Here is a 139,507-nt window from a genome sequence, read left to right as displayed (position 1 = left end):
TTAAATGAAATCCCATGGCTCAATCATCATCATCTTAGTACAAAAAAGCATCAGCAGAAGCCATGATTGGGTGATTAACATGGATCAAACTCCATGGATTCAACAAATCATCAAAATCTCCTCCATCTTCTTCAACAAATCCAGCACCAGCCGGCAACAATCCCTGGCTTGAGCTCAAGCAGCCGGTGATCTCATTCAAGGCATGGAGCCTGTGATTCAGCTCCGACATCTGAGCCCGAAGAATCGAATTCTCGGACTCCATATTCAAGTAGAGATGCGTCACCACATTGATGTTTGATAGCATGTGATTGTTCTCAGCCCTTAGATGGTTCGCCTGAGCCGTCAGATCATCTAGAAGCTTCTGCTTCCTCATCCGCGATCGCCTCGCGGATTCTCGATTCGACAGCATTCTCTTCCGTTTCCTCATCTCCGACTGCAGATTGTTGTTGTTTTGATGATCGGAGTTTGAGCCTGAGGAGGTTCCGCTGATTGGGGAAGCCATGGTTGGATTGAATTTTGTTTTGAGTGAAATTAGGGTTTGTATGTGAGAATTGGGGATTTAGGGTTTGTGTTCATGAAAAAACGTAGAACCAGTAGAGGAAGACGACGGAGAAGGATTGGACGAGGTGAGAACGACGTCGTAGAAAGGAGTTGATGGTGAATCCGGAAAGGAGGATCTCACTCACTAAAGGTGACATGATGATTCCAATTCTATCATCCAACGCTTCCACATGAAAATATTATTCTCGATTAACTTTGGATTTAATTCAGTTTCAGGGTGAGAGAGAGAGAGAGAGAGGGAAAGGAGGAGAATTTGGGTTTTAATTAGAGGAGAGGGAGAGAGGCTTATGGTGGTGGTGAAGGGGGAGATTTATACAAAGAGAAGAGTGAGTGAAGATATTAAAGAAATGATTTATGGTGGCAATCATTATGATTAAATTATTTGAATGTCGGTTCATTGATTGTATTTTAAAAGAAGATTGAAAGAATAAAGTAGCGTGGGCAAGGCATCTTATATTCTTGAAATGGCTGTCACGTAATGTTTGATAAGGTAAATGTAACATGCAACGTTTCAATTTTCAACCACATGAGGTTAAAACTTATAGTAACCCATATTTACCAGCTTCGTTAGTTGGGATAGGTAGAGAAAATAAGTTAGATTGAATATTTTAATGAGACGCGAGATCTCTAAAAAATGAATATTTTGAGTGATACAAACTGAGAAGGAAAGATGGACATAATTGAGTGGGACGAGGGAGTATATGATATATGTTAGGGAGATTCAATATACAGAATAAAAAAACCGATAATTTATCTAAAAGTCGTGATAAATCACTTTCAGATCAAATCAATTTCGGTGGTTCAACCAAACTATTTGATCGGATAAAATTCAGATAATACATAAATATCATATGTATATTTGAGAGAGTAAATCGAACCAAAGAACTGATCAGTTCTTAATAAAGATGAAGAGTTGCAACTGTTAATTTCGAAAAGTTGCATCTGTTAAATTCTTAACCGAATTTAACTGATTTTCAAAGTTTTCGAAATTGCAAATTAATCCTTTGATTTTAAGAAATTACATTTTCGGATAAATTTCTTATAAAGTAATTTCGTTGGAAAGCAGCTCGACCCCAGCCAGGGGCTCTGCCCCTTGGACCCCGCCAGGGGTTGCCGCCCCTTGGACCCCGCTACCCGGGGGCGCTGCCCCTGGACCCCCGTTCATCTGTTAAGGGGCTTCGCCCCTAACATCATAATGAATTCAAATAAGTGTGCACTCCGCACTTCCAAACTTAAATGATGTATCATTATAATAATACTGATCAATTAAGTTAATCCAATTACACTAAAATATCCAACAATATACTCCCTTCGTTCCATAGTAATAGAGGCAAAACTTTTCGTCACGGAGATTAAGAAAAGTTGTGTTAGGTGAGTTAAGTAAAGAGAGAATAAAGTGGAAAATGAAAAAAGGTAGAGAGATGTAGAGAGAAAAAAGTAAGAGAGAGTAAAGTAGGTGTGAAAAAATGTGTTGACTTTTACTAAAATGGGAAATGACTCTATTACTATGGAATGGACGGAAATGGAAAAATGCCTCTGTTACTATGGAACAGAGGGAGTATTAGATTTTGACAATGATTAAAGTAGATATATAGGTATAAAAATAATAGGACCGGAGGGAGGTGTTATATTGTTATCTCAATACTTAATTGCTAATTACAACTAAATAATAGCCATTAGATATTCAAATTAATGGCCCAAATCATTAGCTCCGGAATATCAATACGATCAACAAAAAATGTCAATAAGGGTATTAAGGTCAATTTACAACAAATTAGTTGTAACTAACTTTTGAAAAATATCCCATAACTTTAAAACGTATATAGCTTTCTTGATTTAAATTATTTTTTCGCACAACATATATCAAATTAAAGATAATTTCATAAGGATTCTAACGAGATCCCGCTTGCATATGTTCCGACGTAAAAATTTGAAAAAAAAATCAAAATTTTTTAATTTTTTCGTACAGCACAAATGTCAACATAGTATATAAAATATGTCAATATAAGCAATGTGTTAACATTCTCAAAGCATTGCGTTGACATTCTCAAAACATTGTGTTGATATTTTCATCAAAAATCCTAATTTGATAGTTTTTTTTTTTTTTTATCTTTTTCGATTTAATTAATAGAAACGAAAATTACACGTGGCAAATTGTAGACCACAAGTTTTTTAAAATCCTATGATCTTAAATTAGTTGTAGTTAACAATTAAATGATGAGTTAATTAACGCTATATTGACATTTTCATCTAAAACTCTAATTTGGTAGTTTTTTTTATCTTTTTTGATTTAATTAATAGAAACGAAAATTACACGTGGCAAATTGTAAACCATATATTTTTCTAAAATCATATGATCTTAGTTGTAGTTAGCAATTAAATGATGAGTTAACAATTGATCACTTCCTATGACGGGATATGTAAAAGAAATAGAAATGAATGTGAAACGAGGAAAGGAGAAACTGAATAAACAAAAGTGTTCGAGACAACCCACTTACTTCTCAATACAAATAAGGTGATCAACAAATAAAAATCCAATACTAAACGTGTATTGCAACACAAATGACACATCAATCATACTAATATATATATCTACCACAACACTATGCCGTTTCTAGATTTTAGATCAATAAAAGTGGCTTCGAAACGCTTTCACTTCCTCCTCTTTCGAAATCTTTTCACTTCTCCCATTAATCACAGAAACAAAATTAACTTTTTCATTTTCCCAACTTTATTATATACCTTAATCTCAAATATATGGAAATGTGTATTATGTTTATTTTTTAAACTTTTCCACTTCCACTCCTCTCAATTATCACAATAACAAAAAAAATAACCTTTTTAAAATATTCATAAAAACTTTCACAATATGGCGGATATGATAGGAGAAGAGTAAATCAATGAAAGTATCAAATAATACGCCATTAATTATGAATTATCTATTGGAGAAAAGAGGGTAGATTGAATCGAGAAAAGCAGCGTATCTTTTGAAGATGGAGAAATCGGTTTTCTCCAAAAGATAGAAACAGTAAAAAATGATAAAAGATACTATATTTTATATAATTCTTTCTTAATAACAATAAAACAGATTATTTTTGTCGTAATGTTGTTATGTTTTACATTTAATGAATATTTATTACATATTTAAATATATAAGTAACTTAACACGGTCTAAGTCTTTGTTTTAGTAGAACGGTTGTGGGCGTCGTCCACTTAAAGGTAACACGGTCAATTCTGAACAAAGAAAAAGAAGAATTTCACAACCTAGATAGACTTAGACTACCTATCATGAATGGTTGCAATGTCAGTCCGCATATTTGTAAGCCTTACTGAAATAAGATGACATTGGTGTGGTATAGCACTGAATTGGATCTAACAGGGAGACATATCTTTATGCTATCTACTGAAAGACGAGGTCTTGATAATTATTGTTTCTTAATCAATGTACGTTAGCATTGAGCATACGATATTGATTATGCACTATTTTGACTTACCAAATGGTGCGGGTTTTTCGCAACCCAATAAACCTGGTACATTGGGTAGTGGTGATTTATATCTAGTTGTGCTAAGATTGCTATTATATTGAATCGTGCGCGAGGCGAGTCTCGTTTGATAACATCCTCAAGAGAAGCTCGAAATAAGGTTTTATTATTCGGAACCTAACTACTTGGAGTTTGATTACTCTATGAATAATAAATAAGAATTTCTTGTTGAGTCCACTCTTGAATTAATAAGAGATTAATTAAGTAAGTCTATAGTAGACACTACTTAATTAATGGATGTTTCTATCTTAAGCGCGGAAAATAAATGACAAGCAATGGAAACCCGGATTACTTATAATTTCGGATTTGGATGAGGAGTGCAATATTACTTCTGTAGTGGCTGCTCGTAATATTCCAATTAAAAGCTTATATTAAATTGGAGTTCACTTTAATAGTAAAAAGCTAATTGGAGGAGCCCATATCCAAAACCTTCCATAGATCTAGAGGTGTCTACGGTTCAGAAACCGCCGATTACGGTTCAGAACCGTCGGTTCCGGTTTTGGAAATTGTTGAACCAGAACCGAACCGCGAGGGTGTTTCACGGTTCCGGTTCCGGTTCAAAAACCGTTGGTTTCGGTTTCAATTCCGAACCGGTGCTTTTCCGGTGGTTCTTTTACGGTTTTGAACCGTCGGTTTTTTGCGGTTCTGGCTTGATTTCACGGTTTTTCGGTGGTTTTCGCTGTTTCGGTTGGGAACTGCTCGGAACCAACGGTTTCGGCACGGTTTCGGTTCGAAATTTTTTGAACCTGAACCGAACCACAGTTAAAAAATCGACGGTTTCAGTTCGTATAAATTCTCACGGTTTCGGTTCGGAACCGTAACCGACGGTTACGGTTTTGGTTTTAACCGTCGGTTCGGTAAACCTTGGGCAGGTCTACATAGATCCCTGTCTGGGCCCAATATGTGATTTAATATAAATATGAGAATAAAGGAGAAAGAAAAATCAGTTTTTATACACCAAAATTTTCGTCCCCTCCCTCTACTTTGTATGGGATGATTTTTCCTCTTCCTCTCCTCCGTGAGATAGGTTTTCCGTCTTCTTTATTTAAGTCCTAGTATACTGGTGAGATCAGCCCACCCTGATATCAGTTTACAGTCCGGGAACCAGACAGAAGATCTGTGGTTTAGTACTGAAGATCTTCACGTGGAGAAAGCGCTAGCTATCTTCGGTTCTTTGGAGAATCATCAAGGTATAATAGCTAAACCGTAGAAAAGCATGTTTTAGGTTTTGATTAATTTAAAGTATGATTTATTTGAGTTATGAGCATGATACATGTGATAATTGTGCGAATAGAATTTGTCTAAATAATCGTCTAAATAGATCTTGATTATCTGATTTATTTGTTGTACATTAATCTCCGTACGCTTTTGTTGCCAGTCCCTTCAATGTGTTGAATGTTTATATGTTGATATATGAGTTTACTGAGGTTTGTTTGTTAATTTGACTCATGTGTAAGTTAATAAAATTAGATAGAATCTATAGATGTTAGAGTTTATGTTGTGTTGGGGTTGCGCAGCGGAAATACACAATTGTCAAACAGATCCCTAAGCTAATTTACTTAGGTGATTACGCAACAAATTCCATTTTCATGCTATATAAATCTACGATAAACACATCAAATACACATAAAATTACGTAAATTATGTGTTTCGTGATTGTTACCTTGCAATCCTCCAAAGGACTTGTCCAAATCAAGATGGAATAAACTTCATCTAATCTCTTTAAAATATTAGATTAATTCTTTCATTTCATCATAGTTGAGTAACTTTTCTATTTTTGGAAAGTTTCATCATGATCGACTCATTTCTATATACAATGGAGTAATAATTAACTCACTTTCTATTTCCTACTTTAATATCTCTCTTACTTTATTCTCTCTATTTTTTTTTCTATTTCTTACTTATTCTCTATTCATTTAGCACAGTAAACATTTTTTTATTAATCTCCATGCCGAAAAAAAAACGCTTGAACGGAACGGGTGGGGTACCTTATTGCACTCTACTTTACTACACTCAATAACTTTATATAAATCACATGTCACTCAAGAATATGATCATGCTGAGTGGGGCGAGGGAGTACTATTAATATTATAATCCAATTTAGTATCTAATAATGTTAATATTGTAATCCAATTTAACACTCTCTCTGTCCCATTAGAAATGAAATATTTTCCTTTTTAGTTTATCTCATTAAAAATGAAATGTTTCTTAAAATAGAAACATCTCTATCTCTATTTTTTCATCTCTCTTACTTTACTCTCTCTTCATTCACTCACAAAATAACACTACATAAAAATCCGTACAGATTCTCATATGTTGCATATTTCACGGGACGGAGGGAGTAGTATCTAGTAATATAGTGATGCAAATGAAAAAAAATGGATAGATTGTTATAATATGAAAAAGAAATAGCAAAGGAAATGGGTAAATAGATGCAAATGCAATGCACATTTTTTATTTCTCACTCAACCTCACTATATATACAACTTAAAGAAAAATTGTATTTTCTGCATTCCACAAAATTGGCATCAAGCCGTCAATCATCGGAGCAGACTAAACATGAGAACTTAGTCTAAAAAACTAGTCTATTAAGAGAGAGAGTTTATTTAGTCTATATACCTCACACCAGTTGTTCTCACAACTGATGTAGGATTTGAGTCTGTAACACCATCTCTCTATCGTTGCATTCCAAATTTATAGTAATTTATTTTTCTCGTTTCTTCGGCTTCATTTGCAGAAACTGCCGACGACGGCGTTGGGGTGTCTGCTTTCTCTTTCCATTTCTAGTTCTCGACTACGCAGGCGGAGAAACTCATCAAATCACTCAGTATGTTCGCCGATTGTCGAGAGGTTGGTGGAGGTTTATTCCTCTAAAATGTTAAGCTATTGAAAAAATTAGAAAGACATGATTTGTTAGGTACTCCCTACATCCCCTATCTCCCATATTAATTGCCACCAATTTCGTTTGTTGTCAGTTTCTAATTAACTGACATCCTTATTTTTTTTAGTAATGGATCCCACGTTCCATAATTTATTTTTATTAACATTTTATTGTAAAATTAATATCGGCATTTCACTCACTTTTTCCATCTATGTTTTACTACATTTTTTAAAACTCGTATTATTTCGAATCATGCCAATTAATCAAGGACGGAAGGAGTAATATTTTTGTATTATCCTTTAAATGGCTAAAATATTAAAGCCTTGTAAATTGGGGCCCAATCCATAACCAACTTGTTGACATGAAAGGGAGGATAAGATTTGTCGGATCATACGCCATGGCACATCCAACGAAAAGATGAAACCATTTTCAGTATCATTTAACTTGTGGTTTCAGAGTTTAATTGGGAAGGCTTCATCGGTGGATGCTGTTCATCTCATTTCTTCTTCACAGGTAAAACTTCTTTTATTCAACTTTAGTTTTGTCGGCTTAGTTACAACAGGTTTTGTCGTAATTGAGCTCGAATTTGACGTCAGGATTTTACATATTCTAGTGTTAATTTGGCAGTGCTGTGGCTTTTAATCTTGTGTTTTAAAGCATATTTTGCGATTCATGTAGTAGTAATTTATATTGGTTTAAAGGTAAGAGGTGTGCGAAGAATTGAGCCAGAAATTAACCATTCTTGTAATTGGAGGGAATTTGCTCTTACTAAACTACCATAGGACTAGTTGATTGCTCGGTTTCTAATTAAGATTGATTGTCATTTAATCATAATTTTTGGTTGAATTCTGGTAATTAATCATAATATTTTTGCACATTTCTCAATTGTCCAATATGATTGAAATTTTGTTGAAATGTCATTTAAATAATAAGTTTTCCTTAACTTCTTGATAAATTTAGCGTTGTTTTATATTATGATATTTGATTTTAGATGATTATTACGTGATTAGTGAAAATATAATGGCGGATAACACAAAAATCACAACAAATTTCATCAAAATTTCAATTGTATGTGATAATTAAGAAATATACAAAAATTATGATTTAATTAGCTATTTTTATAAGTGAAGAGTTTGATCTAAAAGCAAGGGCGTAGCCAGAATTTTGCTTAACAAGGAGCAATAGTATATAGGAAGATTTTATGTATTTAGGAGAGGTATTTAGTGTAGTTAATATTATATGTAGTTGAAAATATATTTATAGATATATAATGATGAAAGAAGGATGAGGAGAGGCAAATGTCTCATCTGACTATGTACAGGTTCCACCCCTAATCAGAAGCTAATCAAAAATTACGATTTAAATGATAAATGTTTCCTAGTTAAGAATTAGAACACTCTAGCTATGGTCATACACCAAAAAATAATTTTACGGCATAAAAATTGTCGAAACCAAAATATTCGACGGTTATTTTTTGGAAACATTAATGAAATAAATTAAAATAAGTGCATAAAATTATTATTATATTATTAAATTATTCATAAATAAATTTTAGAAATATTAAAAGCTAAGATATGAGTTTTAGAAAGAATTATTACGTGTTTAGGAAAAATCGTCGATTATATTACGTTTTGATTCTAATTTATTTGTTATTAATATAAATCATAATATGATATGAAAATAAATTAGTAAAAAAAATTTAATTTAATTTAGAAAAAATATAAAATAACTTAGTTGATAAATCATAAATATGACAACTTCTAGAATCTCTCCACCGCACTATAAAACTTGTCCAAGATTTCTTCCTCAATTTTTTTTTTTAACTAAATTCGTGACCTCCATAGTTGAAGACAACCGATGTGTTCTTAAGCTCTTCCTCCCTCTCGATTTGACATCGTATCGTCGTTCTAATCGCGTGAATTCTTATAGATTAAGTAAGCTCTACTTATCCACACTATATTTATAGCTTGAATAATTGATATATATATATTGTGTAAATTGTAATAATATCTGATAACTTGGTCCTCTTTGGGTTGGAATGATAGAATTTTTTAAATTTGGATACATTAGCATTTAGGCGATTGTAGGCTTCGTTTATGGTTTGATGTTTGAATTAGAAGTTGGGTCACATGTTTATTGATATGGATGAATATTAAACGTGGGGTGGCTGAATTGGTGAATTTTGAGGTGAAATAGTTGTTTTAGCTTAAATTGGTTGTTAATTTACATTATTCGACGTGTTTTCGAACGCTAAATTGAATCGAGATCGAAATGAATTGAGAGTTACCTTTATGAACGAAATTCTGACCTTATAGGATCTTATATATATGGATTTTTGTTGGTTAATTTGGTAGTGAATATGGAATTTACATCGAAAATTAGGCATTGTTAGAGTTGCATCGGACGTCGAAGCCCTAGAACTGAAACTATTGAGTAAGAGGTGTTAACATTCTTGTCACTTTTGACATCTTGTTTAAAACTTGATTATATGGTTGCAATGGTTTTGACTAGTTTGAGGAGAGGAAGGACATATGGGTTCTTTAGCAACTGCGGAGGTTTGTGACACGAATGCATCACTGGTGGCAGTTGGTGACATCCGAGTGCTTCCACCTATTTTCAAGACGTATGGACAGTCGCGTGCATTCTCTGGACCGATTGTGACTCTCAAAGTGTTTGAAGACAATGTATTGGTGAGGGAGCTTCTTGAGACAAAGGGGGAAGGCAGAATTCTGGTGATAGACGGGGGAGGGAGCATGAGGTGTGCGTTGGTAGGAGGAAATCTGGGGCAGTTGGCTCAGAATATGGGTTGGAAAGGGATTGTTGTAAATGGGTGCATACGAGATGTGGATGAGATCAATGGGTGTGATGTCGGGGTCAGGGCATTGGCATCACATCCCCAGAAGTCATACAAAAGGGGCATCGGCGAGAAGCATGTACCGATTAATATTGCAGGGACGCTCATTCACGATGGGGAGTGGCTCTATGCAGATTCTGATGGAATCCTCATTTCCAAAGGAGAACTTTCTCTCTAGTTATTTTCTGCACCAATAATAGTAATAATAATCACAAAAGCACACAGTTACTATCATTATGCATTGTTTTTGCCTGTTGGTGTTGTATGTTATCATAGTAGTTTATTAAGACTCTGTTCCATTGCAAATTTACGAGTCTATATCTATCATTACTCGAGTATTGCATATAATAGTATCCCAGCTCACAAACGAAACGCGGTAGCAGCAAAACAAAATAACACATACAGCAAGAGTTACAGCCATCGACGAGTCCAGTAAAATTTTACAGTAACTACAAAAAAAAAGCAGAAAATAACTGCAGTTCAAGTTCTTGGGGCAAGCTGCTCTGTGAGTTCTTAGTCAGAGTCCGAATCTGTATGTACTGATGTTCTAACTGACGTACGTTTTCCTTCAAGATAATCATCATCCTCTTCATCTCGTTTCTTCTCCTCGATAATTCCTGAAAATATAGGTTTAGAATCTGCAACAAAGTAAATAAATGCAGCTATAACGCAGGATTCTGGAGAACAATGTTACCTTTCTTCAAGAAGAAAAGTTCAAGCTTCCTTGTAGGGAAATCATCTTTGCCCCCTAAGTCTTGAAACCCCACCAGCCTATCGGATGCTACTCCTTGTCTGTGTGCATGTTTGTATGATCAGATATGATGCTAAGCAATGCTATTTTGCACAGCAAGTCATAGCAAGGATATAGGAAGCATGAAATCTTACTCGACAATGAAAACTAGGATGCCACAGAAGTAATTTGGTGATAAATATTATAAGATTCAAACATATATCTGAGTAGTTCTTTCCAACTTCATTAAAATGTAATTCATAGCCATTCATGTCAATTATAAATGAATGGAATAATCCAACTTTCCCACTTGCTAATGGAAAAATTAATAATTTGGAAGTTTAGGAAGAGTATGGAAACAAGGATTACCTGAATAGTATGACACATGGCAATGTCTTGATTCCAAGCTTGGTAACAAAGAAAGGAGCATTCTACCAAAAAGAAAATAGCACATATGAATTTCAGCTTCTTTGGTGTACAATACATACATGCAGCACGACCTTCTATACTAACCTCAGCATCCAATTTGAGGAATTTAGTAGTAAAATGTCTAGGAGCAAGGGACTTCAAGTGCTTATCCATAATCCTAGAGAATGCAACAACAAAAGATATTATAACAAATGCATGTTTTTAAAGGATCCTCAGAATAAAATTTCAAATAATTGCAATATAAACTAGGGTGACAGAGTCACCATAAATCCTTCTTTTAGCTGTTCAATACTTAACTACTTAACAAATTAATATGATAACATCACATGCCTAATTGAAAATATCAACTCAATATATCCGACTTTTTACAGATGCTGCAAATAGGAGACATTATGCATCATTACTTGCATCGATAGAACTCTCTGTGGTAGAAATGACAAATCACTTTTTCGGTGCCAGTAACTTCACCCAAAAAATCTCCTTCTGTTATCTCCCTGTACTCCCCATGACCTTGCATTGTCAATTTTTGCCGCTTCTCTGCTTCTTTCTGTAAGGAAAGTTAGTAAATATAGAACAAAAGAGGCAAGCTCTGCCTCATGTGAAAACCTAGACAGATGATCTCAAAGGCAAGAAGAAAAATAAACCAGCTAGATAGATACCTTAAGAGCCGCTATCCTGTCAGCGTGCAATTTCTCCAGCTCAGGGTCCTATGAGTAGCATAAACATAGCAAAAAGATGAGATATACAGAGAAAAACAAAGCAACATAATGTAAATGCAAAACTTACTTACATCCATAAGCTCATCCAAATCCACTTCGTCATGAACAGAGCTTGATGCATTAGCTTTCCCTTGAGCCAGCAAATCCTGTGGAAGAAGTTACAGCAATTGAGATCCACAATCTTTCCTTCCTTTAAGAAATGTTATTCGCATACATTACTTAAACCAATCTCCTTCCAGCTCACAGTTAAATTTTATATTTCAGAAACCTTGAAATGAACCGAACCCTCATTTAGCAAAATCCATGCTTTTGCTTAATCAAAACCACACAAATGAACATTCAACTGTACTATCTACCAAACTGCAGCATCTAATTTGAAATTCAGCATTCGAACTTTATTTCAATTCTGCCTCTTTTCCATAAAACAAATAAAACTTCCCCTTTACTACATCAATCAAATCATCAATATTTACTCTTGTTAATATAAACTCCGTATGCTCAAGCAGAGAGATATTAATCTAGTAGAATAATGTCCAAAAATCTTCTTCATTCATTCTTCATACCTCATCAGAAACTAAAGCTAAACATTACCAGAAAAAAAGGTAGAATTATGTAAATATACCCAATTAAATCAGTTCGCATAAGCTATTCCTGCAATTCATCAATTCTACTAGATCTGCTGCACACAGAATTAACGAAGCAGAAATACAGAGCATGAAATTCATCAAAGTAAATTAACCTTAAAAAAAAAAACTAAAAAAGATTTGGAACCTTTTGGTAATCGCGAGCTGCAGCAGCCATGACATTGCCGAAAGCCAAATTAGAAAGAGTCGATTTCACTGAATCCGGATCCATTTCTATCTCTCTCTGATTGCAGGGCTGAAATCGAAATATATTACCACTGTTACACCATAATCAACCAAAAAAAAACTAACGAATTTGTCAACTAGGGAAGAGAATTAACTTACCAATAAGATCTGGATTCACAAATCTACAAGCTCAAAGACAAAGATTAACTCGACAATCTACAACAAAATTTATAGCGAAATTCAATTTCACTAGGTCTTGAGTGATTGATTTTTTTAATTTGATAAAAAAAAAAATCTATATTTTCTATTTAAAAAATGCGTAAAACTTGGGCTGAGATTTAATCTATTTTGGACTTGTTGAAATTTCTGGACCTTTTGCTTTTCATCATATTGGGCTGAGAATTTGTATATTTTTCGGATGTCTATTTTTTAAATAGGGGTTCGTATTTTTATTTGTTATGGTCTTATATATATGCAGAATCATGGAGTACTTTATACTGAGATTTACGTTTAACGTATCTCATAATTTTGTGAGATTGTGCTTATTTCACTTTGTGCCGATGAAACTTATAAATTCTTCTTTTTTTCTCATATACTTATAGATTTAATTTGGGGAGCCTAAGAAGTGATAAATAAATTACTAGTAATTTTAATTTACGTGATGACACATGCTATATGCACACTAGCACACTACTAGACGCTTTCCATTCGTCTATGCGATGCCATTAAGAAGAAATATTAGTACCTTTTTTGTTTATTATTCACATTTTCCTTCATTCATTCACATCTGAGAAAAATAAAAAAGTACTAATGCTTTTATAAGTTTTGGGATTTTGTAGCTGTGTGCCTAAAATGTTTGGTGAAAAAACACGAGCAACTACTTAATGAGAGAATAATTTGTAGTATCCATATTTTTTTTTAGTAGATCTCATTATTAAATACTCCATTCGTTCCATAAAAATATATGTACTTTTCATTTTTCGTCTGTCCTACAAAAATATGTGCATTCTACTTTTGAAAGGTTTTATCAATTTAATAATGTAAATCTCACTATCCACTAAAGTCACTTTAACTACCATTCTCCTTCTCTCTCTTACATTACCAAATCATTCTCATATTCTTTCTTACTTTACTAATTTTTTCTTAATTCTCATGTCATGCTCATTGGCTCATTGCCCATATTTTTATAGGATGGATGGAGTAATTTATAAGTTTGGCAAACAATAATTAGAAGAAGAAAATGAAAGTACATAAATATGCGGTCAAAGGTTTTGCTCAAGACGCAAATGTGACGAAACATTTAATTAAGAGACATGTGGAGACATTTGGCACCCGTTCATCTCCTTGGAAACGTGGGGAAATATTTGACTTCCGTCCGTCCCCTAGGAGATGTGGGGGAGACATTTGGCACCTCTCTATCCCCTGGGAGATATGGAAAAACATTTGGCTCTCGTCCCTAGGAGATGTGGTAAGACATTTGATGTTAGGTTTGGAATACAAAAAAGTATGTTTCGTGCACGAATAGAATCATGCTTGTATATGTAAACTCTACAATCCTCTTTTAACCCGATTCAGTATTATTTGAGCGGTTTCGCACGAATTGAATCAGTATTATTATTACATTGTGTTTGTTTGTGCATTTATAAGATGTTTTACAAACATTTAAATGTATAAGAAGCAAACAAGTCCAAGTCTTTGTTTTAGTAGACCGGTTGTGGGCGTCGTTCACTTTGAGGTAATATGGTCAGTTCTGAACAGCAGAAGAACAATATTTCACAACCCAGATAGGCTTTGGCTCCTTATCGCGAAAGGTTGCAATGTCAGTCTGCATATTTCTAAGTCTTACTGAAATAAGATGTCATTGGTTTGGTATAGCACTGAACGGATCTAACGGGGAGATAAATCTTTATTGCTATATACTTGATACGCTCGGATTTTGCATGGTTTTAAGACCATTATTTGACCCGTTTTTTATGTCAAAGTCACTCTACATGTCCAATAATTGCATATTTTATACATTTTGGTATTTTGACGTGTTTTGTGAGAAATGTGCATATTTGAGCCGAAAAAGGGAGTCAAAACTCAAAGTCTGGAAATCTAGGGTCCGGACGGCGACCGCCGCAAGTTGTATGGTGACCGCCGGCGCCCGGCGGTCAGTGTTATGTAGCGGCCCGTCCGGCGACCGCCGGAGGTCATGCGGCGGTCCGCCACCGAAGGAACAAAGACTCTGGACTGCAACGCGGCGACCGCCGGCCAAGGTGCGGCGGCCCGCCGGAGAAAGGCGGCGAATCCGACTTGACCTAGATCTGCTCCAAGATTTACCATATTTTGAAGATCTTTTCCTTCTACAATGAGGATTGACTTTTCCCTATAAATAGGACCTCAAGCTTCATCAAATTAGAGCTTCTTTTTGCAAAATAATTCTCAGAGACCAAAAGCTAGAGTACGTCATTGTGCAAGGAGTTGAAAAAGGATTTCAAGAACATCAAAAACGACAAGGATTCAACCTACGGGTTTTATTTGCTTTAGTTTTATGTTCAAATTGTCTTCCCTTCAATCTATGTGTTTAGCTTATTCCATTATGTGTAACTAAACTCATAGGATTCTAGGGATGTGTTAGTAATGACTTTGGTTATACAATTCCTTTTTTCTATATAATATCCGTTTTATTTTTACTTTGTTTCTTCTCTAAGTTAATCTTGATGCTTCATGATTGAGTGACACAATCGTGTATGATTTAATATAACTTGCTTCATAACTGTGAGAGAGTTCTAGCGAGTTAGGTCCACTTAGTAGACACTACAGTTAGCTTCCCTTAAAACGGCACTGTTAATTGAAAGTGAGGACTTTTTAAGGGTCTTAGGAGCTTTTTGGAGTTACGTGTTAGGATTGACAACCATAATCTTGTAATCAACGTTTGCATCGCATGAGCATAAGCTAAGTGACTCGTCCTATCAAAGTAATAATTGTGCTAGGGTATTGTAGTTTGGAACCATAACTGTGAACGCACATCCCTGGAATTCCCCTTATCTCTATCGTTTATCTCTGTGTTTTATTTGCATTCAGTTGTTATTTGCTTTCAAATATTATCAGTTTTCAAAATTTCCCAAAACTTTCGGTTCTCCAGATAGTAATTGAGTTTTAGTAGAAGATAGACACTTTGTGTTCGTCTTCCCCGTGTTCAATATCCGGTACTGACCTTTGGCTATACTATTTCTAGTCTGTATACTTGCAGGTACTAATAGTGCTAAAAAATAGTGCATCAAGTTTTTGGCGTCGTTGACGGGGAAGACAACTCACTTTGGAGTGATATCTTCAAACGGACAATTTTACTACTTTGGATTTTAATTGCTCTCTGTTTTTTTATTTTGAGTTTTAATTTTTTTTTTATTCTTGCAGGTTTTGTATGCAAACGCGCTATGGGAAGGACAGCCTAGAACCGCTCAATCTAGAACTTGAAAGGACTCGTAAGAGAATAAGAAGTGAAAAAGGATTAGGATCAATGGGTGACAAAACAGACCTCGAAAAGCTGCATGAGATGGTCCAGATGTTGATGGACGAGAGAGATGCGGAGAGGGCAGCCCGCGAGGCTTTGGAAAAGAAGAACAAGGAATTAGTACCTGTGATGAACATGTTCAATCACGGGAATATGATTACTTTTCCTGAAGGTCCTCGTGTTGACACTAATAATTTTGAGTTGCGAATGACCCTTATTCAAAGGGTCGAGCAAACTTCTTTTGCATGTATGACCGCAGAGGATGCCAACCGCCACCTCTCCAAATTTGTGGAAATTGCAAACACTCTGAAATTAAATGGTTTCGATGACGATGCCATAAGGGTAAGACTCTTCCACTTTTCATTAATTGATTCTGCTAAAGAGTGGTTTGAATGCATGCCCATAGAAAAGGTCTACACATGAAATCTTCCAATTCATCCAAGGCCATGACAAGCCCCTCTACGAGGCATTTGCTCGTTTCAAGGCTCTTCTCCGGAAGTTTCCCAACCACGGTTTCACCGTGGACCACCAGGTAGGAATTCTCTATAATGGGTTTAACGAGAAGATTTGTGCTATGCTTGATTCAGGTGCAAATGGAGGATTCTTGAGGAAGACGGGAGAGGATGTCATGGCGGTAATTGAGGAATTCGCCACCAACAGCAGGGGGTGGACGAAAGAAATGCATAACATGAAGAGGGTAGTTGCCTTGGAAGAGGCCGAGGACAGCTCTTTTGCTAAGGAATTGGCCGAGCTCAGAGTTAGGATTGACCAAATGGATGTATCTAGGAAGGAGGATCCGATTCTACCAACCTCCATCATTGCGGTCTTTAAACCCGAAACTTCCGCCCCGATAGTGGAGGAAATCAACTACATGCAAGGAGGCGGTTCCAATAGAAATTTCAACAACAATTATCACCCTAACTAGGGGGCGGTAATTTCAACAATTATAATAGAAACCGTTCTCATCCTAATTTTTCTTATTCTAACAATAATTTCTTGCAACCCCCTACAGGATTTAATGTTAGCAAGGGGGGAGTAGTTGAGCCCATCAAAAAGGAAGAAAAGTATGACCAAGGGATCATGAAGATTTTGGAGGTGATTGCGCAAGATAGAAAGGTGAATGATACCAAGATCGGAGTTGTGGAAGCTAGGATAAACAACCTCGAGCAAGGGATAAACACGATCTCGACTACCATATCAAATAATAACACTCAAATGGAGCAAGTCCAAAAGAAGCTTGATGAGGACAAGGCAAAGGCAGCAGCACGAATGGATGATATCAACAAGAAGTGGGTGGCGAAGCAAAAATCTGGGGACTGCCCAGCCGCCTGCGGACTGCCGCCACCACAGCAGCGGGCCGCCACTGACCCACCGAATGTAATCTGCCAGACCACCGGCGGACCGCCACACACCCCGCGGCAGGCCGCCACTGAGACAACAGAATCATCCACCAAGCAGGGACTCGTGCGGCATAATGGGATTGTGCTCCCTTTTCAGCCAAAGAGGAAGTTTAAGCTCGAAGAGCAGTTCAAGCATTTCCTAAACAAGTTTTGTAAGGTCCATACTAACATTCCTCTAGTTGAATCGCTGCAGGAAATACCCAAATATGCAAAGTTATTAAGGGATGCGGTGATGAGAAAGAAAAAACCGACTAAAGTCGACCTTAAGCTACCACATCATTGCAGCGAGATCATCCAAAAGGAAAGGGCAGTGAAACAGAGAGACGCTGGGCAGTTCATCATAAGGTGTCAAATTGGAGAAAGGAAAGTTGACAAGGCCCTATGTGACTTAGGGTCATCCATCAATCTCATGCCACTGAAGTACTACGAGAAGCTAAACATTGGGCCACTCAAGACTTCAGACGTGACTCTTATAGGCTGGCTGATAACTCGTCCATCAAAACAGTAGGTATGATTGAGGATGTATTGGTGAAGGTTGACGATTTCATCTTTCCTGCCGATTTTATTGTACTTGATATGAAAATGGACAAGAATGTTCCTCTAATCTTAGGCAGAGATTTTCTAGCCACTTGCAAAACCTTGATTGATGTAGGTCGTGGGGAGATCACAATCAGAGTGACAATTATAGTCGCTCCACCTACAAGATTGAGAGCGAGATGCTTAAATTTGAGGAGGCAAAGCAGGCAGAGATGAAATGGCAGTGCATGGCAATCATGGTCATGGACTTGACAAAGACTCGTGATCCATTTGAAGTGGAGGACCCTTCAACCTCCACAATTTACATTGTCAACAAGGTAAGTCCTTCTCCTAAAAAGAACGAGCCTAATTCTTCTAATCCTAATTTGCAGAAAAAGAAGAAGAAAGGGCCCAAAGAAGACCACGAGGTCTATGTGATTAAAACCAACAAGGGGAAGTATAATTGGTGGAAAAAGCTAGGAACTAAGTTGGTCCAAATGCCGATTTTCAGCACTAGGATCGCTGATCCGCCCAATTGGTGGGCCACTTCAAGTCGAGCTAACGACTCAAAACAAAAGCGCTTGTTGGGAGGCAACCCAATTTTTATTTTGTTATTTCTTGTTATTTTCGCTTTTACTTTTCTTTCAAAAAAAAATAATTGGTGGCAGTCGCTGCACAATCCACGGCGGTCGTCATACGTGTGTCACATGTGCAAGATGGAGTCAGGCCTGGGGCAGGCTTAGGGCGGGCCGGAGTAACCGCTGAGCGGGCCACGGCGGCCCGCCAGGAAGCATCGTTTTCGACAGCCCGTGTGGCAGCCCGCCACGTAATACGTGGCGGTGCCACGGACGATCCAGAGACGGGAATTGGCTATTATAAGGTAAGCTTTCCATTCCTTCTCTAATTCATTCCTTGCACACAACCCCCACCATTATAAATCACCAAATTCACACACCCACACTCTCATTCTCTCATTCTACTTCAAATTTAGAGCTTTCCTCCTTCAATTCTCTTCAACAAAAGGTATGAATCCTAACTCAATTTCTGAGCTTTGCTTTAATTCTTTCATGGATTTTGGTATTTCTTGGATGAATTGTTCGGTAGAAACTCTTAGTTTGTGATGGGGGGATGATTGTGTGTGCTTATTTTTGAATTTCCATGGTTTAATTTGTACTTTGGGTGGTGAATTGTTGCTTAGTGAATAGTGATTCCCTCTTGTTCTTAATTGCTAATATGTTGCAATCATGTTCATAGCACTGTGAGGCTATTATTACTTCCATGAATTGTAAACTTATGAATTTTTAGAGATTGTTGATTTGTATTGTTTTATTGTTGATACGTCTCTGCATGGGGGATGAATTCACGTTGGGGGATAGATTGAAGTGCCCTATTTTTGTTGATTATGCTCTACATGTTAACATGTTACAATTTAGGATGCTATGATACACAAACTTGCACATGATTTTTAATTCTTGATTTTTGCTTGGTTACGTGCAAGTTTGGGGGAACCTTTGATTGCCTAGTTTGTTGTTGCTCTTTTAAGAGTGTGAATTTCTTTTGTAGGATAATGGGATCAAAGGGAAAGCCCGAGAATGCGAAGAATCCCAAAACCCGAGAATCCTAATATCTTGGGTAGTGGTGATAATGTCTGGAGGTGCTTAGTATTGTTATTGCAATGAATCGTGCGCTAGGAGAGTCTAGTTTGATAATGTCCTTAAGAGGAATTTGAAATAAAGTTTTATTATTCGGAAACTGGCCAATTTTATTCCATGAATAAGAATTTCAAACCAAGTCCACTATTGGAATAAATAAAATATTAATTGATTTAGTCAAAAGCAGACTTTAATTAATTGATGGACATTTATAACTTAAGCGCTGAAAATAACGTATTAAAGAGGAATGCCTAGAATTATTAGTAATTTGGGATTGGACGGGGGGTCAATATTATATTACTGTAGCGGCTGATTATAATATTATGTTTGGGCTTGAATTAAATTGGGACACAATTTAATTAAAAGTCAAGCAGGCATAGGCCAAGTCCAACCTCCATGAATCCCTAATCTGGCCCATCATAACTCTATATAAAGGAGACTAGACACAAGACATCATAATAATTATTCATAATAATTTTTTAAAATTCCTCTCTGGAAATTTTCGAATGTTCTCTCTTCTTCTAAGAGTAGCCTTTATCTTCTTTCTAGTCTAGTCCTTTCAGTTTTGATAAGCTTTGCCCACCCAAAGATCATAACTTGAGTTGGGGAACATATTAGAAGATTTGTGGTCGAGTTTCGAAGGTTATAACGTAGAGAAGGCGCGAGCAATGATGATTCTTTTGAGAATCAATTCGGTAATCCTAAATTGTAGAATTCATGTATTGTATTTATACCTTGAGCATGTATTATTTGCGTTCCAGCATGTAATTACTATGTATTAACATGTGAATTGATTAATCCCATAATGAAGCCACTAACCAAAATTTTGGTGGAGCCAACTTCAAGAAGTGACGCGTAATAATGTCGTCATGTTTAATAACATTGAGCATCGTCAATTTTCTAAAGGAAAATAAGTCGTATGCGCCAAGTGCACAAAAGACAAACGTCGTCATCTGAGATGCATACAATAGTTGGCACTATGGGAAATACCTATTAAAAAACATTGTTTTAATTTTTTTAGATTATAGTCTTGTACATAGTGTATTCCATTATAAACACATCAAAAGTGATAAAAGAAAACTTAGAGAAAAACTTGATCAAATATGACGAAGGTAATATATCAGTCGTGGTCACTAAAAAAGTCAATCATGTCGAGAACAGATTTGGTTGGTATATCAACATAGGCTCTACTTCCCACATGTGTGTCGACCGAAGTAAGTTCTATACTTACAGAAATGTTGAGGGGATGACGTTCAACATGGGGAACCAAGCCTAATTCGAAGTTATCGGTGTTGGAGATGTGGTGTTCAATATGACGTCTGACATAAATTAAAGCGATGCATGTCCTGGACATCCGCAAGAACCTAGCTTATAGATCAATATTTGTTAATAAGGGTTTTGAACTTATATTTGAATATGATAAGTTTTTTGTGTAAAAATTTAGAAATCCACTCGTGATAAATATGGATTCTACAAGCTTTAAAGCCTAAATATGGTCAGTTTTGATTATCTTTCATGAAAAATATGATCTTAATGTTTAATATTTGTACTATTTGATATTTTGACGTGTTTTGTATGAAATGTGCAAAATAGACTTAGAAAATGGCAGAAAATAGTCAGAATTGAAGTCCGGAAGAATTGGACCATCTCAGTGGTCTGCTGACACGAAGTCAGCAGCCGCCAATCGTGTCAGTGATTGATGCAAGTCCAATGGCCCGTTATATAAATCAAGCCTAAGCCGACGTACCTACCAGCGACCGATGAGAAGAAATTAATGATCCACCGAGTTCAGTGCCGAGAGTCCAGGAGTAAGTCAGTGACCCGCAGCAATCCACTAAGTTTGTACGGCGAATGCAATTTGTCCTATTTCGCTCCAACAGTTACCTTTCTGAGCTAGAATTATTATCATACTAGAAAAACACCTTGATGTTTATAAATACCAAAGAAGAGTAGAAGAAGAAAACAAAGAATTTGTCTTCGAGAAAGCTCATAACCTCGAGATGTGTAAGATATTTCTAGTTATTAAAGTTCTTTATATTTGTCCATGCTTAAAAAATTTCTAAATGTGTCTTGTTGATTTGACCATAATGAAAGTCAATTTAATTGTTAGTGCTCCACTCAATTTCGATTTTTTTGCACTATGAGATGGAAAAATTTTAGGTCAAATATTTGGCCCTTAAATTAGGTCTTGATTTGAAAGATTCAATTAAAAGTTGAACATGATAGAGACTCAATGATTAAGATAATATATAATGAGTGTTTTTAGTTATTACTTCGTCATCCTAACTATGATAACCTCGCGTCATTTATCCCTCTTCGTAATGTTCACAACTCTTATCACTATTTCACCAATTATCAATTTACTTAATTGCACCAGATTTTAATCACATCTCTGATATGTTGTATTTTCAATTTATATATCCTAATTAAATGTATATGTGAATAATTGAAAATTATAAATTGAATTAAAAGTAAAAGAAAATTTAAATAATGAGAACTACGTAATAAAAATATTAACAAAATGATAAAAATGTTAATCATTCATCGATAGGACCAAAATGCACTAGATTTCTTTGATTAAATGTATTGTTGTGGGTTTTGTGGCCACTTAAAGACAAATGATACAATTGGTCACCCAAAGATGTCTACTAGCTTGTTGTCGAGAAGATGGATGCATCGTCTGTGTGTACGTATTTCCAAATAGGAAAAGAATGATATATAGAGAGAAGTTGGAGAAAATTTGTAGAAGAATTGAAATTGTGGTGTCAAAATAAGAAAAAATAATTTATGGTATTTATAGGTATGAAAATGAATACACAGAAAAATGAAATGTGCCAAAAATTGACTTAGTTTTTAAATAAAACACTAATTTCAAATGATCTAATTAGTTTGAATTTTAAATATAAAAATTGAAAATTAAGAATGTCCACTTAAAAATAATTATCTAATTTGTAAACAACAAAGTAAAAAAATTTTCCAATTAATACATCTAACTACTTTTTCTGTCTCCAATTAAATATTTAATTTTTTTAACTTTGCGTCAGATTTTTTGTCTCATTTTGCTTATAGTTTTTCTAGAGGAGTTCATGTTTTAGAAGCTCCGCCTTTGGGGTTACGTATTTGGTTGATCCATGATAGCGTAGGTGTTTCTTACGACCGTTAATTGTGTTAGTTTCAGACTTTGCATGTATTTTTTTACCAAAAAATATACTATTAATTTTTTTTCTTTCTCATTCATACTTATATCTACATTTATTCTTCTAATTAAATACATTAACCGACTACTCTTAAAATTTTATGATAATTAAAAAATGTGTCGTTTAGACTGTACAAAAAGGAGTTAAGTTTGTATAATTGTGGCACATGGGCTGTGAGTGCCCTTTAGAACTCAAGATGTGTGAAGGTATTACACGCAATTATTCATTATTTGCTTCTTTTTCGGTCGCTTGATGTAGACTCGTTCAATGGAATAATTATTTCAGTGTTGCATTTCATAGTCGATGAAAATTGGAAACAATTTTGATTCAAACCTATGACTTCAATTTAAAGGGGAGCTCAGACAGAAATTAAATTCAATTGTTGAAATGGAAAAGCACTAAAGCAACATGTGATCAAACCTAAGCTAGCAATATCCAACCATTTTACCATACCAAATTAGTAATTTCTTAATGTGTCACATTTAAAAGTCGCTATCGTGGGCCGTAACTTGGTCTTTGGCCACACCAACCTCCACATCTTTTTCACTAATAGTTTTGGTGTCATCTTCATCTTCGTTTGTCTTGCTTTTTAGAAAATTTAGCACCTCATTAAGGGATAAATCGACATCATCAAATTTCATGAGCTCTTCGGCGACTTCAGCGGGCGTGATGTTCTTCATCTTGATTAGATTTTCGATCTCGGGGAGACTGGGGTGGTGGCCTTGGATGCCGAGATAAGTAGAGGCAAGGAGGCGAAACCCGTCGGGTGTGAGATAGGACATGTGTATGTGCATGTCCATGCGCCCCGGCCGGAGCAATGCGGGATCTAGCTTGCCTTTGTTGTTTGTAGTGAATACAATGATTCGCTCGTCGCCGCAGCTCGACCACAGCCCGTCGATGAAGTTCAATAGCCCTGAGAGTGTGAACTAAAACAAAATCTTTCATGTTGTTAACATTTCTAGCTACTGCACTCATGTTACCATGTACAATGTGGACCCAAGCATAACAAAAAAAAAGGCTTGAAATATGATTTTGAAATCAATCTTCAATGCATTTTCTCATATTGAAAGCGAAATGTCGATATTGAAACTAGGTTCATTGAATAATACTCCCTCCGTCCCCTATTAGGAGTCACTCTTTGACCGGGCACGAGTTTTAAGAAATGTAAAGAAAAGTTGGTTGAAAAAGTTAGTGAAATGTGAGACCCATTTTTTTTATATTGATTTTATAATAAAATGTGAGTGAATTGAGTTAGTGGAATGTGGGATCTACTTACTATTTATGGTAAAAATGAAGTGTGACTCTTAATTGGGGACGGACCGAAATGGAAAAATGTGACTCTTAATGGGAGACGGAGGGAGTAGTATCCAAATAACAAAAATTAATTCATGATAAAAATATCTCATATCTCATCGAAGATGACGACTTTCCTTTTTAGTTTGTTACTAACGTCTTAATCTCTACTTTATTCCATTTCTATTACTCCTATTTATTCTCTCCACCTGACCCACAAAATAAAACCGTATAAGACATGCCGCCCAGGGAAGGGTCATCTTCTTAGACACAGATGTTTCATAATTTTTAAAAGCAACTCAAACACACAACAAAATGAAATTGAAGCAAGAAAACAATAATAAGTGAAAATACATAATTGAAAAGTAGACCAATTTACCATATAATGTTAAAACAAGTGAATTCTTAAAAAAAAAATTTAAAAAAAACAGAGCATACTAGCAAGCATGTAAAAAAGCAACCTGAGTATCACGCGGGCGGTGGAGATGTGCATTAGCACCTTCAACAGCGGCGGCGACAGCGGCAGGGGAGCCTTTCCGGTCGGGAAGGTCGACGGTGCAATCAATGTCCTCAATGACAAGAATGGACCTGTTAGCAGTCCTGAGCAGCAGTTTCCTCAAATCCGAATCCCTTCTCACATTCGTGAGCTCCAAATCGTAGATATCGAACTTGAGATAATTGGCCATCGCCGCAATCAAGCTGGATTTCCCCGTGCCCGGCGGCCCATACAGCAAGTACCCCCTCTTCCACGCCCTCCCGACCCTCCGGTAAAAGTCCTTCCTCCTCACAAACCGATCCAAATCCTCCTTGATCCTCTTCTTCAAATCCGCCTCCATCGCCAGCGTGTCGAACGTGGAGGGATGCTCCAGATTGACGGAGTCCCAGACGGAGGAGCTGCTGTAGGAGGGGGCGCCGGCGAGCGTGTGGAGCTTGACGACCTTGTTCTGGTCCTTGATGACTTTGGCGCGGGCGAGGACGGAAGGGATGTAGGATTCGAGGACGGTGTCGCGGGACTCTTTGGTGAAGGTGAGCTCGAAGTAGCGCTTCTCGGAGTCGGGGTGGTGGGAGCGCTCGTCGAGATGGGGCTTGTTGTGTTTGTTGTGTTCTTCGTTGACGAAGCGCCAGAGGAGGGGGATGCCGCGGTGGGAGTCGGGGATGGAGTGGGAGGAGGCGAAGCGGAGGGAGAGGGAGGGGTCGTTGGGGCGCTTGGTGAGCTTGAGGCGGTGGGAGTCGGGGCGGAGGAGGGAGCAGAGGTAGGTCTCGGCGGCGGAGAAGAGCTCGTTGGAGGAGAGGCCGTCGCGCTCCTCGATGAGGAGGGTGGAGTGGGAGGGGCGGCGGGGGAAGAGGCGGCGGAGGAGGGAGAGGAGGAAGCGCTGGGCGGGGAGGGGGAGGAGCTGGTTCATCATTGTTTGGAGGAGCATGATGGACGCGGAGATGGAGGCGTACATCGAGAAGATGGACGAGGCTGGAGGCATGTGAGCCATCGACACAGCCATTTTGCGGAAGGAATACTATCAGAGTGAGAGGAACCCACTATTTATATATATTTGAGGATTTAATTTGTTGGGGTATATGAATTACTTCGGCACGAGTTTAAGAAAATTGCGTTAACTAACTTAGTAGTATCCAACTTCGACTAAAAAAAAAAAAAAAAAGAGGTAGAATAAAGTAGGGAACGAAAAGAAACAGACAGATGAAAAGAGACTAAAGAAGAGTATGAGTAAGTAAGAAGAAATGTGTTGGTTTTTACTAAAAAGGGAAATGAATCCACAACTATGCAACGTACTAAAATAGTAAAATGACTCCGGTATCATGAAACAAGGGAGTACTACCTACCTATTTGTGCCTCTCACTATCCACTAACTACTTTAACTACTCCCTCCGTCCCGCTTAAGATGACACGTTTTCCTTTTTAGTTTGTCCCAACTAAGATGACACATTTCCTTTTTTGGTAACTTTCTCTCTCCAATTAATACACTCAACCACTTTTTCTCACTCCTATTAAAATATTCATCTTTCTTCATCTCTCTGCTTTAATACCTACACTCATCTTCTCTCTCTCCAATTAAACACTTTAACCAATAACTCCTAAAATCCCGTGCCGGCTAAGTAATGTGTCGTCTTAGCCGGAACGGAAGGAGTATTTTTCTTCTAATCTTTGTGACTGTACTATATCTATTAATTCTTATGTCATTTCAAATGCATATATTTTTATTAGATGGAGAAAGTATTATTTTATTAGTTATGCGTTAATACTTGTGTCATTCTAAAATTCTTTATTTTTATAAAAGGAAGGGAGTATTATCTTTTAATTTTTTTTATTAATTTTGCATTAAAATTCATGTCATTTAAATAATTCTTATTTTTTTAACTTCTTTAAGAATGAAACAAAATACTGTAATAGTTATTCTCTGAATTGGACAACCTGCAAAATTCAGTTAGAACTTAATTTTATCTAAAAATAAATAAATAAGAGCCACCCATTGGTTAATCTCCCCGTTGGCCCGTTAGGCCGTTCTAGGAGAATTGCTCAAACAAGAGTGAGGATGTAAATCGGAAACATGGCTTTTTCCCTATATATATGCCCCTAAAAAGTTTTTCAGTTTTAGCAATGATTAAATCGCGTTCTCACACAATAAATTTATTAAATTACATCATCATAATGTTTACTTTATTATAATCATCATAATGTTTACTTTATTATTACAATAATAGTTGACACATATACTTTAAGTAATTTTTATGAAAATGTCGTCATACAAAATTATTAAATTATGATTCATTTACATCCACGTAAATTACCTTCACTTGTGCGAAAAATTAAGTAAATTCGATAAAGTTAATTATACTCCTATAGAATTTAAATTTTTTGAAATGTTTTAGGAGTACCGACGGTGATTAATGGATAAGTGCCATTAGAGATTAAAAATTATACTCCATAATAACATCAAATTTACTTCATCATAAAACTGAATTTACGACATTATTCTAACACTAAAATGCAATCATTATATGCAAATTATTTGAATTTGGTTAAAACTTGTGAGAAAAAAAAAACGTTATCACTTATCATAAGTCATAACTGATTGTTTTATTAATTGACAAAATGACCACTTAATGTTATAATTAATTAAATTTGGTTATCACATAGTTGTTGATTTTATGATTACAACTTTGATATTTTATCCTGATTATACATTAAATCTAGTTCTTTTTTTATTACAGTCAAACTTAAGACATCAAAATATAGAAGTGGATATGATATTGTGTCAAAAGATAAAAGAGTTTATGTCCTTGTGCGCGTGCACAGTGAGACCATATATGATTACTAAGCATCTCCAAGTGGGTAATTGAAAAGGTATATTTCTCATTTACTTTCTCAAAAAAATAATTATACCTTCTTAAAAAGTAATGTATTCCAAGGAAAGAAGGTAAATTAAAAAGGCAAAATAATGTTAACTAACATTTTACCCTTTCTATCAAGAAGAGGTAAAGATACATTCTTAAATGAAAAAGGTGTTGGAACATGAATTTTTTTAAAGAAAAAATAAATATGATAATTATTTTCTTTTATCTTTCCATTTACCCTTTCCTTTTGAGATTCTCTTAATGTTATATTAGCTATTTACTTATAATAAGGTTAAATGGTAGCAAAGTTTAATAGTAAATTATAATATTCGTGCTCATCGTGAAAAAGAGCTCCACAAGTTTATAATTGTAATAATTTCATGCGTGCTTTCAATTTGATATTAAGGAAGACAAATACAAATTGAATTTCCTTGCTTTTATATGAGTGTAATCAATGGTTCAACCACCCTTAATGCTAGCATATTGTTGGGAAAATAGCAGCAAAAATCACTAACTTTCTTTGAAATTTGGTAGTATTTTTTACAAACTTGAAAAGTGGTTTGAAATTTGGTATTTCTTACAAACTTTAACAATAGTGAGAAATACTAAGAACGTTGGATGATGTTTCGATTTCCCATAAAGTTAATGTTCTAGCCAATTTTAATTGGTGTGGCTTGTCGGATGCCCTACGTGTAACCCCTGGAAGATGAACAAAATGCACCATTTTTTAAAATAAGAAAATATCATGGTTTCGAACTCTAATTCTGTAAAAAAATAAAGTCAAAGATGTCTTAATAAATGACAATTTTTAAAATGATTTTAAATGTAATTAGGGTTCAAAATGACGGACGTTTTCTTATTTTTAAAATGGTCTTTTTTGTCCACCTTCTGGGGGTTACACGTATAATATCTGGCGAGCCACGTCAAATAAAATTTGCTGAAAAATTAACATCATGAGAAATGACACACCGTCCAAAGTTCATTATATTTCCCGCCCTTTTAAAGTTCAAGAGAAATACCAGATTTCGAGAAAATTTCATGATTTTATGGTTATTTTCCCTACATTTTTTTGTTTTCTTTGTCCATTATTTCTTTCTTTATTTGTTAAACGATAACTTCTTATTACCAAAATAAATCTATAGAATATTGCATGAAATCTAATATTTTACTCGTTTATATATATATTATTTTATTCAAAATCTTTTTATATATTTTGTATTAGTATTTTATTTATTTTAAAAAGCCTAGTTTACACTAGTAAATATATTTGTATAATATTCATAACAAGTTTGGATTTTTAATTAGTTGTTTATTTCATTTATTATTTCTTTTACGAATCCCATCAATTAATTAACATATGACTTGTTTATAATTATAAAATTCTTAATTTTTGTAATAAATGAGTAAGTGATAACGGATATATGTATTAAAACATCTTTCAAAATCAATTAATTATAATAAGAAAAACAATCAAATTATTAGTATGATGTAAATTTATATATATGAGTATAATATTTAGATGACTAATATATGGTCAGGAGTATATGCAACTTAATGCTTGTTATACATTTAGGGCTACTTATTTATTTTATTATTGAAAATATACTCCGTTTTCAAAAAATAGAAGCTCTTTTTCTTCTAGGAAATGGACCAATAATCTATTAATATTAATTCCACTATTTTTTCATAATTCCACTATTTTTTCTCTTTCTCTCCCTTACTTTACTTATTTTTTTCTTCAGATCCCTTAATTACTGCATTAAAACTCGTATTATTTTAAAGTTTCTATATTTAGGAAACAAATGATGTATTAAATTGTGCTCCACTTTAATTACTCCCTCCGTCCCATAAGAAAATATTGCATTTGAAATGGCACGAGAATTAATAAGTTGGGACAACTTAAGAGAGATGAAGAGTAGTGTGGTTAATAGGTTGTAAATAAATTCATGTATATGGATAATGAGTTGGGACAACTTTATAAATGAAAATGCTTATATTTTTATGGGACGGATGGAAATGAAAAGTCCATAAATAAAATTTAATTTAGTTCCTTCTATTTCTGAATTCTGGATCAGCCACTACTTGAGACGAAATCTTTGTTGTATAACTTAAATAGAAGAAACAAATTCAGCATGCTGGAATAGCATTATTTCTTCTGCTTCTTTTGATAAATGGTTGTGACTTGTGCATGATGGGGATGGGAGAATAACATCAAGTTACTCAATAAATGTGTGAAACTAAAGTAAATTTGGAAGTCTCTTGTTGATATACCCCAAACAACACAACACACACACACAAATAACTAAAATTATTATGTCTCGATTGCTAGTATTGCACTGGAAAGCATGGGTGCCACCAAAATAAATTTGCTTTACAACGTCAGGTAGCAACAAAAAATCGACATGGAACACATTTCACACACGTTTTGAATTGAGATTGGATTTGGCGGCATGTACTAGTATAGTAGTATGTCCTAAATCCTAATATAATATGGGGTCACTTTAGTTATTAAATCCAAATCTTCTAAATTTTTGGATTTTAATTTTTTGGAATTTCGGATTTCTTAGTTGGATCAATTGTGTTAATAAATTCTCAAATTTTCGGATTCCAAGTTTTGGATATTTGTTGGATTCAATTTTAATCCAAATTGATCGATTTATATTAGTAGTAAAAAATCTGAATGCTTCGATTAGTCCTAATCTAAATTCCAAAGTGGGCAATTCTTAAAAGTAGCAAAGGAAGAGAGCAAAAAGTTATTTTGTCCTCTTTCACTATTTTAACAAATTTGTACGTGGATATACAGCCAGCAATTTCCCTCTTTTCTTCTATCCCACGTGATGTTATATTTCAATAACACCCAATGGTACATGGTAAACTTAATTTTTGGATAAGAAAGAGAAAAAATGACTTTAGACATTAGGTGTGCTGGTTGATTCTGGGCCGTTGGATGTTGATGATATGCAATGTGGGGGTGACACTTGTCCTAAGCTACATAAACACTAGCATTGCGTTTCTAATAAGGGAGAGCAGTGAGGTGGTCCAAAACTGGTATTGGAGTGTAGCATAGAATTGTGAAAGGAGAATCTTCAATCAGTGATTTTGTAGCTATTTTTTCATTTATTTTGATTTACTATAAAGAGGAAGAGGTACAATCCCATGAATTCTTTGGCAGAATGGATTGATTAGCCAATTGGGATCTGTTGTAAGAAAAATACCCAATCTACGTTATGGAATCTGTGGAGTTTCACATGGGGGAGAATCACTTCACCCAAGAATACTAAAGGGGCTCTGTCATAGGTGTCAATTTAATATTGCCTCTCTTTTTGGCAAACTAATCACATTCCAATGTGGTTTGATGTATTCCAAGAGGTTTAAATTGTGTCTTCTTGTTGTAGGATTAGGACAATTTAACAAGAGACGAATGCAATTTGATGGTGGAGTTATTGGTAATGGTTTCCAAATGTACGGATCGACTTGTCTGGATTCGTGGAAGTTAAGCAAATTAATTTTTGCCATCGCCTAAATTGATGGGGGGACATGGGCACGCCGAGTAGTCAGTCTGGACTCGCCTCTTAGGTCATCCACAACGCTATCTCTTATTAATCTATTAACCATCCATGGCCAAATTGTACTTTTCAGCCCATCTCTTAACTAAGAGACAGCACCTGCATCCCTCCATCTCTTAACCATCTAATTCCTTTACTATTCATTCAATTTCATTTTTTATTTTTATTTTCAACAAATTCAATTAATAAAAACACATTTCATTAAATAAAGAGTAGATGTGAGAAGAATAGATGTGTGTTTGTGTGTAAAATGGAGAATGAAGAGTATTTATAAAATAAAAATAAAATTAAAAAATTCAACCGTTGAACGGTCATATTACCGTTTTTAAATTTTTTTTTTTTTTGAAAAATCGATTTTTTTAAAAAAAAATCAAATTATGACGTCATAATTACGATGCCCACTCGCGGGCCGGCGAGTGGGCGTCACGCCTAGCGCCAGCGCGCGCCACGTGGCGCTGGCGCGTGGCCAGACAACTCGTCGCGATGCCCTTCCGCGTGCGACGTGGGACGGGATGGCTTGTCCCGACGGGACGAGATGGTGTTTGCAACGGCGTCTCGTCGCCGTCTCGTCTCTGCGGGACGAGATAGGGATGACAACGAGACGCGTTGCTGATGCTCTTAGGGCGCCGAGAACCGCGGCTCTGCCCAATTTTTTTTTTCTTATTTATTTCCTATAAATATACCTGTTCCTCTCAATTTTGTGTGATGTCGATAATTTTCGTTGTATAATTTTCCTCTTTCTATAATACAACGAAGATTTGGTTTTAATTTTCTTTATTGAATTTATGTGTTTTTTTCTAATTATTATAGTCCGATAATTTTTATTCTAATTAAATTAAAATATACCATGAATTGAAAAAATAATCAGATTTGTGGCTTGGGCTTGTCCACTATTAGGGTGGTCAAGTTTTTTGTGGCAATGGACAAGTTTTTGTGCCTTGAGCATGGTCTCTTCATATTGTGGACACTCTAATATGGCACTGACCCATGAAAGGACTCGGCTGTTCTGATTTTTGAACGAAAATTGATGATATTTTTTCAATTTTAAAATAAATCATCGCTGGTTCATGATTCGAAAATTTTTGAACCGAAATCAGACTGCCTAATTCACTATTGCAAATATGGTTCGGCCTGAAACTGTGGTCAACTATCCTAACCGTCGGCCAACCATCCTTTGGGATTGGTTCCATCGTCCCCCCACCGATTTAAGATTATGTATATATGTATGCGATACTTATAATTAGAAATTGTGGTGTAATTGACATTTTCATAGCATTAGGAGATGTGCTCAAAACTCCCTTGCACCGATTTTTTTTTTTCAGTTACACACTTTTTATATTTTTGTTATACACTTATATTAAGTCTATTTTATTTCTTCTAAATTATTTAGAATTTACACCATATTAATCGTCCATATCTCTTTTTAAATTTTTATATCTTTTAAATTCTACTGGGTTCTTTATTTTAAAGAAAATATATTCTGTCTCTTTTGTTTTTTTCGACATTGTCATTTAGTATCTTCTAACTAATTTTCTCTTATTAGATATTCTCTTTTGTAAATTTCACTGTCAATGTTACAATTTCAGTCGGCAACCAACATAAAAAAACTCACAATTACTAATAGTATTTTGAGCCTTTCCACATTAAACTCTTAGCTTCGCCTCCGTAGACCGTAGCCAACTATCCTATTCCAATTCAACCTTGCATAATACTACATCTTACAATGTAAAAAGAAAAAAAAAAGGAGAGGTGATTAAAGGAGTTGGATCATGGCCGATGATTGATCAATCGAAATTATTATTCGAATGTATTCCATCAACACAAGAAACCAAATGCCAAAGGCTCCACTTAGATCAATCATGAGGTTTGCTAACCTCTTCCATCAACATAAGAAACCAAATTGCAAAGGCTCCACTTGGATCAATCATCCGTTTAATTGGTCGTATTAAATTTCAAAAAAATTGCAAATAAAGAAAATGTTTACATATTTGGCTTATGCTTTTCAAAAATTTTGTGCTGCTGTATATATATTGATACGGGGAGTATTATATTGCTAACTCAACACTTAATTGCTAACTATAACTAAATAATAACCATTAGATACTCAAATTAAGGGTCTAAACTAAATCATCAACTCCGAAATGTCAATACGATAAAAAACAACGTCAACAAGGGTATTAAAGTCAATTTACAACAAATTAGCTGTAACTAACTTTTGAAAAATATTCCAAAACTTTAAAATGCATTTAACTTTCTCGATTTAAAATATTTTTTCACACAACATATATCAAATTAAAGATAATTTCATAAGGATTCTAACGAGATCTCACTTGCATATGTTCGACGTCAAAATTTGAAAAAAATTCAAAATTTTTAATTTTTTCGTACAATATAATACATGAAGAATGTCAATATAAGCAATGTGTTAACATTGTCAAAATATTGTGTTGACATTCTCAAAGCATTGTGTTTATATATTCGAAACACATTATTGACATTTTCATCTATAACCCTAATTTAGTAGGTTTTTTTATTTTTTTTGATTTAATTAATAAAAACAAAAATTACACGTGGCAAATTATAGATCACAAGTTTTCTAAAATCTTATGATCTTAAATTAATTGTAGTTAGCAATTAAATGATAAGTTAATAATTTATACTCCTTGTATTGATATTGCACATCTGAGTGGAACAATATGCTGAAACTCATATAGTCAAACTCCAAACTTTTCTTAAATCATTATCTGAAACTAATTCCAATAATTTAATGCAGACGAAACTACTTTACTACACCTTTTTTATAAACATTTCCTACTTTTTTAGATTATGATTTACGAGTCACTTTTTTCATAAACATTATATGTTGTGGATGAAGCAAAAGTTTTTGCAGACAAACCGAAAGTGGTTCGTTGCTTTTTTCATTTTTTTGCAATTGTACTATTAAAAGAAAATAAACTCTTCAATGATATAAAAGGAGGTCTTATGACTCATAGTATTAAAATGTGGTAAAAGAAAAGGCATAAATTACCCTTCCCCACCTCCGAAAAAACAAAAATTAATTAATACTACTACTAACTAGGGCTGGGAAAAAATACCGAAATACCGAAATACCGGCCTTATCGTATCGAAAAAATATCGAAAATACCGAATTTTCGGTATACCGTGACTTTCGGTACGGTATGATACCTTACCGGAATCTTCCGGTAAGGTAACAGTATGAATTTTCAAATACCGCGGTATACCGTTGCATACCGAAATTCGGTATATACCGTAAATTAAGGTATATACCGTAAACTAAGGTATATACCACAAAAATATAAACACAATTATATATAAAATATATTTTATATATTTTTAAATTGTAAAATCTATTGTGAAATATAAATATAATTATGAATAAATTATATTTAATTTATTTTTAAAATTATAAAATATAAATAATATTCTAAATACTCTAATTTTCTATTTTAATTGATGTTGAAAGTCAGGTATACCGCAAAAGTAAAGTATACCGAACTTCGGTACGGTATACCGAAAATGAGGTATGGTATCGGTATGGAAATTCGCCATACCGAAAATAAGGTATACCGAAGTTCGGTATACCGAAAACTTTGGTAAGGTAAAGGTATGACTTTTTCGCATACCGTATTTACGGTAAGGTATATGGTATGGTGGTTTCGGTAAGGTATACCTTACCTACCCACCCCTACTACTAACTACGAAAATATCCCAAGTTAAAGTACAACCTGCACAATAAGTCAATAACATGGTTACAAGGGTACAAAAGCCAGTATACTTGGTTACTGTCAATGTTTTAAAAATCGGATCGATCAGTGAACCGATGATGCTACTGGTTCATGATTCAACCGGTCTGATCGGTTCAATCACTGGTCGAACCATTTTACCTTGCAAATATAAAATTAAATATGCTCTTACAAAATATATTAAATTTAGTGAGTAATATATTACAATTAATATTAACATATAACAAAAACATATACTCCCTCCGTCCACAAACAATAGATCTATTGTTGTTCGGCACGGGTTTTAATGTAGAATTGATAAAGTAAGAGAGATTAGGTGAAAAAGTAGGTAAAGTAAAAGAGATAGGGAGAAAAAAGTGAATAAAGTATGAGAGATGGAAGAAAAAGTGGGAAAAGTATGAGAGAGTGAAGAAAAAGTGGGAAAAGTATGAGTATAAACTTTCTATTTTTAGAAAGTGATCTATTTTTTGTGTACGTCCCAAAATGACAAAAGTGATCTATTTTTTTGTGGACGGGGGGAGTATTAAACATTTTAAGTAAATTAAATATTAAGAGTATTTAAAGTAAGTGAATGGTAAAATTTAAATATTTATTAAATATATAAATTTTTAATTAATGTAGCCAAAAAAAGTACATATTTTACATTTAATAAATAGATAAAATTTATATTATCTCAAAACATTTATGTGGTGAAATAATATTATAGACAATATATAAAATTAAACATCAATTTTTAGTTAATTTGGATAAATATATACTATAATAGTATTATTAGTTATTACATAAAATTAAACTTGAATTATTAGTAAATATGGAGTAATAAACTATATTAATAATATATACTCCATGTTACATCAATAAAAATAAAATTTAGTGGCTTATAATTAAAATTAAACATATCATAACTAAAAATTATTTTAAAGTATAAAACTAAACACAAATTATTAATTTATGTGGACAAAAAATTATAGAGTTAATATATAACAATAATTAATGTTCACAATATTTTATTCAAGACCATGTGGCGGAGTGCTAGAGGTGTTGGTTTCTTACCTAGAGGTCTAGGGTTCAATCCCCTCTAGTCTCATATGTTAAACAAGCTTTTAAACATAAAAACCGGTTCCCTGTTTCCGGTTCAATCGGTCTAACACACGAACGGTTTTAGGGGCCGAACCGGATCAGACCAGCTGCCGGTTCACGGTCCGACCGGTCGAACCGGCCGGTCCGGTCCAGTTTTTAAAACACTGGTTACTGTTGTAGATAGTACTCATTGATTAATTACAAATCAGAACAAATGATTTTATGCATGGTTAGTATTTTATTAGAGAGAAAATAAAGTAAGATAGTGATATTTCTATATTATTAAGTGGGTTATAGAGTAAGACATCCTAAAAAAACATGTTAATCCTAAAAAAATATGTTACGTAAAGTGTAACGAAGGGACTATAGTATAAACATTAAAGATCATTCTTTTATTACTTCCTCCGTTTCATAAGAATATGCATTTTTTCCTTTTTAGTCCATCCCACAAGAATATTCACTTTCTAATTTTGAAAAGTCTCTTCTTTCTAATGAGGTGGAACTCATTCTCCAGTCCACTAACAATACTTTACTTACTTTTTCTCTCTACATCTCTCTTATTTTACCAATTTTATATTAAAACTCTTGTGCCGTTCCCAAAGTGCATATTCTTTGGGAACGGATGGAGTATGATTTTAGTGAAGCCTCCTAGATACTGTCTCACTACTAACCAATGATATATAAAACCAGATCGATTTAATGAACCAATAAAGTTACTGATTTTCGATTCAATCTGTCAGATCGGTCAAACCAGAGATATATAATGAAATATATATTATAGAAAAATAATAAAATTAATTTAATGATGTCTTAATTTAATTAAGATTAATGGTAAATGATCACTTAAAAGACAACATTAAATATGGTAAATGATGTTAAAAAGCAAATTTGCATAGCAGTATATCGTTAAATAGTCAAAGTTCATCCATTACCCATCCCTTGACTCAACTCTTTTACTTACTACATTATTCATAGTTCCACAAAACTTTACCTTATTATTTATCTAAGAGCATCAGCAATGGAGGCCGTCCACGACCGTTGGATCGGCGTGCCGGACGTCCGCCATTAGGCGAGCACGAGGTGGACGTCGCTTGCGGACACCACAGATCCGCGACTTTCTGATGACGTCCCATTTTTTAATTTTTAAAAAAAAAACACTATATATACGACTCGTTGAACTTCATTTCATTCGCACCACTTGTCTTAACGAGTTTCTCTCTCTCTAAGTTTCTTTTAGTATATCCGAAATGGCTAGTGGTAGTGGTAGTGGTGCGGGCGGCAGTGGTGGGGGTGCTGGTGACTTACGCCGGCGAATTAACGAAGAGGTGCGGGCCGTTACATCCATGGAGATAAACCGCTTGATACAAGCGGCCTTGCAGTAGCAGCAGCAGCCGGCAGTACGTCGACCCATCCATCATCGAGCTATAGTATCCCGGGACCACATCGCTGCACACCGTCGGTTGTATGAGGACTACTTCGCTCCAGAGCCTCAATTTGGGGAGAACATGTTCCGGTGACGTTTTAGGATGCATCGTCTGCTATTTCTGCGTATCGTGAGCGCTTTAGAGCATCAATACGAGTATTTCAGGATGAGGGAGGATGCGCTTGGTAAACCCGGCCACACGCCCATACAGAGTGCACTGCCGCAATCAGGCAGCTGGTATACGGAGGTGCGGTCGACATGTTCGATGAGTACCTCCACATCGGCGAGACAACTGCCCGCGAATGTCTGCAGTATTTTTGTGAGGGCGTTAGGGAGATATTCGGGGATAGGTATCTTCGGAAGCCAACCCGCGAAGATTGCCAGGCTCTGATGGATATGCACGGGAACCAGCACGCGTTTCCGAGAATGTTGGGCAGCATAAATTGTATGCATTGGGAGTGGAAGAACTGCCCCGCCACCTAGAAAAGGGTGTACACTACCGGTTTCTAGGGCAAGAATCCCACGATGATCCTTGAAGCGGTAGCTGGCTACCGATTGTGGATTTGGCATGCGTATTTTGGAGTAGCCGGGTCGAACAACGACATCAACGTCCTCCAGTCGTCGCCCCTTTTAACGAGCAGTGCATGGGCGTTGGTCCGACCGTCAGTTTCGTCACGACAACCAGCACAATATGGGCTATTATTTGGCGGATGAGATATACCCTATGTGACCCGTTTGTGAAGACAATCAGATGCGCAACAGACAAAAAGAAGATCTATTTTGCGGGTCGTTATGTAGAGCGGGCATTTGGTGTGCTCCAGGCTCTATGGGCGGCAGTGAAGGGTCCATCACGGATGTGGTGTATTGACAACATCGGTGATGTCATGTACGCATGTATTATCAATTTATCATGCACAACATGATTGTCGAAGCACTGACTGATTGGACCAATGATGTTGATGTTGTCGGTCCAAGTCACGGCGTGGCCACCGCCAATGTACGTATGGGGATACCCCATGGAGAGGCCGATCGGGTCCATGCATTTGCCAACATGCGCCAACGACAAGCCCATATTAAACTCCAGAACGATATAATTGAAGAGCTATGGACGCAGAGGGGTGCATGTTGATACTTTTAATGTAATTTGTTTAATTTTTTTTTGTTGAACTGTACCTTTTTTGTTTAATGAAATTATCATTGCACTTTCTTTGTCCGTATTCGTGTCGAAATTTTAATTTCGTAAATTGTTTAATTTGGTGAATTTGGTGAATTTTTATTATTGTGGATGTCCGTCGAGATGTCTTTGGGGATGTCCGCCATTGTGCAGTGGGATGTCCTTATGATGTGGCAGTGCAATGGGAGGCCCTTATGACGTGGCAGGAGGTGTTTTTGATAAGTCCATCGAGATGTTCGCCGAGACATCCGTTGCATTGTGGATGCTCTAAGCACTCACATCCACTATTCCTTCACTTAACTATCCATATGTTCTACTTTTAAATTTGTATTCATTTCTTATTTTAATGTATTTATTATAAAATTTAATTAAATTATTTTTTAGTTTAAAATAATTTAATTAAATACAAAATTTATTAAAAATAAACAATTACATGCAAATTAATTTTAGTTACTTTTTAAAAAAATTAATATTCAAATTAAACTCAAATGGTAACAAAAACATCAATATGATATTAGAAAAATGTAATAAAATGAAAAAAAGGAATTGAAGTTTCAAGATTGGACACATTCGCAGTCATTGAAAAAGTAAATACTCCCTCTGTCCCATTAGAAATGAAACGTTTTCCTTTTTAGTTTGTCCCATTAAAAATAAAACGTTTCATAAAATGGAAATATCTTTATCTCTACTTTTTCACCTCTCTTACTTTACTCTCTCTTCATTTATTCACAAAACAACACTACATAAAAATTCGTGTTGATTCCCAAATGTTGCATATTTAATGGGACAAAGGGAGTATCATATACTTCTTCCGTCCCTTAAATTTTGTCTCACTTTGACCGGGCACGGATTTTAAAAAATGTAATGAAAAGTGAGTTTAAAAAGTTAGTGGAATGTGGATCCTACTTTTTAATATTAGTTTTATAATAAAATGTGAGTAGGAATGAATTAGTGGAATATAAAGTCCACTACCAAAAATGGTAAAAAAGTGAAATAGAACAAATTTTGTGAGACGGACGAAAATGAAAAAATGGAACAAACTTTTAGGGACGGAGGGAGTATAAAGTATCTGAATCATATGTTTTTGACAAGATACATATTTGTTGCGTCTGTGAGGATTGGTATATTGAAAAACATGTTTCGAACAAGTTGCATGATTAGTAATGCTTGTATACAATAATTTTACAATCCACTTTTATCCAAGAAGAGAAGAGGTAATTTTATCACTATGTTTGCTTATACATTTATAAGATGGATCAAAAACATTTAAATATATAAGATACAAACAAGTCTAATTCTTCTGTATAGTAGACTGGTCGTGGAACATGTCATTTTACATTCGGTTCTTTGCAGAGGTAAAACAGTATATTTCACAACCTAGATATGCCTTAGCTATCTAATTGTGAAATGTTGCAGTGTCAGGCCACAAGTTTCTTTAATTCAGGCAACTAATGACACTAGTGCAGTATAACACCAATGATCAGTGTCTAGTGATGCTAGGATTGTTCTATGATCAGTGTCTAGTGGTGCTAGGATTGTTCTACGATATACTCCAACAAAAATACTCAATTTGAACAAAGGTCGTGTTCTAGCCAGGCCCATTTCATAAGCATTCGTATAGACCCAACTCAACCCATTTTATATATTTTGAATAATCATTTTGTTTTTACTAAAAATTGATCAAGCTTTATGGATAATTTTTTTTCGACAAATTAATGAAACTCAAACTCATTCATTTATTCATATAAAATTGTAAAGGGTTAGTGTAATTTCTCTGTTACATTTTTAAATGTCATACTTATTTCACTACACCAATACATATGATATACGTACATACGACAACATGATAAGCATCAAGGGACATGAATCCTTTTGCAGATTAGCAACATTGGAGCTGACAATTTAAGAAATAGATATGGTTTTGTACTGCTTTACCGTACCTGTTATTGCTTGTTCAACTGGCAGCCTCTCCAAGCTGGATGCGCCGTAGAATCCATGAACACCTTCAGTTCTCTTCAACACGTATTCTGCTTCACCCGGTTCGGATATAGGGCCTAGAATTGCATAATAGTATCGAGTTAACATTCGTGCAGAGCATCAAATGATCAACAACTCCAAAACATGAATCTTTTTCAACTTGAATCCAAACACGAAAGGTGTTATTTTTGCGATATACAGTATATAGCAGTAATGAGACGTTCATGTATAGACAATAGTACTTTGTAACATCTGCATTATCCTATCAGAGATTGAGTAAGCAGTGAATTTGAAGATGAATGTTTGCAGTGCAAAAATCTGCTTTGGATCTCTGTTTTTGCAAAAATAAGAAAATGTTACCTCCATGACAAAGAACAATAGTTTCGGGATTGATCCTGTGAGCAGCATCTGCAATAGCTTGTACAAGAGTTACACTTTGATCGAGTGAGAGGGCCGTTTTAGCACCAATAGAACCAGATGTCGTGAGGCCCATATGTGCCACAATGATGTCTGCACCAGCTTTTGCCATTGCCGTTGCTTCTTCTTGGTTAAAAGCATATGGGGTTGTTAAGAGGCCCATTTTATGAGCTTTTGCAATCATCTCAACCTCAAGACTGAGAAATGGAGATAATTCAGAGGTGTTGTTTTGATTAAATGTGAGCGAACAATGAATACGAAGGTAATTACTGATGATAATATGTTACCTATATCCCATCCCGGTTTCTTCTAGATTTTGTCTAAAATTACCATCAAATAGACCAACAGTTGGAAAATTCTGCACTCCTGCAAATCCAATAGACTCCAATTGTTTCAGGAAGAAATCAATTCTTCGGAATGGGTCAGTTGCACAAACTCCGGCAAGAACTGGAACTTCTTTGACAACCTTCAAGAGAAAAGATGGATGAAATCTGGTTGATTTCCTTGTAAAATAAAAACCATAAATTTTTCAGTTAATACTGAAACATAGAATAGTTATAGAATTGGAAGACACACACTAATTTATCTTCCACGACTACAACTACAAAGATTTGAGACATATTACGACCCTTATTTTTCCAGATAACACGATTTAAGCAGAAAAATCGGCAATAGACATAAGCTCCCAGAAAGAACAAGGCCATACCCTGTATCATGTAGAGCTCTTAATAGGCAAAGGAAAAACTTACAGGCAACACCTCATTGGCCATGTCAAGCACAATTGCATTTGCGTCAGCAAATGGCAACAGACCTGCCAATGACCCTCTTCCTGCCATCCTAAACCGTCCTGAGTTGTACACGATGATCATATCAACTCCACCAACTTCCTCAAACTTGGCTGATATGCCCGTCCCAGCTCCAGCACCAATGATGGGTTTGCCCTCTTTTATTTGATATTTCAATTTTTGGAGAATCTTTCGTGTTTGTTCCAGTGTTTCTGATCCAGTAAACCAACATTGCGTAATTCAATCAAAAAAACAGAAGAATGAAATGCAACAGGCATTTTGTACAGAAGTGAAAAAAGAACTTGATTTTGTCCCACAATTTTAGTTAGTCCAATTGAATAGTCCCAACACTTGTTGATGTGAAAAAATTATACTAATTCAAGCGGGGAGAAGGTAAGAAGGAAAATAACCTGGTTTTGCATCAGGGAAGTTGCTCAAGGTATATGAAACGGGAATGATATTCTGGGAACTTGTCACACTGGAAGAAGTTTTTCTTTGAGTTTGTTGGATAGATTCATGAACAGGATGACTATTAATATCATTAATATTTGTAGAGATCTCCAAGAACGAGTCCACTAGAGCATTTGCAAACTCAGGGTCATTAATATGTTGTGGCAAAACCTTAATCTGTCAACAAACAAAATTAGCGTTACATACTGCAGCAAATGCAAAATCTTGATCATCATACATGGCATGTTAAGCAGTGATAGAACCTGACGACTTTCACTTGTTTGAATTAGCCTCTGCATTTCCTGTATAAGTGTATCGGTAGCAACAGGATCATGAAATGCCTTCCCAGGTGCATCCAATGCCGATACACCCATCTTTGGCAGGCAAACTCGAACTTTAGATGAGGACTTATTCAACTTTTCTGCAATAAATGCAGCAACTTTCTTATTTTCGTCCACTGTCGTTCGCATCAATGTAACCTGGGAAAAAAGGTAGACAGTCATGAAAAGTACAGCTTAGGAAAATTGGACCGTGGACACCCAAATAGATTATTGTAACTCATCAACGTCCACTGTTCTACAACTTCTTTGATAAACAACTCTGCTATTGGAGGCAGCAGCTAAGGACGCTATTTTCACATGCATGACCCCAAAACTATCATATGATGGGGCTTTGGAAAGTAAGGGTCAGAGGCTTATAGTTTAATTAGATTACAAAATTTGTGAAATATACGAGATTATAGAGAGAAAAAGACAAACAGGGTGAGGGAAAACCATCACCTGTTCATTGTGTTCATACAACCTTCTTTGCTGAAACTTAGAAGGTACAGTGTCTTTGGATCCAAAATTCACCATATCCAATGCTCCAACACTGAGAACTAAAGGTATTTTTTTCTCTATGATGGCATCAAAGCGGGAGGGATCACATGCCATGACACCTCCGACAATGTAATCTGCCACCTCAGTTGTTGTAATATCCAAAACCCCCTACGTGACAGGAAGAAGCAAATAAGAGAGAATTAGAAAGTTAGATAGCCAATAGTTACAATAGTTTCAGTTATGGTAAGAGTTTATTTGGATATATGTTTTCAAGATACATAAATGGAAACACTGGAGGTAAAAATACCTGTATAAATCCACCTCTAACTAGATCCTCCATAGCTCTCCCCCCAACCCCAGTAGCATGAAAGACCAAGGTCTCATACCCTTCTCGAGCCAACCTGTCTTTGACAGCATTGACACACGGAGTTGTAACCCCAAACATAGTTAAACCAACCGTACCCTTCTGAGAAGCAGTAGCAGCAGATGCTTTGGAATCCAGATGTCCAATCACCATTCCAGCCAACGCAGAAGCAGCGTTATACAACACAACTCTACTCACATTATTAATGCCACAAATGTCAACCACTGATGGAAACAACACCAAATCCGATGTTCCCACATAAGGTTCAGTCTGACCACTAGCCACAGTTGACACAATCAGCTTTGGGATTCCAAGAGGTAGTGACCTGAAGGCAGAGGAAATTAACGACGTCCCCCCACTTCCTCCAAGCCCAATAACTCCAGCAAGAACTCGATCCGCATGAGCCTTGCAGAGGAAAGCCTGAAGAGCTTTATTCATCACAGCAATAGCTTTGCCTCTATCATCAGGAAGCTGATTACCATGCACCCCTGCTTCAGCACAGCAGGAGAGGACGTCTCTTCTCGACACAAAATCAAAATCATCACAACTCTCGATAACTTTTTGACCAGCTGATACATCTACCACAGTCACCACAAGCTGCACACCCACAAAATCACATGGAATCAATCCATATCCACCAAAATATCAGCATCCATCACAACAAACTGACAAAACAAGTTCATATTGATCGAAATCAAACGGCAGAATAAAATAACAACAATCAAGTTCAAAACTAATAGTAGAACAGAAATGTCAGATTTAAAACAGCATCAAGTGAGTAACAAACCAAAATCCCCAATACACTTCTCAATTCTACGGATCATACACCTCAAATCTACAAATAAAAAAAATCTAATTCATCTTCCGTACACAGAAAAAAAACATTTTGAGATCTAAACCGTACTTTGTAACCACGAATTTTTGGAAAAGTAACAAAAATGGTAATAAATGAGTAGAAATTAAAACCTTTGAGGAAGAATTAGCGTAAAAAAGGTTGAGATTGTCTCGAATTGACTGAGCGAGGAATCGAATCTCATCAAGCTTCGTGTCAGCTGTGCCAATGCAGAATACTTGCATAATGTTGTTGTTCCTCAAATCGTCCATTGATGAAACCTCAAACGAAATCTGTGAATGTGAGGGGGTTGGTAGTTGAGCTGAGTGTGTATATTTCATACAGTGATTTACAGTTGCTGGAGCCAATTAATTATATTTATAAATTTATAAATATCATTAATTACGCTCGAGTTTTAATACAATCAATTTGTGACTAAATAATTTTTTTATTTATAATAACTCGATAAATATATACTAATGTTGCCAATAGTAAAATATTTTGAACTTAAAACCATTACTTGAATAGCTAAATGTGAGCTCAATTTAACCTATCTCGACTCTAAGCTGGGCTAGTATATTCCTGCTGTTCGATCAAAATACTTTTTTGCATTAGTGATAAGTTGAATTGTGTCACTCATTTTGGTTCATTTTTATGCTATAAGTATGAAACATTTGCTTATCGCCGCGAGATTTTTGTGCAGTGTTGTTTTATGAGTTAATGAAGATAGAATAGAATAAGAGAGATGAAAAAGAGAGATAATGTTGTGTCTATTTTAGAAAATGTTTCATTTTTAATAGGACAACTCAAAAAGATAATTATTTCATTTTTAATGGGATGGGAGGAGAACGGATTTGCATGTGTAGATGTGACTGATTACAGTAGCGGACGTAGAAAAAAATTATGGCAGCATTATACTTCTTCCATCTGCAAATACTTCGTATATCCTTTTTCGTTCGTCTTAGGAAACTATAGCATTTACTCTTTTTATTATTTTTAATAATTGGACTACATATTCCACTAACAACTCTTATTACATTTTATTAATATTTCTCCCTCCGTCCCGCTTAAGATGACACGTTTTCCTTTTTAGTTTGTCCCAATTAAGATGACACATTTACTTTTTTGGTAACTTTCTCTCTCCAATTAATACACCCAACCACTTTTTCTCACTCCTATTAAAATATCCATCTATCTTCATCTCTCTACTTTAATACATACACCCATCTTCTCTCTCTCCAACTAAACACTTTAACCAATAACTTCTAAAATCCCGTGCCGGCTAAGCAATGTGTCATCTTAGTCGGGACGGAGGGAGTAATATATAAATATGACTTAATTTTTATTAAATTTTTTCATTAACTTTTTTTAATAGTTTTTCAAACCAAACAAGAGCTAAAGTAAGATACCGTAAATAAAAAATCACGAATAAGGGATGAATTTTTAGTTATACATATATAAAAATATACTCCGTCCATCCCTACATAGAAATAAAATGTGACAAATTTTTAGGGACGAAGGGCATAGTAAACCAAATATTAAAATTTCAATTAATTAAATCAAAATTATCTTACAATAACATTATAAAAGATGGTAAATATTACTTGAGGCAAACTTCAAATTATTCAACTTGCAAACTCTAATCTAAACATATTAAACTTAAATCAAAAAATTGGGAGTTTCGATATTCTGATAATTGTTGATAATTTTGAGAATTTTGATGGTTTGGGAAATAAGGACGATAATTTGTTTGTGAAGAGTTTTGATGGTCTGGATAATTTGGATCCATGAAACCAAATTTATCAAAACAAGAATGAAAAGAAAGTTATTTGTTTGTGAAGAGTTTTGCATGCTTAGTGGGATATATATAGAAAAAATGAAGCACAATAAAAAAATAGCAAATAATAAAGAAATAATAAAAAAATAACAATTAATCATAAATAAAATGAACTAGTTCACGTGAATTTTTCAGAAAAGGGGCTCACATGAATGTTTGGAAGAATAATTCACATGAGTTTTGAAATGATATATAAAGACAAAAATAATAGTAATTAAATAAATTAAAATTAATAACTTAAAGTAATAAAATTTTCATAAATTCACAATGTTCAAAATATTCAAAAGATGATTATCTAAAATATTTAGATTTCATATTTATAGAATACACATCTAAAACATGTACTATATAATTAAATAAAGTAGTGATTAATCAATAATTAATAGTAAATAAAAAAAGTAAAAATAATAATACATGGAGCCAATGAAAAATCGACATGTGTCCTTTGGCCTCCACTTTTGGTTGGGTCGGCTGACAAGCCTTGAAATTGGGGGTTGGGTTGGGTTGGGTAATTTCATTTTTGCTTTATTTTTATTGCTTCCTATTTTGTCTTATATGCTCCACCTCCATTTCAAAGTCACCAATGGGGGTGGTCTTACCAGAATCACAATCATCTCTTCCTTGCTGCCGCTGTATCACCTCACCAAATTGTGAAAATTACAATACTAAATAATCGCTCTTGATCACCTCACTGTTCTTGTCTTTCTCATCCCTGCGGCTCTATCATTCTGGACATCTGTCAATCTATTTGAGTTTGAAAGAATCCAATCTCTCTCTTCTTGTGTGCTCTATCTCGACCAAGGGTTGTTGTGCCGCCATGGCAGTGTTGCGCTTTGTCTTCTCTCTCAGTTATCATCTTCCCTTGATCCTAAATCCCTCCAAAATAATCCTAGCTTGTCAATTTAAGTTTGTTTCTGCAGCTTTTTTTATAAGAATTTCTATGATAATTATTTTGATTGCATGGGAGTTTCTCAACCAGAAGAAACTCAACTGCTTATTGTATAATCAAATAAATATAATGTGGTTGAATGGTTGATCTAGGTACAATAAAGCTTGATATTAATTATGACATTTTGTTTAGTTTGATATCGATCAATAAGAATAAATATCCTCTATTATCTTTTAGATTTGATTTATTAGTAGATTTATTTCAATGTCCTTGTTAGTAGGAGTTCTTGCGATTATGTTTAGGTAGTAGTAGTAACCTTTTAGATTTAGTTTATCCTTTTGTTATCAATTATTCTTCCTAGCCAAAGATTTTAATTTGCAGAGTCTTTATCAATTAGGAGTCTGTAATTTCGTATAAATACCTCCTTTCGAGATTGAATAAATGTATCCACGGGATCAAATTTTGTGAACGGCAGTCCACCACGGCCTCGTTAAGAGGATTGCTTCTTTGTTATTTTATTTCCATTAGTTATCTTTTGCTTTTCACTCCATATAATAGTTCTTTTTACATATAACATATTTCTAGCTACTTCACTAATAAATATCATAACTACTTGTAAATTAGAGCACAACCAGAATAAAAATGTTTGTATATACTTAGTATTTTATCTTATCGTTCATTGTTCTTTGCCTTTTCTTTCACAGGTCAGCATCCCATCGTTCTCTTGTGTTAAATCATATAAAAGATTACCTATCCTACTAATTAATTTAGCCTTTTGTAGTTTTTTCTGTTGCAAAAGTGTTTCCTTGCTAATTAATGTTCTATGTATATTTGAATCTTGAACTTGAATCTGAAATCAACCATAATACATTTGCACTATAGTCTAAATTTTCCTCTCTACAAATTTTTTTTAGAGCCACTAGAATTTTTGTTCAAGCAAAATAGAGAAATTTGAGTAAACAAAATTACTAGAGCTATACATGAAACACATCCTAACATACATTGCTTTTGTGGTCCTCATATGTTGAAAAATAAATAGGCACACCAAACAATGTCTATTGTACTGAATGGAGAGGATAATTAGATCATTTTAGTGTTTTGTTATAGAATGCAAACAAGTGGATTTTGTGCACTTAGTTTGCTAATAAATTTCATATGTGTTGGTTGATTTGAACATGACTAATCTTACAACGTGATTACATATTTTTTTTTGGGTTATTTTACAATCCATTTTCTAATTTACTAAGTTAATTATCTATATTTAATTTATTATATATATATGCTTGGTGGAATTTATTAAAACAATCTGGATAGAAGTTGGATGACAAAGTCAAGAATGACAATAGAATACCAAAATGGACTTGAATATTTTTTGGACTATGCTTTTCGCAATGCAAGCATGAAAGATAAGATATTATGTCCATGCAAACGTTGTGGGGTCGGTATATCCGTGAGTAGAGATGAGGCATTTGAACATTTGACGGTCGATGGATATATTCCAAGGTACACCCAATGGATAGCTCATGGAGAACTTCCTAGTAGTCACTCATCTAGGTTTGACAACCAACATAATTTGGGTGATGATGATATGCAAGGTTTAGTTCATGATGCCTTTGGAGTTCCAAATAAAGGTGGATATACAGAAGAACATACAAGATCTCATATAGATGCAGAAATTGTTAATGGACAAACAAGAGAATTTTATAAGTTGATTGATGGTTCACAACAACCATTGTTTTTGTTTGAAGGATGTGTTAAATTCTCAAAACTCTCATTCACAATCCGTTTGTTGCACTTAAAGTGTATTGAGAGTTTGAAACAATAAAGTATTTGATATGCTTTTGGAATTATTAAGAGAAGCTTTTCCAGATGCCATGGTTGATCTACCGAAGTCTTACTATGAAGCCGAGAAATTGATGAAAGAACTAGGACTTGGTTATGAAAAAATAGATGCGTGTCAAAATGAGTGTACTCTGTATTGGGGGACAAATGAAAGACGAACCTCATGTGACACATGTCATCAGCTAAGATGGCGTACTTCAGATGCAGATCCCACGGGTGAGAAAAGAAAGATCACTCAAAAGGTATTGTGGTATTTTCCAGTCAAACCAAGGTTGCAAAGATTGTTCATATCTACAAAGACGGCATCTCACATGAGATGGCATGCTGAAAATCGTACGAAGGATGGGTATATGAGACACCCTGCCGATTCCCCAGCATGGAACACATTTGATACCTTGCATCCCAGTTTTGCTCAGGAATCTCGCAATGTTCGATTGGGATTGGCATTAGATGGAATTAATCCTTTCAAAAATATGAGTGTGTCACACAGCACATGGCCTGTCATATTGTTTCTCTATAATCTTCCTCCATGGATGTGCATTAAAGAGCCTTATCTTATGTTATCTCTATTGATTCTTGATCCATTAGCTCTTGGGAATAATATTGATATCTATTTGTTGCCCCTAATTGCGGATCTAAAAGATTTGTGGGAAGTATGGGTTGAAACATACGGTGCCTCAGAAAAGCAAAATTTCCAATTACGCGTTTCATTGTTATGGACAATTAGTGATTTTTCGGGATATGCATATTTATCTGGATGGAGTACCCAAGGTGAATTTGCATGCCCAGTTTGTAACAAAGAAACACACTCTCTTAGACTGAAACACGGTGGGAAGTATTGCTACATGGGGCATCGGAGATTTCTACCTAAAGAACATGAGTTTTGGAAGAACAGACGACTCTTTGATGGAACGATTGAGCATGGAGAAACACCACAATGACAATCTGGTAATATGGTGATGGATGAGCTTAAAGACTTCACAATTAAGTTTGGTAAGCAAGTTAAAGGTAATCCAAAGCTTTTCGGTTGGAAAAAAGAGAGTATATTCTTTGAGTTGCCATACTGAAAAGATAATGTTGTCCGCCACAATCTCGATGTCATGCATACAGAGAAAAATGTTTGTGAGAGTATTTGCAGCACATTATTGGATGTAGACGGTAAGTCTAAAGATAATTATGAATCGCGCCAAGACTTTGAATGAATGGGTATTAGGCCTGAACTTCATCCAATTTCAAAAGGACCTGATAAATTTTATTTACTCGCAGCAGCTTTTACAATGGGCAAAAAGGAGAGGACAACATTTTGTCAGGTTTTAAAAAATATTAAAGTTCCTAATGGTTATGCATCAAACATCTCAAGGTGTGTTCAGCTAAAGCCGCCAAAATTGTTAGGCTTGAAAAGTCATGACTATCATGTTATGATGCAACAATTGTTGCTTATAGCCTTGCGACACACTCTCCAATACCGTACGTGCACCTTTAATTAAGCTCAGTGAGTACTTTAGAGAACTCTGTTCCAAAGTAATTTGTCCCGCTGATGTCATTCGATTAGAGAAAGATATTGTTGTGGTACTTTGTCAATTATAGAAGATATTTCCACCATCATTTTTCAATGTAATGGTGCACTTGACTATACATTTGGCAACAGAAGTGAAGTTGTGTGGGCCCGTTCATTATCGTTGGATGTATCCTATAGAGAGGAATTTATGAAAATTTATATTGTTAATGATATTTTTTGAATGATGAACTCCTTAAAATATTTGTAAAACATAATGCATATTTTTTTTTCTTAAACAGATATTTAGGCCCATTGAAATCCTATATGCGGAATAGGAGCAAATGAAGGTTCAATCGCTTGGGGATATCTAGTAGAAGAATGTTTGACATTTTGTTCTTTGTATTTAGCTGAATACGTGGAGTCAAAGTTTAATTGATCATTGAGGAATGAAACTGTGAATGATAATGCAATAATTGTATTAGATGTATTTACAATCACTCCATTCAACAGTTTCATAAATTAGAAGAATAAATTAGGGATGCTAGATTAGGGATTGAGCAGGAGATACATTAAGCGCCAAATTAAACATGGATCTTACAACCGTCCACTCCTCCCACAACTCCAAGCAAATTCAGGAACTCACAATTATCTATAGTTTAGCAAAGAGAACAAGAACGAGAAGAAAATCAAGTTGAGACCTACCATTGATTCTTGCAAGGTGAGTTTTTTCAATGAAATTATTTTCAAAACGAACGATGTAATATATTAAAGGGAATGATAATCTACTGTTGTTAACATAGATTTTATGTTTTAATCACATACCATAGGTTTCAAATGAATTTTATTATGCGATGTGATCAAGTTTAAAGTAATTTTTATTTTACTCCCCAAGTGTTTAATGAAATGATCTCAAGTTTCACTATATCATTTTACCAGCTGTTGTCTTTACTTACTTTCACTCCAATGTATGTAGTTACATATAGCTTCTAAAGGAGGGAAGCAGATTTAAAAAGTGCTCGTTTACAGGAGGAAAGGAATATGTCACTCAAAGGTTTACATCTAGTGAAGGTAAAGAAAATGCTCGGCTTCTAGGTGATTGTAGGGAAGGAAAATCATTTTATGTTTCGATTAAATAGTGAAATTAAATAGAATCTAATAGATTTATTCTGACAACAATATAACATCCAGATTCAAATCATTCCACCCCTAAACTCCATTTTTGCCGCACTGTAATCTCAATAATCTCATTGAAGAATTATTAAATTCTAAATTTTCTTCCTATTTTTAGTACTTTGTCTAGTTAAATTCTAAACCCGTCGAATTAGGATTTAGTAGATCCATTGCTATCTCTAGTAGTGGTTAACTTGAGAGGCCTTTCACCATTAACTGAGTTTCAATAATAGAGTTATAATCATCAATCATCCGTTCCAATGACATAATATAATATTTTATTTCAGATGTCTCAAAAATATAGTACCACATGTTAAAAACTTCATTCTTTACTAGTAATTTTTGTAATCCTTGTGAAAATTTAAATCAGCCAGATTAAGTTGATCTTTTTTGTTTAACGCAATATACTTCTACGTAGTTAACAAATATTTTTAATATGAATTTTTATAATGATTAGCAGGTTTTATAACTAAGACAACAATGAGCAGAAATAAAGAAACTGTAAATATGGTCACATATTCGAACCATATCCATAGGAGTGTACCACCATTACCAAATGAGGATATACGTGTTGACATCGAAGAAGAAGAGGAGGATAGTAATGGGCAATCACACACTCTAATAAGCTCCTTAATCTTTTAGATAATAGACTAATCATATATTTTTTTTGCTTAAAGGTAGTGCATCGAGACATGAAACTATTGGAAAGGAAAACAGAGGCCCTACCTATATGTCAGATATTTGGGGCCGCCCTCAAAACCTACCACTCATTTCTGTCGAGTATAATGAGTTTGGTCAGTCTATAGGTGGTGAAAAGAGCAAGCTTTGCCATTTCTTAGGTTCAATTGGAAGAAATGGTAGATATTGTCCATTAGATGTTAATAATTGGCGTGCCATGCCGAAGGGGAAAAAAGATGACATGCTCGAATTCGTAAAGGTAATAAAATTTCAAAAGAGTGTAGTTTATTTAATTTATCATGCTCTTTAATCCTTCTATGCTTTTGGACTAAGTTAGCTTTCTCGTTTACTACATTTGTTAAGCATTTGTTATGTTATTTAACATGTGGCATATGTTTTGACGTGCATTGACCTGACTTTTAAATGCTCACTTTTCATGGTAATCCTATTATCACATATATTTAGTACCTAATACTTGCTGAAGCTGACACATATATGTGTTCTTGCATGTGGTTTAAATCGTTGGATCTAGTTTTGCTAAGAGTACTTTTTTGAACATACCATTGGCAATTATATATACCTAGTTATAACAATATATGTCTTTATATAAGGCACGATTCACTATCCCTATCATTGATGAGAAATGGGTCGTGGCCTCTATCGGAGTTAAATGGAGAAGTTGGAAGCATTATTTGAAAACAAGGTATTGGGCTGACGTACCTATCGAGCATTTAATACATGACAAGGATGACTGAGTTTTGGAAGATCAATGGATCAATTGTCTTGCTTACTAGAGAACGGAAAATGCAAAGGTTTATTCTAGTTTTTCTCTATGTAATGATATTTTATTTAAGCTATGAATCTAAGCTTTTTGATTTTTGACTTGCTATTAGAATATAAGTAAGAGAAACCAAAAAGCTCGAGCAAAGAAGTTAATGAATCAAAGAACATGAAAGATGTCATTTGCACAAGTTAAAGAAAAATTGGTAATGTTTTCTTTTTTCAATGTTTAATTTCATCATTATTTTTATGACATATTAGTATCCTAACAATATACATATTCCTAGACAAAGGAACACAGATGATGCCCAACCCGTGTTTAACGTTTTGGTTCCTGTTTTGTTCCTTCGAGTGGAAACACGAGTGATGACGTATCAACTAAAATTGTATGTTTCATTACATTTTCCCATTGTATGGAATATATTATGCAGTTTCATTGTGTACATTAATTTTTATAATTTTGTGAACAGGCAGCAATGGTCGAACGTGGTAGTCAACTTCCCGAAGGTGCCGAATATCAAATTGCTCCAAATGACATATTTGCCCAAATAATGGGAAAAGACAAACCAAGTCATGTAAGGATGATGGGTAAGGGAGTGTATCCCACAGACGTGTGGAGTGGAACACCAAGAAGCACATCGGACAGTTCGTTAATAGAGTATAAAGATAAAATTGCACGACTAGAAGCCATGCTTGTGGCAAAACAAAGACCTCAAGCTTCGCAAGCAGACGTAAGGCGAGATGTGACAAATTCTGAATCTCTCTCATCACAGGCTACAACTCAAGCTGATCTGGTATCTTTGTTTTTTTTTTCTATAGTTTTGAAATATATTACTCCTTCCGTCCCAAGGAAGATGACCCTTTCCTTGGGCGGCACAGGATTTTATGCAACTTTATTTTGTGTGTTAAGTGGGGAGAGTAAAGTAAGAGAGAGGGAATAAAGTAGAGATAAAAGAATTTCCATTTTAAGTAATGAGTCATCTTGATTGGGACAGACCAAAAAGGAAAATGGGTCATCTTCAATGGGACGGAGGGAGTACATATTAAAAATGGTTATTAATCTATTTGTTTTCTTGGAGGTTAAGACATATATTTCTCTAAGGAGTCTTCTCACCCAAAAAATTATTGCTGAGGGATTTATTCATAGCATCAATTCAACTACAAGAGTAGGCAGACAAATGTTTGGATTGAATTGGTGTGAGATATGTGTCATAGCCGTGATCGAACCCAAGGAGCAATTGATCAGGCCCTATGATAACTTTCAAGAGCTTTCCCAAATACTTGGTCATATAATTGCTTGGCTTATAGCTTTGTATATTCTATTTATAACTTATAATTAACAAATGCATTTCAGTTTGATTCATAATTCACACCAGTCCTATACATGCAGGTGACACCTACTGAGTGACATCCATTGGATGTTTATGATTTCTCGATCCACATTTAGATGACAGGTGCTCTAAATTTGATTACTAATTATACTGTTTATACTTGTCTTGATTTATACTACTACGGTGGATATTTGCATTCTCTTTGTGTGTGGACTTACTATTATTGCATTCAATCTCAGTTGGATATTTGTATTTTAATTCACTAGATAAGAGCATGTATTGTTTTTGCCTAGCCTTTGTATGCGGATATTATAGTATACTATTTTTTGTAGTTATTTTATAGATTTTCATTAATGCCTATGATTAGTTTTCAGTTGTTATAATATGTATTCTAATGGATGGTGACACAACGGTGAAAAAAGTGAGAACAAATGCACTGTTTATTTGGTCTAATAACCCTCTTTAAATCTTCGATTTAGTCACATCTATAAACTTTGATATTCCTGATTCTTTGCCTTATGTTATTCACAGGATGGATCTTTTATTATCTACACTATAATTTTCTTTGTTCTTTATTAAAAAAGCAATGTGATCAATACTTTGTGCATTCGCTGTAGCTACTAATTATTTCTGATTCACTTCTGTCTATTCTAATGAGGTACGAAAATTAACTTATCATTCAAAGTCGTAGAATTTTTATTTTTGCATATGCATTAATTTACAAAGGTTTACTACTACTAATTTTCTTACTTCAAAATTTACCATTGCCATTAATTTATCCCATGTGCAAAGAATATGGAGAGAGAGAGAGGTGATGGCCACACATAGTAAAGATGATGAGTTGTTGATTATGTGCTTGTTTCTGTTATTTAATGCTGCTAATTCTGTTCTCTATTGCATATTTGCAAGTTGGCAGATTTGCAAGGCTGAAGTGTTATGTTTCAAATATGTGTTGCACTTTTAGAAATATTTGGACCTCAATTATTAGTACTACTACTATTTATGCATGTAGGTTTTTGATGTAAGATATTTTTGTTATTCAAATTTAGCATTTTATTTGAATTAGTTGTTTATATAAATTTTGTTTTTACATTGAAAGTGGAAATATAATTATATATTTAACAAATATGTAAATATTAAAATTTGAAGGACTAAATATAATTTGTAAATATTTATAGGATGAAAATACAAATTATAGCAATTTGTAGGTCAAAAGTATAAATCAAATAAATATACGTGGGAAGTAGTAATTATATATATTTGTGGGGTTTATTTGTAAATTTTTGTGCATTTATATAGTGTAGTTTAAAAGAATAGTTTGTGACACTATACACTGTGATGACAAGAGTTTTTTCTTTACACTTTTTTAGTGTAACAGAGAAGAAATTATCTTCGCATTTTGCTTGTTATCATACTTTTTTTCCTCACACAGTGCAATAAGTGCCATTACACCTAAAGTGTCAAGATAATAGTTTTCTAGTTGCTTTTATACATGTCATAATATGTGAATTTTCTAGTAACGGAATTTTTCATCCTAAGAATATACTAATATGAGTTAGGTAGACTATTGTTTCTCCCGATGTCTGTTTGTGTGAGATGTTTTTTTTCTACTTTTTCAATGACTGTTGTTCACTCTGAATGGAAAGGGGATGTAACTCCAGTTCCTTCGAATTTGCTTAACTCTTTTCGCAGTTTCATAATGTTCCTCACCAACGATCCAAGGTTGAAGCATGGTTGAGGTTGAATCTAAAGGATCTACTGTTGGATAGATCCCTTTGGCAGCTAATCCTCTTGATAGTGCGATAGTAGCATCTAAATGTGCAAATGTGGTAGCTGAGAGTTGTTTCCTAAATCCGAAAGAGAGTACTTGGGCTCTCTCAATAACTAAAAAGCTAGCATGCCTGAATCTAACTGGGGTTCGCAGTGATGGAGGAACTGGATCGGAAAAAAGAGGAATTCTAGTTGTGTAAGATATCTAATGAAACCGTCACTGGAATTGAGATCTTATTTAAAGAGAAAGATATCAAATAGTCCACTCATATTTGATTGACAAGTAGTATAGTTTACTTTTCCGCCTTGTCAATTCAAATTTTAGTCATTTGTTTCACAATAGTGTTTATGTGCAATCACCTGTTATGCTTATTTGTAATTTGCTTGCTGAATCTCTCTTAATTGTCCAAGTTGCGTGATTGCACCCAACATTCCCAGGAGTTTAGAGCATCCATATCCGTGCTCTTAAATAAGAGCACGAAGGTGGGCCCGGACCCACTTTTACTCCTTGTCCATAGGCAAGAGCACAACATCCACATCCATGCTCTTCCGCAAGGACAGGCTCAAGGGTCCCACCATTCTATTATTCAATTTAAATACTTCAATTACTTAAACCATTTCTACAATATAAAAATACATTAAAATATAAAAAAATACATAATTAAATCCTAAAAAAATAAAAATCACATAATTAAAATCCTAAAAAATAAAAATACATAATTAAAATCCTAGAAAATAAAAAATACATAATTAAAATCCTACAAATTAAAAATTACATAATTAAAGACTAAAAAATATCCCCGTGGAAGACTAATCCTCTATCCCCAATTAGGGCTGCAATTTTTGGCACGACACGATAACACGACACGAACCCACACGAAATTAATGGGTATGTGTCAAAGCTTATTGGGTTCGTGTCCTTATCGTGTCGACACGATAACGACACGAAAATTTCGTGTCGTGTTCGTGTTACACGTTAAATATACTAAAATATTATTTCGTGTCGTGTTCGTGTTACACGTTAAGTATATATAACATTAATTTTATTTTTTATTTATTTTAAAAATTTTAAAATTTTAAAATTTAAAATGAAAAATTAAAATCTTCATATTATAAATAATATTAATATATTATAATATTGTTATTATAGTGTTGTTATCGTGTTGTGTCATATATGTGTTGTTATCGTGTCGTGTTGACCTGACACAACACGCACGATTTGGTCGGGAGTCATGTTAGACCTATCGGTCGCATTGAGTTGACCCAAGAGGGCGCACAACGAGTTGGTCGGGGGTTGAGGTGGCACAAAGGGAGCGGGAGCGGGAGCGGGAGCTGGGGCGGATGGAGTCGGGGCGCGACGGCGGTTGGCTGTCGCCTTCTTCCTTCCTTGCGGCCGGCGGGAACTGATCGGGCCAGCGTCGGGGCTATCCAAGTTAGTTCCAGCAAGCTGGGTAGCCAAATCATCGGAGGCGCCGTCGGATAGGGCTACCGACGTCGACCGTTTGCTAGAGGAGTTGGAGGAGGATGCTACTACGCCACCCCTATACTTCTCATGACGGCGCGCCTCCTGCCATAAGCTGAGTTACTTGAACGGCTTCAAGTTCAAGGATTGGTAGTTCGCCAAGGCGGCACTGATGATGTCGAGCTCACTCTTGCCGCTCCCCGTCGACCACTCTTCCTGGAGGTAATACCCCTGAAACTTACCGATTGCGTCGTTGGCTCTGAAGATGGCATTGCGCACCATACTATCATTGCGATAGATGGTTCCCTCCGGTCGGTTTTCATTGTACATACGAGTGAAGCGCCACCAAAACGTTTCTCCGCTTTGGTTCGTGCCAACGTACGGATCTTCAGAGACTGCCAAGTAGGGTTTGAACATCTGCATCATCTCATCATGGAGTGTACAGGGTGCGGGTACCATGAGTAGGAGGAGTAGGGATAGGAGTAGAAGTAGGAGTAGGAGCAGAGCTGCCGCTCCCTCTCAATCCGAGTTCGGGTGCCCACTCGTATCGCCCATCGGGGGCATCTTGGTCGTCCGCCAGGTAAGGCCGGTAGCCACCCGGAACATGAGAACCAATCGTGGTTCCAATCGCAGGAGCCGGAGGGATGATCGCCGGAGTCAGACATTGTGTAGTGTGGTGGGAATTTAGATGAAAGAATATGAGAAAAAAGATGAGAGAATAGATGAGAGAATAGATGAGAATTGATGAGAAAATAGATGAGAGAATTTAGCTGATAGAATAGATGAGAAATGTGTAGTGTGGTGGGAATTTTTTTGGTGTTGTAGTCGGGGTATTTATAGATGAAAATATGAATTTTGGGGGAAAAAATTGAAAAAAATAATTTTTTTATAATTAATTTTGATTTAAAAAAAATAAAAATTGTAGTTGGCCAATCGCAGCATGACATGTAAGGCTGCTCAGCGGCATGACGTGCTCTTATTTAAGAGCAGCGCCGTGCCGCTAGCACAGATGGACGGCTCGCAGCGGCGGACAGCGGCGGTCCGTGCCGCTGGCACGAACGGACAAGAGCCCGCTGCGGATGCTCTTAGTTCGCACTTAGGATAGTTTATTTCATGCAAGTAGTTAAGTCTCACCACCCCAAAGTAAAGCATGGTTGCATGGCCAACCCCTCTCTTGTGTATGGCATCTCTTATGTCTGAATTACCATTCCTTGTGGGATCGACGTCCACATTTTCCGTATGTATACTCGTAGTAATAGTATTTTAGGAAAAATAAGAACTACTGTATAACTATATTTGTTGGGTCAAAAAGACGCGTGCAAATGACACACGCCTCCTAAGAGCATTCTCATCCGTGCTTTTAAATAAGAGCACGGAGGTAGGCTCGGACCCACTTTTACTCCATGTCCTTAGGCAAGAGCACAACACCCACATTCATGCTTTTCCGCAAGGACAGGCTCAAGGGTCCCACCATTCTATTATTCAATTTAAATACTTCAATTACTAAAAACATTTCTACAATATAAAAATACATTAAAATATAAAAACATACATAATTAAATCCTAAAAAATAAAAATTACATAATTAAAATCCTAAAAATTAAAAATACATAATTAAATAATTAAAATCCTAGAAAATAAAAAAAACATAATTAAAATCCTACAAATTACATAATTGAGAAGGGGATGTGAATTGCGTTTCCGGACTCGGAAATGGTTGTGAGCCGAACCATTCGTGGTTTCAACCGCGGGAGTCGAAGGGCTGATCGTCGGAGCCGGACATTGTGTAGTGTGGTTGGAATTTAGATGAGAGAATAGATTGGTATTGATGAGATAATTTAGATGAGAGAATAGATGAGAATTGTGTAGTGTGGTGGGAATTTTTTTGTGTTGAAGTGGGGGTATTTATAGATGAAAATGTGAATTTTGGGAAAAAGAAATTGAAAAATAAATTAAAAGTGTGTAGAAAATGGATATAATTTATTGGGAAGTGGGAAAATATTTTTTTATTTAAAATGATTATTTTAATTAATTTTGAATTTTTTTTCAAATAAAAGAAAAAAACAAAATTGCCAACTGCTATGCCGTTGGCCAATCACAGCCCGCCACGTAAGCCTGCTTAGCGGCACGGACGTGTTCTTATTTAAGATCACCGCCCTGCCGCTGGTATAGACGGACAACATGCAGCGGCACGGACGGTGTCCGTCGGCAAAGACGACCTCTGCAGATGCTCTAAAGCTCCTCAATTTGATTTATGAAAATAATGTTTTTTATGTGAGCCGGGTTGGGTGTACAAAGCACAAGAATTTATTTCATGGACCATAATCTTGGGCTTTATAAATTTGACTGACATATTTAGTGAATAGGGATGCCTCGAATCAGATATAGTGTTCAATGTTGAAATTTGTACCGAGTTTCGAGGGGATATTTGTACTTTTTAGATTATTTAACTTTTTGTTGTTAAATTCCATGGTGCAAGTGTTATGTACTTCCATTTAATATGTTTTGGTATTGATATATGATTCGAGTTCTTGAAGTGATAGTTGACAATCCAAATAAATACTCATTTTGTCCCATAAGAGATTGTTCACCGACTTTAATAAAACTTAGGTATTATGATTTTGAATAAATAAATGATTTCACTTTTTTAACTAGAGGAGAGTTTACTTATAACTGAAACTTTGAAAGATGAGTGTCATATTTTGTTGTTAAAGACAATATATGGATTATTAAAAACAGAGGCATCTGATAATCTTGTATGCATGTCAAATCCATCAGATATGATAATCCTTTCTAAAAGTAGAGGGGTTTAATTTGGCGACCATTTTAATTACTAGTTGTTTTGCAACTCTAATCGAATCAAACCCTCTATTCAAATGGAAGATGACGTGTCATTAATTCCATACAATTATTCTCTTATTCTTATTTGTGGCTAACATTTTTTTCTAAAATTTCATCAATTACATCTCATCATTAGTTGCATGATCTTTCAAATAATCATTGCCATTTACACACATGAACCGATTCTTTCTTGCACTATATAGTACTTATATACTCATCATCATCATCATCAACGTAACTAGTTTAAACTCCAACTTTCTTCCCAACATGTTGTTGCTTCGTACTTTAATTGTTTGTGGACTAACTAGACGGAAAATGCAACAACATTTCGATAAGCTATAAATAACTTAGTATCACGTTGTTTCCAAGCCAAATTTAGCCCTCGTGAAAATAGGGTTCAAGTTGTTTAATTTCTCTCCCAAATTTCTTCTTGTTTATCTAAATATCTTCTGGTTCATTCAAATTTATGCCCGAGGCAACCTTTGAACTTTCTTAATATCTTTTAAATTTCATACTACTATTTTCAAAACGTATTGCTAATTCTGGATGACGGTACTATTACTATCATTGTACAAACTAGAAGGTGTGTATACAAATATAAATTCCTTATGCTCGAGTTAATTTGTATTGATTTACATATTGAAATAATTGGAACATTTAACTATTCTCATCGTGTCCATTGTCCAACATCCTCCTAAATAGGTAGAAATGCACTATATATCAAGCCTAATGAGTAAGCTCCTACAACCCATTATGAAACCCTTCTTGAGAATACTGATCAACCTAATCTGCAATGCTCTTAAATAGACCATCATCATCCAGCATATCACCTCGACGGAGTAGTAATTAAATTGCAAATTTTTTACTGTAGAATAAATTACCAAAAGTCAGAATTTAAAAAGATAAATTAATCACAACAATTAAGATATATAGCTAATGTCTGAATATCAATAACAAACAACAAATTCCAAGGCTAACACCGTCCCAAAAAAAAAAAAGGATATTTGGGACGGCACAGAACTAATGCATAATGAGATCTACATTATTAAGATGATAGTTAAAATTGTGTTAATGGATATAGTGAGATCTACATTATTATTAGTTTGAAGGTGGGCCGTAGTGGTATAAGTTGAAAAGTTTATAGTATATGAATTTTTTACAATCAAATTCTATGTTTATGAGAAAATCATATAATTCGTGGTATTAATAACCAATAGTCCTATATCAAAATTATTTACTAATAATTTATAAAAGTAAAAGTAGTAGGCATAATTTATACACCGACAATATCTCCAACAAATGTTATAAAGCATGTTTACAAATGAAAAAGAGTGTGATCTCGGTTTAACAATCTTTTTCCTTTTCTTTGAAATGGCAAAGATAAGTGTAATATTCCTCCCACTATTAGTAACTCTTTGCTAAATTTTGTAAAATTTATTCACCTACAGACCACAACTCTTCAACAAAATAAATGCTGTCATCCACAACTCTAGTAAAATTTCCCTTTTTCTTTGAAATGGCATAGATAGGTCAACCCATTAAAGATATACTTGGATAAACCTCTAAAACTTTGGCTTTAACAATTTTTCCTTTGTTTTGAAGTGGCAATGATACGTATTTCATCCCACTATAAAACCCATCTCACACTTCGTACACTTAAATTATTTCCTATAAATTCATCTCATCATTCAAAACCCTCTCAATTTCACCATGGATCTTGAAAAGGCTTTCCACATGAAGGGTGGCCTCGACGAAACCAGCTATCCCAAAAATTCTGCATTGCAGGTCTTTTTCTTTCTATGAATTACAATTCACACATATTGATAAAAAATTAAATAATTTAGCAATTGAGTTGTGGTTATTTGATTAAGCAGAAAAAGGGAGCTGAAACGGTGAAGCACATAACCCTAGAAAGCATAGAGAAATTGATCATGGAAGCGAAGCCAAAGAGCATGGGGATTGCAGATATGGGCTGCTCTTCAGGGCCCAATACTCTGTCAACCGTTAAGGAGATCGTCGCCGCCGTCGAGGGAACCTGTCGGAAAATCGGGGAGGCGGCGCCGGAGTTTCGTATCTACCTCAACGATCTGCCCACTAACGACTTCAACGCAATTTTCCAGGCCTTGCCGGAATTCTACCGGGAGCTCAACGCCGGGAAGGAACACGGGGTTTATGTCGCCGGCTTTCCTGGCACCTTCTACGGCAGGATCTTCCCGGACAACTGCTTGCATTTGGTCTATTCCTCATATAGTCTCCACTGGCTCTCCAGGGTTAGTTGTTCACCTTTTATTTTAGGATAAATTGCAGAAAAAAATACGAAGTTTGGTCATAGTCAATTTCAAAAATAGCATAATTTTGATATTTTTCTTAATTATCGCATTGATTTTGATTTCGAGAAAAACTATGTATGATTTGGAAGCCGAAATTCATGATACATATGTCTCTGCAAAAATTATTGATTTTAGTATGAAAATGAATAAAATTAGACTAAAGTATTTTGGCTGGTTTTTCCTCAAATCTAAATCGATGGGATAATTGAGAAAATGTCAAAGTTATGATAGTAATTGATTGTTTCGGAAAGTCGCAGGATTGAACAGAATATGAACCAAATTCATGAATTTTATAGCGATTTATTCTTTGTTTTAATCAACTGGAATGGTGTACGTTGTTAAGGATCAGAGTGTCACATTGATTTTATGGTTGAATTCAGGTTCCTTTAGAAATTTATGATGACGAAAATAGGTCGATGAATAGAAAGAGTATTTATATATCTGCAAGGAGCGAAAATGGAGTGTGTGAAGCATATTACAAGCAATTTCAAGAGGACTTTTCATTGTTCCTTAAATCAAGGTGTGAAGAGGTTGTGAATGGTGGGAAAATGGTGCTAATATTGTTGGGGAGAGAGGGGCCTTGTCATGTGGATAGGGGGATTTCTTTGTTATGGGAACTTCTCTACCAATCTCTAGCCACCCTTGTTGACCAGGTAATTAATTAATTGGTTTAATTGATGTAGCTAATTGAGTTGTGTATATATGAATATCTGAGAATATAGTCATGATCATGGTGTAGGGTGAAGTTGAGGTGGAGAGATTGGAATCTTATGAGGTGAACTTCTATGCACCATCAATGGAAGAGTTGGAAGATGAAGTTAGGAAACAAGGGGGTTTCAAGATTGAGGTGATTCACAAGTTCCAAATGGATAGAGATGCTGCAGCTTCAAATTCAATTAGCTATGGACATGCAATGGCAAAGGCAGTCAGATCCATACAAGAACCAATGATTGCTCACCACTTCGGACATGGAATCTTGGACAAGTTATTCCAACTTTATGGGAAATTAGTGGACCAAGAGACGGCCAAGGATCGTGTAACCTCTACTTCTATTGTCTTAGCTCTCACTAAATTGTGACGATTAATTATATTGCTTGCATGTGTGATTTTAGGTTGCTTTCACATACATCCATGTGTGCTTGAGGTAGTAATAGAGTACTACTGTTCGAGTGTAGTAAAACATCTCATACTTTGATTATATCTAATTATTTCACAGAGTTATTATCCGTTAAATTACATGCACGGGAGTTATTTATCTGAGCACATATGATCCGTAATTAAGAATTTTATTATGAGAGATTATTGTATAATTACCAGGAATTTTATCACTAATTTTTTTTTTGGGTAAAAAATTTACCACTAATTTTATACATATATATTTATACTAATGGTGTTATCAATGTATATACACATTTTTGCAATACCTCCTTTCTTCAAAAAGAGCACAACTAACATTATTGAGCAGAAAAAGAAGAATTTATAATTAGAAAGGGGGCCTTGATTTTGAATTTATATAATCTTCTATTTCTGTTTCTGCAGAGCCAGAGGTTTGACAAAATTTTGGGCGTGCCTCACTTTATACTTTTAACCTTATTTTAGTACTTGGTGATAAGCTAAATTAATTGTGGAAAAACCCCAATTATTTATCAAAGTGGAACGCTAATGATGATGCTTCACAAATTGAAAGAGGAAAATGAAAAACAATGGAGAAAAAGGGGCAGAAAAGAAGACAACAAAGTTGAATTCAGGAAGAATCTAATCTCTATTTTCCAAAAGTTAAAGCCACTTTTGCTCAAAGATAATGCGGTAAATCAGTAATTACAGTACTCCATCTTTTTTACTTGTGTTACATGTGGAATCATTTCATTTCGAAATGGTTATCGAAATAACGATAATGAGCCTTTTTCAGTCTGTTATAGTAATTCATTGCAGAAACGACTTTTCTGTTATAATTTTGTTTTTCTAAATGATGATTAGCCACTCATTATCAGATGTTACACCTTACGATACCTATTTTTAAAATTTTAATATATAAATTAATATTGGTCCACAGAAATTGAATGTACAACGCCATGACGAGAATTTTAACATTAATACGCATCATCCTATTTAATTTGTCGTCATTAATTTTTGTTAGGTACTCCATGTATTAACAATTTTAATTTTTAAGTATACACTAAAAAAAACTTATTTACACATTAAAATTGAGACGCAATTACTTATGTTGATAAATTTTTAAAAATAATAATTTAGAATGTAAAAGGGAGTGTTCTTAAATGAATGATAAATTAATTTAGTCTTTTGCTTTTCTTTTTAAGCTTTATTTATTACAGTGATAATTAAAATTTTTTGAAAGTCATGAGTACGTATTTAAAAATCATACTGTATGAAATTAAGGGGAAAATAAGATAATTAACTTGTAAATTACTACTTAGATCAGTTGCATTCATGAAGCACGATAGTGAGTTTCTCCTCTTGATGAAACTTAATCTGCTTAGCTATAAATTCTTCAATCGCTCTCTGAAAATCCTCATTACTCAATTCATCCACCACCTCCGCCGCGGCCGCCGCCTTCTTCTTCTCCTCCACTCTCCTTCGCAATTCCGTTTCCGACCGCCGCAGCTGCCTCTCGCAATTACCACCGCTTTTCTCTCTCCTGAAATTCGCCGATCGGCTCCTCCGGTGAGCCCTAACTCTAGTGACCTCCAAAATCGTCTGCTTGTCCTCGTACGCGATCTCCTCCGATCCGGCGAAATAGGCGCCGCTGGTGATGAAATCCTGGCAGAAATCGACTTCGATTTCGCGATGATCGTGAAATCCGTGGTGCAGGAAGAGGCTGCGCGATTTGTAAAAGAGGATCAGGACGATGGCATTGCTGAGGAAGAAGATGAAGAGATGGCTGACGACGATGTTCACGAGCCACCGGAGATACTCGCCGGAGATCCTGACGGCGAACGGAAGGCGAGATGAGGTCCACGTCAGCAGGATCAGTACGGTTAAGATCTCGGCAATGCGGAACAGCTTTTTTATTTGACCGACGCCGCAAAATATCGCCGGAAAACTGTTGGATTTGCCGGAATCACCGTCAAAATTAAAGGCCTCCATCAGTCATATATATATAGTTCTATATTTTTGTATTGATTAGACTGTTTTTGGTGATTATCAGAATAGGCATTGGCAGAAAATAAAATGCGTGTGTGTGTTTTGAGGAGAAAAAGAGAATGGATTTTTGGGGATGATTTTTGTAGAAATGAATCATATTGCGAGTGGTGCTAGCGATGGCATTTTTATAGAGTTTTTTTTTTTCTTTTTTTAATCGGTAGTGTTGAGACAAATATTGAATAGATTAATTATGGGCGAACCCACATTTGCATTATGATTGGTATGATTAGAGAAGTAATTATGACATTTCGGTGCAATTCAGATCATGATCATATCTCAATCATGACTAAGCTAGAATTGCTATATGTGGGGGGCGGATGTGAAAAAATATTACTAGGAGTAATTTTTAATTAATGCTTTAGCGTAAAAGAAAATGCTTAAAACACCAAAACTATTCATGAGAGCAGTCAAGGATTTGCCATTAAAAAAATCAACAAAAGTCCTAATTAAATTGATGTCCATTTTCAATAAAATCAATCACTAAAGCAAGAAACTATTAAAACCGCAATAAAAACCTTTAAAACACCAAACACAAATTTAGCTTGCATTAATATCCTAGGCGAAGAGGAGCATATCCATGAAGTGGCGCTTCAATTCCCATGCTAGTAATTGTACAAGAAAAGGAGATCATAATAGTACATCATCTAATTATTTACTGCTTCATACTCCCTCTGTCCTATTAAAAATGACTTATTTTTCTTTTGATTTGTCCTAACTAAGATAACATATTAATAAAAATAGAAACACATTTATCTCTACTTTATTCCTACCCTCTTAATTATTTTATTTTCTACACTTAACATCCAAAATAACGTTGTATAAAATTTCATATCGCTCAAGGAAGGGGTCATCTTTTTGGGACAAAGAGATTAATACTTATTCCTCCGAAATACTATAGTACTCCTATACGATTATAAGATGGCTGCGTGTTCAAAGAAATAATTGATAAATAGGATAAAAGATACTGAGGGTTTCATTCTACTCCCTCAGTCCCATGGTAGATGTCATACTTTCCTTTTTAATTTGTCCCACAAAAAATGTCACATTTCTTCTTTTGAAAAAAGATCCTTCTCACATCAATTATAAAATTATATATTCTCTCACCACTTAACACACAAAATAACATCTCATAAAATCTCGTGCCATCTCCCAAGTGTGACATCTACTATGGGACGGAGGGAGTACTATGTAAAAAAGTTTGGATTTTTAAGTGAATAATAGACGTAATACAGTAATTATGCTACAAATTTAGCTAAAGGAACGAATAATATCATTGTTTGGTTGGCAAGAGTTGAAGTCTCTTTACATCGATACAGTTAAAACGTGAGGGTTGAAACCTGATTAGTGATTACATCTATTGTGATATCAAACGCTTCGTACATATATTTAGTTCTGTTATGGAATTCTTATTCTTGATAAGCAAAGCTTAATTATTTATCAAAAAAAAAAATATATGTATATCGAATATATTAATAATCTAGTATATTTTGTCAAACTTTTATATTAAAACCGGTTCAGCCATTATAAACTTATAATTAACTTTTACGTCTGTTTTATTTTGCATAAATGCACACGTGAGAGAGCGCCATTCAGTTCAGCCGGTACAGCAATTATGAAACCTCTAACATTTAATGAAAGATTAATTAAGCATAAACACTTCAACACAATTAAATACTACTACTATTAATTAGGTACAAACAGGCACATATCTTATTTAATTAGGTTAACTGCCAACAATTACACTAACTTTGATATTCCCAAATTAGTTTAAGCCACATCTTAATTATAAAATGTTTCGACAATATCCTCCATTTTTATAATTAATTTGTAGCTAGTAACATAGATACATATTGAACACGTACACTACAGATCAAACGTGTAGTAATATCGTTATTAAAACATTTTATGTCAATCATGTCTAAACTCAAGTCGATTGATTAAAAGTTGGTGATTTTTTCAAAGTTAAAATTATTTTTTTGGAAAATGAAAGTGCATATAATTGAGTTAGTCTAGTACTTTCATGTCAAACTATATAGGTTTTCTTTCTGACAAAAAGAGTCCGATTACAAAAAAAACAGTATGCAGTAAAAAAGAAATATTCTATCCCTAAATTTAGGGCAGCTATAGTAAATTGTAACATGCAAATCTGTTACATGTCAATTGCTGAACGATCCGACCCCCACCATGCATGCATGTGGGTTTTCCTCGTAGGGAGTAGCATACTATTCTACTAATTCAAATTAATTCTCCAATCTCATAAATTTAATTATTTACCATATATATACGCATATATATGAATAATGATAATAACATACTACTAATATATGGGCTGATAATTAATTTACTCTTATTTAATTTTGGACCTAACTCTTCACCAAAAAAATGTATTGGTCATATATATATATATAATAATTCATCGAAAATTTGGCCAAACATAACAATTATTTATTGAGTGGTACAAGAGATATAGGTGTAGGCCTGCCTGAAGATATATACTAGTATAATCTGATGGAATTCAGTAGTGGAAGTGTTGTGTCTATTAATTTGAACTTTGACTGTCTCCATTTCACTTATTTTCTCAACCACCATCAGTACCTGCTGGAGTGTCAATCTTATCTTATAATGGATGCTTGTGCTACCATTCTTATTCTATAGTAATTTATGTAATTTTAAGGAAGATTAATTACATTTACAAACATGGACATTCAATTTATTCAAGAATCCAGAATGAGAAAGAAAAGGGAAAATTGTGGAATGGGCCGTGTAAATCGAGGGACAGTGTAACATGGATCAAATGATAAATTTTCACTACAAAAATCTTACTCTCTCTGTCCGCCATTAGGAGTCTCATTCCTTGGCGGCACGAATTTTAAGAAATATTAAGAAAGTGAGTTGAAAAAAGTTAATGGAATAAGGGTCTCACTTGTATATATTAGTTTTAAATGAAATGTGAGTGAAATGAGTTAGTGGAATGTGGGACTCTATTACCATTTATGGTAAAAGTGAACCGGGACTTCTATTTGCGGACGGAGGGAGTACTATCTTTTAAGAACACAAAAATTGAGACGCAATTACTAGCGTTTGGAAATTTCTAAAAATAATCATAATATAGGATGCAAAAGAAAGCGTCCCTAAGTTGAGAGAAAATTATCTTAATCTTTTGCTGTTTTAGGACGTTTCTATTTGTGTCCCCTAATTTTAATTGCGACTTTAATAATAAGGACACTTTATAAAGCATTTGTGGTATAATTAGACATACAAATTTGAGTTGTTAGCATTAAAAATTTTCCTTAATTATCCGTTTTTTTGTTGTAGTGTTTATACTATTAAAACGTTAAATTTTATACGTCTAGAATATATTCATTATTGCAACTGGTAGGTTGGTTTTAGGGGAAAATAAATGAGACTTTGTGAAGTAAAGGACACAGACATGATGGGGTGATGTGAATGAAACTCTTTATTCTAATTAAAAGATAGGACATGCATGCAGGGGTGCGGCTAAATATGAAAATAAATTTAAGATTTTTAAAATTGATTGATGGTGCTGAAATTTTCCAGCGTAAATTCCAGATCATTTATCTTTCTTTCAAGCTATATTTAGACATTTAGGGAATTTGAATGTACTCAATCATGAAATGTTGTTCAGATTAATATTGTCATATTAGACTAACTATAGCAAAAAAGTGGTAGCTTTAATCACCTAGATAAGATTATCTTTAAAAGCCAAGAGTGGAGAAAGAAAAAAGAAGCTTAGCAAAGTTCCAAGAGAGAATCTCAAGTCATCAGTGATAAGTGGAAAAAAGCTAATGTTAATTTGATTCCAAGTAAGAGCTTTTTGGATGGCCATAGTGCTTGTTTGTAAGCAACTTTTAAAAAAAGAATATATGTTATGTCTAAATGACAAAGAGTTGAGTCAAATTATTCTTTATCGACTTATACCTTTTTTTGAATGACTTTAATTTCTAAACAAAATTATTCATTATACAGTATTTTTTTTTTGTTGAATTATCTAAATTAAAGTCCACTCTAGAAAGAAAAAGTATACTTAGTATTTTTTGCAATTTTAATTGAACTCCAAAAATATTTCGTACTTGAAATTCATCGCCAATGCATGCACTTGGTCAACTTCCACAACGACTTAAATTTACATTTTAAGAAATAAAAACTCTAAAGCGTCAAGTGGATAGTATCGAATATCAGTGAATCACGTTCTTAAATTATTGGTTGATAATTTTTTGATCAAACAAATTTTAACAAAAAGCGTAAAATGACTTAAATAATTTTCTGATCATACAAATTCAACAAAAAGCGGAAATGAAGTTTTTAATGTGGGCCTCAGATACAATAATGGTATTCGGCTTCTCATTGGGCTTTATCTTGACAATCACAAAACTACCCGCATTTCTACCCCAATCAAATTTGGATTGAATAAATTACTGAATCTGAAAAAAAAATGATATTTTTTGAGAAATTGAATAATTGGACATATATACTTTGCTAGAGTTAATGTTATTAATTATATTAAATATTGAAGGGTGGCAATGCATCCCGAAACGTGCAGACTGATATGAATAGTCCGCTAAATCGGTCCACACCCGATCGAATTATGCATCATTGTATACTATTCCAGAACTCCGTATATTATCTTATATATAATGTAAAAACTACACTTTGGATGAGAAGTCTCTTACCAATCGAGTTATACATTACTGTGTATTTCTTTCTATATTTTATCTCTCTTTCCCCCACTTTCATTTCTCTCTTCTTAATTTCATTTCTCTCACTTCTCCATTTTTCTCAGTTTTATTTATTTTATAAACTAAGTATTAAACATACACACATAAAATTGAAGAAGAAGAACTTTAATTTGATAGTACTATATTTAAAAAATAAATTTAAAACAGCAAATTATAAATATTTTTCACATGAAAATTTCAGCAAGATTTATTATCATGTACAAAATGCAAAAACTACACACGCAAGGGTGTACAATGAAATTTATTAAAGATTTAAATAGGATATGAGATATGAGAATCAAGTACTCCAGTATTAATATCTACTTTTATGTCTTGACTTCTATCTACTTGTATGTCTTGGGAGAGATATGAGTGGAAGCTGCAAATGCGAAAATGGAAGCATTATTTTTTATTTTTTCGAGAAAAATTAATACTTTTTTTTTCAATTAATAATTAATACTACTCCAGTAGATTACAAATTGATTATTGATAATTGCAACAAATGACATATGACACGTTCAAAAACGTAGTACTACTATTACTTTGTTTCGACATGAAAATTATGAGTATATACATATTTGATCCATCTTTCTCTAACACACACTACGAAGATAAAATTTGTGAGTGTGAAGTCAAGTTACTTTTGTCATATCTATTTAGTTGGGTTGCCAAATTCCATTTATTTAGGTGGTCATCATGTCATTCGGTTAACTTTTCTTCGAAAACTAATTGTTTGGTGATTTCCTCTTACCAACTTTACATTTTCTTTTTCTTTATTTCTGTCCGAAATGCAATATTGTTATTTAATTGACTGTTATGCTCACATATTTACTTCAACACATCTATTATCTATACATCTATACATATAATAAAAATGGAGTTTTGAAGAAAAATGAAAGAGATTGTCATTATGAATTTTGTTAATCAAGATGTGGTCATGTGGATATGAAAAGGTTTTCTTTAATTTTGTGATAATTAGGGAAGAAGAAATGAAAAGGTTTCTCTAACAATGAATGATACTTTGAAAATGCCAGAGACCATTTTCAACCGGACAGGTTATTTGTGGTATCAAACTCATACGGTTCGACTTTCGAGTTTGGCCTTTAGAATGTGATTTTTTCCTTCTTTGTCATCCCGAGCTCCACCGCTGACCTTTACACCAATACATTACCACGTAATTATGTAAGAAACACAATAAAATCCACCAATTCGGTAGGGAAAACATGTAATGATTTGATTCACATCAATATGTAAATTGTACTAATACAAGTATGAGTAATGGGTTACAAACCAATGTGTCTAGCATAGCCCGAAACAACATAAGGAGACAGTAGATGGCGGTGAATGAATAGGGATAGTAGCAAAGGAAACTTCTAGTTTAAGAGTGAGAGACGAAAATTTTATTAAAATGAAAGAAAGATTAAATAAAATAACCCTACGTGCTATCCTGGATACAAATATTTATAAGACAAGCTCATAACTGGGTACTGCGTGGGTGCTCGAAATCCAAAAATCTCTCACACCAAGTGTTTAAACCCGTAATTTTGATTATTGGGTTCCCATATTTGGACGAGTTTCAGATTGGGATCTGATATGCCCAAAACACGATAATCGAATTTACAGCCTCAGGAGAAGAGAATCAAATAGCAATATGATTGTCCCATAACTTGAAATTTTTGAAAAGTTTGAAGATCGAATTTTAAATTATCCGCTTCACTCTGTTGTGATAGTTTCTATTCACTAGGTTTGAAATTTGATGGTTTATTGCACATGTAACATTCAAACTTTTGAGTAAGGATAATTGGCTAGAAGATTTGAGATTGAATCCAACGGGTGGAGTGACACGACTAGTAGCTCTAGTTTACAGAAAAAAATAAATAAATATAAAAAAATATACTCTCTTCGTTCCATTTTAATGGAGTTACTTCTTTCTATTTTTCTCTTATTTTATTCTTTCTCCATATTAATATCTTTCTAAAATGATTGAAAAAAAAGTGATTCGGTGTATCAGATTTTATTCTAAAATAGGATATTAATTTTATGAATTAAAATACTCCCAGTTTTCAGAATTAATGTTATAAGGTTAATGGAAACTAGCATAATCGAAATATCCAAGCAAGTTAGTAAAGGAGAGGAAATATAGTTTTTGTTCAATTTAAGTAATATTTATTTTTATATTCAGATGTATAATTGAGCTGTGCAAATATTGCAAAAAATTATTGGGTTGGAATATGTGGGGATAAATTAGGCGAATCTCACATATTAGGCTCAAAATTAGTGCAGAGATGCTACATTCGTCCGTTTATTATTTTATTAAAAGTTCGGCTCTACTTTTTGGTAGTACTCCCTCCGTCCGCCGCGAATAGGAGTCTTGTTTTGCCATTTTAGTCCGTCTGTGAATAAGAGTCCTAATTCATTTTTATCATAAATGGCAATAGGGTCCCACCTTCCATTAACTCATTCCACTCATATTTTATTTAAAACTAATATATATATAAGTAGGACCCATATTCTACTAACTTTTTTCCACCAACTTTTCTTAACATTTTTTAAAATCTGAGCCGCCACAAATGGGTCTCTTAACAGCGGACGGAGGGATTATAAAATTAATGTCATTTCTCTTCTTTATTCTGTATAAATTAAAGTCGTCATATCTGACCTTTTGATTAACCTCTACCTAACTGCATTTATTACTGAACTTTTTTTAAATAAAATCAAGGAAAATTACTTGATTTTGAATAACTTCAAAATTTGTTGGTGCTGAGCTCTAGCAAGAAACCCCACCAAAATCAAAGTAAAGAAGGTCAGAATGTCTGCGATTTTGACGCCCATTTCAGCTTCTGCTTACTCTTTTCCTGAATTGAGAAATTCTCGAGGCCCCACCACGAGTTTCTCAAAAAGATTGGGTTTTTCAGGGGAATTCAGCTGCAGAAAGCCTGTTTGTAGCGATATTAGGAGAAGAAATCTCTGTAAAATGAGGGGTTCAAGGTGGGGTCGTGCGAGTACGACCGATGATGGAGTTCCTGCCTTTGAACAGGAGGCCTTTGTGAATGAGTCTTTGACTTTTGAAGATGGTGGAATTGAAGCTACTATCAATCATATGGTTGGTGTCTCCCTCAAATTCTTGTTTATCATCTGAATTTGGAGTAATAATTGTAGTTAGTTTATGTGCTATGTCGTTATAAGGCATGATATGTAGATGAAGAGTTTGAAACTCGGTGCTTTTTTCTGGAAAATGTATTTGATGTTGTTGCTTGATGCTTATCTGCGTAGGTATGTGCTCATGCTGATTATGATTATTCAAGAAATAGGAGCTGTAGATTTTGTGGATATAGGCATATAGCAGTTAATGTAGTTGAAATTTTCTAAGGGTTTTGAGGCATTGATTTGGTTACATGATTTTCTCTGGAAGGTAGATGATTTTTAATGGGTAAGCATTAAATGTGGCTGTGCAAAGCAAAGCTATGATATAGTAGTACTAATTAGCATGTCATTTTTGTTCTTGAGCATTGCCAGATTCATGATGCATATGTACATGAATCATGTTGAAAACAACCATTTTCCTGAAATTGATTGGGCTTGATGAACATTTTCCTGTCTTTAAGAATTAACTAATTTCATTGGCTTCGTAAACTTGATTCAGAGCAAGTGGCTCATCTCGGCGATTCTTATTGTATTCATTCTCTGGAGGCATGATGCACTAGCTTTATGGGCTTCTATGGGGTCTGCAATCAATGCTACGCTCTCAGTTGTACTTAAGCATTTACTAAACCATGAAAGGCCAGTTTCTGGACTAAGATCAGACCCGGGGATGCCTTCTTCTCATGCGCAGTCTATAGGTTATACCATCACATTTCTCGCTGTTTCATGTAAGTATCATGACATTCTTGCTGTAACAAATATGGTTGAAATTATGTGAAATAAGGATGCAAATTATCCGAGTTTTAAGCACACATTCCTCTGCACGGCATATGATCATTTATATTGTTGACTGCTGCCAAATCTGCTTCATTAACCTTGTCTTACTACGCATATTGGATATCTGATGTGTATCCTTCTCTATAGTGGTGGAGATGTTCGGAGTCAATGCTTTTACAGTCACACTAAGCGGTGTTTTTGCTATAATCGGCTCTTATTTTGTAAGTATATAACAGCTGCACGCAGACTTGCTAGTTAAATTTTGATAGAATTAACTTGTTATTGAGTTTTGAAACCTTGTTGTTGTAGGCATGGCTCCGGGTCTCCCAGCGTCTTCATACAGTTAGCCAAGTGGTCGTGGGAGCAGTCGTTGGATTCACGTTCGGGTTTCTCTGGTTCTGGTCATGGAATAGTTTTGTGCTCAACTTGTTCACATCCTTCTTGTGGGCAAAACTTGTGATCAGTTTGGGTGCCTTTGTATTTGTTGTTTCTTTTGTTTTTCACAGTTACCAGTCCTGGCTTAATGATACATAGAAAATTCAGATGAATGTCTTTAACATTATTATTGTAGCTCTGAACTATCTCAATAGGATCATTGTTGAACTTGATGCTCATAATAAATGAAAAATTATTATTTCTACAAAATTTTAAACTTTTATTCTCAATGCATTGAGAGAAACTTTGAAGAAGAAGAAAACAAACAAGTAGAACTTTTGTATAAATCATGAAATCTTTGATCAGAGCTTTGATCCATGAGATTTTTAGCCCCAACTAGCGCGATTCTTCCTTAAAGCTAAAGTTTTTTCGAAGCTCTGTGACTCGATGCTGACCTGGGCGTGATGCTTGGTGTTGGAAGAACTGATGGCATGTCTCTTTCTGGTGCCAGTTTCCATTCTTGATCAAAAGAAGCTGACCTTTCTCATAGATAGTTTCTTGAAAGAGTCCAAGATTTCCATCAGCCCAGAATAAATAAGCACATTGCTTTGACATTGCATAATAATCCTCAATCATTTGCTAACTAACCTCTGTAAAAGATAGGATTGAAGCAAGTTCTTGTAGTGTGAGATCATCTTTTGAAGCTATCAACTTCAAAATGCAGTGTATATCTTCATACAGTGGATTATTTTTGTCACCAGCAGCGAATGCAGAAACCCGATCCTTGATTTTGATCCAAGACCAGCCAGTTTCCTTGATAACACCTTTTGATTTCATCAGTTTCCTCACCTCTGCAGCTTCGCTCCATTTACCTCTTGAGGCATAGATATTAGCCAGTGTGATATGCGTCCCTGCGCAATCTGGGTCCCGTTGGAGCAGCTGCTCTGCTGCAGTCCTTGCACGCTCAACATCACCGTGTTCTCTGCTGGCTCTAAGGAGAGTTGACCAAACAACATCATCCCTTTCCACCGGCATGCTTCTGATCATATTCTCGGCTTCCTGCAGTCTTCCAGCCCGGCATAGGAGGTCGATCATGCAACCGTAGTGCTCTTTTGAAGGAGCTATGTTGTAGTCTTTCGTCAGTGAATCAAAGTAGTGAAAGCCGAGGTCAAGAAGTCCCACATGGCTACAAGCGCTAAGAACGCCAATGAGTGTAACAGGGTCTGGCCTCATACCAAAATGACGAAGCTTCTCAAACAGATCAATGGCTTCTCGGCTGCGCCCATGTTCAGCATAGCCATTGATCATGGCTGTCCATGACACTATATCGTCATTCTGTGACAGCGAGAAAGTCTTCTCTGCATCTTGTAAGCTCCCACATTTCGAATACATACTTATTAAAGCACTTCGTATAAGTGCTGTTTGATCCAAACCAACAGTCAGAGCATAAGCATGAAGCTGTCTACCCTGTTCAAGAATGGCCATACTTCCACAGGCACTCAGTACACTAGAAACAGCGAATTCAGTCGGTTTCGGCCCTTCCCTCCTCATCCATGACAGAAGCTCGAGGGCCTGCTCTCCATCACCCCCTTGTGCATGACCTGCAATAATAGTACTCCAAGAAATCACATCTCTTCTTCCCATTTCGCAAAATATTGCTGAAGCTGAACTTGCCTGCCCACATTTTGAATACATTGTCATGAGCGAATTCGCTACTGACAATGAATCTGCAAGACCTCGTTGCAGAACAAGGGCGTGTAACTGTCGTCCCCAAATAATTCGTGCAACATTTGCAACGCTAGAAATCACTGCAGCATAAGTGTACTCATTAGGGGACACACCACACTCTCTCATCCTCACGAAAGCCTTGATTCCCTGATGATCATTCCCTCTCTGAACATACGTATTTATCACAGACGTCCACGAAACCACATCAGGTTCACTCATGTTCTCAAACAGATGCAAACCGTAAGCTAGTTTCCCACACTTGTTATACATTGAGGCAAGGCTATTAACCACATACGAGGGCGTATTCACACCATCCTTTATCGTCCTAGCATGAATCTCCATCCCATGCTTCAAGAGCTGCAAATCAGCACAGGCCTTCAATGCAATGGCAAACGTGTAAGTGTCATGCTCGACACCATCCCTCCACATCTCCGTGAAATAGGAAAGCCCCTGCAAGCTACAACCACCACGAACAAGCCCCGTGATGATGGCGGTCCAAGACACTACATTTCTCAACGGCATCTCATCAAACACTCTACAACCCTCCAAAACTCTACCATTTTTCATGTACATATCAAGAACTGCGCTCCCTACAAAAACAGAGTTCAAGAAACCAGCTTTGACCGAATAGCCGTGCAAAATCTCCCCAAAATTCACATTCACATTCAGCCCACACGCCTTGAGAGCAAGGCTGAGAACGAAGTTGTCCATTCGGGTATTCGGGGCCACCCACATTTTAGAAAACAGAGACAACGCTTGAGATGAATCTGAGGCATTCACATAGCCCGAGATCATAGTCGTCCAAGATATCTCATCTCTGTGAGGCAATCCATCAAACATGTGGCGGGCTCTTCTCAAGTCGCCGGCTTTTACGAGTTCCTTCAGCTGGGAATTGAGCTGCAGCATGTTCGTTTCCATGGCTTCAAAGACTCTCCCATCTTCCCGAAAACTAATTTGTGTGGAATCAGCGTAGGCTAAGCATGCTGTCGTATATAATCTTCTTGTAACAAGAGGCCTCAACTGTAACACCATGTTTAAAAATAGACACAGCAAAATAATTAATTTGCTAATAGTATCTGAGTACCTGCTATTTTGGAAAGAAATGTCATTTTGCTATTCAAAATGTACTCTTGCTTCTTGAAGAGTAAATAAATTAGTACAGTGAAATTTAGTAAGAGCATCTCAAAGTGGAAAGGCATATTACGAAATTATATTTCTCATTTATTTTCTAAAAAGTTATTATATATTTTAAAAAGGTAGTAATTCACTCCTAGAAAAGAAGGTAAATTAGAAAAGCAAATAAAATAACTATTTTTTTACCTTTATATCTTCTCAAAATGAAAAAAAAATATAATACCTTCTCAAATACCCCTTTTACTAGCATGAAATTTTATGAAGGAAAGATATATATAATAGTTATTTCTCTTTACCTCTCCATTTACCCTCTCCCTAGAGATACTCTAACCAAGACAAAAATTAGTATCCTCATATTGTAGTTTAGTTCCAATAAAGTCGTTAGTTTGTTTATATAGGTAGTACTCAATAATCCGTCCGCCATTTATAATCTCATTTTGATTCGACACAAGTTTTAAGGAATTGTTTGACTTTACAAAGAAAAATGGGAAATGAGTTAATGGAATGTGGGCTTCATTTTTATATAGTACTATTGATTTTATAATAGATTGTGCTTGTAATGATTTAGTTGAACGGTGGGTCCACTTACCTAAAATGAAAAATAATACTCCATTCATATATCCACAAAAAATAGTCTCATCTGTGGACGATATGTGTTTAATTGAGAAATTGGTAAAGTAATTGAGATTAGAGAAAAAAATAGGTAAAGTATGAGAGATTAGTAAAAATGGGTAAAATATGAGATAGAAACTTTCTATTTTTGAAAATAAGACTATATTTTTGGATATCCCAAAATGGTAAAATGAGCCTAATTTTTGTGGAAGGGGGAGTAAATGAGAGTTTAAATCATGGACATCTATAAATGGTAAATGGGACTTTATATCGCGGAGGAGTATCATTGAGTAGGAATTTTTTTTGAAATTCTACAATATGATTCTAAAATTAAATGTTCCCCCATCATTAATACATCTCTTATTAGATATTGTCACACATTCATCTTAAACTCACTCAAACATCATAGTATATAATTCTACAGCTGCATCCAGATCTTATACTAATATATATCCATCTCTTGTTTCTTGCTTAACCTACCCTCCTGGATGAACACTCATCATCATCCATAATCCATCCCAAAGAAAGAGAGACAAGACAAGAGATAAAGAGTCTTGTAATCAGTTGTGGATGCGTCTCCCTTTGATGCTCCTCCAAAACCACTTTCTGATCTGGTACAGTTTATGAGCCTGCTGTGCTATTAGGTTTGCGGTCGAGCTCTGCCTCTTGTCGCTCAGGATGATCTCGTACCCATCTCCGAAGTTGTCCATGCCCGGGGCCAGCAGCTGCCAGAACAGTCCTCCACCAGCAGCTCCACCGCGCTTGGCTGACTCGTAGATCTTCAAATACACAGCGCTGAACAGCGCGTCCCTCTCGTACGGGCTGAACCCTCTGTCTCTCCACGATTTCCCAAATTCCGCGATCAGTATAGGCTTCCGCAGAACGCGCTCAGCATCTTGAATGTGTGTGTCAAGCCATTTGCTCATGAAAGACACCTGATTCTGATCATTTGTGTTTGATAGCCTTTACTCACACAAAACAACAAAATGTCACAAACTCTGCGTATTCGATACATCTTAATTCCAAGCGAGGTTCGATTAGTACTACTACCGTACCATTGATCGGGATAGGAATGCACGGTTGCAAAATCAACCGCGGGAACCATGTTGTTTGCAATGAAGTCTGTCCCGATGTTGGAGACTGGATTCAATCTGCTTCTCTGAGGCGATGACGGGCCGTAGAAGCCTTCCAAGCCGGCTTCGACCAAATGGTTTCTGTCTATGGACTTCACATAAGAAGCCATCTCCATTATCCATGCCTGAATAGCTCTGCCTGAGGGATCAGAGGTGCATCTGGGCTCATTCATGAGTTCCCAAGCCATGATTGTTGGGTCATTTTTGTAGATCACTCCAGTGAATGTATTGTATCTGTTAAGCACACTCTGCAAAACAAAAACACACACAAATCATGATAAAATCTTGATTTGAGTTTCCTAGAAACAAGAAGGAATGAGTGTGTTATACTTATACCCTAATATGATTCTTGTAGAAGCCTTTAACCATAGAGTTTGTGAAGAAATCATCATCAGAAGTGAGATACTGTCCTCTGCTTCTACCCCAATTCACATACTGCTTCTTCCCACCAAAACTCTCATAATTATTGGCCAAACTCAATATCAGCCTAATCCCATATCTCCTTGCTTCTGCCACTACAAAATCCAGTCCCTTCAAAAACAATAAAAAAAATCAACAACCATAAATTTAAAGAGACTGACTCAAACCTAAGACCTTTGGCCTCAGACAGTAACCACCGGTCGCAATGCCAACACAAAACACACACAACACTTTTCTTTTTTGAGAGAGGAGAGAGACCTTGAACATTTGCTCATTGTAGGAGCCGGGATACGGCTGCAGGGGGCGGTAGCCGCCGTCGCTGAAGGCCCAGGTTCTTGCGACGGTGAGGCCGTGGGAGGCGGCCTGGCGGAAGGCGGTGGAGACTTTGGGGCGCTGAGAAGGGTCGGAGGCTTGGTACATGAGCCAGTAGGCGTTGAAGCCGTTGGCGTAGAAAGGGGCGCCGTTGAGCATGAAATGGACTCCTCTGCTTCTTATGAACGTGTCTGCATTTGCAAGAAGCCATTTTTGTTGCAGGTGAAGGAGGAAAACGATCACACACAAATGCTGCTTCATTTTCTGAACAAGACAATGGAAAACTGAAATATTTATACAAGTAGATGGATTGGATGGGGAAGTTAATATTTTGCAGTTATGTTATGTCTGTGTACCGGAATTAACGGGAAATGTATTTAAATTTTTAGTTTTTTTAAATTAAAGAGATTTATGTACTTTGTTAACTTCATTAATATGGTGGGTCACCGGTATTTATTTATGGGCCATTATTTTTTATTGGACTGTGGTTTCATCAAGTAAAAAGTAATAAAGGGCACCGACGTAACAAATGAAGGAAACCAAGCAATCTTCTTTTGCTCCCTGCATTGCTTTATTTATCTTTTTTTACCTTTTTCGTAATTGAAAATATGACTATTTTCTTCCAAGTTAAAAAGAGAAGAGAAAATGAGTAAACAGAAAAGGAACATTGAATGGGGCTACGTATTAATTGAGGCGTGAAGAGTGGCACTTAATATGTGAAGACATGTAGCGTGGTGTCTCCTACCTATCATGTGACCAACCCTCACTTTCACTCACTCCACACACACTAACTTGTGATTAAGATTTCATCACTCCTTATTTTATTTTTGTTTTAAAGAAGAATTCAGGATTAAATTCCCTACTTTTTTTTATCAAAATAATAAATGATACAATTGACAAAAAATCAACATGTATTTCAAAATGCAAGAGACTTGACTCTCCCACATGATCTATTCTATCGACTTCTAAGTTCAAATACCACTGCCACCTTCCTTGAGCCAAAACTCAATGAGCAACTTTGGCTTTACCTTCCTTTCAGCATGATGGCAACTGATCTTCCAGTAGTATTCCTCAATTTCTTGTCTCAACTAGAGCCTTCATATGTGCACACCAAAACTTGTACATGAGCGAAACTCGTGGCATATGTACGGATCGAAGGTCATACGTGTGTCACAAAGCTTGTATTTGACCACCATATCCATAGTATTTGAGCAGTCCTTCGTTCTGTCGCCAGTTCTCTTTAATCTTCACTTCTATCTGCACAGGTTTTTTTGTTGGTTCAAATTTCAAAACGATATTCTTGAGAAAAGGACATTAGTGATTGCCCGATTGGGGAAGTTCATACCTCAAGGAAAACTTTCTTCTGCAGGAAATCTTCTATATCTAGCCGTGCTGCTGTTGCTAGTACCTTCAATGCTTTTCCTTCCTAATATAGTTGCCAATGGATTTAGTTGCTAGCAATTTCAATACTATACAGTTCAGCTTTTCTTTTATGAATCTATTAGAGAATAGTATAAAGAATCAAGCTATTGTCATGGGAAGAAGGAAGTGAGAGTGAACAGAGAATCATTAGGTCATTATGTAGGCTAACCACCTATAATGAAAAGAAAAGTGAACATTGAGGAATACAAACCTACATATTCCTTCTGATTGATCGTTTAATATTCCTTTCTGTCAATATTTTCATTTTGGCCTCAGACCATGTTTCAATAAAGGGATCATAAAAGTTTTCTGTTTACTTATTTGCGATGTTAATAGTATGTGATCAACAACAAGATTATTAAGAATATGAATCCCTGGAGGGACCATTTACAGCTTCTCTATCTAACTTCTAACAGAAATCAAAACAACCAGAGATATACGGAGTAAAGGAGATCATGTGTATTCATGGATAAAAAAGATTACCTTTCCAATAAGGATAATCTTCTGTGAGTTCTTCTCCACAACAATCTCTACTTGGATAAAATCTTTTGCGTTGGGCCTACTTTTATAGCTAATAACATTAACCTGTCCGGTTGTACAAAATGTCACAGTGAACAAATAAGACAATACCATCAACAATTTTATGGATATCTTTAATTTCTTTAAAAATTTCAAGTGTATGTTACCTGACATGCATATGGGACTTCATTTCGGTACTGCATAAAGATTTTTTCTCTGACAATTTCAGCCACAAAAAATCTCTCGGGGTGCTCACTAGTAATATCCTGAAGACAAGTAATAACTTGATCTCAAATGTAGATCTTTACCTTCTGAAAGGATTAACCAAACAATTGGTCATGGCTCATAGCCGCGTATTAAATAGGTTTCTGATTAAAGAGATGAAAGCCAATCATTCCAAAGCTACAATCACACCTTCTGGAAATCTTTCTTAAGAAATTTTCAGAAATATATTGGAAACATAATATACACACCTTAGGATAATAAGCTGGTCCCTTAGGAAGTTTAGATAGAATCCATTCCTTGACATCATCCACTCCGTGGCCAAACTTGGCACTCACAGGTATGACCTCATCAACATCCGCAAACTTCTCATACCACTGCAAGAGATGTGATAGTTAAACATGTTTGTATTTACAAGAACATACTGGAAGCATGGATGCCTGTACTGGTTTTGAGGAAGAAAACTACATCTTGCAGGTTAAACTGTGAAGATCGGCACCAGAAATCTTGGACGACATAATCTGACACAACCACAGCATACATATCTAGAACTCTGCACTCACTAAAGTCACTACACCCAACCATGCTTTTATTAACAGAATATCGTATTCATCGGGCACTTGTGACAATATTGATCAACTTCTTCAAATCTTTCAGGATTTCAACATAAAAGAGCAATATATACCTCGATTTTCTTTGCAATTTCCCCAGGTTTGATCAGATCCTTCTTGTTCAAAACAAGCAAGGTGGGTAACTTACTCGTCCGATCTCCAACTCCTTGTTCCAACACTTCATCAATCTGAGAACAGATTAGTAGTTCAACTCAAAGAAGACATAAAACTGAAACTCTCTTCCAAAAATGAAAAACAATACCTTTTCAGGCGCCCTACAAGCATCAACAACAATGACAACACAGTCTGCATTAATGGCAGCACTCCGCACATTCTTCATCATCATAGAATCCAACTTATGCATTCTCTTCTCAATAACACCCGGTGTATCATACAGAATCATCTACGCAGAATCCCCAAAACTTACATCAATGGCATAAAATATTAACACAGTACGATAACATCATAAAAAAAGAAACACAATCAATCATCAATTCCCTCAAATGTTAGAAGAACTAAGCATCAAAACAGGAGAGAAAGCTAACCTGATAATCCGAGCTAGAGCATATTCCAAGGATACGATGTCTAGTTGTTTGAGGCTTGTCAGTGACGATTGACAGCTTCTGACCGACCATTTGATTCGACAGAGTGCTCTTTCCGACGTTTGGCTTTCCGACCACCGCCACGTAGCCGCTCCGGTGATTGGGGTCGTCGGAGACGTAATCCATCTCTTCCATCTCGTAATCGTCCAGCAAAGCAATGTTCCTGTCAGGCTTTATGCTCAATGATAGGAGCATCGACGACGACGTCGCTTCATCTCCATCTTCATCCTCTTCTACCTCCTCTTCCTCATCTTTGCTCTGCACGTAATACCTACTGCTGCGCAATCCATCTTCGATTTCTTCGACTTGTAGAGGCTTGCTCGATTTTCTCCGGCTACCAGCGGCGGCGGAGCTGCAATTTACACACCTATTCCTAGTGGACTGAAATTGGGGAAAATTTCTCCGTTGGAAAATTAGTTTTGTGGTGGAAGAGAGGGGAATGCTGCACTGCAGAGCTAATTCCTTCATTTTAGGCTTTCTTCAAGTTCACAGGCAAAATTCGATACACATCTCCTCCGTATCTTCCGCCTCCAACCGCCGTCGCTGGATTTTCAAGCGTGGGGAAAGCTTGCAAACTCCATAGCTAAAAAAAACTGAACGTTATCTGTTCGACTGTCATGTCATCACCAGCTACGACGTCGTTTGATGAAGGGCATTTCCGGTATTTCACTAGGCCCATCAGCCTTCTGTTTATGGGCCGAAAGACTCCACGGCTCGGCCCAAATTGAGGAGTTGCCCCTCTCATCAAGAAATGGTTTAATTTATTTCGAATCTATCAGTTTTATTGCTTCCTATTTTTCTCTCTCTTCGCATCGGCGCCGGCGGTGGATTTGCTCTGACATTTACTTGTAAGCTTTCCTCGTTTAGGATTTTGAGTATGTGATTATTGTATTGCTATATGATTATTTATTTATCTGTCTAATTTGCGTGTGTTATGGATTCGTGATTTTCAGTTTCGTTTTCGCTCCCCTTACCCTAATTGACTACTTGGACATTGTGGTATTTTATATGCTTGATTGATATCTTTGGGGGAAGTATTTGTGAAATTGAAGTTTGATTGCTTGAAGCAGTAGGCTCCAGTGCTATTCATAACTTAAGCTGAAATTTGATCTCGGAAGGAAAAATGGGATCTTTAGGAAAGAGTGATGGAAAATTTGAGGAACCGTGAGAGAGTGCTCCACCGTCTTTATATTTGTTTTATAATTGATTTCCTGTTAAACACGATTGCTATTATTTCAGATTTTGGTTTTATATACTCTGTTGCCTTTTGAATTTCTGAATTGAAGTCTCATGGAACAATGAATTTACGGATCAGTTTAATTGTCTTGTTGTTCCGCTTGTGATTTGTGACATTGTTGGAGATTTTGTTAGTAACTATCAGTTCAAATCTGGCAGAACCTCCTTCTGAAAGTTGTAGTTATGTCGTCCCAACGTGTTCCTGCGACTGAGGATTCGATTAGTGCCGCTAAAGAGAAAACTGCTGCTGAGGCCATCCCTCTCCTTTATGGGATCCTTGAAGATCCTTCATCTTCTTCAGAAGCCTTAAAGATCAAAGAATTGGCTATTACCGACCTATCAGATCGTCTGAGGGAAGTTGGCCGAGCAGAAGAACTGCAGAGCCTACTAACTAAATTGCGGCCTTTCTTTTCCTTGATCCCTAAAGCAAAAACTGCAAAGCTTGTCCGTGGTATTATCGATTCAGTAGCTAAAATACCTGGGACCTCTGATCTCCAAATCTCTCTCTGCAAGGAGATTGTGCAATGGACAAGGGCTGAGAAGCGAACTTTTCTCCGTCAACGAATTGAGGCTAGGCTTGCAGCTCTTTTGATGGAAAGTAAGGAATATTCAGAAGCACTGAATCTCCTTTCAGGTCTCATTAAGGAGGTTAGAAGATTAGATGACAAACTGCTGCTTGTCGAAATTGACTTGCTTGAGAGCAAACTCCATTTTGCCCTGAGAAACCTGCCCAAAGCCAAGGCTGCACTTACTGCTGCTAGAACAGCAGCAAATGCGGTATATGTGCCCCCAGCGCAGCAGGGCACCATAGATTTGCAGAGTGGAATTCTCCATGCTGAAGAGAAGGACTACAAAACGGCATACAGCTACTTCTTTGAAGCATTTGAAGCTTTCAACACCCTTGCAGATCCCCAGGCAATTTACGGCCTTAAGTACATGCTTCTGTGCAAAATTATGGTGAACCAGGCTGAGGACGTGGCAGGGATTATATCATCGCCCAAGGTTGGTTTGCAGTATAAAGGACCAGAACTAGATGCAATGAAGGCCATTGCTGACGCTCACTCAAAGCGCTCTCTGAAGCTCTTTGAGACTGCCCTGCAGAATTTCAAGAATGAGCTGGATGAGGACCCAATTGTCCACAGGCACCTTTCCGCCCTCTATGACACACTACAGGAGCAGAATCTTTGCAGGTTGATCGAGCCATTCTCAAGAGTCGAGATTGCCCACATTGCTGAATTAATCGAGTTGCCATCCCACCAAGTTGAGAAGAAACTATCTCAGATGATTCTGGATAAGAAGTTTGCAGGGACTCTAGACCAGGGTGCTGGATGCCTGATCATATTTGATGATCCCAAGACTGACGCCATCTACCCAGCGACTTTGGAGACCATATCAAACATGGAGAAGGTTGTGGACAGCCTCTATGCAAGGTCAGCCAAAATAATGGCATGAGGATCATCACATGGCAGCATAGAACTTTTTCTTCTTAGTGATTTATGTTCCATGTTAAGACACCTATTACTTTCTTGATGTTCATCTAATCTTTGTAACCTTCTTTTGTTGGGCAATGTCACATTTGAGCACTTGGTTGATGCATCTTATTTGAATTTCTGGCTTTCTATGTGCTCCATATTTGCGTGAATGAAATGGAATTTTTTTTGTGTACATCTAGAAATTAACAAGATTGACCCATGAACATATATTCTCGATTTATAGCAGCCATCTTGAGCATTGCCTGAATTGAGCTAAGCTTCAAAGTATTTAAGAAAAATCATCCAATTTATCAGTAAGAACCAAAAAGTTGCTAAAGAATTTGGCATGTAACGAGCCAATCTTTTACATAAGCTCTACTTGAAGTGTAGACAAAACACAAAAAAGTCATACACTCACAAGATGGTGTTTAACCCTTTGTTTTTCTATTATTATGACTACTATCATTCCTACAGTATGGCTGTGGCCTCGACTACACTATCGTTCACTTGTTTGGGCCACGGCTGGTCTCTGAAGCTTGTGCTGAGCTTTTGGGAAGACGAACCGTTATCACCATGTAAGTAAGAGTACAATAAGATACCCGAACCTTGCATCAGATGAGATGAAAGTCTCCCTAATATCAAAGAGAAATTAGAAGAAAAGTGAACATCTATTGGATTTTCATAATGACAATATTGATAGTCTTGAGAGATTCAAAGAGTGGCTGACAGAAGTTAATTCTATCAACAAGCCAACATCTTAAGAGGACTTGCTATCAAGCTTATCATTCAAGAATCAATTCCATAACATTAATCACAAAACCATGAGACTTAATGAGTTGTCAAAGATTATTTCGAACAGTGAATACGATGTTTAACAATATGAGCAGAAATCGTTTCCTACCATAGTCTCTATGACCGTGTTTATCGGCAACTATTCAATCTACACAACCATCCATTTTTCAATATTTAATTCAATTCTATTTCATCCATATCATCTTCCACATCATCAATATTCATCCAACCCAACCATATTCTTTTTCTCTCTCTGTTCGTGAAATGTTGTCCACCTGCCATTTCGGTCTGTTCAATGTCCACTTTGTTTAATCCATTTTTGGTAAATAGACTTCAATTTCTACTAACTTATTACACTCATATTCTATAACACATTCCACTATGTTTTTCCACTCGCCTTTCATTATATTTTTTAAACTCGTGCTCAAACTAAATAGGACTCCTATTGTGAGACGTAGGAAGTATAAAATAAAATTAAAATTAGTCGTTCATGATCGATTGGAATTTTTTGAAGTTTTTATATTTTATAATTAATAAATGTAAAATAAGAATAATATAAAAATCGGATAAACCATGTGCCAGGTTTTCGATTTTTTACAATTTTAATTTACATGCATCTTCGCAGAATCGCAGTATTAATTAAGCGCGTAGAGCATGCTTTGTAAACGAGTTAGTTTCGGTCAACGAAATGCTTAACGTGTGAAAACGTAATTGGCCCAGCAAAATTATCGGTTGTATTATTCCCTTTTTCAATTTCAATTCAACTCCAATATGAAAAAAATGAAATTATGGTGAAGTGAATTATATCAACCTTCGTAACTGAAATATTCTGATTTAAAATTTTAAGATCACTAACTGTACATAGCAAAATAAAGTGGGAAAATTTGAAATAATTGTAGTAAAATAGAGTATCAAATCTCATCATGTTTGATTCTTCCCTTACCAAAGAAAATGATTGATAACCACCCCTAAAAAGTCTTCAATCTTGAAAATATGCGACCACAAAGTCCAAAAAAACATCAAGAAATTGTGGCAATATTAATCACCTCCAAAAATTTGAAATACAATTAATATTACATAACACATGTGATTGCACTCAAAAATTTATGAGAGTGCTCTTAATTAAACATATATCCCAAAGCTAATTAAAAAACATTAGTAAAGTTTTTATTTATAATACATAACAGGCCTATTTGCAGCCATGTCCCATGCTCCTCCTTCCTTGAGATACTCCAAATACCGGGAAAACTCCGGCTTCATCGTGGCCTTCTTCCTCCGTTTCGTCTCAAACATACTAAAAAAGGGGTGAACTTTGCTTGCCTTGTTGGCTTCTTGCGCCGGCGTGGGTACCCTTTTTGGAGAATTCATCATTTTTATAGGCACACTTTTTGCACGGCTCAACTTTGGCATCAAAGTGGCTGATGGCGACGGCTCACCTCCTTCGTCCAGCTGCTCGTAGCCCCGCCTCCGTATGCTCAGAGCTCTAAACATGGTTGTTTTTTGATCTGTAAGAGAGAGAGAGAGAGAGGTGTTTAATTTGTTGTGTTGATGAAGTAAAAAGAGTAGGTTTTATTGGTGAGGTAGTGTGATGAGGAGGTTTCTAATTCTATATATGGTGTCATGTTATGAGTATTTTTTATGTTACATATAGTTGTGATGTTTTGACTATTTCTTTGGGTTGAAAAGAAATAATTATGATAATGTATATAGACTGATTCTTGGTAGTTATAGTTTAATCGACTCATATCCATTCTTTAATTAAATCTGAATTATTGCTTTGGCATGGAACTGCCGGCCCGAATGTATACACGTCAAAATTGCATATTCTAAACAAAAGGGGTCGAGTTTTAATTAAGGAATTTGGCTCTTGATATCATGAAATTTTTAAAAAATTTGTTAATATTATGAACTTTATCCGTGATTGTTATTTCGCACATCGACGGATTCCAGCTTCATTAAAATGACATGGATGCTAAGTTGGCTTCGCGATTCAAGATTCACGATTTTGTTAATGTAGATGTATACGAACTCAGCATTCATGTCATTTTAATGTAGCCGGTATTCATCGCCAATGGTAAATAACAACCATAAATAAAGTTTGTGATATTATTTGTCAAGTTGAAAGTTTATGGTAAAAAACAAGTTTTTACAAGTTTCATAATATTAAGGGCCAATATCTATGGGACTATTTAATCTTATTTTTTTGTCGCATCATATGTAATTATGTATGTATGTGTATCTTATATATTCAACGGATGATTCTGACCCAGCAGGTCGTGCTGAGTTTATAATTAATTAAGAATTGTTAATAAATGTGATTGAATAGGGATGGTGTACAATCATCGTGACTAATACAAATAAAAATGAATAATAAAAAGGAGTTGTGAACATGATTAATTTGGTAGATGAGGTTTCATTTGTTGACTTATTGGTGGTGTGCCATTCTCTTGAAGAGTTCATACTACCGTTTTAAAAAATGGACCACATCGATCGATTCGATGATTCACATATAAATTAAAAACCATTGAACATTTGGAATTCGATCGGCATGAACCCCAAAAATATGTTTGAGTATAGATTGCGAACAAAATTCTTAATTTAAATTAATCTAATACTAGTATCAATGATGATTTGTGTTTCATTAATCTTCAAGTTGAAAACAATAAGAGTGACAGTGATGATTATTTAATTATATTCTATCCTGCAGTATTTCAATTGTTTCAATATTTAGACTTAATCCATGAACTGTTAACTTCCTTAATTTGATCTGATATTCAAAACATTGGACCATACCATTACATGGACCAACATGTTGACTCTTTAGTCTTTATATGAGAATTTTAGGCATAATTTGAATCACAAAGAACTTAAGACATGCTCAAAAGAGGAAATCATGCGAAATGTGACAAGTTCCTAATATATTCGGTTCTCGTGAAAAGAAAATGAAAAAAAAAAAGATATTTGCTAGGTTGTAAAAAAAATAGACAAATTTGTATATGACACGAGTTTTAATATGCAATTGGTAAAATAAGAAATAGATTATAAAAAATAAGAGAGAGGGAAAAGATAGTGAAATTAGTTAAAAGAATTCCGGACTTAATCTAACTTTGGGGAGCGACCTATAATGGCAAAATTAGTCTTTAATTGTTAGATACTACTACTAAAGTTTAACCAACAAAACTAGCCAAATTGGGAGAATGAATGGTGAGTAATGTCACGTGGTTGTACAACCAACTATGTGGATTGGTTCTCAAGGACTTTTATAAGTAGTTAAAGAACATCCAATGGAAACCATATTCTAAAAAATGCCACTTGAAACCACCACGCCAACGGCCCCTAAATCCACCACGGTATGTGTGACCGGTGCGTCCGGCTTCATCGGCTCGTGGATTGTCATGAGACTCCTGGAACGTGGCTACATTGTTCGCGCAACCGTCCGTGATCCAGGTATAGCTAGTCATCTCATTAAGTACATACTATGTCGGTTAAAATTGAGTTGTTAGATTATTTTAGTTGGAGGAGGTTGACTATGACTAATTATCACATGATTATCCATATAGGATTAAGTTATAATGAACCAAACACAATACATATTTAATCATGAGATATAATCTTGACTGAGTAACAATATAATTGTGCGTGCAGGAGACATGAAGAAGGTAAAGCCCCTACTAGAATTGGCAAGAGCAGATACCAATTTGACACTGTGGAAAGCAGACCTGAATATAGAAGGAAGCTATGATGAGGCAGTCCAAGGCTGTGAAGGGGTGTTTCACATGGCCACTCCCATGGATTTCGAGTCTGACGATCCCGAGGTAAGGCTGATGAAAGAAAGATTCATTTCTATGTCTATAGATTAGTATGGACATTGAAAGGATGGATGGTGTAACAGAATGAAGTGATCAAGCCTACAATTGATGGGATGCTGAGCATAATGAGGTCATGTGCCAAGGCCAAAACTGTCAAGAAAGTAATACTCACAAACTCAGCTGGGACAGTGGATGTTGAAGAGCATCAGAAACCAGCCTATGATGAAACAAATTGGAGTGATCTGGAATTCATATACTCCAAGAAAATGACTGGATGGGTTGTTTTTCTTTTCCTCTTTCTGTTTATCAGCTGTTGGTGGTAACTATTAAATGTTTTTTTTGTTTACTGCAGATGTACTTTGTGTCTAAAATCTTGGCTGAGAAAGCAGCCATGGAAGCAGCTAAAGAGAGTAACATAAACTTCATCAGCATCATACCACCAGTGGTGGTTGGACCCTTCTTCATGCCTACATTCCCACCAAGCTTACTCACAGCCCTCTCCCCTATTACAGGTGAATTTCATGTATCTGGTGCCTGTCTAGAGTGAAGTCCATTTTCAACTAATGTTTCCTCAATTTTAACTAGGGGATGAAGCTCACTACTCCATCATAAAGCAAGGACAGTTTGTCCATGTAGATGATCTATGCGAGGCTCATATATTCTTGTTCGAGCACCCTAAAGCTGAGGGAAGATACATGTGTTCCTCACATGAGGCAACTATCTACGACATAGCAAATTTGATCAGAGAAAAATGGCCTGAATACAGCATCCCGACTGAGTAAGCCTAGTCACAGATTTGGCCGACCCCTAAATTTTACGACTAACTAGAAAAGAACAGAAAAGTTATATTTTCATGGACAGGTTTGATGGCATTGACAAGAACATACCTGTGGTGAGATTCTCCTCCAAGAAACTGGAAGGAATGGGGTTCTCGTTCAAGTACACATTAGAGGAAATGTTTAGAGGAGCCATTGACAGCTGCAGAGAGAAGGGATTGCTGCCGTTTTCCACTCAGACCCACAGCAATAGAGAAAACAAAGAATCCACTTTGGATTCCCAGAAAAAGCATACTACCATTGACAATCAAGAAAATGATTTGCATTCTGTAACTAAGGAAAAACAGATGGAAGCGGGTGAGAACGGAAAATGTGAATGAATTTAGCATGTGCACAACATTCTGAAGATTTGTTGGTCTACTGTTTCCAAATAAGTTTGCTGTTGTTCTGTTGAATCTCACTCACATTCCCAACACCATTCTACAAGAGTTAAATAAGTCTATCTTGCAGTGTGATAATGTTATCTTTTAGGCCACTTGAGCTTTCAATATCAGTGAGTACCAAATGTCAAGATGGTGTTAGTTCCAGTGTAATATCAACTCCAATTAGAAAATCACAGCAATTATGTAATTCAATTAATGCCACTTTTAAGATAGACCAGCTCTTTTTGTGATATATGAAGTTTATTAGCAAGCTAGAACAGTAAATATTGCAACAATTTAAGAGTTGAGAGAAATGAATAGACCAGAAGTGGGCACAAGTTTGATGCATATTTGTGCTAAGAAAATGCTACCACAGTGCCAAATTTTTCAAGATTTCAACAAAAAACAACAGAACTATGCCTCCCATTATTGGTGAAAGAATACAGTAATTTCATAGCTTACTCTTGCTAAGTATGAATTTCCTTGTAGCTCAATATCAAATTCGTAGACATGACAACTCAGCTTCCTGAAGCCTTCCCCGAGATATATCAAAAGAAAGGGTATCTAATAAAGTCAGAAACAGATAATCATGAAAGGAACAAGTAATATCTAAGTGTTTCATCAATGGAAGATGAAGAGGGCGTGCATAAGAATTACTTTCTACCAGGATTGATCCTTTGAAATTTCAGCCTGGCCCCAGAATTTATTGGAAGCGATTGCAAACCTCAGGCGTCTTTTTGAAATCCATAGGAAACAGAAAAAGGAAAAAAAAAAAAAAAAAAAAAAGCTGGTACATGTTCCATATTAGGAAACTCTTAAGTCTTAAGATTCATTGTGCTGAAGTTATGGTGACACCTAACCAACAACACCCGATTTTAAGTCATATTCTCCATCCTGCCCAGTGAATTTCTTCTGAAGAACCTTCTCAAGCTCTGACTTGTCAAAGTCCTTGGCATTTTCAGCAGCATGAGCTTCCGCTAGGTTTGCATAATTGGTAGCAGACTGAGATATGAAAGCGATTTCATCATCTTTGAGATTCCTCAGGAATTTGGCTGGATTCCCTCCCCATATCTGGTATTGAAAAATCACAAATTCAGAAAAGACCCTTCAATTGCCACCTTATAAAGGCCTCTTTCTCTTAGTTTATTGGTCCATATTGTATTGTTAGATGAACTGAATCCCTAATTAGATATTTAAGTCACTGATTTGAAGCCAACATGAAAAGATGTTGAAGGTCGGAATGAGGATGGTTAAGTAGCTATTTAGATATGTCAAGAATCTTAAGATGGGTTCCAGAATGATAGCGCTTCACACAGCTAGTGGCACTTCTATGCATATAAAACTTCACAACGCAAGATAATAGACAACTCATCAATGTGTCTTACTAACCTCTCCAGAGGGTATTCTTGTATTCTGTCTGACAAGAGCTCCAGCAGCAACCATTGCATGTTTCTCAACAACCACCCCGTCAAGCAATGTTGCACCCATACCAATAAATGCTTCATCCTCTACAGTACAGCTGTGCAAGACAGCACTATGCCCTATAGAGTCCAATGTGAAAATTAATACTCGGGATCAAGAAATTCCGAGCAGGAAATATTATCTGAGAATGTCATCTGATGATACTAACCAACAGTGACATTGTCACCAATATGGACGGGTAAGACTTTCCCAGCAATATTGGATTTAGCTACGTGAATAAGAGAGTTATCCTGTATGTTGGTTCCAGCTCCTATACTAACGCTGTTCACATCACCTGCACAGACACCATTTCAACTTGAAAAAAATACTACTATCACACAAGAAAACCATGCCTAAAGACTAGGATTGAGCCAGTAGTGATGACATAAACAACCAAAACACATATAAGAAGCTTGCTGAAATCAAATGAAATGTCAAAGAAACTTTAATTGTTTACTTTTAATTTTGGACAATGTCAATCCATCTCCATGAACAGAATATTACTAAAAAAGAGGTGATGCAAACCTCGAAAATCAAAATGGTACAAAAGGATAACTAAGACCATCATTATAAAAAACTACATTTGAAAAGGAACCATAAGCAATTCAGATACATCATAATGAAATATAGAGCAATGGTCCATCAGATGGATTGTATAGAGACCTTCATCTCACAATGATGGTTATAGTTGGGTCTGGAATAGCTCAGGTATCAGTGCATACACATTACACCAATAGCTAAGACATCAATAAAAAACAGTGTCTAATGAGACTATGAAAGACAGCATGGATGACTCTGCATGAAGAACACTCTACAGTAAATGCAAAATATGCTACTCCATCCGTCCCACCATAAGCAATGTGATTCTTTTTTGCACTCGTTTTAAAAAAATTATATAAAATAGTTAGAGTAGAGAAAATGTAAAGTAAGAGAGAATAATGTAGAGAAGAGTCTTATCTACATTATTCGCTCTCTTACTTTACATTATCTCTACTTTTAACTATTTTATAGCATTATTTTTCCAAAATGAGTGCAAAAATGAAGTGGCTCGCTTATGATGGGATGGAGGGAGATTTTACATACATGACTAAATCATGCACACTCTACAGTAAATGTAAAATATGCTACTTTACATGACTAAATACTGGTTAAATTCTCTTGTTATAAGTTAAGCTACTTAGAAGAGTTTAGTTGCAGACCAAAAGACATTTTCTAGAGCACAAAATTAATAGTATTAATTTATATATCGGGATATAAATCAAATTCAAGTATAACATAGCAAGAAAAGAAACTATATTTAATTCAGCGAAGATCATACCTCTGACAACACATCCATACCAAATGGAGGAGCTTGGTCCAACATAAACCTCTCCAGTCAGTGACGCATTAGGGGCCACAAAGGCATTCTTAGCAACCGAGGGGGCTTTGTCAAATAAGTTCATGAGTGTTCTATGCCTTGACACTGGAAATAAATTGTTGTGTCAAATATATCCGAAGAATGTACAAATAAGATATACTCCACAAAACAAAAAGAACAGACACAAATGTTATAAATCTCCATCCAATTATCCATACATGTGTACAGAGAAAACAATATACATTGTGGATTTTATGATAAAATTGCCATGACATTCCCTCCATTGAGACACAAAAGAAATTGAAAAAGAAACTATAGTTGTGGTTCCACCATCCATGCCACACCTGCGTCAACATCCTTTCCATCCATCTCCTCCAAAAGGTCAGCACATTTCAATAAGTAAGAGAAAAAGTGGCTGGTCTGTTAGAATTCAGTATCAGATGAAATAATACTGATTCAACACCACCAAATGGTTGGCAAGATGGGGAGCTAAAGATACAAGAAATATACACAGAGTAAATGCCCATTAAACTAGCAATTACAAAGATAAGGTATGGCTAAGTCCCTCCTCCAAAACCCCATCTTATAAATTAAACCTGGAAATGGGAAGAGAAAGAAAGGGGGAATAGAAATGTCGCACTCCATTCCATCATTTAGACCCAATCTTTCCCTAGATCACATGTTTCTCTCACACAGCTCAATCGTAACCTCACGAAAACATACAGCGCAGCGCCCAGCTCGATTCACAAATTAAAAACCGAGTCTTCAAAACCCCGACCTCAAATTACAGCGTAAACTAGATAAAATAAAGAAATGCAGGTACCAGAGAGCTAAAAAAAGATCTAGTAGGTAAAGCAAAAAAGGGAGATTGCATGATTACATTGTTCTTGGAAAAGGTAGTTTCCCTGGAGGCGGGAGCCGAGGCGATCGAGGGCTTGGCCGGTTTCCCTAATCCAGAATCCGACGGTGTAGAAAGCTCTTCCCATAGTGCCCATCCTCTTGTTGATTTCTTCACGGAATTGGGTGTTTGCGGTCTAGGGTTGTGAGATTGGGGCGAATTGCAGAGAAGAAATGAAGTTTGATTACACTGAATAAATGAATATGGCCCAGTGAGTTCAGCTGAGTGCACTTCCGAGTTTACTCATTCCTAGTCTTATTATTCTTTTAATTTGTTTAATTAGAATATATTTAGTAGTTTTATTTTGTGTTTTAAATGAAGAGAATAAGTAAAAAATAAATGTGTTTTTACTTTTTTTTTAGTTAGTATTTTGGTTGAGATAAATTGGCAACTTATCGACGGAGGGAGTACTTTCTAGTAACATAATTTTAGAATTTTGGTGTTCTTGCAGTTCCATTTTATTTTTATATATAATGAAAATTCGAAAAATAGAGAAGAATCTTCTTATCAAATGTGATTTACATAGTAGTAATTGTGAAGTTAAATAAATACTCCCTCCGTCACAAAAAGTTTATCTCACATTTTTTCATTTCTGTCCATCTCATAAAATTTATCACATTTTACTTTTTACTTCATTCGTTCCATAGTAATAGAGTCATTTTGCCAATTTTATACGTTTTATAGTAATAGAATCATTTTCATTTTTAGTAAAATTCAAGACATTTCTCCACACCTACTTTACTCTCTCTTACTTTTTTCTCTCTTCATCTATCTACCTTTTTCATTTTCCACTTTATTCTCCTTTACTTAACTCACCTAACACAATTTTTCTTAATTTCCGTGCCGAAAAGAAACACCTCTATTACTATAGAACGGAGGGAGTAGCATATTACTCATTAACACTCATATTTTATTACTACTATAATAGTATAATAAAAGTAAGACCCACATTTTATTATAAAAGTAACTAATAGTACAATAAAAGTAAGACTTACATTTTATTAATTTTTTCAACTCACTTTCTATTATATTTTTCAAAATCCGTATTCAGTCAATATGTAATAAAATTTATGGAACTCACTTTCTATTATATTTTTCAAAATCCGTATTCAGTCAATATGTAATAAAATTTATGGAACAGAGGGAGTAACTGAATTGACAAATTAAATAGAATTTGAGGTTCTTTATTCATGCTTTGACTATATAGTTGGATACATTATACAGACGTGAAACAAAAAGTGGAGTGCAGCATTATTGTTAGAGAAAGTGTAGCTGTTGACTTTATTTAGAAAAGGGATGGAATACAAATAGTTTTCTCCTTGCATGAAGCATAATTAAGTTCAACAATTAGATTACATGATACTATAATCATATAAAATTAAAAGAGTTGGGCGATTTAAGCCAATCACTGCCTCAAGTTCTCCACGATGTAGGAGGCATAAAGATCCCTGAAACACACACTTAATTAAGTTAACATTCTTTATTTTTCGAGATGATTCATTCCACAATTTAATAAAGTACTATTACTCACATTGAGTATTTGATAGCATCAATTGCTGTTTCAGCAGGGAGGAAGTCTTCCACTGCAACTGACTTGTTCTCATTCTTTTTATCTGTTTCAATACCAGCTCAAGGAAACAAATCCTAATTAACTTGTTTCACCACTTACTACTTTCGGGAAAAGGATAAAGGATACAGTCCTCGAAGAAGCGCCGTATTTCAGCTAGACGGTGAGGGGGGAGCTCGTTGATGTCCTGATAATGCCGGAACTCAGGGTCGTCCGCACATACTGCAATGATTTTGTCGTCCCTCTCGCCCTGTGGGATGATTCTTCAGACATGAGGAGTTTGCTGAACCTTCCGCTACTTAAAGAGAGAGCAACTCTTAACTCTTCTTACCTGATCTATCATAGGCATCAATCCAATGGCACGAGCACGGAGGTAAGTACCAGGAAGAACAGGCTCCTGTGCAGGCAGGAAAGAAACAAGTATCACAACTAGCTTGCACATTCACAATAGCAAAGAATAAAGTTCGAACGAACCTGCATCAGCACCAAAACATCGATGGGGTCGTTGTCTTCACAAAGGGTTCGTGGGACAAAGCCATAGTTGTGTGGATATACAACGGATGAGTAAAGAACTCTATCGACCTGTCAAAATTCATGAGTTGTTTCCTAAGTTCAGCAAAGGGCAAAACTTGACTGTGTTCAAGAAGCAACGGGAGTGGACGTAGTGCATTTCCTACTTCTGTTTGATGATGTTTTCGATAAAAATATAAAGTAAGAGTCGTTTAAAGGAATGTATAAATCAATACCAGATGAAGAGAGCTTTAATGAGCAAATTGAAACCAGAAGGAAACTAGCAGCAGATTATGATTAAGTACAAAATTATCATTAACTATAATTCTGGAGATGTAAATCGAACAACACAATTAAAAAGTGAAGAGTTTTTCACATTCGAGAAACACATGAAAAGCCATGAATACATGGATCACTACCTATGGTATCTTAACAAGCTATAAATTAGGAAATGGAAGGAAATTCTCACTTTGATAAGGCCACTGGTTTTGTCAAGCTCATATTTTACTTTGCTACCTTTTCCAATTTCAATCACCTGCCAAGTTGTTCTAATTGATTAGATATTCAACTTAATCAAAGTAGAACTAACATAAAAAGCCTTCAATAAGTTATGAACAAAATATAACCAATGGAAAACTATAGTAGGTGACTGGGATAATGAGTGAAAATAAAAAAGAGTGAGCTATCTTATTCTGAAAATATTTTTTCAGAATGGGAAAAGAGTGAAGAAGCATAACAACAGAATTTGGTGCATTTCCTAAAAGGAAGTCTCTTTTTCGGGGCAGTCACGAAATACAAGAGGTGTATATGCAATTAGAAGAAACCACTCACACAATTGAATACTGCTGGTGCTCCTGGCCCTGCATATACATCAAACCAAGTATCAAAAACACATGAAATTAACAGTGGAGAGGACGGGAAAAGTATAGAACAAGAAGCATTGAATATGCTTTCTTAAACAGCATAAGCATCATCCGTTTTTTCAAAAATGATACTGAGACTAGCTCTATGAAAACGAACGACAATAACTGATGAAGCTTATGAAATCTCAAACCAATTTCCAAATCATGCCAAGGATGAGCAGCAACTGATCTCCTTGACATAGAGGAAAGAATCCTCTCATTGAGAGCAACGCGACGAGCCCCCGGACCACTCTTGTCAGCCATATTCTACAAAAACAAAACTCAGCTATTTTCATTCCCTTCCTCTCATGATCATAATTGTGTTTAATTTGAACTTCTTAGTAATCCTAGTATTACTTGAAACAGCTACTTGTATTTATTATCACCCTCAAATCAATATCAAGAAAACAAAGCCTCAAACTTCAATTCCCACAACCCAATTTGAGAACAGACTATCAAGTAATAAGAGGCCAGCAACGAAGAATTGAAGGAAAATAAACCAAAAAAAAAATCAAGTTCAAGCAAACACAGATTGTCACCTCAGAATAGTTCTAAGAAGATAAAAATCACATCTTTAACATTAGAAAACCTCACAACTCAAAGGCCAAATCAAACAAAGACAATGGAAGCTCTGCATACCCATGAAAGCAATTTCACTAAGCAGGCAGCCCACTTGCTCAAAAGCAAGAGCAAGCGCATAATGCTTTTCAAGAATTATACTAATCTACTTCAAAACAAACAAAGAAAAACAAGGACTTACAGTTTGAGAATGTGGCAAGCTAACAAGATTTCCCAACTGGTGTTAATGCACTGAGTTTGCGGGGGTATTATTACATAGGCAACAGAAGGAAAGGTAACTGGGGGCCACGTGGCACTATTTCAAGAAATATACAATGCAGGTTTATCTGAGCCGTAGATGTTAGATTCCCATAAGATCCCACGGCCAATATTTTATGAAAATATTATCTCGAGAAAAGGTTTTAATGTGGTTTTCAAAGAAAATAATCCAATCGTGTTGCCCACCGGCCACCAGAATATTCCTGATTTTGAGGTTTATCATCCAATTTTATTTATTCTATCTTGATTTTTAAAATTTTTATTTTCTCCATCCCGAAAAAAAAGGATATTTTTCATTTTGGATGGTCTCATAAAAATATCATTTTCTATTTTGAATAATTTCTCTGTCTCTAATAAGATAGTCTCATTCCATGAAAAATAGTCTTATTTTGTCATTTTTAGATATCCACAGAAAATAATTCAATTTCTAAAAATAGAAAGTTTCTATTTCATGGAGTATTTTACTCACCTTTTCTCCTCTCATACTTTATCCATTTTTTTCTAATCTCTCTTATACTTTATTTACTTTTTCTTCATATCTCTATTACTTTATCTATTTTTTCTTTTTCTCTCTAACTTATTTTAAAATTCTAATTAAAACTTGTGCGGTTCACAAATAAAAATATTTAAAATTCTAATTAAAACTTATGCCGTTCACAAATAAAAATATTTTTTTTTCAACGAAGAGAGTACTATAATTATATTTTCTTTCTATCTCCTTTATTTTACCAATCCTCGTGCTGTCTTAAATGTCCATTTTTTATCGGATGGATTTGAGTATTAGAGTATAGAAGGAGTATTTAATTTTCATTTACTTTTCCCTCTTTTGACGACATCACGTTAGGTGAATATGGGGTATGATTGGGATAAAATGCCTCAAGCTTTCTGAAAACAAAAAGTATTAGCACTATCTAGAATGAAGGGTGTAAAGGAAAAGTGTGAAGCATCTACCATTAGCAAGATTCCTTATTCCTTTCTCATGCAACTTGATCGTCTTGAGATAATATCACTCTTTGAAAATATAAATGAAAATATAGTTACTCCATATTAACTACAGCAACTCCATTTCAACAATAAAATTGTGAAGTGCAAAGTGATGTAGACTAGCTTGGTTTCGAATTTGATCTAAAACTGAGGAACATTGAGGGGCTTGAAATCTCTACAACGCATGTAACTCAGAAACTGTGACGGCAGTTCTTCGAGAAGAGACTGAACCACGGATATTTGCCCCGCTGCACGAAACCAACCACGGGTTAACAAAATCGACTCCATACGTTTCCATGTTACATCTTTCTAGAATTTAACACACACTCACCATGCACTTCGCGCATTGGAACGAACTGAACAATGTCACGCGTTGCCACCCTTCCGCTAGTGCTCTCTAATCGCCGTCCGTTGTCAGCATCAAGAATCTTAAGCAAGAAATTTGGAAATTTTAAGCATCCTTAATAATACTACAAGAAACCCCCATTAATTGTAAGGATGAGTTTCGAAACATACTTCCATATTCTTGAAATCTGCGTCTCCAACTCCAACGATGAGGATAGAGAGGGGCAAGTCAGATGCCTTCACCACGGAATTTATGGTTTCGTTAAGGTCAGATACCACGCCGTCCTACACATTTTGAAGCCTTATTACCAAGAAGAATATAACAAGCACAATTTGGCAAGTGGACATTAGGGTTTTTCTCAGTTGCTTACTGTTATAATCAAGAGAATGTAATACTTGGCTTGATTACAAGAAAGAGAGTGACCAGCGATATCTGCAGCCTTGTCTATAACTCGGCCAAATAGCGTAGGTCCAGAGAGACTGACGTTGTGTAGAGCGGCCGAGTAAGCAGCCATAATACCTTCGACACCTTCTACCTGGAGCGATTAAATAAGACAACGGAACATTCAACACTTTGCAGATGTTCAGAATGGTATATGTGTTTCTCTGCAGTAGATATACAATACCTTTGCATTCAAAGGGCAGATCAGAACTAATAAGGAGAATCTCTGATCAATCAACTAAATAGACACTGAATTTACCTCAAAATCAGTTGGACTTCCATTTAAGTTAAAACAGTGAGATACGGATCCATTGGGTGTTATCCCACCAAATCCCCAAGCAGGAAAGCGTCTGTCTGAATCATAGAACTGTATCACCTCCCCGACCTCCATTATAGCCTGCAATGTGTTTTTAGCACAATCATTCAGATATTCACACAGAGTATTTATTTAAACAAGCAAATACAGATACAAAGACACATGTATATGCATACTTATATATAGATCTTCTCTGTGCATACGGCCTAATGAAGTTAATGGAGTTTACAATCGAGAATTCTAGGTGAAGAACTATTTCTCATGGTCGGATAACTGCTATACGAATTAGTTAGCTAAGATTTCTTTAGATTCTTGAAAATCACCCATCATCATAGTCTATAAAATTGCCATAGTTATTCAGTGTTACCTGCTGGTAGGCATTGAGGCGACCTGAATGATCAATGTAATGCAGAGATCCCGGAGTTGTGGGATTTCCATTCGAAGCTGAAGATACATACACGCATTATTCAGGTTGCATTATGAACCATGGGAACGAGTGGAGTTTTGTAATGGGGAATCAAGTTGTGTACCAGTGAAGTCAACAGCAACCATAAAATTGAGTTCATATCCACTGGAGATGTAGTCAATAAAGCTATACAGTTGTTTCTCGACAAATCCATCGACAAAAATTTGACTTTTCATAATCTGGATGAGCATATGTTAGAACTGAGAACAAGTTGCAACAGCAGATAAAGAAATTTGGGGAGATTGAATACCTTCTCATGGTGCCTGAATGCAGAAGGTGGTGAGATGAGATTAGCACAAGCTCTACTTTGGTGAAGGGCTTCAATTTCTGCAACGGATTTCTGCACTTTTCTGTTGACAGAGGAGAATGTTGATGTACATTATCATAATGGAGTACAAAAGTGCAGGAAAGGGCGGGAAATGCAATACACAAATGGCGAGAAGAATGGAGATATATGTACCCGATCAGTACATGATTTCCATTGGTGTTGAAATCAAAACACTCAATAAGCAAGGGGTTCTCCTGCAGAATACAATACATAGAGCGAATCAGAATAAAAGTCGAGGAGTCGGATAGGAATCGACACCTTATGGAGTTGTAAACTTTTTGATTCTTGGTTTTGATAAATAGAATGAAAGTAAAAGGTTGAAATATTGCATATGCTTATGGAGAGATGACTATAGAGATCGAAACATATACACAATGGAATACACAGGTATAGGACATTTTCCTCTCCCCATAAATGCACTTGCAAGTAATAGCTACCTTGCTCATAAATTGTTGCATGGTTAGGCACAGAGGTTTCCATGTTGGATTCAAGTTGTTGTTCACGACTTCAGTCTTACAAATAGGAATATAACCTCCGTTCTCAGAAGCTCTAGAGATTCTTAAGAAAGGATCCTGCAAATCAATTTATAAGAAAAATGAGTGAAACCAGACACTTGAAATGGTAGTTGACCATCTCAACAACTGTGGATCTGAAGATACTTACACTTGTGGAGAATGTGTCTTTGTTTTCTAGCGCTGAACAACGGAATCTAAGCTCTATGGCATTCCTTGAAGCAACAGTTTCATCTGCACGCACAGTTAATGTCCCCTTATTTCCCGAACCTCTAATTCCGTTGGTATTACGCAGATTCAAGGTCAAACTCCGGTCACGTTTAGTAATAATCTACAGTGAAAATTTGACACTATCAGAATTATGCCTCAAATTACTCCAAAATGGACGGTTATAAGGCAGAATATGCGTGCGAAATGTGGATTAGACTTGCCTAGAAATGTGCAGAAACTCTAGAACTGAAAAAGGCACATAGAGGTGCCACATACACAATTGAACAACATAATCCAACAACACAGTGAAGAAAGGAAAAGAACTCACCTCAGAGACAGCACAAGTAGTTTCACCAAGGAAATCTTGGTCTTGCAACTTCAGTGTCTGAAAAATTAACAAAAAAAATTAACTTAATTATTTGGAAATTCCTAACTATTTTGGACATTAAGTGACTTGGTATGATCATAAGTCCAGCAAAATGACAAGCCGAAAATACATCATACCGTCACAGGTAAATTGTGATATTTAGAATCGACATCATACACGCGAAATCTGGAAAAGGTGATATCAGGTCAATACAACTAGTTTAGGTTTGCACAAAAAAGGCGAGAAACATATCCCAAAGGAAACGATTCCAACACAAGATTCACTTACGTTAGCATTTGAACAGTTTCAAACTGATACGCAATATTTATCTTCTGAATCCAACTCGGTTCTAGACTGTTCAATATTACTTCAGTGCGGCCAATCTCTTCAAGCTTCCCGTCCCTTCTCTTCATGTAAACCACTGCCATAGGATCACTCTGAAATAAAGAAAAATATATGTACCTTAAATTATTTATAAACAACTACAGTACAAATAATATGGTCAGTGAACAGTAAATCAAGACTTGCTAGAACAGAATGGACAAAGGAATGAATCCATGCATGCAGCATGCCAATTCTATACTTTAAAAAAAAGGGAAAAGGATATAAGCTATTTGTCCACAAAAAATAAAGACAAAAACATTGACCTAGACAAAATACAAGTCAACAGCAAGTAAATGACAATGCTTTTTAAAAAAGAGGAAAACGGGGAAAAGAAATAAGCTATATGGCCCACAAAAATAAAGACAGAAACATTGGCCAAGGCACAGAATAATTAGACACCTTTTACAACAGAAAAAAAACAAGATAAAACGTCCCAAGATCCTACTTAAGCTCTTCTTTTACCTTGGATGTAAAATCGAGATCGAGAAGCTTTGAAGCCGATAGAGACAGCTGCAAATAGAATAAACAAAATGTTACAACGAGAGATAAAACTAAGTCTTATCACTTTCCACTATGAACAGTTGAACACCATTGTTGATTAATGAAGGGATCTCTTTGTTAATGTTTGTCTTCAAAAATGTGAACAGAGGAAACCAGCTTAAGTAGTAATAAGAGTCAACTCTCAAAAGCATCTGAGTCCGCTTATTTGAAGGTAAACTATTTTTCTGAAATTTGATTCGATAAACATCGTCAACCTGTGTGTAATTTGTGAAACAGGACTCTATCAATATGTAAATTCGAAGAATGAAGACTGGCGCATAGTTTATTCCATGAACCAAAAAGATATATCCATTGTGTTCTTAGGTGGTGTATTTTGAAAAATGGAGGCTCTTCAACAGTAAAGATACAACGTTCATGCAAAATACTACAGTAGCTTTTGAAGTCAACCTATTATATATTGACTTGTTCGGTCATCTACCGCCATTTCCACCAAACTCAAACACGTTTCTGAGTATTTGTCTCGCCAAAACGTAATTTTACTTCAATCATTTAACCAAACTCAAATTTTACACCATTTTTGGGTATATGTATAACAAAAATTTTGCATTATCTACAACACATTTTGGTAATTTTACTTCAATCATTTCACCAATCTCAAATTTTACACCATTTTTTAATATACATAAATCGCAGTATGATGGGAGAAGTTTTATATACCAAAATTGAGATTTGGTATATGGTTAGAGAACAACTTAGGGCATGGAATTAAATATTGTACATGCGTTGATGAACAGTGTATCGAAGATTCCCTACCTCAATTTGAGTGCTAAGACTGTGTTGTCCTCTAGCCCTGAAGAAGTGGTCGACGGCGTCGTTTGGGCCAGAAGCGGCGGCGGTAGTGGCTCCACCAACCGCCTGCTTACCGCCGTTAACATCAGAGAAGCATTGCCCCATGATTTAGAGTCGACAAAATGTAGTATGCAATTGTGTAGCCAAATCCGAAAACCTTACTCTATAGCCATCCGATCATCGAGGGTTTTATATACTCAAATTTACGCGCTATCCTAATTTTGGATTGAATTTTAATTAGGTAGGGCTTGAGCAATTCACAAGGAATTGAATTATGTATAGTAGTAATTAATTTCCAAACCTTAGAATTCTTCGCCATTCAGTTTCGACCAAATTTAACTTGGAAGTTTCACGTGAATTGTAGTCGTTGAATACGTACGAAGGTGCCATACATAGTATTTATTTAATACGGAATATATTCTTGCATTATAATAATACGTGTGAATAACATTTACTCCATATATACCTTCACTATAGGAGCCCTTCCAACCGCCTTCTGGGAAGGCGGTCAGGAAGGCTCCTATTGCAACGGTTGAGCCCTCCTGAGGAGAGAGAAAAGCGCCGATATCAAGATTGTGGCCGAGCCGGGATGGCGGTGGGACGGCGCCTATTGTGCACCGACCGCTGAGCGCTCCCAATATTTTTTAAAAAAAGTTAATAAATTTTACATTTCTATTCTATATATACAATTCATTACAACTTTTTTTTAATATTTAATAAATATTAATAATTAAAATAAATTAAATTGGAGGACTATTGGCTTAGTGATGTGAGCCATGCAGCGGAAGATATTTTTGGGAGGACTCTCACGTCACTGTGAATGGTCTTAATTGATGCAATGATATCTGCGATTTTAAACAATATAATTATAATAACTAAAATTTGATAAATCTGTATTCTCAAATTCACACAAATCACAAATCCGAATTCAAATTTAGTTTCAAATTCTACTAATCAAATTATACTAATATATGGAGTATTTGATTAGATTTTATTAATCTGAACTGGTTTATAAAAGCATGTTATATCATTGAAATTTGAAGGAACGTAAATTAAATTGGATTATGAAAATAAAAAACTCGCTAAGCATAATGTATTATGTGTGTATATAGCTTCTTGCTTTTCTTCCCATTCCTCCATTATCTTCTTCCTCAATAGTAGTAGTACAATTCAATAACCCTGGCTGGATGCCTGGATCAGTTATAAATTCTAAGATTATCTTGCTCAGGGTTATGGTTATAAATTTTTAATTTAAATTTTTTTACTTTCTAAAAGTTATAGAGAGAGGAGAGAGAGAATATGAGGTAAAGTGATTGAAAAGGTGAAATGAAAAATATTATTTCCAGTACTCAAATTATAAGAAAATATCATATCTAATTACAGGGAGATAGAGAAAATATTACTATATTCAGTATCTAGATATGAAAGTTCAAAAATGTCATCCATGCCTTAGGGCATTTTTTGTTCAAAATTGTGATGAATAGTGAAAAAGTATCATTAATATGATTACACCTTAATTAAGAGACTACCCATTTTTAAAGTCCGAGGACAACGCGTAGTATAGGGACCATTTGCACAGTTCACTCAAATTCTTTTTGTTGGAAATAATACCCCCTCTGTCCCATTAAAAATGACAATTTCCTTTTTTGTTCGTCCTATAAAAATATCTCATTTTCATTTATGGAAAGTTCTCCCAAACTCATTACTCATATAATGTGAATCCCATTATCCACTAAAACTATTTTAACTATTATTCTTCTCATTTCTTTTACTTTATTAATTATATATTAATTCATATGTCATGCAAAGTATATTAGTTCATTTGGTTTGACACGGTTTTAATGCATAATTGGAAAAGTAAGAGAGAATAGAAAAAAAAAGTTTTTAAAATATTGTTAGTGGACAATAAATCTCTTCATTAAAAAGAAAGGAGTTGCCAAAATTAGAAAGTTCATATTTTCATGGACGGACAAAACATAGAAATAGTTCACATTTTTAAGGATCAGGGAAGTATCTTTTATATATTTTTATTAGATAGAGCATACAACTTTAGTCAATATTTTAAGTTTTTAACGCAAATCAAATGTAATTTCATAGTAATAAACACTCCATGGATAAAGTTTCCCCTACGTTATAAAGTGACGTCATATAACATGATGTATGAATGATCAGTCGTCAAAGTCATAATAGTTGCCATGAATTTTTATAAATAAAAGACTAAAGACTAAAAACCAAATTAATCACTTACGGTTGCCTTTAAAAAATTTAGTTCTATATATTAACTTTGTTATTTTTGAGTTTCAAACATTATGCTTTTATTTAAAGTTAATAACTCCATAAAACTTAAAGGTAAAATGTATTATGACTAAATTTATAATTTAATTATAAATCTAAATAATCTGATTAATCTAATTAATATTAATCTGATTAAATTAGTGATAATTAATAAGGTTGATTAGATTAAGAAATTAAGTCACTAATTTGGTTAAATTATGTTTGACTGATGAGTTTTTAATGGAATTATTAACTTTGGATAAAACATATTGTTTGGAACCAAAAGGTAATAGACTTAATGTATAGGACTAAAAAAAATTTAATACCAAATATAAAAGATCAATTTTTGGACTTTTGTCTAAATAAAATTTCTTCTTTCTATCAACCTTTTGAAATAATATAAATTATAACAGTTTCAGTTCCATGCCCATTGTAACGTAATTTTTAAATTTTTGTTTATTTATCTGTAAAAGATTATTCCATTCGTATATGAGATAGTATCACAAATGAAAATAATTACTCCCTTCGTCTGGTATTAGGATTTTTATTTAACTTTAATATGAGTTTTAAGAAATATATTAAGGAAAGTGAATGGAAAAAATAGTGAAATATGAAATTTATTTTTATATATTAGTTTTATAATAAAATGTGAGTAAAATGAGTTAATGAAATAGTGCGACGCAGTAAATGTATTGTGGAAGCATGCTGGGGCACATATATCAAACGAGGTCAAACGTGCTCGTGCCGCTTACAGTCAAATCATGCGAAGCATGTGCACGATTCGTGCACTTCGTGCACATGAGGCACATTGTGCAAAATTGAATTTAATCTATTAAATGAAATTCCTTTAAGCTAATGTTAAAATTATACAATGACTCGTACTTTGGCATGTGAATTTAAAAAAAAAAAAAAACTATACTTAGAAAAACGACTTGGTGTATTTATTGGGATGCGGGTCTTTCATTTTATAACGTCATTTTATCATATTTTGGTTTCATTTTATTTTTTAATTCTAAGGCAAATCATGCAATAACATATCATACTAATTAACATTTGTTGTTTGTTAACAAAAAGAATTACTTTTGTAAATAATTATGCTAAGTGGAAAATATATTTTTGTACTCGCATGCTTTAAAAGAGAAAAGAGTTGTAAATAATAAGGATTTAAATCATGCTCGTTCTGGAGATTGCAAATTACAGAACAAATAAATGAATAATATTATATTCATTCATAAAAGAATGATCTTATTTGTCTATTTTTATCATCAACTAAAATTTAATCTCTCTTATCTATTTAGTATTTACGATAAGTTTTTCTATTTAGTAGCTAGGTCCAATCTTCCATCAACCATATTCTTTTATTTCTATTTCTCTTTTATTTAACTATGTTTAAACTGTGAAACTTATACTCTCTCTATATCTCATAAGAATATGCATTTTTTTCATTTTTAATCCGTTCCACAATAATATGCACTTTTGAATTTTGAAAATTCCTTTATTTCTAATGTGGTAAGTGGCGGAGCCAAAAATTTCATCATGGGGGGTCCAAATTTAAACTTAAAAAAAATTACATAAATTAAATTATAAGGTTCAAAATATAAAAATTAAATGCAATCACATCATAACATTTGTCTTCTATTCTTCATCTTTTGAAATCGCTGCATGATAAATTCATTGGTAACTTTAACAAACACATCCTTTTCTATATAAGGAACTAAGCAATCATTCAACTAATGAAGAATCAACGGAAGAAAGTTTCTTGAAATAACGATCCATATACCTACAAAAATAGTCAACAATGATTAAGTTTGCAAAATATAAATCATACACAAAAAATGATAAAGTTCATCTTATTCTTCACAACTAAAAGAATAAAGAGTAAACAAAATATACAATATGCTCAAATCTATAATGTTAGTTGTCACAAATCAAATAATGCAAAACTATTAATGCATACACATCAAATTAAGAATAGGGGTTAAAGAATTCCAACACAGAACCGCCGTAGCATTGAATTACATAAGCTATCTTCTTTCTCCCCATTTGAATTTTATGTGTACCAATTTAGAGCTTGAATATGATTATTTAGGTCTCAATTTACATAACTATTGCAGTCAATAAAAAAAAACAACATATATAGAAAAATCAATTGAATTATATTTGTGTTTTAAAATATACCTAGTTTTAGATAATCAGATTTCAGATAACGTTGCAGAAGGAGTAGAACTGTGGCAGAAGGAGAAAACTAATTAAGAGAAACGATTTATGGTGTATAATTTTGCTGAACTATCTTTAATATTAGATATATATTATAAATTATAATTAATGTGAAATTACTAAAATACCCCTGTGATTTTTAAAAATTAGTGGGGGGACCATGGGCCCCCCTGGCCCCACCCTCCCTCCGCCCCTGAATGTGGTGAAACCCGTTATCCACTAATAATATTTTAATTCATTTTTCTTATTCTATTTCTTACTTTTCCAATTATTATTAAAACTCATGTTCAACTAAAAGTATGTACTTTTGTGGGAGGATGAAGTATTGTCTACAAGACTACTGTCTATGATTAAATGTCTCATATTTGACTGGTGTGAGTTTTAAAAAATTGTTAAATATAGGAGTATTAAGAATAGTTGGATAGAAAAGTTAGTAGAACGTGAGTCTTACTTTTATATTACTCCCTCCGTCCCGTTCAAGATGACACGTTTTCCTTTTTAGTTTGTCCCAACTAAGATGACATATTTCCTTTTTTGGTAACTTTCTCTCTCCAATTAATACACTCAACCACTTTTTCTCACTCCTATTAAAATATTCATCTTTCTTTATCTCTCTACTTTAATACTCACATACACCTTCTCTCTCCAATTAAACACTTTAACCAATAACTCTTAAAATCCCGTGCCGGCTAAGCAATGTGTCATCTTAGCCGGGACGGAGGGAGTATTAGTTTTATAAAAAAATTTAATTATTTTATAAAGAATAGTTGGTGAACTGATAGAAAAGGAAAAATGATAGATGGAGGGAGAATAATTTTTTTTATGGAGGGGTATAGTACATAACAAAGACCAAAAAGGTTGACGAATATTTATCATTCGGAATGACTTTGCTGCCAGAATCAGACCATGACGTACTAACTCATGACATTTATGATGAATGATGTTATCTTAGACTTTTTTTATTCTTCATATTTAATTCAATCAACACAAGATCAGCAGAAAATTATAAGGAAGAAACTTAGCTACCATTGCTCCTACAAACCATAACAACCACCATTGTTGGTAAAACAAAATTCAAGTGGAAGAACTATGCAACTTCTGAAGAAATTCATCCTTTCAAAATTATATACTCTATCCGTCCCACAAAAGATGTCACATTTTCCTTTTTAGTTTGTCCCACAAAAGATGTCACATTTCCATTTTTGGAAAAAGTTCTCCCTCACATGAATATAAAAATAATATTTTATTTCTTCATTTAACACACAAAATAAAACCTCCTAAAATTCTATGTCGTCCCACAAGTGTGACATCTTTTGTGAGACGGAGGGAGTACCAATTAATATATCAATCAGAATTGATCTAAATGCCATGTATGTTCATGAAGCTTGAGGAGACGGTGTAGATGCGATAGTCGGGAGCCACTCCAATAGGGCCTTATTGACAAGCTCTGGAACCTCGTCGTGTGGGCAGTGACCTGCCTGCAAGTTTACGAGGGAAGTACCTGGATAGAACTCTTTGATACGAAGAGCCTTTGCAGGGCCCACCCAAGGATCTAAGTCCCCCATACCAAGAGCAACGGTTCAGCACGCTATCAAGTGTATACTTTCTTTGGTTGGTCATGAATTGCATCATTAGTCTGCAGATATTAAGAAACTTAAGGGGGTGTTCGGTTGGCAAGACTAAATCTCATGATTAAATATATATATCATGTTTGGTTCATAAGATTAATCCCCTCAACTTAATCCTAGATGGATAATCTCATGATTATTAGTTATGACAACCGAATGTCACCTTAGAAAATTAATTAAACTCCTATCACGGATGGGACTTGCTTTACTTGTTCAACTTCGTACCTGTAGTATACGTCGCCAGCGTTTTGATCATCTGCCGGCCTTGTTATTGAATTGATTAGATAGTCATCGACGTTTGCAAAGTTGACATACACCTGAGATAATTTTCATTTTCCTTTCCTTTTTTTTACGTCATTAGGTTAGGTGAATATGGGGTAGGATTAAATAAAGGGAAATTGGTCTCTAAAAGTCTAAAATCATAAACTTTGGCCAAATTTTTTATACTTTCCACGAACTTTTAAATTGATCTATAATTCACAAACTTTACATTTTCTTTGTTATTTCCCATGGCAACCCAAATAAGATATCTTCGGCAAAAATCTTATTATACGTGGACAACCGTGAAATGTTTATAATATTTTAGATTACATTTTAAGTTCGTGACAAGTAGGATAAAAAGCTACGTAAAAAATTACGTTGATAGTAGTAACAAGTAGGACAAAAAAATGCACGGAAGTTGGTTGGATATGGTGATGATTAACCTACCATGGAAAATAACAAACAAAATGTAAAATTTGTGATATTTTAGATTAATATTAAAGTTTGTGAAAAATACTAAAGTTTAACCAAAGTTCATGGTTTTAGGACCAATATCCCTTAAATAAAATGCCTCATAACATTATGAAAACAAAAAAACAGTAGTAGCACTGTCAAGAATGAAGGGTGTAAAGGAAAAGTGTGAAGCATCTACCATTAACAAGATTCCTTTAATCCTTTCTCATGCAACTTGATTGTCTTGAGATAATATCACTCTTTGACAATATAAATGAAAATATAGTTACTCCATATTAACAACAGCAATTCCATTTCAACAATAAAAATCAAAACAAATTGTGAAGTGCAAAGTAATGTAGACTAGCTTAGTTTCGAATTTGATCTAAAACGGAGGAACATTGAGGGGCTTGAAATCTCTACAACGCATGTAACTCAGAAACTGCGACGGCAGTTCTTCGAGAAGAGACTGAACCACGGATATTTGACCGGCTGCACGAAACCAACACGGGTTAACAAAATCTGACTCCGTTACATTTTCATGTTACATCTTTCTAGAATTTAACATACACTCACCATGCACTTCGCGCATTGGAACGAACTGAACAATGTCGCGCGTTGCCACCCTTCCGCTAGTGCTCTCTAATCACCGCCCCTTGTCAGCGTCAAGAATCTTAAGCAAGAAATTTGGAAATTTTTAGCATCCTTAATACTACAAGAAACCCCCATTAATTTTAAGGATGAGTTTTGAGACATACTTCCATATCCTTGAAATCTGCATCTCCAACTCCAACGATGAGGATTGAGAGGGGTAAGTCGGATGCCTTCACCACAGAATTTATTGTTTCTTTAAGGTCAGATACCACGCCGTCCTACATATTTTAAAGCCTTATTACCAAGATGAATATAACAAACACAATTTGGCAAGTGGAGATTAGGGTTTTTCTCAGTTGCTTACTGTTATAATCAAGAGAACGTAATACTTGGCTTGGTTACAAGAAAGAGAGTGACCAGCGATATCTGCAGCCTTGTCTATAACTCGGCCAAATAGCGTAGGTCCAGAGAGACTGACGTTGTGTAGAGCGGCCGAGTAAGCAGCCATAATACCTTCGACACCTTCTACCTGAAGTGATTAAATAAGACAACGGAACATTCAACAATTTGCAGATGTTCAGAATGGTATATGTGTAGCACATTTTAGACAACAGTAAGAGCATCATCTCATGTGTTTCTCTGCAGTAGATATGCAATACCCTTTGCATTCAAAGGGCAGATCATAACTAATAAGGAGAATCTCTGATCAATCAACTAATTAGACATTGTATTTACCTCAAAATCAGTTGGACTTCCGTTTAAGTTAAAACAGTGAGATACAGATCCATTGGGTGTTATCCCACCAAATCCCCAAGCAGGAAAGCGTCTGTCTGAATCATAGAACTGTATCACCTCCCCGACCTCCATTATAGCCTGCAATGTGTTTTTAGCAACAATCATTTAGATATTCACATAGAGTAATATTTAAACAAGCAAATGCAAATACACATGTATATGCATACTTATATATAGATCTTCTGTGGGCATATGGCCAAATGAAGTTAATGGAGTTTACAATCGAGAATTTTAGGTGAAGAACTATTTCTCATGGTCGGATAACTGCTATACGAATTAGTTAGCTAAGATTTCTTTAGATTCTTGAAAATCACCCATCATCATAGTCTATAAAATTGCCATAGTTATTCAGTGTTACCTGCTGGTAGGCATTGAGGCGACCTGAATGATCAATGTAATGCAGAGATCCCGGAGTTGTGGGTTTTCCATTCGAAGCTGAAGATACATATACGCATTATTCAGGTTGCATTATGAACCATGGGAACAAGTAGAGTTTTGTAATGGGGAATCAAGTTGTGTACCAGTGAAGTCAACAGCAACCATAAAATTGAGTTCATATCCACTGGAGATGTAGTCAATAAAGCTATACAGTTGTTTCTCGACAAATCCATCGACAAAAATTTGACTTTTCATAATCTGGATGAGCATATGTTAGAACTGAGAACAAGTTGCAACAGCAGATACAGAAACTTGGGGAGATTGAATACCTTCTCATGGTGCCTGAATGCAGAAGGCGGTGAGATGAGATTAGCACAAGCTCTACTTTGGTGAAGGGCTTCAATTTCTGCAACGGATTTCTGCACTTTTCTGTTGACAGAAGGAGAATGTTGATGTACATTATCATAATGGAGTACAAAAGTGAAGGAAAAGGAGTGAAATGCAATATACAAATGGTGAGAAGAATGGAGATATATGTACCCGATCAGTACATGATTTCCATTGGTGTTGAAATCAAAACACTCAATAAGCAAGGGGTTCTCCTTCAAAATACAATACATAGATCAAATCAGAAAAAAGTCAAGGAGTTGGACAGGAAATTGACACCTTATGGAGTTGTAAACTTTGTGATTCGTGTTTTGTTAGATAGAATGAAAGTAAAAGGTTGAAAATTGCATATGCTTATGGAGAGATGACTATACAGATTGAAACATATACACAATGGAATACACATGTATAGGACATTTTCCTCTCCCCATAAATGCAGTTGCAAGTAATAGCTACCTTGCTCATAAATTGTTGCATGGTTAGGCACAGAGGTTTCCATGTTGGATTCAAGTTGTTGTTCACGACTTCAGTCTTGCAAATAGGAATATAACCTCCGTTCTCAGAAGCTCTAGAGATTCTTAAGAAAGGATCCTGCAAATCAATTTATAAGAAAAATGAGTGAAACCAGACACTTGAAATGGTAGTTGACCATCTCAACAACTGTGGATCTGAAGATACTTACACTTGTGGAGAATGTGTCTTTGTTTTCTAGCGCTGAACAACGGAATCTAAGCTCTATGGCATTCCTTGAAGCAACAGTTTCATCTGCACGCACAGTTAATGTCCCCTTATTTCCCGAACCTCTAATTCCGTCGGTATTACGCAGATTCAAGGTCAAACTCCGGTCACGTTTAGTAATAATCTGCAGTGGAAATTTGATAGTGACAGAATGATGATCAAATTACTCCAAAATGGACGGTTATAAGGCAGAATATGCGTGCAAAATGTGGATTAGACTTGCCTAGAAATGTGCAGAAATGCTAGAACTGAAAAAGGCACATAGAGGTGCCACATTCACAATTGAACAACATAATCCAACAACAGTGTAGAAAAGAAAAGAACTCACCTCAGAGACAGCACAGGTCGTTTCACCAAGGAAATCTTGGTCTTGCAATTTCAGCGTCTGAAAAATTAACAAAAAAATTGACTTAAGTATTTGGAAATTCCTAACTATTTTGGACATTAAGTGACTTGGTATTATCTCAAGTCCACAAAAATGACAAGCCAGAAATACATCATACCTTCACAGGTAAATTGTGATATTTAGAATCGACATCATACACGCGAAACCTGGAAAAGGTGATATCAGGTCAATATAACTAGTTTAGGTTTGCAAAGGGAAGGTGAGAAACAGATCTCAAAGGAAACGAATCCAACACATGATTCACTTACATTAGCGTTTGAACAACCTCAAACTGATATGTAATATTTATCTTCTGAATCCAACTCGGTTCTAGACTGTTCAATATTACTTCGGTGCGGCCTATCTCTTCAAGCTTCCCGTCCCTTCTCTTCATGTAAACCACTGCCATAGGATCACTCTGAAATAAAGAAAAATATATGCACCTTAAATTACCTATAAGCAACTACAGTAGAAATAATATGGTCAGTGAACAGTAAATCAAGACTTGCTAGATCAGAATGGACAAAGGAATGAATCCATGCATGCTGCATGTCAATTCTATTCTTTTAAAAAAAAGGGAAAGGAAATAAGCTATTTGTCCACAAAAAATAAAGACAAAAACATTGACCTAGACACAGAACACAAGTCAACAGCAAGTAAACGACTAATTACCTTTAAAAAAAAAGGAAAAGGGGGACAAGAAATAAGCTATATGGTCCACAGAAATAAAGACAGAAACATTGGCCAAGAAACAGAATAATAAGACACCTTATACAACAGAGAATATAAAACAAGATAACACGTCCCAAGATCCTACTTAAGCTCTTCTTTTACCTTGGATGTAAAATCGAGATCGAGAAGCTTTGAAGCCGATAGAGACAGCTGCAAATAGAATAGACAAAATGTTACAATGAGAGATAAAACTAAGTCCTTCATCAAGGTTTGGTTATCACTTTCCACTATGAACAGTTGAACACCATTGTTGATTAATGAAGGGATCTCTTTGTTAATGTTTGTCTTTAAAAATGTGAACAGAGGAAACCAGCGTAAGTAGTAATAAGTCACAACACTCAAAGGACCCGACTCCACTTATTTGAAGGTAAACTATTTTTCTGAAATTTGATTCAGTAAACATCATCAACCTCTGTGTAATTCGTGAAACAGGACCCCATCAATATGTAAATTCGAAGCGTGAAAACTGGAGGGATATTCCATGAACCAAAAAGATATTTACATTGTGTTCTTAGGTGGTGGATTTTGAAAAATGTAGGGTTCTTCAACAGTAAAGATGCAACGTTCATGCAAAAAACTACAGTAGCTTTTGAAGTCAACCTATTATATATAGTCTTGTTCAGTCATCTCCCACCATTTACCCCAAACTCAAACCTATTTCTGAGTATTTGTATCACCAAAACGTAATTTACCTCCAACATTTTAACCGGACTCATATTTGTATCACCAAAAAGTAATTTACCTCCAACATTTTAACCGGACTCAAATTTTACTTCACCAAAAAGTAATTTTACTCCAATCATTTAACCAGACTCAAATTTTACGCCATTTTTTAGTATATGTATCACACATCAATATTTGTTGTTGTTTCATAGACAATCGCAAAATTAGGTTTATATTCGCAGTATGATCGGAGAAGTTTGGTATACCAAAAACTAGTGTATGGTCGGAGATGGTCTTGACCTAAGCAACCACTTAGGAAAATCTATTAAATAAGGGAGTGGAATTAAATATTGCAACATGCTTTGATGAACAGTGTATCGAAGATTCGCTACCTCAATTTGCGTGCAAAGACTGTGTTCTCCTCTAGCCCTGAAGAAGAGGTCGACGGCGTCGTTAGGGCCAGAAGCGGCGGCGGTGGCGGTTGCGGTGGCGGCGGCGGTAGTGGCTCCACCAACCGCCTGCTTACCGCCGTTAACATCGGAGAAGCATTGCCCCATGATTTAGAGTCGAGAAAATGTATGCAATTGTGTGTCAAAATTCGAAATCCTTATTCTATAGCCATCCGATCATCGAGGGTTTTATATACTCAAATTTACGCGCTAAAATTTACCTAATTTTGGGACTGAAATCTAATTATGTGTGCTTGAGGGAGTTGCTCTGAATTGAATTAGGTATTATAATAATCTTTGCAGTGCAATTTTGACAAAATTTACACGAGTCTTGAAGTTTCACGTGAAGTGTGATCGTTGCCAAACATAGTATTTATACACTTTAATACTATTCTTGCATTACATACAATTATACGCGTGAAACATTCACTACTTTTATAAGCATAAACATTCAATATTATAATGATATCTTTACAATTTTTACACGCTGCAACGATAATAAGTAAAAATTTGATAAATCTGTATTTTCAAATTCACACAAATCACAAATCACGAATCCCAATTCAAATTTTGTTTTCAAAATCAACAAATCAAATTATGACGTCTTATTAGTTTTTTTTAAAAAAAACAGCATGTATTTAGTTGACAAATTAGTAATTACTAGATTTTATTAGTCTGAACTGGTAAAGAAAAGCGTGTTATTTTATTGGAATTGGAATTGGATTATAAAATTGAAAAGTCGCAAAGCATATATAGATTCCAAGCTTCAATATATTTATATAGCTCCTAGTTCTTCTTCCATTCCTCCATTCTCTCTTCCTCAATACTACAATTGAATTTCCCATAAACAGTCATACAAACACTATTCATTTATGGGGCAGCCATGGCGGGGCCCGCTACAGCAGCGGCTTAACCCTGCTGGATCAGTCATAAATTCCAAGATTATCATGCTTTGGAGAAAAATATTATTTCAAGCACTCTTATAATAAAATATTATATTAATATTGAGATAGAAATAGAGAAAATATTATACTCCCTCCGTCCCGCTTTAGCAGTCCCACTGCACTCGTTTTGTAAAAACGATGATAAATAGTTAAAGTGGAGAAACAATAAAGTAAAAAAGAGAATAATGTAGATAAGACTCTTCTCTACATTATTCTTTTTTCCTTTATTATTTTTCCACTTTAACTATTTATTATCATTTTTATAAAACGAGTACAGAAAAGTCAATGAGACTGCTAAAGTGGGACGGAGGGAGTACTATGTACTTATATTTGAAAGTACAAAAATGCCTTTCTGGTGATATTTTTGGTCAAAATTGTGATGAAGAGTGGAAAAGTGTCATGATTGTGATTACACTTTAATTTAGAGAGTACTCATAATATTTTTAAAGTTTAAGGACCGTTTGCGTACAAAACGCATAGTTCATGGACCATTTGCGTAGTTTACTCAAATTTTTATTGTTGAAAATAATACCGCACCGTCCCATAAAAATAAAGACACTTTCCTTTTATGTCCGCCTCATAAAAATATCTCATTTCCATTTATAAAAAGTTTGCACAAACTCATTACTCATATTATCATATACATCCATTCATTTACGGGTTATATTACTAGCTCTCAGCCTCCCACCATTAAACACTAACAATGAGTTTCATTCTTCACTACCATTATTTTAATTACTCTTCTTCCCATCTCTATACTTTGCTAAATTATATACCAATTCTCTTACCATTTTGAATGTACTCAACTTTTATTTACTTTTTTTTTGCATAAGGAGTATACACATTGCATGTAAGTTTTTTTAATCAATGGTCAACTTTAGTCAATATTTTAACGCAAATCAGATGTAATTTCGTAGTACTACTAAAATACTCCATGGATAACTTTTCCCCTACGATATAAGTTTAGTTAACATGATACATGAATGAGTAGTCAAAGTCATAATAGTTCCCTTAGAATTTTTTATAAACAAAGACTATAGACCAAAACTAATTCTTTACGTTTGTTTTGAAAAAAATTTAGTTATATTACTATACATTAAATTTGTTATTTTTATCCTAAACATTATCTTTTGGTCAAATTTATTAAATTTGAAATTCAACAGTCAAGTGTATTTTGATTAAATTTATGATAATTTTGAATCTAAATTACCCTATAAACCTAATTAATATTGATCTGATTAGATTAATGAGAATTAATATGGTATTAAGGTTAATTCAATTAAGAAATTAAGTCACTAATTTGGTCAAATCAAGTTTGACCGTTAAATTTTTAACGGAATTATTAATTTTGGACCAAAACTTATTGTTTGGGATCAAAAGACAACAGACTTAATATATATAAGTGACTAAAATGTTTTTTATGTCAGATGTAAGGAACCAATATTGGACTTTAGTCTAAATAAAATTACTTGATTCTATCAGCCTTTTGAAATAATATAAGTTATAATGTCTATGAGTTTTAGATTCAAGCCCATCATAACGTAACTTTTAAATATTTGTTTTATCTATAATATTTTACACCATTTGTGTTAGGTTTAGTATACTGGAAAACATGTTTTGAGCACGAAAAAAATCTTACTTGTATACGAAAAACTCTACAAACCATTTTTATTCCGATTCAGTATTATTTGAGCAGTTTGCACGAATAGAATCAGTATATTATTATATTGTGTTTGTTTGTGCATTTATAAGATATTGTTTAAACATTTAAATGTATAAGAAACAAATAAAGCCTAAGTCTTTTGCTTAGCAGACCGATTGTGGACGACGTCAACTTTAAGGTAACTACAGTCGGTTCTATGCAATGCTTTGCAAAAGAGAAAGAATAATTTCACAACCTAGATCTAATGGGACTCAAATTTGATCTCTAGTTCGGTCTTTAAAATTGGTTCGACATTGATCACGAGTCGTCTTATATAATAAGGATTTAAATTATGTTCATCCTGGAGATTGCTAATTACAGAACAAATAAATGAATAATATTAGTATTCATTTTTTATGATCTTATTTCTCTATTTTTATCATCAATCTAAAATTAATCTCTATTTATGTTAAGTTTTTCTATTTAGTTGCTAGGTCCAATTTTCCACCAACGACACTGTATTATTTTTTTTAGTTTCTATTTCTCTCTTATTAAATTATTAAACTATTAAAACTTATTTATGGAGGGGGTGTGGTACATAACAAAGACCAAAAAGGTTGACGAAGATTTATCATTTTCCGAATGACTTTGCTGCCAGAATCAGACCATGACGTACTAACTCATGACATTTATGAATGATGTTATCTTAGACTTTTTTTTATTCTTCATATTTAATTCAATAAATATTACATGTTGTAAAACACAAGATCACCAGAAATTTAAAAGGAAGAAACATAACAACCATTGCCCCTAACAAACCTTAACAAGTAACAACCATTGTTGGTAAAAATATTTCAAGTGGAAGAACTATACAACTCCTATATTTCTGAAGAAATTCATCTTTTTATAATTATATACTCCAATTAATATATCAACCATTGCAGTATAAGAATTGATCTAAATGCCATGTTCATGAAGCTTGAGGGGACGGTGTAGATGCGATAGTTGGGAGCCACTCCAATAGGGCCTTATTGACAAGCTCTGGAACCTCGTCGTGTGGGCAGTGACCTGCCTGCAAGTTTACGAGGGAAGTACCTGGATAGAACTCTTTGATACGAAGAGCCTTTGCAGGGCCCACCCAAGGATCTAAGTCCCCCCATACCAAGAGCAACGGGCACGAGAGTTGGTTCAACACGCTATCAAGTGTATACTTCCTTTGGTTGGTCATGAATCGCGTCATTAGTCTGCAGATATCAAGAAAACTTAGGGAATTAAACTCCTATCACTGATGGGACTCGCTTTACTAGTTAAACTTCGTACCTGTAGTAAACTTCGCCAGCGTTTGGATCATCCGCCGGCTTTGTTATTGAATTGATTAGATAGTCATCGACGTTTGCAGAGTTGACATACACCTGAGATAACCAAATGACCGAATTTCGTCATCTGGTATCAAAGCCAAGTTTCACGATGTTATGTATAGTAACGTACGCTTTTCAGGACAGACTCAACGCGTGCTGGTTGCTTGGCTTGCCAAAACAAAAACCCGAGAGCAACTCGCTGAAAAGCATCCTTCAGTGGCTTCAAGATGTATTTTTGCACGACGTTTTCTTCTGTCTCGGTTGCAGGAGAAGCAGCATCGCCAAATTGTCCCGCTGAGTTCAGTAATACAATGCCCTTCGCTTGATCCTGCAGTGATGCTGCTGCAACTAAAGCAGTGAATCCTCCTAGACTGATGAGACAACAATTACACATACCAGTCATGGATTTCGATCGATTGCACCTCAATATCAAATGAAAATGACAAATAAAAAGATAACGATGGCACAGTTATATAAAAACACTGATCAGTATGAATAGTATAGTAACCCTCTAATTTTCAAGAAACAAAAGCTTGACTTTAGCTCGTTATCGGTTTTGCACAATTGTTGTAAAGGTCAGTCAAAGAAAGGATTGAGTACAACCATCATGACAAATGGATGCAAAAAATGAAGAGCATTAAGTTTGATGGTACATTTTAGAATATGCTGATCCAAAGAAGCAAACCCCCATACAGAAAAAGCAATGAAGTAATAACAATAGTCGAAGAAGACGTGTAATGTTCGCCATTCAAATAATAAAGCTAATAAAGCATCGAACTTCATAATCTAAAACTAGGACATAAACACCATTAAGACTTGCCTGTTTCCAACTAAAACTGCAGGCTCTTTAACTACCTCCTTCACGAAATCCACAACTTGATCCCTCCACACTAGAGCATCATACTCAATAAGCGCCTTCTCGCTCCAGCCAAATCCTATCAAATCTATCGCATATACCTTGTATTTTTTAGCCAATTCAGGTATGTTGTACCTAAAGATATCGAAACATGCTATGAAATTAGAAAACACACTTGGTCTAGTCACAATCTGAGTAGAAACCACAAAGCATAAATATAACAATGTGATGCATTTCTAAGTCTTGTAGGTATGATTCAATGAAAACAATGTGATCATAACTTTCTTGAAATAACTGGAATTTCCATTGACATAAGCCTTAGTCTAAAATTTCAAACCTCCAATGAAATGCAGAAGCCCCAAATCCATGAATCAGAACAATGGGCAGCCCCTCTCCCTCCACCACATAATGTATTTTCCTATCTCTCCACGTCCAGTAATTATACCCCTCTGGTTTAAATGGCAATTCCTCCAAACCTAATAAGGTATTAGATAAAACAATCTCAAATAACTACACATTTGAAAGAAGAAGAAAAAAAATCAAGTCTTTACCTTTGGGTTTTGTGGGCTCTGCAGCAACAGTTGAAGCCACAGCTGAAGCTCCAGCAGCAACAATTCCTTTAAACATAAAACCTCTCCTACTCAACCCACACCTGCTTCCTTCACATTATAGAAACAAAATATGAAAAACAATAAAATGGGTGTCTTCGTATCCGATCCTAACATTAAAAAGATCCAATCTTTAGAGCTTACTTTGGCGATGAAGTCTTGAAAAACTTTTTCTTCTTCCCAGCAACTCCAATTTGGCAGAACTGGGCAAAGTGGCGCAAGAAGTTGACATGGGATTTAAGAGGGCTTTTGAAATCGTTGAGCTTTGGGGGAAAATGGTGAAGAATTTTGTTAAGTACTCATAATTTAAGGGAGCGTGTGAGTTGATTTGGACATTGAGTGGCTGTAATGCATCATTAATGTTGTGGCAAATATGGTTACAAGAAAGGCCTTTATCTTCCGAAGAAAAAAGCTTTATAAAGAATTAAAGATCGTATTTTTGCTTGTAATAAGAAACGAGCGTCGTTCCTTTTCCTTCGTGGCTGAAATAGTGAAATTTGTGTTGTTTGTATTATACTGTTGGGAGAGTTAGTTTTGAGCAGGCTTTAAATTAGAGATGTGAGGTGCGAGGCCATCCGCAATAGTGAATGTTATTTATTTCTTAGTAATCTCTTAATTATAATACTCCACCCATTTCACTATAGTTGAGGTGAAATTTTTGGGCACAGAGTCTAAGAAAGACATGTTGGGTGTGTAAAATAAATAGATACTATAAAAGGTAGAGAGAGGAAAAAATAGAAAAAATAAAGTATAAAGTGAATAAAGTAAAGAGAATAAAGTAACACAGAGCAAAGTAAGAGAGAGAAAAAAATTATTACCATACATGGAAATGACTCAGCTATGAAGAAACTTTTCGAAATGGAAAAATGACTCAACTATAGTGAGGAGGGAGTATATGATTTCATATCATTTTTACCTTTTTTTAAGGAGTAATGATAAACAATCAAATTTTGTACAAACAAAACAAGATTATATTAGTAATTTTGATGTGTTAATTAAATATTAAAATAATAATTATAGTTAGTTAACAAATTAAAAATAATTCATTAGTCTTTAGCCTCATTTTCAATTTTTTATTTTTATATTTGAATTATTTCTCTATTAATTTTCAAATTTGAATTAAAGTATGCATTAATTACATTTTAGGTTCAAACAATTTAAAAAGTTATACACAAATACCATAATATTATGCACGTTCCCTATAATATATATATGTCTATACTTTTTAATTAAATACATAAATAAATTACTTTTTTCTCAAATAAACCAAATTTGGTTGCATAGACTTGTTGTTTTTTAAGTACACTATTTATGTTACTAGTACATCTCTTGTTCAAGAGATAATATTTACAACATTTTATCCCTTGACCATCTTCTCTCTTAGTTATTTATGGATCCAACTAATTCATTTCTTTTATATTTTATTTTCTCTCAATTAATTTACATTAAACATTACTACTACATTAAAAATGATATTGTATTTCTAAACTCAAAATTTACATAATTAAAATCCTAAAATTATAATTTATTTTAAGCGATAAAATACATAATCCTAAAATCAAATTGGCAGGACAAACATTAATACTAAAATTTTAGTGAAAAGCCGCTGTAATGAAAAGTTACACTAGAAAATGCTACGAACGACCGGCTACTCATTGCCAAATCTCGAGTGTTCGATAAGATTTTCCTGGAGTTGAGTGTGTGTGGTAGAATTAAGCGCCATTGTTCGTCGATTTAAGTTCTCGCGAAATGGCATCGGCACACCCTGCATGGGGAGTGCTTGCGGTGGAGCTGTCGAGGGTATCATCGTTGAACCAATTTACCGCAGTCAGTTCTTCGTCGTGAATTATCATGTTGTGTAGGATTTTACATGCAAACATGATTCAATGAGGTTTCGCAAATACCACATAAGACTCAGGGCTTTGACAATCGCGATTCGTGCTTGTAGAACATCGAACACTATTTCCACATCTTTCCGAGTAGTCTCTTGCTGCATGTTGAGCGTCTTCACGAAGATCGACCACCTCAAACCCCAAAATAAGCATATCAAATCCATATGTGGTAGTCGGCAACCGACTCTAGCAAAATCTTTGGGTGGGTGCCTTTGTAGCCGCTTGTGTACGCTCCCCTCCATGACGAGGGACAATTCTTCCATTGCCGATGCATGCAATCAATGTTTCCAAGCATCCTGAGGAAGTCATGATGTCCTTCATGAAGACGAAGCAACTGTTGGCAATCGTAGGTAGTGGATTTCCGAAGATATTACGCACGAAGGCTTTGCGAACGCCTCTCCAAAACTTTTTCAACCATTCGCGACTAATGGATTCCGCAACGTGCAAGTACTAACCTAATAAATCTGACGTTTTCCCAGTAGCAAACTGTCAGATTGTGGATATACACTTTTGTTGTGTCGTGATTAAGAAACGATAATCACCGATACCTCGTCTTTTAGTAAATAGCACAAAAGATTTATCTCACTGTTTGATTAATTTAGTGTTATACTACACTAACTTCGTTCATTTCCCAAAGTAAGGAAATTTTTGAACTGCTACCTTTCGCAAAGTAGCCAAGGTCTATCTAGATTGTGAATTTGTTTTTCTTCCACAAAAACTGACTATGTTACCTATTGTGAGTGTGGCTCATAACTAGTCTACTATGCAGAAGAATTAGACTTATTTTGTTTTTCATACATTTAAATGTGAATCAAAAGCATTTTATAAATATATATGTAAAATTTACGGTAACAAAATATTTACTCTTATAAATATAGTAAAAATGAATTAAAAAAATTACTATACATATACAAGCATACGACTTATACTACTTTTCAATATACTAGTAGTACTAAACTCTCGGCTTAAATAAATACTTAATTTATGAAAGCCGTGAAATGATGGAAGACTGGAATCAATGGGCGCGAAACCACTATACCACCACTAACATACAAAGAGAAAGAATTAATTTAATATAGATTATTTCATGTTTTTCATATTCTACCTCATGTTCTTAAAATGTACGAAAAGAAGGCATTGCAATAATAGAGCACAAAAGAAGAAAATAAAAATACAAAAAGTTGTTCAGTCTTATTTGCTTACTAGGTTTATATTTTTTCTCTAAATGATGAAGCTATGAATGGCCTTCACGTTATATATTTCCTCTATAATGTATTATGAGCACTGTAAATTAGTACATATCACAAACATGCTTAATTAGAGAGCCATTGCACATTTGCACTGATAGTAGCTACGTTCTCGTCAATTTTTGATCATTTATCAAAATTCATCAATTCCACTTCCAACTCATGCTAATTTCCACCAGGTAAAGAACCCATATAAAAGAACTACAAATATTTAATCAATTTTGATCAAATTATATTATGAATATTAATTTGATTTGTGTTCACGGAGTGAGTCAAAAGTTTCGTTCAAAACAAATCGGTTTATTAATATTTTGTCCATGGATAACCTATATACTATTATTATCCATTGAAAAAGTTCATTGATTTTAGAAGTATTAAATGCATTTGGTCTCTGTTTGCATTACCAGACGATTTGTAAGAAGATAAGATTGGAGGAAGAATGTATAATCTATCACTAAAGACTGTTTAACAAAAAGTTGATTAGAAATAGCACCTTTTTAACTAAGAATAACCTATGGCCTACTAATAAATACAGAGCGCAAAACGAATTTATGGTAATTAGCCAGATTTAGTAGAATTTTGGATAAGATATTAAAGCTGAAACAGCTCACCAAGAAAACCAATTTAAACACATAATTTTTTTTATTACTACTTTTAAAAAAATCAATCCTTTTTAGATACATTTTGATGCAGATGTTTTGTTATACAAAATTATCCTTTTACTACTCCATAAAATAGGGATATTGATAACATTGCCAAGTAATGCCAACATGATGAAAGAGAGACTAATTTCGGGAGATAATGTCATAATACGGACAATAAGCCAGTGACTAAATTTCGAAATCAGTTTTTTCACTTTGAAAACGAGTCTCATGAATTTTTCCTAAATGCGTAAACATTCTCAAAATATAAAATCAAATTGGAAGTCTGAGCCTGTTTAAATAATAAATTACTATATAAGTTGACTTGTGGAATTAAAATAAAATAACCATAGAATAAATAAAACAATCAAATAGTAGTACATAGTATTCACGCTTGTTTTTACACAGTTAAGTAGATAACAAGAATTAATTTAAGGTCACACAATGATCAAACTAGAATATGATTTAGGACCTATACTAACAGCAAAAATATATAAAATAAAGTTGTATAAAATCTATTGTCGTCTAAGAATAGATCAATTTCTTTAGGACCGAGGGAGTAATATAGTAAAGTGATTCTTCATTGAATCTCTCTAACATGAATACAAGTAATTTACTATTCTATATATTAATTCAGATGCGTCGCCTATAAACAAGACTTATTTACTAAGACCATAGAAATAATTTACGACGAGCATTATTTAATGTAAAGTGATTATGAATGGTAACATAAAGTAATTTCTTCTGAGATACACACTTATTTTAGTTCTATTTTCAAAACATATTTCCCCTAATCCAAGATTAAAAAAAAAACATAATGCTAATTTCAAAACATATTTCCCCTAATCTTAGATTAAAAAAAAACACACTTCATGCTTTTATAAGAAATAAAATGCGCGGAAAAGATTTTCACATATTGTAAGAGATCCGTACACATAAATAAACCATTTTGCAACCAATTATCTCATTACAAACCATTTTCATTATAAACGAACTCAATCATAAATACACATAAATAAATCATTGTCTGCAATCCCCTACATAAAGTAGAATGAATTGGACAATATTCTGCCAACCAAATCACCTAATTAAATAGAAATTAAAAGAGTACAAGGATAACTATTTTTTTCATACCAAAATAAAAAAAATAAAAAATGAAGTGAATCTAGACAAAGAAAATCAAGACATAGAATATCTAGAGATACTAATTTACTCCATAAGAAGATTAGACCATAAAAAGAAAAGGCAAAATCAAAAAAAGTTGCAATCTTTTTCCTTCCTTCAATCACTGTGGGTAGAGTATACATCTCCTTCTCTTTCTCCTCCCAAATCAAGATTCAATTCAACGCCATGTCGTCGTCAACTCCACCTCCTTCCCACAACCACAAACCCCCAAATGAGCCCCAAAACGAAGAATCCGAGCCCAAGAAGCTAACTTTCTTGCACCCACAGAAGCCCGCTTCGGTCCTCCCCTACAAAACCCCATTTCTCAAGAGCCTCTACACAATCGGCAAGAAGCTGGGTCAGGGCCAGTTCGGGATCACCTTCCTCTGCACTGAGAAATCCAGCGGCATTGACTACGCCTGCAAATCGATTCCCAAGAAGAAGCTGATTTGCAAGGAGGACTACGAGGATGTGTGGAGGGAGATTCAGATAATGCACCATTTGTCTGAGCACCCGAATGTGGTGAGGATTAAGGGCACTTATGAGGACGCCCTTTTCGTGCACATAGTGATGGAGCTCTGCGCGGGCGGGGAGCTCTTCGATAGGATCGTGCTCAAGGGGCATTACAGCGAGAAGGAGGCTGCTAAGCTCATCAAGACTATTGTGGGGGTTGTGCAGAGCTGCCACTCTTTGGGGGTTATGCATAGGGATTTGAAGCCTGAGAATTTCTTGTTTATTAGTGGTGAGGAGGATGCTGCCCTCAAGGCTACTGATTTTGGCCTCTCTGTCTTCTACAAACCAGGTTTCATCATCATATCTTGAATTAGACTTTGTGTTGTGGTGTATCTCTGTTTGTTCTTCATTATCTTGAGTTGTTGCAGTTTGCAAAGTGCTGTTTTTGACAGGTTGATTTCATGATGATTGGCTATCTTGAGCTGTTGCAATTGACAAAATCCTAATTGGAGATTTGGATAAAGATATTGAAGTAGAAAACCTTTGGTGATTTTTGGCTTGATGCTTTAGGATCTTTTAGTATAGCTTAATAGCTTATGGAGTTGGGAATTCAAACACTTTCTGTTTCTTTAAGTTCTTTGAGTATGGCTTATGGAGTTGTGAATTCAAATACTTTTTGTTTCTTAATCCTATCAGCTGATTTAGCTTAATGGAGAGTGCCCTAAACCCTTTTCTCTATCTTTGGTTCATTCAACTATCATTTTTTTTAACTATATGACTATGTGTTGGTGAAGTTGTTTTCAGTCTCCAGCTTCTGTGGCTCGTATAATAAGATAATTATGCTGGGTGACTGAAAGTTTCTCCTTGTCTAAATCCATTATTTGTGATATCTGTTTTATATGCTCTTAGTGGTTGACCTTTTGCATCACGTTTGCAGATGAGACGTTCTGTGATGTGGTGGGAAGTCCTTATTACGTTGCACCAGAGGTATTGCGCAAGCATTATGGACCTGAGGCAGACGTATGGAGTGCCGGAGTCATTCTATATATTTTACTCAGTGGTGTACCTCCTTTCTGGGCCGGTAAAGTTTTGTTTTCCTCCCAACTTCATAGCTACTCTAGAATATACGTAAATTGCAGATTCTGTTACAGTGCCTAAGAGCTCTAGTGCTGTTTCTTTTGCCCTTTTACTCCAGAAACTGAGATGGGAATTTTCCGTCAGATATTACGGGGGAAGCTGGATTTTGATTCTGAGCCATGGCCTGCAATTTCGGATTTTGCCAAGGATTTGATAAGAAAGATGCTCGATAGAAACCCAAAGACAAGGCTAACTGCGTATGAAGTTTTGTGTAAGCAACTTGCTTACATGTTGGGACTATTGAACTTTGTAGTTATCTAAAATGTGATTATGTTTGTATTTTTCTTTTTTGGCCAGGCCATCCTTGGATTGTCGATGATAATATGGCTCCTGATAAGCCTCTTGATTCTGCTGTTCTATCACGCCTAAAGCAGTTCTCTGCAATGAACAAACTCAAGAAGATGGCTTTACGTGTAAGGTTTTTTATCGGTGCTCTATTGGTTTTCTTGTTTGCATCATTATTCTAAAAATTACTCTGTTGAGAAAGCTTTAGTAGCACATTCCATGTTTCTTTGCTTTTTTGTGGTGCCAAATCTCAGCAACGTGCCAAAAATCCCTCGGGCATAATGTGCTAATAGTTATATAACAGCCTCCAAGAAAAGATCTGATATACTTTCTGAATACAATTTGTTAGATGAAAGTTATCGGAGGATCAAAATGCCTCAGTATAGAATTCTCACTTTCCTCGTGGTCCCTTCACCTTCAATTTATCCGGGCCAACTTTACAGGGATATTTGTGTGCTTCTATTGCTTTAAGTTTTACCTATACATTGCATTCTATTTTTGTTAGCCATTAACTTTCAGCTACACTGGATAAGCCATCATTGTTTTGTAGGTAATAGCAGAGAGACTATCTGAGGAGGAAATCGGTGGCCTCAGAGAGCTGTTCAGAATGATAGATACAGACGATAGTGGAACCATTACCTTCGATGAACTCAAAGAGGGTCTAAAGCGAGTTGGTTCTGAGCTGATGGAGTCTGAAATTAAAGACCTTATGGAGGCGGTAGGAACCTAAACCGACTGATCTAAATCAGATGGATGAGTTTTATCTTTGTTTAATCAACATCTCATATATGTTTTCCTTTGTGCCTACAGGCCGACATTGATAACAGTGGCACCATAGATTACGGGGAGTTTCTTGCAGCCACTGTACACTTGAACAAGTTAGAACGAGAGGAGAATCTGCTTTCGGCCTTCTCATTCTTTGATAAAGATGGCAGTGGCTACATAACCATCGATGAGCTTCAACAAGCCTGCAAAGACTTTGGCCTGAGCGAACTCAATCTTGATGAGATGATCAGAGAGATTGATCAAGACAACGTAAGATGAAAAGAGATCGAATCACGTATACATCGTTGTGAGATTCTTTAGTTTGTCTCTGATTATCAATGGTGTGAATTTGTTGCAGGATGGGCAGATAGACTACGGAGAATTTGCAGCCATGATGAGAAAGGGAAACGGAGGAATCGGGAGGAGAACCATGAGGAAAACTATAAACTTGGGGGAAGCACTGGGGTTGGGGGTTACAGAGAAGAAAGGAGGCAACTAACAAAGCTAATTGGTTCAACATTCTAATTGAGAATATAAGCTCATCTTGCTGCCTACAACCTAAGCCTATGCTGACTTACAATATATTATCAGATGCATATGAGATTATATTAACAGTGCCATTTTGTCTCATCTCATTTTTTTTACCATTGCTGCCAAAACGTAAAATCTCAAAGACTTAAGCATGAAAATTGTGAAATTATGGCCAGTCTTGATTCAATTAGTTGCCATTGTTTTGTCTATTTTCCAACCAAAATTATGATATGGGGTAAAGGTGGATGAACACAAAAACAACGAGAACAAAGCGAAAAGGTAAAATAAAAATTGGAATTAAATTAAAGTAAAACAACGCGAATAGGAAGGAACGCTACTAAAGCTTGAACTGGTGGTTGTGTCAATGGTGTCGAGATTCTAAGGATGGAAGAAACTTGTTTCGTTGTGCGAGTATGTTGTGTGGTATGTAGGGAAGGAGCAGATTGGAGGCATCCGCGGCAGCTAGTAATTGATCGCCCAGAATACACCCAGGACCTGTGCCATTTGGAGCTCATAATCACGAGCATCACGAAGCTCTCGCAGGAGACTGTCAAACTTCGCGTCAAGAGCCTCGACCGCCTTCTCCAATCTATCGAGTCGTTGTTCATTGCTGCAAGTGTTCACCAGACTCGAATCGACGCTCGCACCAATTGATATGGAGTAAAGCCATATGAACACAAAAATACAAGAACAAAGGGAAAAGGGAAACAAGAAGTGCAATTAAAACTCAAAGTAGAATGACCTTCCTAAGAGACTTGATAATCACTATAGAGTTTACTAGACAAGAATCCCACAAAACCCCCCTTATTGGTTCAAATCAAATCCTAACTAATTCAAATCATGACACTAAAACCAAGAATTTATTCATAATATATGCTTAATTTTAAATATAATGAAAGATAATAGTAATTGACAATAATGAACCTATAGGATAGGATCAATATCAAACTATAACAGAGCTAAGTAGCAACATGAAGCAGTGCAATTGCAATCTTTCATATTTTACTAGGGAGAACCAGATACTTTGTGTGTCGCCCCTGAGCTATAAGTTTTCCGGTCTTCTTACTTTTCAAATCAACACTTACTACAGCCATCGTCTTTCCCACACGCAATGCCTTGCTTTCAATCTCAACTTCCTCCTGAAAAAGAAATACTAATAGGTTACAAATCATGCAGATGATACTACTTTGCAAAGCAACTAATATCTATAACAATGTACTTAGAACCTTGAGCATTGAGAGTTTGACTGAAAAATGATAAACATAGAAATAGAACATAGTTCAATGAGCTAAGCTCATATAGTGATGAAGTTTGGCCATCTAATTATTGAGGAACCATTAACATGATGCAGAAAAAAAACACAAATTGATGCAATATAGTATCTTCTATTTGACACATTGAGTGAGTTGCTATGAACACTGAAACTGATTAATCACGGAACAATGGCTACCTTAAGAGCTAAACAGAAATACCCCCAAACAAAACAACAGAGTAGTAGAGTTTGAGTCATTATCGATCTCAAGCTTGCAAAACCTATGGAGTTTAATTGGATGAAGATAAGACTTATAATTTAGGAAATTTAATAAAAAAAATTCCATATAATTGAGGTTGAATTTTTTAGAAATTTACCCCAACAGCAGCGCCGGTCAAATAGGAAACATTAATTTCGACGGAAACGCCGGTGGTCTGAGCCCCCACCGTGTAAATAACAGCCGATCCAACGATGTCAACCAGCGCAGCCGTGGCTCCGCCGTGCAAGGTATTCCCAGAGTTCTACACAACCAACCAATAAATCAATCCGAGACCAAAAAAAAAAAAACTGAAAGTAATTGAGTAAATCGGAAATACCACAAGGCGAGGAGGAACAGTGAAGGAGCAAACGATTCGGCCGCGCTCGATTGTATCGACTTTCATGCCCTGCATCACCATCGGCTCTATGAACCTCTCCGGCATCGAATCCACCGTGAATTCGTAGGGTCCGCCCTCTTTCTCCACGAACTTCTTCACCGTTTCGTAATCCATAATTTCCGGCGACTGGAGCTGAGGGTTCCGACTTCCAAATTCAACACCACTTAAATAATAAATGCACGCTCACGACGAAAACCAAATTAATTTAAGTAAGATGCTTAATTATCCCTAAAAGCTAAAACATACACATAATTGCTGTTGTTAGATATTTTTCTCTCACTTTCACATAATTCATGACATATAAATTTTGCAGTCCATTTTAATTTAATACCAACCACTACTAATTTCCGATATTGATACTTTTCGAACCAATTAAAAAAAATCTCTCTCGGAAGTACATCTTCTTTACACAAAACAAATTTGAGTAAAAAATTTAAAACTTCAAAAAATTGAAATCACTTACCTACACAAATTTTTTTAATTGTTCATATATCTATAAAACAATTGTTATTTGCGTCCTAAAATGAAATAGAGAAACCTAAATCAACAGATTAATAAGCTCAGATTCAATGTTTAATTATTATTGCTTGTAAAAAAAATCAATCATTAATAAAAACTAGAAGGATTGTGGCGGAGATTTGTCTGACCGATTGATGAAGTTTCACGACCGTATTGTTTGATAAAATAACACCATAAAAAGAGTACAAATTGCTACTCCCTCACCACCACAAAATACACAACTTTCATTTTTAGTTCTTTCAACAAAAGCATGCATATTCTAATTTTAGAAATAGTGAATATATTCTTCACTAGTACTTTAATTATTTTTTTTATTATACATTTCTTTTACTTTATTAATTATTATGTATTAAAATTCATATAACTAAAAATGCATATTATTATGAGATGAATTGAATTTATTTTATTTTAAATCCAAGCCCCTTGACCTAGAGGCAAGGATACCGCGTCCCCATCCTAGAGGTCACGAGTTCGACCCCTAGGAGCCCCAATCTGGAATTAATTTTCTATGTGGACATGACAAGCTTATGGGCCTATACCTAGCTGGGGGAGGTAGGGTTAAGTTTGCTTGTGTGGGCCTGTACCCAGCCGTGGTATACCCAGTTGGAGGGGGGGGGGGTGGTTAAGTTTGCTTCCCATCCTAGAGGTCACGAGTTCGACCCTTAGGAGCCCCAATCTGAAATTAATTTCCTAAGTGGACATGACAAGCTTATGGGCCTGTACCCAGCTATGGAATACCCAGCTGGAGGGGTTAAGTTTGCTTGTGGGCCTGCAGAGCTTATGGGTCTGTACCCAGCTTAGGGGCAGTTAAGTTTGCTTGTCATAATTCGAACTCAATTTAAGGGTAAATGGAGAACTATTGATGATCTTCTTAAAAAAAAGAATTGAATTTATTTTAAAATAAAAGCGTCTTTAATAGGAGAAGTATTCGTTTTCAGAAAGACTTAGGAAATGAAATTATCTATTGCACAATTATATTTGACAAACATTATCCCACTAATGATTTAACTATTTATAACACGTTAGGATTAATTAATATTTATAAAAAGTGTGGACATTCACAAATGGTATCTAAACTTTCTAATCTTTGTTTTATACTGTTTTTATACTTGATTGTTATTTTCGCTCCAAGATACCTTAAAAAACACATTTTCACGTGTTTGCTACAATGTACATTTTCAAGCATACACTTAAAAAAAACCTAAAACGATATTATAAAAAATCTAAAACAATATTACGTATAAAAATACATACGACACGAATTATGTTTGTTTTATAGAATCTCGGTACACGAGTTTTTAATATATTTGAAAATGGGCCTTATAGAATGGTAGCGGCCCATTTGAAAATTGAGAAAATAATAAAAAGAGAGAGAATTAAAAAGCGCCCTCTCTTTTTAGTAATTCTTCATCAAACAAACAAGCCACCTGATTGGTAAAAGGGTTGTAGTTGGTGGATATATTTGAGAACGAAATTTGCATGCCGAATCTGTTCATCCAGCTAACAATTTGCTTTATCCTGACTGGATCCCGTGCCCCACACACCTATAGAGTATGAATTGTAGCTGGCTCTTCAACTAAATTTTTTTGGAAAAAAATTGTCTCACATATCATTTTTATCATTTTATCATTTCCACGAACGTTACAAATCTCTGATTCATGTTTCACCTTGCTACTAATACCATCATGGACGGATCCGGGAATGTAAATGTAAGGGGGCAAAATTATATGTACAGATCATTTGAGAATTTAAGAGGGGCAAATATAAAGAAATTTTACAAATTTTGCAAAATTATTAAATAAAATACTCCCTCCGTCCCCTATTAGGAGTCATTCTTTGACCGGGCACGAGTTTTAAGAAATGTAAAGAAAAGTTGGTTGAAAAAGTTAGTGAAATGTGAGACCCATTTTTTTATATTGGTTTTATAATAAAATGTGAGTGAATTGAGTTAGTGGAATGTGAGACTACTTACTATTTATGGTAAAAATGAAGTGTGACTCTTAATTGTGGACGAACTAAAATGGAAAAGTGTGACTCTTAATGGGGAACGGAGGGAGTAGTATATATCAATATGTTTGAGAAGGGGCATTTGCCCCACCTAGTAATACATTACATCCGTCCCTGAATACCATACACTTGCTAAATTGTTACTTGTAGACTGTAGTACAAATTCTATCTAAATTAACTAAATGTTTATTTGTAAGTTGTACTCCTCCCGTCCTTAATATTCTAATAATTTGTCACCATTTAACTCGGCATAAGTTTTAAGAAATAGATATAGAAATTGGGTTGAAAAAAATCAATATGTAGCATGTGGGCCCTAGTTATATATATTAATTTCATAATAAAATGTGAGTAAGAATAAGTTAATGGAAGGTGAAGTTCACTATAAAAAATGATTAAAATGAAAGGTAACATACTTTTAGGAACGAGCAAAAATAGAAATAAATGATAAATTTTCAAGGATGGTGGGAGTAAACAAACATAATTCAATAGAAAGAGCAAAATTATACTACTAAGTAGTAGTACTAATCTTCTTTTTATGAATATGATCAAAGTTCAAAGAAAATTATTACTCCCCCGTCCCTTAAATTTTATCACATTTTGACCAAACACGAGTTTTAACAAATGTACTAGAAAGTAAGTTGAAAAAGTTAGTAAATAGTGGATCCTATATTTATATATTAGTTTTATAATAAAATGTGAGTTGGAATGAGTTAGTTGAATATGATGTATTGAAAATGGTAAAAAAATAAAATGTGATAAATTTTGTGGGATGGAAAGAAATGGAAGAATGTGATAAAATTTGAGGGATGAATGGAGTAGTGTTTTACAAATAATTAAGGGCCATAAAATTTGATCCAATATACAAAGATAATAAAGATAATCCTGTTCTATTTTATGGCATTTTTCCGCAATTTTTTTGTTTATAAAGCGTTCACACTCAGCGATGGGCCCACACGAGGAGGAAATTTCGTCTTACAAAAAACACGAGTTGGAAATAATAAGTAAATTAGAGTGTGATATATTTGGAGGTATGCAATATATGCATCTATCTAGTTTACACTTTGTCCCATACGTTTACTCGGTTTATACCACTTTTCCCACTTTAATTGACTATGACATACAAATGCAATTTCTCTGAAATTGGTCATTACTCTGCAAGCTCATATTGCGCTTAAAAGTTTTAGACTCAACAATTTTGCTACCTCCCTTTTTCTTTCAATTATCACCCCTAATTTTGCAGGATTTTTTTAAATTAAATTTCATGTTTTACTTTAAACACTTTACGGAAAATTAAATACAAACACTTGTACCGGACCGTCTCATTGTATGAATACTCAAAATTTATGAAGAAAGGGATCACTTTTTTCATTTAAACACTAAAATATATTATAAAATTCATTTAGATTCATAAATTCACATATATACAAATTCTAAATAACATTTCAAATATTATCGTGCATGTTTATTTTTTTGTTTGATAGTAGTATGTTTTACTTTTTATTTATCATAATTATAATCTATAAAAATATTCCAAAAAAATACGAAACATAGTACACATTATAATATTTGATGTGATAATTTGAAATTTTAAGTATATTAATCTTATTGAATTTCGTACTCCCTTCGTCCAAAAAAATAGTCACATTTTGGACGACATGGATTTTAATAAGAAATTGGCAAAGTAAGAGAGAATGAGAAAAAAAGAGGGTAAAATAGAAAGATAGGAGAAAAAGTGGATAGAGTATGATAGAGAAATTTTCACTTTTAGAAATGAGACTATTTTTGTTGAACATTCCAAAATGACAAAATGAGATTATTTTTATAGACGGAGTGAGTATATCTTTTAGCGTTGAAATTGGAAAAAGTTATCAATAATAAAAATAAAATAGCACGTAAAAAGAATGGAAAAGAACAAAATATGTGTTTCATTCCAATATCGCGTTTTGAGAGAGAGTACACTCCGCTGTGTATTTTAAAATAATAGAGAATATTATCCCGTGAAAGTAAAAGGAACTAGATGGATTAAAGCATTTGAGGTGTGTTTTTTTGTGGTTTCACTGTTTATTCTTTCTTTCTTTCTTTCCCTTTGGTGCTGGCTTTTCTGTTGTTGGTGTCTTGTTCTTAGTTGAGTTGGCGGTGTGACTTCTTGTTGAGGGATGGCTAGTGGTCGGGTTGTTGCTAACTTGTAGTGTTTCTCTGCTTAGCTAGATGGTTTTTTTATTAGTGGCGGGGGGGAGGGGGGAGGGGGGTGGGGTGTTTGCATGTCTTTTTGGGGTGCGTTTTCTTTTTCTTTGCTCGTTTACTCCCTCCGTCCAGCAATAGAAGTCCCATTTCTAAAGGGCACGGGTTTTAAGAAAATTTTAGAGTGTGTATTAAATGATGTGTGATAGTAGAATTTTGGGTCCACTTAAAATATTTAATTTATAAATTCATCTTTTATGGTGCAATAATTTTTTGATTTTAGTTTTTTTATCACTGTTTTTATTCCAAATTATCCCACAATCAAAGTAAACAAAACTCACTAATTGCAGTCACAATACGAAGATTAATACGAAGATTTAAACACCAAGAACGGAGCCAAACCAAACCAAACCAGCTCAAGGCAATACACGCAGCAAAAACCACACTTTAAATCAAACCCAATCTGAATCGATTTCAAAAGATGAGATTAATGAATCAAATCTAGCACCAAACTTAAATCAAAGATCAACAATGTTTTGGATCTTTGTCCAAATCAAGCACAGAACCAGTCGAAAAAACCTAATTACACTTAACACAACAATTAATTTTAAGAAGAGGAAAGAGATTAGGGTTCGCCGAGAGAGAGAGAGATAAGGGACAATTTTTGGACTGTATTCCAGAGAGAAGGAGATGACCGATTATGGTTCGATATGGGGTGGAGGAGGCGGCGCGGTGGAGGCGGTAGGCGATGAGGAGACGGTGGAGGCGGCGTGGTACGACGGCGTGGTAGAGGCAGCGTGGTAGAGGCGGCGTGGTAGAGGCAGCGTGGTGGAGGCGACGGACGATAAGGAGGCGATGGCGATGGCGATGGCGGCGGCGCGGTGGAGGCAGCGTGGTGGAGGCGGCGGTGGAGGATTAGGTTTTCCGAGAGAGAATGGGAGAATGAGAGAGAGAGAATGGAAATTAGGGAATCAATTTGGGGGGTTTTTGGATGGCATTTTTGAGGTGTGTTTTTTTGTGGTTTCACTGTTTATTCTTTCTTTCTTTCTTTCCCTTTGGTGCTGGCTTTTCTGTTGTTGGTGTCTTGTTCTTAGTTGAGTTGGCGGTGTGGCTTCTTGTTGAGGGATGGCTAGTGGTCGGGTTGTTGCTAACTTGTAGTGTTTCTCTGCTTAGCTAGATGATTTTTTTATTAGTGGCAGACTGGCAGGTAGGTGGGGGGGGGGGGGGGGGGGGTGTTTGCATGTCTTTTTGGGGTGCGTCTTCTTTTTCTTTGCTCGTTTATTTGTTAATGACTGTTTTGCTCGTTGTGCCTTTAACTTGAGCAATTTTTTTTTTTATATTAAAAAAAGAGGGACGAGTCTATATCAGTTTTAGTTTCCAATTAACCAATCCAAACAACTAGATAATGCCTCTGGGCCGAGACTATGATGGTATGCATGATAGGAATGTAATCAAATGCAAACTCTAAATATTGTACAAATTCTAAACTATGATCTGGACCGTTAGAAAATGTCAACAGATGACAAAATAGTAGCAACAGAAAATATCAACACTGTGTCAACGATTGATGCTATGTTGTTATACTATGTTAACATTTTCTGTTGCTATTATTTTGTCATCTGTTGATATTTTTTAACGGTTCAGACCATGCATGTTATATGTGAAATCCATTTAAAAATAAAATGAGATATTTATTAGAAATCGTTTAAGAGAACAGCGACATATTTAATGAGAACTAAGTATTAGTACTTGACAAAGTATAATAAATTAACCTTAGCCTATTTTCATATACCATCCATACAATACGTAGTGACGTAATTGTTATGGTCATTAGACTCGTCATTCTCAAATTCATTGGTCAATATATTTCGTCTATATGGAAATAATACTTCTTTAAATAAGACTTTACGATGAAAATAAAACCCCCCCATCGCAGTCTACTTTTTTTTCTATAATAATTATTGCCAACTAATCAAAATATTGTTTACTATGAGTCTGTGTCTTGTAATAAAATCCTAGTAGTATTAATTATTAAACTTAAACCAGCACACGCCATGCCTATCAATTTAAAACTAATATTATGCCAACCATTCACCTAATAAAGGATCAATTTTATCATGCTCCATATACAACATACAAACATAGAATGGAAATCAAAGTCTTAGTCATGGAGTATCAGTTTCATTTTATATACTACCTTCGTCCCTCAAAATTTGCTACACTTTGACCCGACACGAGTTTTAAGAAATGTAATGGAAAGT

The 139,507-nt window shown here is 35.2% G+C and overlaps 19 protein-coding genes and 4 pseudogenes across 26 annotated transcripts; 8 read left to right on the top strand and 15 right to left on the bottom strand.

Moving 5' to 3' along the window:
- LOC125212941 (bZIP transcription factor 44 pseudogene) overlaps positions 1–852 on the bottom strand; it is a 1,007-nt pseudogene extending 155 nt beyond the window's left edge.
- A 6,485-nt stretch (positions 853–7,337) lies between these two features.
- On the top strand, positions 7,338–10,165 carry LOC125213847 (putative 4-hydroxy-4-methyl-2-oxoglutarate aldolase 3). Of its 3 annotated transcripts, XM_048114601.2 has the most exons (3): positions 7,341–7,497; positions 9,339–9,417; positions 9,496–10,165. In XM_048114601.2, exon 3 carries the CDS (start codon positions 9,516–9,518, stop codon positions 10,014–10,016), a length of 501 nt encoding a protein of 166 aa, XP_047970558.1. In that variant the 5' UTR covers positions 7,341–7,497; positions 9,339–9,417; positions 9,496–9,515; the 3' UTR covers positions 10,017–10,165. The 3 variants fall into 3 exon arrangements, with proteins under 3 accessions (XP_047970557.1, XP_047970558.1, XP_047970556.1); XM_048114600.2 differs by lacking the exon at positions 9,339–9,417 and having other exon boundaries at positions 7,338–7,497; XM_048114599.2 differs by lacking the exons at positions 7,341–7,497; positions 9,339–9,417 and adding an exon at positions 8,721–8,918.
- On the bottom strand, positions 10,138–12,822 carry LOC125213845 (thioredoxin domain-containing protein PLP3A). Its single transcript, XM_048114597.2, has 9 exons — positions 12,685–12,822; positions 12,488–12,595; positions 11,788–11,862; positions 11,657–11,704; positions 11,402–11,544; positions 11,082–11,154; positions 10,938–10,999; positions 10,533–10,630; positions 10,138–10,455 (listed from the first exon to the last, which is right to left on the bottom strand). The coding sequence occupies exons 2-9, from the start codon at positions 12,569–12,571 to the stop codon at positions 10,352–10,354; spliced, it is 687 nt and encodes a 228-aa protein (XP_047970554.1). The 5' UTR covers positions 12,572–12,595; positions 12,685–12,822; the 3' UTR covers positions 10,138–10,351.
- A 10,270-nt stretch (positions 12,823–23,092) lies between these two features.
- On the bottom strand, positions 23,093–25,607 carry LOC125210777 (AAA-ATPase At5g17750-like). Its single transcript, XM_048110362.2, has 2 exons — positions 24,541–25,607; positions 23,093–23,712 (listed from the first exon to the last, which is right to left on the bottom strand). Exons 1-2 carry the CDS (start codon positions 25,573–25,575, stop codon positions 23,269–23,271), a joined length of 1,479 nt encoding a protein of 492 aa, XP_047966319.1. The 5' UTR covers positions 25,576–25,607; the 3' UTR covers positions 23,093–23,268.
- A 7,245-nt stretch (positions 25,608–32,852) lies between these two features.
- On the top strand, positions 32,853–37,743 carry LOC148931136 (uncharacterized; annotated as a pseudogene).
- A 2,407-nt stretch (positions 37,744–40,150) lies between these two features.
- On the bottom strand, positions 40,151–44,431 carry LOC125216217 (TIM-barrel signal transduction protein). 2 transcript variants are annotated; one of them, XM_048117875.2, is made up of 9 exons: positions 44,212–44,431; positions 43,189–43,842; positions 42,843–43,049; positions 42,327–42,542; positions 42,024–42,240; positions 41,578–41,825; positions 41,116–41,294; positions 40,772–41,025; positions 40,151–40,488 (listed from the first exon to the last, which is right to left on the bottom strand). In XM_048117875.2, exons 1-9 carry the CDS (start codon positions 44,416–44,418, stop codon positions 40,337–40,339), a joined length of 2,334 nt encoding a protein of 777 aa, XP_047973832.1. In that variant the 5' UTR covers positions 44,419–44,431; the 3' UTR covers positions 40,151–40,336. The 2 variants fall into 2 exon arrangements, with proteins under 2 accessions (XP_047973832.1, XP_088924940.1); XM_089068814.1 differs by having other exon boundaries at positions 43,189–43,910; positions 44,212–44,343.
- Positions 44,432–48,115: 3,684 nt separating this feature from the next.
- On the top strand, positions 48,116–50,666 carry LOC148931135 (uncharacterized; annotated as a pseudogene).
- Positions 50,667–61,823: 11,157 nt separating this feature from the next.
- Positions 61,824–63,743, top strand: LOC125215982 (S-adenosyl-L-methionine-dependent methyltransferases superfamily protein). The gene is made up of 4 exons (XM_048117575.2): positions 61,824–61,960; positions 62,050–62,445; positions 62,886–63,158; positions 63,245–63,743. Exons 1-4 carry the CDS (start codon positions 61,886–61,888, stop codon positions 63,581–63,583), a joined length of 1,083 nt encoding a protein of 360 aa, XP_047973532.1. The 5' UTR covers positions 61,824–61,885; the 3' UTR covers positions 63,584–63,743.
- A 1,129-nt stretch (positions 63,744–64,872) lies between these two features.
- LOC125215961 (tRNA-methyltransferase non-catalytic subunit trm6MTase subunit) lies at positions 64,873–65,773 on the bottom strand. The gene has a single exon (XM_048117547.2). It carries the CDS (start codon positions 65,608–65,610, stop codon positions 64,942–64,944), a length of 669 nt encoding a protein of 222 aa, XP_047973504.1. The 5' UTR covers positions 65,611–65,773; the 3' UTR covers positions 64,873–64,941.
- A 7,300-nt stretch (positions 65,774–73,073) lies between these two features.
- LPPEPSILON2 (Phosphatidic acid phosphatase (PAP2) family protein) lies at positions 73,074–74,966 on the top strand. 2 transcript variants are annotated; one of them, XM_048118981.2, is made up of 5 exons: positions 73,074–73,206; positions 73,319–73,506; positions 74,047–74,272; positions 74,469–74,542; positions 74,631–74,966. In XM_048118981.2, the coding sequence occupies exons 2-5, from the start codon at positions 73,378–73,380 to the stop codon at positions 74,853–74,855; spliced, it is 654 nt and encodes a 217-aa protein (XP_047974938.1). In that variant the 5' UTR covers positions 73,074–73,206; positions 73,319–73,377; the 3' UTR covers positions 74,856–74,966. The 2 variants fall into 2 exon arrangements, with proteins under 2 accessions (XP_047974938.1, XP_047974937.1); XM_048118980.2 differs by having other exon boundaries at positions 73,139–73,506.
- LOC125217144 (Tetratricopeptide repeat (TPR)-like superfamily protein) lies at positions 74,631–77,585 on the bottom strand. 2 transcript variants are annotated; one of them, XM_048118978.2, is made up of 2 exons: positions 75,345–77,585; positions 74,631–75,253 (listed from the first exon to the last, which is right to left on the bottom strand). In XM_048118978.2, exons 1-2 carry the CDS (start codon positions 77,454–77,456, stop codon positions 75,221–75,223), a joined length of 2,145 nt encoding a protein of 714 aa, XP_047974935.1. In that variant the 5' UTR covers positions 77,457–77,585; the 3' UTR covers positions 74,631–75,220. The 2 variants fall into 2 exon arrangements, with proteins under 2 accessions (XP_047974935.1, XP_088925466.1); XM_089069340.1 differs by having other exon boundaries at positions 74,631–77,585.
- Positions 77,586–78,417: 832 nt separating this feature from the next.
- Positions 78,418–80,355, bottom strand: MAN7 (Glycosyl hydrolase superfamily protein). The gene is made up of 4 exons (XM_048111790.2): positions 79,982–80,355; positions 79,640–79,834; positions 79,226–79,551; positions 78,418–79,133 (listed from the first exon to the last, which is right to left on the bottom strand). The coding sequence occupies exons 1-4, from the start codon at positions 80,294–80,296 to the stop codon at positions 78,731–78,733; spliced, it is 1,239 nt and encodes a 412-aa protein (XP_047967747.1). The 5' UTR covers positions 80,297–80,355; the 3' UTR covers positions 78,418–78,730.
- Positions 80,356–80,878: 523 nt separating this feature from the next.
- Positions 80,879–83,998, bottom strand: LOC125210138 (GTP-binding protein Era-like protein). Its single transcript, XM_048109712.2, has 8 exons — positions 83,355–83,998; positions 83,072–83,212; positions 82,884–82,997; positions 82,450–82,575; positions 82,144–82,242; positions 81,941–82,042; positions 81,381–81,461; positions 80,879–81,292 (listed from the first exon to the last, which is right to left on the bottom strand). Exons 1-8 carry the CDS (start codon positions 83,877–83,879, stop codon positions 81,206–81,208), a joined length of 1,275 nt encoding a protein of 424 aa, XP_047965669.1. The 5' UTR covers positions 83,880–83,998; the 3' UTR covers positions 80,879–81,205.
- Positions 83,999–84,124: 126 nt separating this feature from the next.
- On the top strand, positions 84,125–86,254 carry LOC125214596 (26S proteasome non-ATPase regulatory subunit 11 homolog pseudogene; annotated as a pseudogene). The gene is made up of 2 exons (XR_016136449.1): positions 84,125–84,259; positions 84,807–86,254. The product of XR_016136449.1 is annotated as a 26S proteasome non-ATPase regulatory subunit 11 homolog pseudogene (transcript).
- Positions 86,255–87,925: 1,671 nt separating this feature from the next.
- Positions 87,926–88,525, bottom strand: LOC125216239 (uncharacterized). The gene has a single exon (XM_048117897.2). The coding sequence runs from the start codon at positions 88,400–88,402 to the stop codon at positions 88,079–88,081; it is 324 nt and encodes a 107-aa protein (XP_047973854.1). The 5' UTR covers positions 88,403–88,525; the 3' UTR covers positions 87,926–88,078.
- Positions 88,526–90,209: 1,684 nt separating this feature from the next.
- LOC125214539 (dihydroflavonol 4-reductase-like) lies at positions 90,210–92,169 on the top strand. The gene is made up of 6 exons (XM_048115611.2): positions 90,210–90,358; positions 90,557–90,726; positions 90,804–90,998; positions 91,073–91,232; positions 91,306–91,498; positions 91,582–92,169. Exons 1-6 carry the CDS (start codon positions 90,217–90,219, stop codon positions 91,874–91,876), a joined length of 1,155 nt encoding a protein of 384 aa, XP_047971568.2. The 5' UTR covers positions 90,210–90,216; the 3' UTR covers positions 91,877–92,169.
- A 78-nt stretch (positions 92,170–92,247) lies between these two features.
- Positions 92,248–95,865, bottom strand: LOC125214540 (gamma carbonic anhydrase 3). Its single transcript, XM_089067119.1, has 5 exons — positions 95,617–95,865; positions 94,698–94,841; positions 93,549–93,674; positions 93,308–93,459; positions 92,248–92,989 (listed from the first exon to the last, which is right to left on the bottom strand). The coding sequence occupies exons 1-5, from the start codon at positions 95,729–95,731 to the stop codon at positions 92,774–92,776; spliced, it is 753 nt and encodes a 250-aa protein (XP_088923245.1). The 5' UTR covers positions 95,732–95,865; the 3' UTR covers positions 92,248–92,773.
- Positions 95,866–96,885: 1,020 nt separating this feature from the next.
- Positions 96,886–99,509, bottom strand: LOC125208991 (soluble inorganic pyrophosphatase 4-like). 2 transcript variants are annotated; one of them, XM_048108549.2, is made up of 9 exons: positions 99,374–99,509; positions 98,766–98,880; positions 98,543–98,571; positions 98,181–98,246; positions 97,676–97,783; positions 97,533–97,598; positions 97,331–97,451; positions 97,166–97,247; positions 96,886–97,082 (listed from the first exon to the last, which is right to left on the bottom strand). In XM_048108549.2, the coding sequence occupies exons 2-9, from the start codon at positions 98,875–98,877 to the stop codon at positions 97,040–97,042; spliced, it is 627 nt and encodes a 208-aa protein (XP_047964506.1). In that variant the 5' UTR covers positions 98,878–98,880; positions 99,374–99,509; the 3' UTR covers positions 96,886–97,039. The 2 variants fall into 2 exon arrangements, with proteins under 2 accessions (XP_047964506.1, XP_047964505.1); XM_048108548.2 differs by having other exon boundaries at positions 99,253–99,381.
- A 963-nt stretch (positions 99,510–100,472) lies between these two features.
- LOC125214259 (protein BONZAI 3-like) lies at positions 100,473–105,354 on the bottom strand. Its single transcript, XM_048115197.2, has 16 exons — positions 105,119–105,354; positions 104,267–104,314; positions 103,709–103,857; positions 103,558–103,606; positions 103,382–103,438; positions 102,995–103,174; positions 102,769–102,903; positions 102,464–102,525; positions 102,254–102,353; positions 102,068–102,182; positions 101,905–101,981; positions 101,481–101,618; positions 101,151–101,315; positions 100,951–101,064; positions 100,766–100,862; positions 100,473–100,682 (listed from the first exon to the last, which is right to left on the bottom strand). The coding sequence occupies exons 1-16, from the start codon at positions 105,257–105,259 to the stop codon at positions 100,576–100,578; spliced, it is 1,734 nt and encodes a 577-aa protein (XP_047971154.1). The 5' UTR covers positions 105,260–105,354; the 3' UTR covers positions 100,473–100,575.
- Positions 105,355–112,161: 6,807 nt separating this feature from the next.
- LOC125214260 (protein BONZAI 3-like) lies at positions 112,162–117,358 on the bottom strand. The gene is made up of 16 exons (XM_048115198.2): positions 117,052–117,358; positions 116,099–116,146; positions 115,534–115,682; positions 115,383–115,431; positions 115,208–115,264; positions 114,824–115,003; positions 114,598–114,732; positions 114,295–114,356; positions 114,084–114,183; positions 113,898–114,012; positions 113,735–113,811; positions 113,317–113,454; positions 112,946–113,110; positions 112,746–112,859; positions 112,564–112,660; positions 112,162–112,479 (listed from the first exon to the last, which is right to left on the bottom strand). Exons 1-15 carry the CDS (start codon positions 117,214–117,216, stop codon positions 112,634–112,636), a joined length of 1,581 nt encoding a protein of 526 aa, XP_047971155.1. The 5' UTR covers positions 117,217–117,358; the 3' UTR covers positions 112,162–112,479; positions 112,564–112,633.
- Positions 117,359–120,472: 3,114 nt separating this feature from the next.
- On the bottom strand, positions 120,473–122,880 carry LOC125214262 (alpha/beta-Hydrolases superfamily protein). Its single transcript, XM_048115200.2, has 7 exons — positions 122,661–122,880; positions 122,460–122,567; positions 122,246–122,384; positions 121,873–122,043; positions 121,183–121,423; positions 121,015–121,106; positions 120,473–120,938 (listed from the first exon to the last, which is right to left on the bottom strand). Exons 1-7 carry the CDS (start codon positions 122,746–122,748, stop codon positions 120,665–120,667), a joined length of 1,113 nt encoding a protein of 370 aa, XP_047971157.1. The 5' UTR covers positions 122,749–122,880; the 3' UTR covers positions 120,473–120,664.
- Positions 122,881–127,549: 4,669 nt separating this feature from the next.
- Positions 127,550–130,730, top strand: LOC125214261 (calcium-dependent protein kinase SK5-like). Its single transcript, XM_048115199.2, has 7 exons — positions 127,550–128,262; positions 128,851–128,994; positions 129,109–129,261; positions 129,348–129,463; positions 129,886–130,053; positions 130,146–130,370; positions 130,459–130,730. The coding sequence occupies exons 1-7, from the start codon at positions 127,647–127,649 to the stop codon at positions 130,597–130,599; spliced, it is 1,563 nt and encodes a 520-aa protein (XP_047971156.1). The 5' UTR covers positions 127,550–127,646; the 3' UTR covers positions 130,600–130,730.
- A 742-nt stretch (positions 130,731–131,472) lies between these two features.
- Positions 131,473–132,795, bottom strand: LOC125214263 (Thioesterase superfamily protein). The gene is made up of 3 exons (XM_048115201.2): positions 132,480–132,795; positions 132,261–132,404; positions 131,473–131,770 (listed from the first exon to the last, which is right to left on the bottom strand). Exons 1-3 carry the CDS (start codon positions 132,651–132,653, stop codon positions 131,627–131,629), a joined length of 462 nt encoding a protein of 153 aa, XP_047971158.1. The 5' UTR covers positions 132,654–132,795; the 3' UTR covers positions 131,473–131,626.
- Between the last annotated feature and the right edge of the window lie 6,712 nt (positions 132,796–139,507).

This window comes from Salvia hispanica, chromosome 3, assembly GCF_029641045.1.
Source record: "Salvia hispanica isolate PSC_SH4W2 chromosome 3, Shi_PSC_v1, whole genome shotgun sequence".
NCBI classification, from domain to species: domain Eukaryota; kingdom Viridiplantae; phylum Streptophyta; class Magnoliopsida; order Lamiales; family Lamiaceae; genus Salvia; species Salvia hispanica.
The sequence above is the reverse complement of the archived record's forward strand: the minus strand, read 5'-3'. Positions and strand labels throughout refer to the sequence as shown.

Bases quoted from the DNA above. Each gene is read 5' to 3' on its own strand.
- LOC125208991 (XM_048108548.2), bottom strand. From the start codon at position 99,312: ATGCGCTTGCTCTTGCTTTTGAGCAAGTGGGCTGCCTGCTTAGTGAAA. The intron at 98,247-98,542 runs GTGAGTGGTTTC...ACAACTTGGCAG, and splicing joins CACCAGCAGTATTCAATTGT to GTGATTGAAATTGGAAAAGG. The intron at 97,784-98,180 runs GTGAGAATTTCC...GAATTTTGACAG, and splicing joins AAACCAGTGGCCTTATCAAA to GTCGATAGAGTTCTTTACTC.
- LOC125216217 (XM_048117875.2), bottom strand. From the start codon at position 44,418: ATGAAATATACACACTCAGCTCAACTACCAACCCCCTCACATTCACAG. The intron at 43,843-44,211 runs GTTTTAATTTCT...GTGGGTGTGCAG, and splicing joins ACGCTAATTCTTCCTCAAAG to CTTGTGGTGACTGTGGTAGA. The intron at 40,489-40,771 runs GTAACATTTTCT...ATGCAATTCTAG, and splicing joins TATTGTTCTTTGTCATGGAG to GCCCTATATCCGAACCGGGT.
- LOC125216239 (XM_048117897.2), bottom strand. From the start codon at position 88,402: ATGTTTAGAGCTCTGAGCATACGGAGGCGGGGCTACGAGCAGCTGGAC.
- LOC125214259 (XM_048115197.2), bottom strand. From the start codon at position 105,259: ATGGGGCAATGCTTCTCTGATGTTAACGGCGGTAAGCAGGCGGTTGGT. The intron at 103,858-104,266 runs GTAAAAGAAGAG...TCTTTATTTCAG, and splicing joins ATCTCGATTTTACATCCAAG to AGTGATCCTATGGCAGTGGT. The intron at 100,863-100,950 runs GTATGTTTCGAA...TTCTTGCTTAAG, and splicing joins CAGATTTCAAGAATATGGAA to ATTCTTGATGCTGACAACGG.
- LOC125210138 (XM_048109712.2), bottom strand. From the start codon at position 83,879: ATGAAGGAATTAGCTCTGCAGTGCAGCATTCCCCTCTCTTCCACCACA. The intron at 82,576-82,883 runs GTATATATTGCT...CATCTCTTGCAG, and splicing joins AAATTGCAAAGAAAATCGAG to TGGTATGAGAAGTTTGCGGA. The intron at 82,243-82,449 runs GTGTGTATATTA...ACTTGTCTTCAG, and splicing joins GACCAGCTTATTATCCTAAG to GATATTACTAGTGAGCACCC.
- LOC125214262 (XM_048115200.2), bottom strand. From the start codon at position 122,748: ATGTCAACTTCTTGCGCCACTTTGCCCAGTTCTGCCAAATTGGAGTTG. The intron at 122,385-122,459 runs GTAAAGACTTGA...ATACCTTATTAG, and splicing joins AGAGCCCACAAAACCCAAAG to GTTTGGAGGAATTGCCATTT. The intron at 120,939-121,014 runs GTACGAAGTTTA...TGATATCTGCAG, and splicing joins GCTGGCGAAGTTTACTACAG to ACTAATGACGCGATTCATGA.
- LOC125214540 (XM_089067119.1), bottom strand. From the start codon at position 95,731: ATGGGCACTATGGGAAGAGCTTTCTACACCGTCGGATTCTGGATTAGG. The intron at 93,675-94,697 runs GTATGATCTTCG...GTGTCTGTGCAG, and splicing joins GTATGGATGTGTTGTCAGAG to GTGATGTGAACAGCGTTAGT. The intron at 93,460-93,548 runs GTTAGTATCATC...TGGACTCTATAG, and splicing joins TGGTGACAATGTCACTGTTG to GGCATAGTGCTGTCTTGCAC.
- MAN7 (XM_048111790.2), bottom strand. From the start codon at position 80,296: ATGAAGCAGCATTTGTGTGTGATCGTTTTCCTCCTTCACCTGCAACAA. The intron at 79,835-79,981 runs GTCTCTCTCCTC...TTGTTTTTGAAG, and splicing joins ACAATGAGCAAATGTTCAAG to GGACTGGATTTTGTAGTGGC. The intron at 79,552-79,639 runs GTATAAGTATAA...TTTGTTTTGCAG, and splicing joins TCTACAAGAATCATATTAGG to AGTGTGCTTAACAGATACAA.
- LOC125214263 (XM_048115201.2), bottom strand. From the start codon at position 132,653: ATGGATTACGAAACGGTGAAGAAGTTCGTGGAGAAAGAGGGCGGACCC. The intron at 132,405-132,479 runs GTATTTCCGATT...TTGGTTGTGTAG, and splicing joins CTGTTCCTCCTCGCCTTGTG to AACTCTGGGAATACCTTGCA. The intron at 131,771-132,260 runs GTAAATTTCTAA...TTTCTTTTTCAG, and splicing joins TGACCGGCGCTGCTGTTGGG to GAGGAAGTTGAGATTGAAAG.
- LOC125215982 (XM_048117575.2), top strand. From the start codon at position 61,886: ATGGATCTTGAAAAGGCTTTCCACATGAAGGGTGGCCTCGACGAAACC. The intron at 61,961-62,049 runs GTCTTTTTCTTT...TTGATTAAGCAG, and splicing joins CCAAAAATTCTGCATTGCAG to AAAAAGGGAGCTGAAACGGT. The intron at 63,159-63,244 runs GTAATTAATTAA...ATCATGGTGTAG, and splicing joins TAGCCACCCTTGTTGACCAG to GGTGAAGTTGAGGTGGAGAG.
- LOC125215961 (XM_048117547.2), bottom strand. From the start codon at position 65,610: ATGGAGGCCTTTAATTTTGACGGTGATTCCGGCAAATCCAACAGTTTT.
- LOC125213847 (XM_048114600.2), top strand. From the start codon at position 9,516: ATGGGTTCTTTAGCAACTGCGGAGGTTTGTGACACGAATGCATCACTG.
- LOC125214260 (XM_048115198.2), bottom strand. From the start codon at position 117,216: ATGGGGCAATGCTTCTCCGATGTTAACGGCGGTAAGCAGGCGGTTGGT. The intron at 114,733-114,823 runs GTAAGTATCTTC...ATTGATTTGCAG, and splicing joins AAGACACATTCTCCACAAGT to GATCCTTTCTTAAGAATCTC. The intron at 114,184-114,294 runs GTACATATATCT...TTCTGTCAACAG, and splicing joins GGAAATCATGTACTGATCGG to AAAAGTGCAGAAATCCGTTG.
- LOC125210777 (XM_048110362.2), bottom strand. From the start codon at position 25,575: ATGGCTGTGTCGATGGCTCACATGCCTCCAGCCTCGTCCATCTTCTCG. The intron at 23,713-24,540 runs GTTGCTTTTTTA...ATTTTGTTTTAG, and splicing joins ACCGCCCGCGTGATACTCAG to TTCACACTCTCAGGGCTATT.
- LPPEPSILON2 (XM_048118980.2), top strand. From the start codon at position 73,213: ATGTCTGCGATTTTGACGCCCATTTCAGCTTCTGCTTACTCTTTTCCT. The intron at 74,273-74,468 runs GTAAGTATCATG...CCTTCTCTATAG, and splicing joins CACATTTCTCGCTGTTTCAT to TGGTGGAGATGTTCGGAGTC. The intron at 74,543-74,630 runs GTAAGTATATAA...TTGTTGTTGTAG, and splicing joins CTATAATCGGCTCTTATTTT to GCATGGCTCCGGGTCTCCCA.
- LOC125214539 (XM_048115611.2), top strand. From the start codon at position 90,217: ATGCCACTTGAAACCACCACGCCAACGGCCCCTAAATCCACCACGGTA. The intron at 90,359-90,556 runs GTATAGCTAGTC...TTGTGCGTGCAG, and splicing joins CGCAACCGTCCGTGATCCAG to GAGACATGAAGAAGGTAAAG. The intron at 90,999-91,072 runs GTTGTTTTTCTT...TGTTTACTGCAG, and splicing joins CCAAGAAAATGACTGGATGG to ATGTACTTTGTGTCTAAAAT.
- LOC125217144 (XM_048118978.2), bottom strand. From the start codon at position 77,456: ATGGTGTTACAGTTGAGGCCTCTTGTTACAAGAAGATTATATACGACA. The intron at 75,254-75,344 runs GTTAGTTAGCAA...GACTCTTTCAAG, and splicing joins CAATCCTATCTTTTACAGAG to AAACTATCTATGAGAAAGGT.
- LOC125213845 (XM_048114597.2), bottom strand. From the start codon at position 12,571: ATGGATCCGGATTCAGTGAAATCGACTCTTTCTAATTTGGCTTTCGGC. The intron at 11,863-12,487 runs GTTCCAAATCTT...CTTCTTCCACAG, and splicing joins CAGCTCGCGATTACCAAAAG to GATTTGCTGGCTCAAGGGAA. The intron at 10,456-10,532 runs GTAACATTGTTC...CTATATTTTCAG, and splicing joins ACTTTTCTTCTTGAAGAAAG to GAATTATCGAGGAGAAGAAA.
- LOC125214261 (XM_048115199.2), top strand. From the start codon at position 127,647: ATGTCGTCGTCAACTCCACCTCCTTCCCACAACCACAAACCCCCAAAT. The intron at 130,054-130,145 runs GTAGGAACCTAA...TTGTGCCTACAG, and splicing joins TTAAAGACCTTATGGAGGCG to GCCGACATTGATAACAGTGG. The intron at 130,371-130,458 runs GTAAGATGAAAA...AATTTGTTGCAG, and splicing joins GAGAGATTGATCAAGACAAC to GATGGGCAGATAGACTACGG.